This window comes from Embiotoca jacksoni, unplaced genomic scaffold (assembly GCF_022577435.1).
Source record: "Embiotoca jacksoni isolate LCO1_2020_lvr unplaced genomic scaffold, fEmbJac1.0.p SCAF_7, whole genome shotgun sequence".
NCBI lineage: Eukaryota > Metazoa > Chordata > Actinopteri > Embiotocidae > Embiotoca > Embiotoca jacksoni.
The window spans coordinates 1,910,054-2,031,949 of record NW_027185425.1 but is presented as its reverse complement, the minus strand read 5'-3'; the positions used below and the strand labels follow the sequence as shown (position 1 = coordinate 2,031,949).

General features: G+C 42.3%; 10 protein-coding genes across 24 annotated transcripts; 5 read left to right on the top strand and 5 right to left on the bottom strand.

The window, feature by feature from the left end:
* Positions 1–281: 281 nt before the first annotated feature.
* On the top strand, positions 282–17,187 carry ago3b (argonaute RISC catalytic component 3b). Of its 5 annotated transcripts, none has more exons than XM_069177038.1 (20): positions 282–523; positions 714–1,014; positions 4,364–4,532; positions 4,682–4,802; positions 4,981–5,189; positions 5,943–6,079; positions 6,793–6,927; positions 7,200–7,287; positions 7,389–7,536; positions 8,081–8,200; positions 8,310–8,453; positions 8,986–9,152; positions 9,810–9,994; positions 10,121–10,280; positions 10,489–10,579; positions 10,900–11,094; positions 11,486–11,620; positions 11,865–11,966; positions 12,429–12,628; positions 13,076–17,187. In XM_069177038.1, exons 2-20 carry the CDS (start codon positions 996–998, stop codon positions 13,182–13,184), a joined length of 2,634 nt encoding a protein of 877 aa, XP_069033139.1. In that variant the 5' UTR covers positions 282–523; positions 714–995; the 3' UTR covers positions 13,185–17,187. The 5 variants fall into 5 exon arrangements, with proteins under 5 accessions (XP_069033139.1, XP_069033140.1, XP_069033138.1 ...); XM_069177039.1 differs by having other exon boundaries at positions 4,361–4,532; positions 8,310–8,432; XM_069177037.1 differs by having other exon boundaries at positions 4,361–4,532.
* A 1,148-nt stretch (positions 17,188–18,335) lies between these two features.
* On the bottom strand, positions 18,336–22,027 carry LOC138214692 (free fatty acid receptor 3). Its single transcript, XM_069176465.1, has 3 exons — positions 21,050–22,027; positions 20,186–20,193; positions 18,336–18,612 (listed from the first exon to the last, which is right to left on the bottom strand). The coding sequence occupies exons 1-3, from the start codon at positions 22,025–22,027 to the stop codon at positions 18,336–18,338; spliced, it is 1,263 nt and encodes a 420-aa protein (XP_069032566.1).
* A 1,783-nt stretch (positions 22,028–23,810) lies between these two features.
* On the bottom strand, positions 23,811–28,370 carry tekt2 (tektin 2 (testicular)). Its single transcript, XM_069175716.1, has 9 exons — positions 27,688–28,370; positions 27,217–27,342; positions 26,827–27,032; positions 26,591–26,734; positions 26,318–26,432; positions 25,488–25,595; positions 24,793–24,936; positions 24,595–24,674; positions 23,811–24,402 (listed from the first exon to the last, which is right to left on the bottom strand). Exons 1-9 carry the CDS (start codon positions 27,841–27,843, stop codon positions 24,198–24,200), a joined length of 1,284 nt encoding a protein of 427 aa, XP_069031817.1. The 5' UTR covers positions 27,844–28,370; the 3' UTR covers positions 23,811–24,197.
* A 708-nt stretch (positions 28,371–29,078) lies between these two features.
* On the bottom strand, positions 29,079–36,639 carry usf2 (upstream transcription factor 2, c-fos interacting). Of its 4 annotated transcripts, none has more exons than XM_069175717.1 (11): positions 36,554–36,639; positions 35,654–35,697; positions 35,326–35,471; positions 34,969–35,088; positions 34,166–34,328; positions 33,949–34,036; positions 33,570–33,614; positions 32,736–32,794; positions 32,301–32,392; positions 31,510–31,638; positions 29,079–30,647 (listed from the first exon to the last, which is right to left on the bottom strand). In XM_069175717.1, the coding sequence occupies exons 1-11, from the start codon at positions 36,589–36,591 to the stop codon at positions 30,558–30,560; spliced, it is 1,014 nt and encodes a 337-aa protein (XP_069031818.1). In that variant the 5' UTR covers positions 36,592–36,639; the 3' UTR covers positions 29,079–30,557. The 4 variants fall into 4 exon arrangements, with proteins under 4 accessions (XP_069031818.1, XP_069031819.1, XP_069031820.1 ...); XM_069175718.1 differs by having other exon boundaries at positions 35,326–35,441; XM_069175719.1 differs by lacking the exon at positions 33,570–33,614.
* Positions 36,640–36,688: 49 nt separating this feature from the next.
* LOC138214267 (lamin-A-like) lies at positions 36,689–47,006 on the top strand. 3 transcript variants are annotated; one of them, XM_069175714.1, is made up of 14 exons: positions 36,689–36,775; positions 39,799–39,956; positions 40,350–40,696; positions 42,118–42,274; positions 42,665–42,790; positions 42,875–43,045; positions 43,447–43,572; positions 44,003–44,223; positions 44,306–44,579; positions 44,833–44,940; positions 45,022–45,141; positions 45,244–45,300; positions 46,032–46,229; positions 46,391–47,006. In XM_069175714.1, the coding sequence occupies exons 3-14, from the start codon at positions 40,359–40,361 to the stop codon at positions 46,424–46,426; spliced, it is 1,932 nt and encodes a 643-aa protein (XP_069031815.1). In that variant the 5' UTR covers positions 36,689–36,775; positions 39,799–39,956; positions 40,350–40,358; the 3' UTR covers positions 46,427–47,006. The 3 variants fall into 3 exon arrangements, with proteins under 3 accessions (XP_069031815.1, XP_069031816.1, XP_069031814.1); XM_069175715.1 differs by lacking the exon at positions 36,689–36,775 and having other exon boundaries at positions 37,418–39,956; positions 46,035–46,229; XM_069175713.1 differs by lacking the exon at positions 36,689–36,775 and having other exon boundaries at positions 37,418–39,956.
* Positions 47,007–48,005: 999 nt separating this feature from the next.
* Positions 48,006–52,865, top strand: naxe (NAD(P)HX epimerase). Of its 3 annotated transcripts, none has more exons than XM_069175864.1 (7): positions 48,006–48,071; positions 49,140–49,326; positions 49,406–49,514; positions 49,770–49,880; positions 50,269–50,379; positions 50,718–50,865; positions 51,792–52,865. In XM_069175864.1, the coding sequence occupies exons 2-7, from the start codon at positions 49,154–49,156 to the stop codon at positions 51,989–51,991; spliced, it is 852 nt and encodes a 283-aa protein (XP_069031965.1). In that variant the 5' UTR covers positions 48,006–48,071; positions 49,140–49,153; the 3' UTR covers positions 51,992–52,865. The 3 variants fall into 3 exon arrangements, with proteins under 3 accessions (XP_069031965.1, XP_069031966.1, XP_069031964.1); XM_069175863.1 differs by having other exon boundaries at positions 48,014–48,138; XM_069175865.1 differs by lacking the exon at positions 50,269–50,379 and having other exon boundaries at positions 48,012–48,138.
* Positions 52,866–52,948: 83 nt separating this feature from the next.
* Positions 52,949–60,416, bottom strand: LOC138214329 (sodium channel regulatory subunit beta-1-like). 2 transcript variants are annotated; one of them, XM_069175867.1, is made up of 6 exons: positions 59,304–60,416; positions 59,018–59,187; positions 57,945–58,182; positions 56,341–56,482; positions 54,747–54,822; positions 52,949–53,539 (listed from the first exon to the last, which is right to left on the bottom strand). In XM_069175867.1, exons 1-5 carry the CDS (start codon positions 59,353–59,355, stop codon positions 54,786–54,788), a joined length of 639 nt encoding a protein of 212 aa, XP_069031968.1. In that variant the 5' UTR covers positions 59,356–60,416; the 3' UTR covers positions 52,949–53,539; positions 54,747–54,785. The 2 variants fall into 2 exon arrangements, with proteins under 2 accessions (XP_069031968.1, XP_069031967.1); XM_069175866.1 differs by having other exon boundaries at positions 52,949–53,490; positions 59,304–60,415.
* Positions 60,417–60,490: 74 nt separating this feature from the next.
* Positions 60,491–67,604, top strand: zbtb22a (zinc finger and BTB domain containing 22a). Of its 2 annotated transcripts, none has more exons than XM_069175862.1 (4): positions 60,491–61,333; positions 61,831–62,050; positions 62,202–62,973; positions 63,174–67,604. In XM_069175862.1, exons 2-4 carry the CDS (start codon positions 61,844–61,846, stop codon positions 64,292–64,294), a joined length of 2,100 nt encoding a protein of 699 aa, XP_069031963.1. In that variant the 5' UTR covers positions 60,491–61,333; positions 61,831–61,843; the 3' UTR covers positions 64,295–67,604. The 2 variants fall into 2 exon arrangements, with proteins under 2 accessions (XP_069031963.1, XP_069031962.1); XM_069175861.1 differs by having other exon boundaries at positions 63,171–67,604.
* Positions 67,605–68,375: 771 nt separating this feature from the next.
* mbpa (myelin basic protein a) lies at positions 68,376–74,136 on the bottom strand. The gene is given in 7 exon segments (XM_069175869.1): positions 68,376–68,408; positions 68,410–68,427; positions 68,908–68,991; positions 70,391–70,411; positions 71,715–71,741; positions 72,191–72,286; positions 73,871–74,136. Coding segments are annotated over 7 exon segments (399 nt in total). The 5' UTR covers positions 73,991–74,136.
* Positions 74,137–85,481: 11,345 nt separating this feature from the next.
* On the top strand, positions 85,482–88,158 carry galr1a (galanin receptor 1a). Of its 2 annotated transcripts, XM_069176287.1 has the most exons (3): positions 85,482–86,221; positions 86,758–86,823; positions 87,178–88,158. In XM_069176287.1, exons 1-3 carry the CDS (start codon positions 85,568–85,570, stop codon positions 87,529–87,531), a joined length of 1,074 nt encoding a protein of 357 aa, XP_069032388.1. In that variant the 5' UTR covers positions 85,482–85,567; the 3' UTR covers positions 87,532–88,158. The 2 variants fall into 2 exon arrangements, with proteins under 2 accessions (XP_069032388.1, XP_069032389.1); XM_069176288.1 differs by lacking the exon at positions 86,758–86,823.
* Positions 88,159–121,896: the final 33,738 nt, after the last annotated feature.

Genomic DNA, 121,896 nt, shown 5'->3' with positions numbered 1-121,896 from the left:
TGTAAACAGCAGCAACTATATTTTACAAATCAATGTGGAGGACTGAAATGTAGACTACAATAGATACGTATATATATAAATATATATAAAGGTACGATGCACAGTTGATTAAAAGCATAAAGTAGGGCAGTATAAAACGGAAATACTGCTGTAAATTGTACTCAATTGTACTCAACTGTCCACTTGAGCTTATTGTGTAACAATAGTAATCTTAGTAAAACGTATTAAAGAGAATACACGTGTCTCCGAGACAAGAGATCTGCTTTACGGTTTGTCCGTTCGTTGCGCTTTTATTTTGAAGGACTGTTCCGGAAGTCGTCACGTCCTGTTCCCGGTAACTTTCCGCTCAGCGCGAGAGAGGGCGGTGTAAGGGAGCAGATTTAAGACCGGTTCTTCGTCGGTACCGTGCAGGACGCCGAGGAAGTGAACTCCTCGTATCTATTAGAGAAAGAAAAGAAAAGAAAAAAAAAGAAGCTGGATCGTCACATTAACCAACGGGACAACCGCTCCGGACCCTGACCCGGTAAGTGTTCATGTCCGTGTTGGCGTTTCGAGTCGGTCGCTAAATGTCGGCGGCTAACGCGGTTAGCTTCCCGAGCGCCGCTGAACAGTCGGAGAAATTTCAACCAACTTCGTGTCCAAATTGTCACGAAACATTTCCGATACTAAAAAATAATAATAATAATAATAAATAACTCCCGTTCTCATTTCAGCTGCAGCAGAAACGACGTCAGAGAACGGAAGCGGGGGGCGGAGGGGGCGGAGGGGGGAGACTTTCTGGTCAACTTTTGAAGCTGTGTGTTTCGGCGAGGCGGTTGGGAGAAGGACTTCCAACCAGGGGGGCGGGGACCCCCGAGCGGCCGGGCTCCACATCACCGAGGAGGGGGTGGAGGGAGGGAGAGAGAGGGGGGACGGATTCATTTGTCAAAAGTTTGAATCGACTCGCTGCTAGTCGGACACGAGGGTGCCGGGTCTCCCGGACAGAGACCTCATGAATGGAAATCGGAACAACAGGTGGGTTCTTCTCGTTTCACCGCTTGATGTTGCGTTCAGGTGCCGCCGAGTTATTTTTAGACCTCTGTGTGGCGTTTCACGCATGTTTGACCCCCTCCGACCCCCCGTAGATCGAGAATTAAAGGGTGTTAAATGAACCGAGTTGTTAACGCAGTGTGTGAATAAAGTCACCGGGGTATTTTTATTTTTTTTTAATTATTTTTTTTTATTCCATACGTCATTCTTTGTCGGTTGTCAAAGGCAGGTGGTGGTGACACCGTCAGGTGTGCTTGAAGCCTGAGAAGCTGTGTGTGCGCGTGTGCGTGACTTTCACACCAGCTGCTGCCATAGTTACTGCAACTATTGAATAAGGTTAACCTCTTCCTGTGTTAATTACAAATCAGTTGGGTCATACGTCAATTTACTCTGTTGCCAATGGGCACAATTTGTGAGTCACAGCTGGTATATTATTGATGGTGTTGGGGGGGGGGGGGGGTTGGTGGACTGGGAGGGAAAAAACCACACAAAAAAATGACCTCCGTGACACTGACCCACGCTTTCTCCACCCACTACCCGTTTCACTCCACGAGCATATGCAGACCAAGCTTTATCAGAGTAACCTCAATTTAGAAACTTCAAAAAAGTTATGTTATTTCTCAAGAGTTGTCGCCAATGCTTCCATACTCAACTCTCACTTCTCTAAACTTTTGACTTTGCTGTGATATCTGGTTTTTGGCCACCTGATTAGTCATTTTTTTCAGTTCCAGTATTATTATTTTTTTAATCAATATTCACAACCAGTAAAATTACCCAACACAACTTCCTAGACCTTAACAAGATTCTGGTCAACAGTTCAAAGTTTAAAGATATGTAATTTACGCCAATACTGAGCAGAAAATTCTCACTTTTGAGAGGCTGTAACCAATTAATGTTTGCCATATTTAGTTTATAATACTTTCAGATTTGTTGTCGACTAGTTAAAAATCTTGTCCTTCCTTTTCATAATACCTCATCCCCTTACTGATACTATTCAGATGTCGTACATGTGTGTTTAAATCCCAATGAGGACATTTCTTACGGGCTCATTGAAGGCGGTTTGATGTTTATTTATTGGGTTGACTGACTCGAGCTAATAATTTTAAACCAGGCTTTCAGTTTTAGCTCAATTACTGAAAGGAAAGAAAAGACGGAAGGAGCGATTGACTATTTAACAGCCTGGGGTTTATAAAAAGTTATTTTGCTTGTGGCTAAACTTACTGCGAGCCCCGCGGGAAAACATCTTGTGCTGCTTCAACAGACCAGTCTTCTGCTTATGAAAGCTTTGAAAACGATAGGACTCTGGACACGAAGGTATTAAAATGTTCCAGCAATCTGTATTTATTCGTTTAACTTGTGTAAAAAGCCACCTAACCTTCTGATATTCCTGTTTCAGCTCATCATCAACATCACACAACATCTGTATTGCTGTAGATTAATCAGAACATTAGTTTTAGTCTTTATAGTGTTAGGAAGTATGCTTAAAATGTCCATTTCATTTTCCTAAAGACCCTAGAAAAGTCCTGAAATATATATATATATATATATATATATATATATTTTTTTTTTTTTTTTTTTTTTTTTTTTCCCCCCCAACTAACAGTCCAAAACCCAAAGATATATTACATTTATTATGATCCCAAATGGAATAAAATCCAGTGACAAAACACAGTTTTAGATACAGTAACATGAGCCTATATTTCAGCATGTCATATTTTGATATTTTTCTAAAGTCTTACTCGTGAGAGACGCAGATTTTAAATTTCGCTGGTCTACAATGTATTCGTCTGCACGTCATGAGTTTTGAAAACTTGTGCTCTGAAAGGTTGAGATGGTAAAACCAATACTCACTTTTAATATTACAGTACAAGTTTTAGTCTTTTTTTTTTTTTAAGTCTCCAGCGTTAGTGAAGTGACGTCGGGACATATTACATCAGTAGAGTGCTCTATTAAAGTGTGTGGGTTGAATGTCAGCCCTGTGTGGGCGTCCACTGCTTGTGCGGTGCGTTTTGTATGATGAACCAGTCTGATAAGTGGTCATTAATCTCTCCATTGTTGCTCAGGCCACAGTGAACCTTTGTCTTTTTGGGTCATTACTGGTGCAGTAGCTGCCGTCTGTCACGTGCCCAGTTTTTCACTATTCCTCAAAAACATTAAAAAAAAAAAAAAAAAATTGTCTTTTTTTTTTTTTTTTTCTTCACCTTCTATTCGTTTCAAAGTTAAAACGTGCGTCTTTTCTTACCGAATCTCCACCGTAAGTGAGACGCCTCTGTGGGCACCTGTTTTTCCTCCTCGTGTCCGCATGCCTTTAGTTGCCATGGAGAAACCGTAGCAACACGGGTTCCATCGCCATGGGAACGGCACAGGGGAGGAAGCGACGTGGGGACGCATCAGCAGGAAGTGCAGTCTTTTTAGTGAATGTCGTCTCCATCGGGGTCAGTCCGTGACCCTGACGAGAGCTTCACAACTTGAAACACTTTAGTTTGTTTTCAGCCCACAGCTGCTCGTTCTCACTTTATTTCATGGCCACATTCATCATAGTTGCCAAGTACTCCCCCGCCCCCCCCTGGCCACTTTTTTTTTTTCTTTTCTTTTCCAACATTACTGCAAAGTGCACCTCTAACAACTCTCACAGCTGGAGCTCTGTGCGTTTGTGCAGACTTGATGTCATTTCGGTGCATGTGCGGATCCTCTGAGTCACATTCGTGGAAATTATGTGGTCGCGTGATGTCGCGTTTCTCTTCTCGCTCTGTGTACTTTCCACTTTGGCATTTATGAAAAAAAAAATTGATGTCAAATTAGTGCAGCGTGTCACTCACCTCGTTCTCCTCTTGTCTGGCAAAGGCCGTGGCAGTCGGGAGAAATGTGCGGCCATCAAGCTGGTCTTTTATTTTAAAATGTCACCCAACTCTGTAACCTTTTTATGCGGCTGTTATCAGATTGATGTGGGAAACGCAGCGCTGGCACATTTGTTTCCGTTTTGTCAGTTTGATATGAGGCAATCTTTAACACCCCTCACCGTCTTCGTTCCTAGGCAGCACACACGCCTTTCCTCCATATTAACCACTTCCTTCCTCCGCTTTGTCTTGTTTTTAAAGCTCCGAGCTTGATTGTGATGCTGTATCACATCCATTATTGCCGTTTTAGACTTTGCGTTAGTGGTTTTTGGATGTTTGGTGGGGACTGATGGTCCAGAGTGCTGCTGATGGACTGGTTAGTTTATAGATTGCATTTTGTCAGAGTGTGTTTTTAGAATTTGTTTTTATTTTGTTCGCATTTTTTTTTTTTTTTCCTTTCCTACTTCTTTTTTTTTTTCTTTTTTTTTTTTAAGAAGCGGTTGGAGCCCAAGCCCTGTTTACGTTGCCACGGCGACCAGGCTATGGCACCATTGGAAAGCCCATCAAGCTTCTGGCCAATTGCTTCCAGGTGGACATCCCCAAGATTGACGTCTACCTGTACGAGGTGGACATCATGCCGGATAAATGTCCTCGACGGGTCAACAGGTAACGGAAAAGAAAGATGGATATTATTACAGCAGAAGTTTAGTACAGTGTGAAAGTATTAGACGTGAATTTTCTTTACATTATATGCTTTAATTGTTGCGGCATTGAAAGGTCGTAACGTGATTTCTATGACGTGGTGGTCTTCCCAGGGAGGTGGTGGACTCCATGGTGCAGCATTTCAAGGTGACCATCTTCGGTGATCGGCTGCCAGTTTATGATGGGAAGAAGAGCCTCTACACTGCTCAACCACTTCCTGTCGCCACTGATGGGGTAAGACTCTCCACCCGCTATATGATGCTGGTGTTTTGTGTCGGCCGCACCCGTCTTCAGCTTTCCTGCCTCTGATTTTTACATTTTAAGTCCTGCACGTTGGAACACGTCATGAATACAGATTTGCAGGACTGAAATGAGCGTGCTCCGTTCACACCTCCACCCTCGTCATCGGCAGGTTGATCTGGACGTCACGCTGCCAGGCGAAGGTGGGAAGGACCGCCCGTTTAAAGTCAGCATCAGATTCGTGTCGTTGGTCAGCTGGCACATGCTGCACGAGGTGTTGACGGGACGTGGTGTGGCGGAGCCGCTGGACCTGGAGAAACCGCTGAGCACCAACCCGGTTCACGCTGTGGACGTCGTCCTCCGACACCTGCCCTCCATGAAGTGTGTTCCCTCCGTCGGACGTCTGCAGACATTTGTTGTGCGCACAAATACCTTTTTAAACTGGAAAACTTCAAGGCTCAGTGTCGCTGAACATTTGATATAATTTCAAGTTTCTAAGATTTCAAGTTTGGTTAAAAAAAATTTTTTTTTTACTTGAATCATGACTGTTGCCTCAAAATGATCACGACTGATTACTACTGTTTATTTTATAGTTTGCTATAAACATGTCACAGTTTTCGGCCTCAATAACCAAACAACAAAGATAAAACCTACAATCTAAATGGTTCCGAGTGAAGCACGAGTTCAGTATTTCTCATTGGTTAATTCTGCGGTCATGAAATCTGATCCAAGGATACCTGCATCCTGGAAATACTGTATAGCCCCCTTAATTTATAATGCAGCATTTCAGCCGCACTGTTGTCACTTATTATAACGGGTTGCAATTTGGCGGACACGTGTACGTCCTCGACAATACCCGAGGCGGATGTAGTTTTGGTATAATAGTTGGCCCCAGTGGGATTTGAATTGAACAAGGAGATGCGGATTAAAAGCGTGTTTACGTGTAATCTCCCTCGGGACGTGTCATTTGGTGAATCCATTAACCAAAATAGCTTTCGGTAACATGAACGTGAGCCTTATTAGCTTCCTCCAGTTTGAGACGTGTAACTCGGTGCTGCACCCGGTGAACCTCAGAGCCTTGGAAGAGTTTTCGTTTCCTCCGCTGCTAAACGTCGTGTCACCTGTCCTCGCCAGGTACACCCCCGTCGGACGGTCCTTCTTCTCCTCCCCAGAGGGCTACGACCATCCACTAGGGGGAGGAAGAGAGGTCTGGTTCGGCTTCCATCAGTCAGTACGGCCAGCCATGTGGAAGATGATGCTCAACATCGATGGTGAGTAAGGACTGTGAAACTGGGGATAGTTCAAGTAATCGTTTGATATTTTGGTGAACGCGCATTCACTTTCTTACTGCGACTCTTGTATCTGTTCAATAAACGTAAAGCTACGGCCAGCAGCTGGTTAGCTTAGCATAAAGACCAGAAACGAGGGCAAACTCTATCAAAGGAAATAAAACTTGCATAACGGCACCTTTTAAAGCTCGCTAGTGAACATACTACTTCTTGATTGGTTTATCCATGCAGTAATAATAATACTATATAGTATAAGTTGTGGATATGTGCCTGACGAGCTCTTGGAAATCTTGTCGTCATTGTGGCTCCACTGGGCCTGAGCAAGAAAAAGTCGGCTACCTGCTGTAAAACCACAACTATTTTTAAATTATTTGTTTTGTGAGCTTTAGAGGTGCTGTTGGATGGATTTTGTTCAATTCGTGTCAATAAAGTGTTTCCATTGATGTTAAATACCTGCAAATAAAATCAAAATGTTCTTTTGTCTTTATCGGACATTCAAAACCTACTCAAAATGTCCCAGGTGTCTGCATAATGCCTTAACATTCTTATGTTGTTGTTGTTGTTTGTTGCCCGTTGTCATTTAAAGTTTGTCTGAACAGTAATGCATTGTCCCCAAAAGGTTCCACGCTCTGAACAAACTTTCCTCCACTTCCACTGTTATCGGTGTAATATTTGACTGCTCTGCATCGTTTCAGTGTCGGCCACAGCTTTCTACAAAGCCCAGCCTGTCATTCAGTTCATGTGCGAAGTCCTGGACATTCACAACATCGACGAGCAGCCTCGCCCTCTCACCGACTCCCACAGGGTCAAGTTCACCAAAGAGATCAAAGGTTTGTCGCCGTGGAACAACGGCCTCGGTTCATCCTTCGATGTTTTGTGTGCTGCTGCTGCTGCGGGAAGCTCCCGTAGCTGTTGTGTTTACGTTCGAGTCCACTGGATATCGGGTCCTCCGCATGTTTTGACATTTTAATTCGTGTGTACAGGAGGCGGAAATGAAAAGTTCAGCCTTGGTGCCGTAGGAATTTTAAGACTATTCAGTTGTTCCACACTTTCGGAAAACGGGCCTCAAATCATTACAACTGCTGTTTCACCATCTCCGCAGGTCTCAAAGTGGAAGTGACACACTGTGGAAGCATGCGTAGGAAGTACAGAGTCTGCAATGTTACACGACGGCCCGCCAACCTCCAGACGTACGTTTCCACATCACATCCCCCGCAGCTGTTAAACCCGCGGTCGAAGCTGCCGCTTGCTCACAATAACACGAGATTCTCCTGCCTCCTAAAATCCACAGATTTCCGCTGCAGCTCGAGAACGGCCAGACGGTCGAACGCTCGGTGTCTCAGTACTTCAGAGAGAAGTACAACCTGCAGCTGAAGTACCCCCACCTGCCTTGCCTGCAGGTGGGCCAGGAACAGAAACACACCTACCTGCCCCTGGAGGTAAGGACCGCAGAAGACTGCGCGACTCCGCTGCCCAAACACCGGAAGAACTGGAAATCGTTAAAGATCACCTGCCGTTAAGGTCGAAGCAGTATTAACATAGATGGTTTTCATGCTGTACGCAAATGCTAATTACCGGCATTGGAAACAAAATGGTTTCAGCCCTCTTGAGATGACGCCCACATCCAATCGTGTCGGGCCTTGTGTTGGACCCGCTGTTGACTGTTTACACCGGTCAGCTAATTAGAGCTTAGCAAGCGGGATAAACAAACGTTTCTGAGCAGGGTATTAGATGCCTCCCCTACGTTCATGAGAAGTACCAACAAAAATAACAAGAGTCTGACACAACAGTTTTTGACAGTTCACATACAGCAATCAACAACCGCTGCATCGTCCACGTCTTTTGTTACTTGCGGGCAAAACAAAACAAAAAGACCCCTCCGGAGAGGAAACGTGCTTGAACGCTATGAATAAAGTAAAAGAAGTCTGTCTACGAGTCTGATCAACCAGAATTTCTGCTTCTTTTGTTCCTTTTAACGTTTAGGTGTGCCACGTTGTCGCAGGTCAGCGCTGTATTAAAAAACTAACGGATAACCAGACGTCAACTATGATCAAAGCAACAGCCCGCTCTGCGCCAGACAGACAGGAAGAGATCAGCAGGCTGGTGAGCGTCTAACTCGCAACAGGAACTAAAACGGCAGCGAAATCCGCTTTTGCTTGTGTTTTTTTTTTTTTTTTTTTTTTTTTTGGAAAGTAAATTCCTCTCGTCGCAGGTGCGGAGCGCGAACTACGAGGCCGACCCGTTCGTGCAGGAGTTCCAGTTCCGCGTGCGAGACGAGATGGCTCAGGTGACGGGCCGCGTCCTGCCGGCCCCCATGCTGCAGTATGGCGGCAGGGTGAGCTCTGAACCCTTTATGGTACCTTCCCCTTTAAATCACTTCGTGTGTGTGTGTGTGTGTGTGTGTGTGTGTTTTCCTCCAGTTAGACACAAGATAATTCTAAATATTGACACCAGGTAAAAAAAAATAAAAAAAATCTTATTTTTTAAGTATTTGCTACCAAATAATGAAGTGGTGATCGTTGGAATATAAAACAGTTTGGAGCTCTTTCATTAGTATGAAAATATTTCAATGAGTTGATCAGCTGTGTACCTTCAATACATTTTCTGTGGATAGATGATGTTTGATTTGCTTTCACTGTGAAAAAAAAAAAAAAAAACCACACCTTAAGTGTATCTCGCATTATTTCTGCTCTTTTCTCTCTGAACATTCCTTTCGGTTTTACACTCTTTTTTTTTTAACGTGAATGCTGTTTTGAATAATCACCCAGAGTAGTAGTTTGAAATGTCTGTTTTGCATGTCAATCTAAAAAAAAAAAAAAAAAAAGAATCTTTTGAATCCATACCTGGTCTGTTTCTCCGTGTACTGTTTGTGTCCGTGTGACTGCCAGCCCCAGCAGATCAACCCTGCGCTGTCGTTGCAGAACCGCACGGTGGCCACGCCCAGTCACGGGGTGTGGGACATGAGGGGGAAACAGTTTCACACCGGCGTGGAGATCAAGATGTGGGCCATCGCCTGCTTCGCCACCCAGAGGCAGTGCCGGGAAGAGATCCTCAAGTGAGCTCACGAACTTGTTTGTTTGTTTGTTTGTTTGTTGCTTAGTTTGGTTACTTGTGAACAGAGTCGCAAAACGACGAACACGCTTAACAGAATGGATAAAAACAAGTAAGGACAATACAGTTTTTGGAAAAAATAAAGACGATATCACACAAGATATACGACACCAGTGCGTACTTGAACTATCAAAAACTATTGCGTTGGACTCATCTGCTATATATATATATTTTTTTTTCTTTTTCTTTTTCTTCCCAACGTTAAATTTGATTTAAATAGGCATGTTTACTTCAAGACGTCGTCACCGGGAAAGAAAGAATTCCTATTCTCGCTGCTTCTCTGCCTTTTGCTGTCGATGCTACCAAATCGAAAACGTTGCTTTGCAGCATGAACGGTGCAACTCGCAGCACCGTCCGTCTCGGTTGGATTTCAGATTTACAAGGCTAAAACAAATTCGATCTCTCGTGTAAATTGTTGGTGATTCTTATTTCGTGTAATTATACGAAGGTATCGCCAATAATTTAGAGATCGAATTTGTTTTAGAGAACTTCGACACAAGTTATTTACGACTAACCTGACGTGTCGAACTGCGGGCTCCCTATTAATCTTGATTCTTGATTTATTTTTGAATTTTTTTTTCTTCCCCCCCACATCATTCAGGAGCTTCACTGACCAGCTGCGGAAAATCTCCAAGGATGCCGGGATGCCGATCCAGGGCCAGCCTTGTTTCTGTAAATACGCGCAGGGAGCCGACAGCGTGGAGCCGATGTTCAGACACCTGAAGAACACCTACACCGGGCTGCAGCTCATCATCGTCATCCTGCCCGGCAAAACGCCCGTCTACGGTACCACAAAAAAAAAACCCCGATCTTTTCTCAACCGTGTGAAATGTTTGAAACCAGAAAAGCAAACCACTTAGCGGCGTTTGTGACGGCGGGTCCGTAATTAACGAAAATCTCTCCGACCCGCAGCGGAGGTGAAGCGGGTGGGCGACACCCTCCTCGGCATGGCCACCCAGTGCGTGCAGGTGAAGAACGTGGTGAAGACGTCGCCTCAGACCCTCTCCAACCTCTGCCTCAAGATCAACGTGAAACTGGGAGGCATCAACAACATCCTGGTTCCACACCAACGGTAAAATCAAGACAGCTTTGCACTTCACCCGTGTTGTTTCCTGATGCTTTTTTTTTATTATTTATTTATTTATTTATTTATTTTCTCCTCCCGAGTCTCATCAGAATCCTTCAGTTTTTCTGTTGGCTGTCAGAAATCTTGTAAACCGTCTCGCCGTGACAGATTAGTTGGAAGATCTTTTTTTTTTTTGTCTCCTCTTCCATCTAAGACCGTCGGTGTTCCAGCAGCCCGTCATCTTCCTCGGGGCTGATGTCACTCATCCTCCAGCCGGAGATGGGAAAAAGCCATCTATTGCAGCGGTGAGACATTACTTCAGGAAAAAAAAAAAAAAAAAAAACTTCTATTCCCATTTAAAGTCCACGTGGAAATCTGTATTTACGAAACTCACGAAGCTTCTCTTACTCAAACACTTAAACCACAAGCAACCATTTTGTTTCTAATGTTCACCGTGATGGGTCCTTTTTTTTTTCTTTCTTTTTTTTTTTTTTTACTACAACTACAAATCAAGCCTAATTCAGTTTTTGCTGAAATTGTAGGACCTCCTTTTGCAAGTTTTCTAGCGCGATACCGTTCATGCCGTAACGCCTGACGAGTCTTTCCGCCGCTCGTTCCTCTCCAGGTGGTCGGCAGTATGGACGCCCACCCCAGCAGGTACTGCGCTACGGTGCGGGTCCAGAGGCCCAGACAGGAGATCATCCACGACCTGGCCTCTATGGTGCGAGAGCTCTTGATCCAGTTCTACAAATCAACCCGCTACAAACCGACCAGGATCATTTTCTACAGGGACGGCGTGTCAGAGGGCCAGTTCAGACAGGTAGAAACCGCTTTTATGTCTATTCTTTCTGTTTAGGTTCAGATCTTTAGTAGTCACACCTGGTGAAGGAAAAAAAAAAAAAAAGTCCCAAAGTTAAGCCTGAACGAGTCCTGAAAGTGCTGCTAATGTTTAATTCATCTGTTTAAGACAAATTAATGTATATATTTTTTATGCGTTTAACTAAACTAGACATGAATTTGTACCTTTTTATCACTTTCTATTTAATAGCTTCAGAAATGTCTTCCAGACTTGTCTGCCAAGTCTCAAAAGTTCCTAACTTCTGTGACTTTGACAATACCGCAGTCTCTCCAAACGTCTTCCCGCTCGGCTGGTAAAAGCGATTTCCCCCGAAGCTCCTCCCCAGAATTGAAGCTGTACTTCTTGCGTGCAGGTGCTGTACTACGAGCTGGTGGCCATCAGGGAGGCGTGCATCACTCTGGAGAAGGAATACCAGCCGGGGATCACCTACATCGTCGTGCAGAAACGCCATCACACGCGCCTCTTCTGCGCGGACCGCAACGAGCGGGTGAGCGATGCCGGATTTCATTCTGCCGACGTCGTTCATGGCAGAAATCACGCGGACTCACTTCTGTCTCTGTTTGAGGGAAACTTCCTTAATTCAGGTTACCAAAAAAAAAAGAAAAAAAAAAAAGAGCTGATGTCTCGCCAAAAGGGAAAAGAGACCGAGGAAGGATTTGATATCTTGGTCAGACTTGAGTTTTTTTTTTTTTTTTTATTATTTATATTTTACGTTATGTTTTAATTGCCAGGTCGGACGAAGTGGAAACATTCCTGCCGGCACCACGGTGGACACGGACATCACTCACCCCTACGAGTTTGACTTTTACCTCTGCAGCCACGCTGGAATCCAGGTACGCTTTTACGGATCCGACTCGGACTTTGACCTTTTTTTTTTTTGTCGTTCGTGCGCTGCCTGCATCAAAGTAAAACTCGAAGTATTGATAAAGAAAAACTCCCAAGTTTGTTTTCAGATGTTCAGCAACGCATCATTATAATAGTTACAGATTTAATGGACAGAACTCGTTTTCTTCTGTTGCTCCTTTTGAGTTTTGAAGACTTGACTCCAGTCCACAAATTGCTTTTCTGAAGTCTCTTTGAAGCCACACTAACGGCACACGTGCGTAATAATGATCCTTTACAGCGCGTTATGCTCTATTATGCGAGTGGCAGCTCAGCAGCTGTTGGAGAAGGGGAAGCTCCCCAGGCCTCCCTTCTTCACCTAAATTTAGCTGCTCGGCGTTTGCCCTCACTCCACGGAGCTGCTTTCTCCGGGGTGTCGATTAAGCCTCCCTCCCTCCCTCCCTCCCCTCCAGGGTACGAGTCGTCCCTCCCACTACCACGTGCTGTGGGACGACAACGGTTTCACCGCCGACGAGTTCCAGCTCCTCACCTACCAGCTGTGCCACACCTACGTCCGCTGCACGCGCTCCGTCTCCATCCCGGCGCCGGCCTACTACGCCCACCTGGTGGCCTTCCGCGCTCGCTACCACCTGGTCGACAAAGAGCACGACAGGTGAGGGTTCTTTTTTTAAAATTTATTATTATTATTTATTTATGTTGAAATATTTATGAGGAATGTGAGTTTATGTTCTTACTGTTGCATTTAAGTGATAGACAAGTCAACCCTGGTGTGTGCAGAAGCTTTCTGGATCCACACCAGAACGACAATTGAAGTTTTACAATCAAGCAGACGTGAGCGGTCATTTGAAATTACCACTTTCGATCACAAAGTCACTTTGTGCACAGTTAAGAGGAGAAAAAAAAACCACCACTGGTTATGGTTGAAAAGTTTGGTGAACATAGTTTTTTTTTTTTTTTTTTTTTTTTCCTTTGATCACTTTTCTCAGTTACATCATTTTTTGGTTTTTCTTTTGGAGCAGGTGTGACTTCACGTCGGTGCTGTCGATCTCTCCCTCGTTTTCTTTGTCTCACTGTTTCCCTTGTTGGTTTGCTGCCACAGTGCGGAGGGCAGCCACGTCTCCGGGCAGAGCAACGGCAGGGACCCCCAGGCGCTGGCTCGGGCTGTTCAGATCCACCACGACACACTGAGGACCATGTACTTCGCCTGAACGCCCCACCACCCCTCCCCTCCCCCTCGGCCAGTCTCGGTGCCCGGATCGCTTCGGCGACCTCATCTCACCATGCAGCTCTCGGTCTCTGGGACGGGACTGCAGCAGCTGCGTAAGGATGTCGGAGAGGAGCACGGCCACAGTATGCAATCTGAAACCGGCCAGTTGTTTCTGTGCTCCCGCCCTTCGTCTCCGTCTCCTCCTCATCGCGGAGACGACGATCGTCTCTCCCCTTTAACGTCATACTCATACTTTTACTTTGCTGTTTGTTTTTTTTGTTGTGTGTGTGTGTGTGTTTCAAAAGTGGTGGAGCAGCCAGTAATTTAAAAAAAAAAAAACTGATGAATTTTTTAATTTTATTTTTTGGTGCATGAGCCGAACCAGCGAGGACCCGACTCGTTTCGTAGCCTCACGTCGAGCCCGAGGTCGCTGGTTGATGTTGTAGCCGGATTTGCAAGTTTGTTTGCGTGTCTTCATCTCTCTGGGGGGGGGGGGGGGAGTAAAGCGCGCGTTTATTTCTCCGCTGAGCAAATGTGTGGTTGTCGTGGCAACGCGTCGGCCTCTCGGTGCTGCCTTTAGCGGTTCCTCTTCCGTCTCCCTTTAAGCCGGTCGGTTCCTGTCGGTCGGTCGGTCGGCCAGACAGTGAGAAGCGTAACTCTGTAATCTGCCAACACGGACACTGACATTATTTTTATTTTATTTTGTTTTTTAAACGATGTGTCGTGCAGCCGTTGTTTGAGGCTTTTTGTGCATCGCTTTGTTGCCTTACGAGCTGCATCGAGAGGACTGTTAGACTACGTTGCCACGGCCACGAGCCGGACAATTTTAAGCTCAAGTTCAGCTCGGTGCGTGTTTTATTCCTCTCGCTATTTAAAGAGTTGTGTTTTTTTTTTTGTTTTTTTTTTTTTAACTTGAATTAACATCCGTTTTCAGCAACGGAGCGGAGCGGCTAGTTTCAACGTTTCGTCGGCCGCGTACCTTCTGAATTTTATCCCAGTTTTTACATCAGAAACCGACCGACTTAGTTGTGACGAGCTCCTTCGGTGCAACGAGGCGTCGACGCAGAAGGAGCGGGTTCGGCGGTGAATGTTTTTTCGAGGAAGTGTTCGAGCGAGGGTTTTTTTTTTTTCGGCAAGTGACGGTGAAGTTGGATTCGGGAACGTCGGGGGGAGGGGGGGGGATTCGACATTCCCGTGAAGGAGTAGCGCTTGACGCCACAGACGTGAGGATCAGTCGTGAGGTCGGACGGTGTTTGTTTGTTTGTTTGTTTTTTTTGAAGAGATTGAAACGAAGTGCCTGATCTGTTTAGAAAGTGAAACGGCCGGTTGAACGGAAGGTTTTTTTTTTAATTGTGCGTCGGTTTGGTGCCTCTGTTCACGCATTTTAGTGAAATCGAACGCCGTAAAACGCACCGTACTCCCCGACACACGGGGGGGCCGGACAGCACGCGGGATTGTAGTTGATCTCACCGCCAGCCAACTGTGTGACTATTTATTTTTTTTTTTTATATATATATATATTTTGTTTTCTCGGGAACTGACCTTTTGAACATTTAACACTCGTTTCCTCCCGATCACCAAATATTCTGAGATCTGATTTAAGAAAATGAAAAATCTCTCTTTCCTGGTCACAAAATCATCGTTTCATGGTCTTAACAAAACAAGGTTATGCCACAAAATTATATTTAGAATAATTATATTCACTCGGGTCTCGTTCTTCTCGAGCTCGTCCTCATTTTATTGTAATTGTTATAGATTATTTATACTTACATCTTCAGTCTGATTTTTCCAGAAAAAACTAAAATAAAAACGCAAATTGAATTATATTCATCAGGCAACAACCTTATTTTCCTGAAACAATATTCATACTGAAAGTTTAGAAAAAAAAAAAACTGGAATCACGCTCTGCGGCGGCTTTTTTTTTGTCGTTTTGTTTTAAATAATGAAATAGATATAGAGTGAGATCAAAGTGCCTCCTGCCTTCCCGAGAAAACAAAAACTCCATCACACACAAACGTCCTCTGTGGGCCTCTGACGCGGCTGAAAAGGTGAATTTCCGAGCGGGCGTCGTCGAGGGCGGAGACTCCCGATTGGCCGCGTCGCCTCGCTCCGGGGCACCGACGTCACGTACGGTCCACGCCGAGCCTTCGTATTCAGAGTCTTCGTCGCTTCGCTGCTCGCGTCGTCGGAGGCGGTCTCGGCAAAATGTGCAAACAAACCAATATTCTCTCGATCAATCTTCTGTCTGCAAAACATCAGAAAAATGGTGATGTGAAGAAATTGCCTGTATTTATGGGTTGAGATTAGATTTTCTTAAAAGGTTCGGAGCCGCCTGCATTTGAAGGATTTTTTTTAATTTTTTTTTAAAGCATCAGAAGCTTTTGTCCCCCCTCCGTTTCTGTGTTTGCTCTCGTGTTGAGTCCGTTTCTTAATGTCAGACGTTACCAGCATTTGTTTTTACTTGAAGGATATTTATTGTAGTCGCGGGGCATATTTAGCACCGTTCGCTCCCCCCCGCCTTTGAAAGTTCATGTCGAGCGAGCTTTATCACAGGAATCCCTTTTTCCCGCTCGCGATGCCACGTGCGGCGGGTCGAGCCCGTTCGGCACGCCGCTGGAAAATCCGACGCCTTTTTACCCTTCAAAATAAAAGCTCGTTTTTAAGTCCGAATGGAGATATATTTATACGTAAAGATATTACCGCAACGCGCATGCCGCATATTTTTTCTAGCAAAGTCCTATTTGAAAAAGAAACTAATACTTGAGGTTTGTGATCGTTTTGTTTTTTTCCCAGATTTGATAATGCAATAGGTTTACTGGTGCTGGACCGACGAGCGGTCGAGCCCTCCTCGGTCAGTGAACGCGTTATTTCGTCGTCTCATCTCGGCGGTGAAAGACTTTGAATGAACTTCTTTTTTTTTTTTTCAGTTTATGTACTGCAAACTTTTTTTTTCCTTTTCTTCATTCTTTTTGCACATTGACGAGAGGAGGAGGGTCGAAAGGTCACCGCCGGACCGACCTGTCCGTCACAGACTGTGCCTTTTCCCTTGATGGTGCTGAAAAAAAACAACAACAACAACAACCCCCGAGTGAATCAAAGAACTGTTCAGAAATGAATGAGTATATATTAATACATGACGATACTGTAAGGTGTGTGTGTGTGTGTGTGTGTGTGTGTGTGGACGCCTCTAACATGCCAAGAACGCAAAAATATGCAGAACTGATCGGTTGCGGAGCTGACAGGACCAAAAGGCCTGTGGGGATCGGTTTATTGGACGGGCACTCTCGAGCTCAACCCGCCTATTTCTAAATAACGGATTAATACGGGGAGGGGGTGGGGGGGGGTGGAGGTGTAACGAGTATCTCGGCGTAGACATTATGTAGCATTATTTATTTGACTTTATTTCTCACTGCCTGTAAACACACTTCCTCCTCCGTTTTTCTTTTTTAGTGTTTAAATTCATGTTTTTATTCTGAGATTTGACGGCAATAATGAAGTGGTCGTAGAGTTTCTGTGCAATCGGCAAATTCAGACGTTTACAGACTTCGGGGAAAGTTGTTTTTTTTTGGTTGTTTCTCCGCGAGTGCCCGTCGCCCCCCTCCTCCCCCCCGTTGAAGGGATTCCCCTCCTGAATAAATCTCTATAAACACCTCCGCGGTTAGCTGCCTATCGAACTCGTAGACGAAAAATGACGTTTGGGTTTCAATGTATATTAATGTGCTTGTTTTCTTCTTCTTTTTTAGTTTTTTTTTTTTTTTATTTTTTTTTTGCCTGATTATGAAATTTTAGAAGTAAAGCTTGTATGTCAAAACCTTTCGTTTTGTCTTAACACTCACCTGGTCCTAAGATGAGCCTTTTTTTTTTTTTGGTCATATTTAATTTTTTTTTGGAATAAATACTCTGAATCCATTGAGCTTGTTTTTGATGTTTGGAAGCATGTTTAGAAAGCTGCACTTTTACATCAGGTGTTTGTGCCTCGAGATTTTATTTTTTTTTTTACAACGTAAAAAAAACTACAAGTGAAGCTCCTCTTTTTAATTTTCATTAAAAAAAAAAAAGCAAATATAAATCACTGAATAGGCCTTATTTTACTATCATTGATTTATCTTCCAAGTCAAGCAACTGATTTATCAATAAAGTAATCAGCATATTCTTCCGTATTAAAATAATCATAAATTGCCAAGTAAACAAAATAGTTGAGTCACAGCAGTATAACCGTTGTGGCCGTATAACACGCATCGCATTAAGTACTTTTAATAACATTTCCCCGATTATACTTACTTTTAATAACATTTTAAATGCAGTACTTTGACTTGTAGTTGAGTGTATATATTTATTTTTTTTGTACTTAAGTAAATAATCCCGGTTCTTCCACATCCAAACAAAGTCTGAGCGGACGTGTGACCCGCAGGTGAACACGAAGGCGTCGGACGGCTTTAAACGGCGCCGGCGCCGAGTTCGGTGCACAAACGGGGCACTATAAAGGGATGTCATCCGCCTGCAAAGGAGCGCTGGGTTCATTAGTGCTGGCAGGAAGTGGCCATACAAGTGGTGGCGGGGGATTGGACATCAGCCTCGGCACCTGAACGGTTAAAAGCGCAACGCCGCGTAATTGCAATGTTCACGGTTCGAGTCCAGCTGGCAGCTTTCCCGTCGGCCTCTTCGCTCTCAGCTGTTACATGAAGGTTAAAAAAAAAAAAAAAAAAAAAACGTTGGCGGAGTCGCCGCTTCTGGAAATATCTTTACCCGTTCTGCACCTCAAAAGACATCCTCGGCGTCCCCGCAGGAGCACCGAAGTCTCCCGGATAAATTTAGCGAACCTAAAGGCTCCCGTTAAGTTGTGACACTTCTAAACGGTTTTCAGAAAAACTTGGACCCCGACTTACATTGTTCTTCCTTCTCTGTACTTCAACGTCCATTTTCTTTGCAGATGAAACCAACCGATACGTCCGAGTGACAACTTATAGACTCTTGTTTTAAGGGGAAAATATGACAGTTCGATATCTATTCAAATGAAAGAAGCAACGTAGAGAATCGTACGACGATATCACTCAAATAAACTTGCTCAAGTGGAATAACAGCACTTTTGTCAGGTTTTTTTTTGTTGTCGTTGCATGAAATAAAAAAGAAATGCCCTCCGTCAAAAGCACATTTACTCGTACAATGTCTTCCAAACTTTCAAGGAGGAGCCGCTCCCTTGTGTTTTTCGGCCTCGGAGGGTTTTGGGTCGCGGGTGTCGAGGAGCCGCTCGGCGCCTCGGGGCGCGCGGCGTCGCGGCGACGCTCCCGCGGCGCACCTTGCGGCAGAAGGTGCAGAAGGCCGGGATGTTGGCGGGGACCCCCATCAGGAAGGTGACGACGTAGACAGAGAGCAGCAGCTGATCGTGCAGCGTGGCGGCTGCTCGGACCCGGGACGCACTCTCGCCGACACTGGACCAAAGAAAACATCGGTCGAGATTCATTAAACTGCTCAGGACCCCGTTTGGTCGGAGAGTTGTTTCGCGGACGCGTCTTTCTTCGGAATCCGAGGACGAGTGATTATGACCCGACTCATTTTAAGCCGAGCGAGCAGCAGGTTCACTGCCAGGAAAAAAAAATCTCAACAACCATCGGGCGGACTGAGAATTCACGGTCCCCGGAGGACGAATCCTACCGACTTCAGGAGGTTGATCGTTTTAGTTTACCGCCAAGACGTCTCAACAACTATCGGATAGGTTGGCAAAAAAAAAAATCGATTCATGATTTATGTTCCCATCAGGATGAATTGCAAGAAAAAAAACCTAAAAACAAATTCAGATCAGATTCAAGTTCTTTTCACTGTTCATTTTATTAAAACACGTAAGCACAGTTTGTTCCTGAAACGGTCCACCAGGTCAAAATACTTGCTTCAGTCATTTCCATGTCGCAAAGTAAACTCCACATACTCTTTTAAATAAAATGCATATTTACAAAGTTATAGAAAGTGCATCAATCAACAATCCTTCTCTCAGTACTTTCCAGCTTCCTCGACCATTTGTCCAATGAAGATCTGAACCTTTTAAAAACAAAAATCTAGAGTTAAAAAAGTAACAGGTGGACACTAGTTTTAATGTAACGCTGCTCAAACTAAACGTTTGTGGGGCGTTGGATCAACTCGTGATAGAAAATAAACTATACACGAAGGAACCACTGTGAAACCGTGATTGACTGATGTCGTTGTGCAGCAAGTGAGCCGTCTGACTCAGAAGATTAAGATACTTGATTCATTCTGTTAGTTTTGGTCTTTTCTGGCGTTTGTTGACAGGAATAGAAAAAAATAAAAATAAATCACCAAACTTTAAAATCTTTTAAATTACCCGCTTAAACATTGCTGTTTAAAAAGTAGCACTGAAACGTCCCGAGTAAAGAGTTGAATTCCAGCAGTCGTGTTCTTCAGTTTTACCTGCAACTCCTTCGTTGTCTAACGAACATAAAGTCCACCCGAGAAGTCAAATATGTCCCTTCGTGAGGTTTTTAGGAATCTGATGGATGTACCTGTGTTACGCGTGAAGATCCAGCCTCTCCGTCACTGAAGAGCCGCTACTTCCCCGTCAATTGTGGAAATTTAATAAGTGTCAGGACACAATCTTTGATGTTCTCCATCTTCTCCAAACATCATCTCCCGGCAACCACTCAGAAGCTGTGACGTCTTTATTTTGGCCGTGAGGAGGGAGATCTTTTTATATATCTTGTCTGCGGTGTCCACAAGGGGGCAGAAAAACGGCACATTTTATTTTGTAATGAGAACAACTCCTAAAATGGAAAGTCAGTTTTGGAGATGATAGTGATGGTAGTTTTATTTACTGATGAGTTTGCAATTATTCTTCATCGTGTGTGTGAGATAATCACATTCAGTGGCAAAAAAAAAAAAAAAAAAAAGGTTTTGTTGTTGGTGTAAAATTAAAATAAAAGAATTACCATTAAAGATGTGTCCATCGGTAACTTAGAAATAATAATTAAACTGCAGGTTATTCAACATGTTTACCACAATGCCTAAAAGACAATGCACACAAAACACTTGCAAGCATGGTACTTTATTTTGAAGGTCTAACAGACTTTAACACTACAGAAAACAATAAATGAAGGGTCATACAGTTTTTATTAACATGTAGAATTCATGTCAGACATCAAATTGTGGTTAAAATGTAATGGTTGAATCGTTTGCGTCGTCACGGCAGGAAAAAAAACAATGCAATTAATCAAATTCCCTCTTACAGCTCGAGAGACACCAGATGGAGCCATTCGTCACCAAACTAATCATCTGACAGGTTTGTTTTCTTTTCCTGTCTTGTTGAAAAGGAAAAAAACAAAAACAAAAACTCACTAATTTAGAATAATGACATTTATTACATTTCTTTGGTCAAAAACAAGAATTCCAATGACTGTTCCTCTTTCTTGCCGACTCGGCCGTTCCCGGCGTGTGAAACAGTCACGGGAAAAGCTGCAGCGTGAGTCACTCTTTATAATCAGCCAAACATCACGTGATCCATCAATACTTCTCGTCTGTCGTCGGACTTGCAAAACAGCCTTCGTTGTAATCCTTTTTTATTATGGAAAGATTTGGTCTAAAGAGTTGGAAGGAAGTGCCGCTGCAGCCCGACGACTGCCGAGCTTTGATCAGGTTATAGTCTGCTTCGAATCGACGAACACAGCAGAGACATCGTGTAGATGAACTGCTGCGTCGTCGGTGAAGAGGAGGAGCAGATCTGAACCAGAGAGATCGATTTTCTGGGTGTTTTTGGGAGCGACATGTGAAGGAAGGTCTGTCCCTCAATGTTTCCACAGTGATCCTCCTTCCTAATTGTCTTGGTTTTTATTTCCACCCGCCGTGACGTCACCCCTGACTCACTTTTGTCACCTCCGCCCCTCCCTGGCTCCTCTCGGACAGCGTGGGCGGCGCCCCGGCGTCGGCGGCGGCGGCGGGTTTACACCGACGCCGATCGCTCCGGCTGAACTGGCTCTGCCGTCCGCACGCTCTTCCCAGGAGTCCTCTCGACGCCGCCGGCGAAAGCATCAGCATCACCACGGGCTCCAGGAACACGCTGCAGGAGCTGGACAGCATGCCGTACGTCCGCCACTCCACGTTCGTCTTCAGCACGAACCCCACGACGTGCGAGGCGTTGTAGGGCGCGTAGCACACCACGAACACCGCCAGCGTGGACAGAGTGACGGTCAGGACCCGCCTCTTCCCCAGCGGGCGCAGGTTGGAGCGCCACACCAGGGCGACGCAGCGCAGGGTGCAGAAACACGTCACGATCAGAGGCACGAGGAACATGACGACGGCCATCTCCAGGCGCAGCGGCAGCAGCACGACCAGCTGCGACGCGTTGAAGCGGCCGTAGCAGGCCGAGACGTCGTCCTCGGTGGAGACGAAGTTGGCCCCGCCTTCGGCCACCAGGCTCACGCTCAGGTGGAGCAGCACGAGCAGCCACAGGGCGGCGCTGATGAAGCACGAGATGCGAGCCCGCCGGTACCTCTTGTAGACGATCGGGAAGGCGATGCTGAGGTAACGCCCGACCGTCACGGCGGTGATGAAGAGGCAGCTGCCGTACAGCGAGGAGAAGAAGAAGAAGCTGTAGACGGGGCACACGGGCGCCGGCAGCATCCAGTCCTTCAGCAACGTCTCCCAGACCTTGACGGGCATCCAGGCCACCAGCGCCAGGTTGGACCCGCACAGGTTGAGGGCGTAGACCACGTTGGGCGTGGCGCGGCGCCGGCGGGCCTTGCGCACGTACACGAAGAGGACCAGCAGGTTGGCGGGGAGGCCCAGCAGGAAGGTGAAGATGTAGACGGAGAGGGCGACGCAGTCCTCCAAATGCACGTCCATCTCTTCAGTGAAGTCCGCCGGAGAGGAAGCGGCTCCTCCGGTTCACCATGACAAATCAGACGGGTGCGCACCGCGCGACAGAGTCTCCATTAGGTCCCTCCATCGTGCACAGACTCCGCTCTCGGCCACGCGGGCGACATCTCCGAGACAGGTGACAGCAAAAGAAAAAAAAAAAAGAAAAGGAAAAAAAGAGGCGGTGCCCGCTGATGATACACGTGGGCACGAAGGGGGCGAGGTGCACACGACATCGTGACAGAGATGCAGATAAGGAGACGCAGCCGCTCATGCGGAAGCGGGAGGGGGCATTTAGCCGGCACCGAGCGGCCCTAAGTGTCCTCTCGGTGGAAGGGGCAACAGACAGGTAGCATCTGGGCCCTTAAGTGAAATGATTCAGAATAATTCAGTCTGTCAGGAAGCGCCGGGCCGTTCCAGCCGGAGCCGCGGCCGTCTAAACGAAGTGGAGGGCCGGGCAGTAAAGTCATAAATGTGCTGATGGTCGATGCGAGGGGAGGACGGGTTGGGCTTTGGGAAAAGGGTGACTTGTTTGTGGCGCGAAGGCCCTTCTAACAGTTTTATGGCGGAGAGTGAGTTCCCCAGTGTGTGTGTGTGTGTGTGTGTGTGTGTGTGTGTGTGTGTGAGAAGAGTTGGGTGTGTCACCCTGGAGGCTTTCGGTGAGGAAAATGAAGCAGAAAATCACTGAGACTTGTTGCAGAGGCATTTTATTGGTTGCAAAAAAAAAAAACAATACCAAGAAAACGGTTTTCCAAGAAAAGACCGTGAGTCGTTCAAAACAAAGCAAAGTGGACCAGCTGTCGGATTAGTCTACTGATCCGACCGTCAAAACAAACGTGTGCAGCTCCCGGTCTTATTATATTGTGACGTGAATGTTTGCAATGAAATGATGAGATATTTACTTTTATTTATCGCTCATATTCTTTTCTCGGTTCTGATTTTCATCTGAGCACTTCAGCCACTTCCTGTTTGCTCTCTGTCTTCAGCTGTTTGCTCAGGTTACACTTAATAGTCATGTTTTTCTTTTGTGATCCTCATGAGGTTTAATAACGACAATAACAATTGGGAGAACAGGCACTTTTTGTTCTCGTCTACACAAATAACTGATCCTAATTGGTTACCTGCGGCAACGTTGAGCATTTTGAGCACAACAGATGAGTTCACATGCTAAACTGTTAAAACCGTCCGCAGGAAAATACACAATTCAACATAAATGGAGAATATAGTTTCCAAAAGTGAAGTAATTATGAGCATATTTGAAAATCCCTTCTGCCCTTTAATCTGCACCAATTCTTTTATTTCCTAGAAACTGTCCATACCTGCTGATTTGTGGCACATTTCTCTTCTCTGGTGTCATTATCGAAAAATAGATTATTATACAGCTGCTGGACCTGTTTTTACTTATAAAATCTTACTACTTGTGGAAAACTTCAGAAAACACACACCGAACGTTTCTTGGAAGCGGATATATAAAAAATTTTTTTTTTAAAAAAGGCAGCGACTCACACAAACATCCATTTGAAGACTTTACTGCAGCGGCGAGGGAGATTTATGGAGTTTATCGTCTCAGGGAACTTGTTTACCAGATTTTTTTTTTTTTTTTTTTTTAAACCGGAGTCAAAGTTCACGTCATTATCGCCGCCGTCATCCTCCAAACACCGTCAGTTGATCAAACAATATGACAAAGCCAAACAAAGCCATTAGAGCGAGCGGTCGATGGACGTAAGCGCTTCGGCCTGTGAAGTTTGAATGAACGAGGGCAGACGCCGTGTACGGTGTATTAATAGCTGAATGTTTTATTGGTGTTCAAATTGACATTTTAGAGATGATTTAAATATCTTGTAAAAACGAAACACACACACACAGATAAGGATGATCATTTAACACAACACACATAAAGGTAAATTAATCACACGCAAACCATCTAACCGGGTCAGGAGAGCATGACAGTTATAAGATGCAATAAATAAATAAAATATAGTAAAGTTTTATCTTCTTCGGGACTAAGTGTTGAAGTTTGTTAAGGCGCTCAGGCTTTAAGTTTCTATACACGTTGGGTATTATTTCGGTGTCGGTGTCCATTGATAATCGCTGACAGCGGGATTAAACAGAGGAGTCGTTCACATCTCCTCCCTTCGACGGCTCGGCGAGCTCCTTCCTACTGAGCCAGCAGCCGCAGGTTGCTCCTCCCACTGGAGTTTGCGAGCGGGACCAGCAGCACCGGCGTTCGGTCGGTGACGGGGGCCGACGCCAGGCGGTCGCGGGTGTTCATGCTTCGTTGTTCCAGAGACAGAGCTTCCCGTTTCCTGGAGAGGTCCAGCAGCATGCGGGAGTGATGGAGCTTCATCTTCTGCAGGGAGTTCCTGTGTGGGCGAAACGAGCAGAGACGAAAGTGTCAAGACTCGTTTATTTACTCTCCGTCGGACCCGTTGGCGCGTGAACTCTTCTTATCTGTTCGAAACGTCCAGCACGCTTTAAGAGGCACGACTGACTGAAGGTTATCTTTATTATTTCTGTGTGTTTTGATGCTGAAAATGTGGATGAACGCCTCTTACTGCTCCTCAGAGAGCTTCTGCTCCAGAGCTTTCATTGTGGCCTCCAGCTGCTGGACTTCGGCAATGAGGCCGTACTGCACCTGCGAAACCAGCATCATCAGGAGAAGATCGATCGGAGAGAAACCTTTCATCATTTCTACTGAATCGCTCCTCTGCGCCGCCGCCGCCGCCAACGCCCTCGACGTGCTTCACACAAACCTCGTCCCTGCACAGGTCCACGCCAGGTCTGGTGGTCCTGGTCTCCAGTCTGGTGTGAGCCAGCTTCAGGGAGGCCGTCTTCGCCTGCAGATCTGCATCCAGCCCGCAGATGTCGCTCTCCATCTCCGCCATTTCATCTTCGGTCTACAGACAGATGTGCAGACGGTTCAGAAACTATAACTACAGACGAGACGAGGCTGGGTCAGAACCGAGGCTGGGTCAGAACCGAGGCTGGGTCAGAACCGAGGTTGGGTCAGAACCGAGGCTGGGTCAGAACCGAGGCTGGGTCAGAACCGAGGTTGGGTCAGAACCGAGGCTGGGTCAGAACTGAGGCTGGGTCAGAACCGAGCGTGCGGCGGCGGGCGGCGCGTATAAAATACGAGATGGCTCTTAATTTGAAATGGATACAGGAAGTTGTGGCACCGGCAGCCCATTCGTGTAGCCTCATCCCTCAGCCCGTCCGTCAATTATTCACCTGCCTCAGTTTAGTGTGGCAGACATTCATGTTCGCAGGGTCGACCTCACGCTTGCGGTCCAGTCAACAACAACAACAACAACAACAAAAACAACAACAACGTCTTGTCCTCCACAAAAAGCTGGATTAAGCCCTCGGTGAGCCTTTTTTCCGAGTTCGCAATCCCACCCTGTAAGTCGAAGACAAATACCTGACAATACAGGCTTTACAAATGTCGTACTTTTTTTTTTTGCCACTCCAGTTCATGTTGAGCTTGCTCCTCGTGGTGATTGCGCTTGCGGATAGCAAACTCGGTGGCCCTGTGCTGATTCTCCAACTCACTCCGCAGCTAAAACAAATATAAAACACAGAAGAGAAAGGATTTGATCGCATCTTATGCTGCTGGCGACGGAAGAAATGAAAGAAAGGACGGTGCACCATATTTTCAGGCAGGTAAGAAAACCAAAACAGGAAACATTGAATTAAACGGATCCTCTAAGGCCTTTCTGCAGCGCCCCCTGGTGGAAGGATGCCATAACAATACAATTTGTTTACATGAGGAATCGGATGATTATTAACCTGAACTAAGGACTGCACCTCATGAATACAGCTCTCAGTAACAACTTAAAAGTTATATGTTAAATTAGAATTTGTTGGTTTTTGTAATTAATTTTTAGTTATTTTTTTTTTTTTTTACAGAAGAGTGCAACATTTTAAAGTAAATTTAAAGGCACTTCAAAACATTTTTCTTTCACCGCCAAAAAAAAAAAAATCATTCACTGTCATAGCAAGCAGAAAAACATCTTTCACCCTGAATATATGCCAGTAAAACATTTAATTACACATTTTTTTCATAAAGCGACATTTTTATAGTCAATGTTGAATTATTTTTAATGCAGAAAAATAATCCAAGTGATAAATTATTGTAAATTTAACAGTACAGGTGTCCAACCCGCTATTAAACATGTTTTTTTTTTTTTTTTTAAACATTTAAATGTCTGTATGGCTAAAATTCATTGAAGAAAGAGTGAAAACAGGACAACACTAGAGTAAGTTGTACATCAGACTCACCTGGGGTCTGATGAGGCTCACGTCCGCCCTCGTTTGCTGTGACACCTGCATGGCCTCCTGGGCACAAGCCACGTTGTACTGGCTGAACTGGACCCACTCCTGAGGGGTGGAGGAACTACAAGAAGGACAAAAGTCATATCAGCAAATGAGGTTTAAAAATTCTACAAATTTACCACAAGAGTTTGAAAACTGAAGCTTTATTCTATAATCTGTTTTAAGCGTTTACAACAACACATACATCGTATTTCATGCACACCCTCGTGCCAGGATTACCCTGATGGTATGCGCGTGGGGTTGCTCTTCAGGGAGATGAGAGGTGACTTTATTGTAAGTGACAGGCAGGACATATCGATATCCAGAGCCTCCATCTTGTTCTGGAGGTCAGCGGTCAGCCGGTGCCGAGCCTCCTGCAGAACACTTTGGGACGAGAGCGAGATCAGGCGGTCGGAGGGCTTTCTTTGCGATGCGGAAAGTAAAAACGTGCGAGTTTTCGCCGCAGCGCTCCTCACCACAGCTGCTCGAAGGCCTTGTCGACGTGCCGCTGCAGAACCAGTTGCGCTCTTTCGATCAGCTCCACTTCTCTCCTCAGCTGCTCGTCCACGGGGTCGTTGACCAGCTCGTACCCTCGCCGTCCCTCCCTCAGCGTCAGGCACTCGGCGCTGACCTCCAGAGGAACGGCGGTGGCGGCCAGGGCCTGCTCGGTCCGCTCTTTAGACTGTCACGACACACAATCACTGGAAGTTCAGTCGGACTCACACAGGAGGAAAAGTACACATCTTTTTTTCTTTTTTTTTTAAGTCGAAAAAGGCTGACAGCTTTCTACTTTCATGAGCATAAAAAAAAAAAAAAGCTGTGAGTTGTATCAACGTTTTTTTTTATTTTTTTTTTTAACAAGTCACCAGGGTCAGAGCCTCCATCTCCACATCCACTTTCCGAGCGCAGCTTTCCAACACGTCCTTCCACCGGGCAACATCCCAAACCCGGTCACCCAGCCTGCGAGAGATGTCGCTCTCATCCCACGTTGTCTGCAGAGAAAAGGAAGCATTCACAAAAAAAACAACAACAACAACAAAAAAAAAGTCATGACATTCCTCCACAACAATCATCAGTTTCCGACCTTATGACTGCAGCTGCTGCTTCGGGGGGGAAGCTACAAACTTTTTACGGACAATTTTAAAGCCTGCAGGTGGTGAATATTTAACCACATCGCAGAATATACTGTCAGAAGCAGACTGGATCTGAAGAAGTGCACGCGTTGATGTGAAAACGACCAGATTTATTTCAAATCTCTGCACTTTTGTGACATTTAATCTCTTATTCATCAGTTTTCTGAGCATCGGCCGATCCGGGTCTCACCGACAGCAACCCACCTTGCAGTTGGTCTCGTTGAGCAGCGACCTCCCCTCCTGTCTGATCACGTTGGAAACGTGACGCTGGTGTTGAGCCGTGGCAGACAGCTGATGGTTGTGGCTGCACCACTCTGACACACTGTGGTGCAGGCAGGGCTTTACGGGAAGCGAGGACATCCTCCTGCTGAAAATAAGGCTGTAAATGATGATTATCTTTTATTATAATCTTCCGTTTACCTTGATGAATCCATTTCAAATTTTGAAAATATCTCAAAAGAAAAGCAAATCCTCACCTTTGTGCAGCTGGAACTATGAAATATATATATATATATTTTTTTGCATTAAAAACGACGGTATGTTAATTTATTAATTGTTTCAGCTGTATTTAGGTATTAGAATTAATTACAAAATAAAGTTTGGGCTAAATTTTCACCAAACTTTTTTTTTGTGGTTTTCGTGTTATTTATTTATTTTATTTTTTTTACAGCCGTTTGTGTGAAACCGAAACCTGAAACATCGCGACGACAACTTTAAATCTCATTTTAACGTCGCATCACTTTGAAGTTTACTCACCGGACTTCTGCGACGTTCAGACACGCGTGCGGGGTTTTTCAGCACCGCGTTACCTATAGCAACAGCAAAACCGAGCCGTCTCCAGGGGCAACGAGCCGACAATAATTAATTAATAATTAAAACACGGTGGAAACGGTGATGCGGAGCCTTCAGCGACATTAATAAAGCAACGGGGGATGCGAAGAAGCTAGAACAAGCTCTTTAATGCCCACAACAGGGGCAGAGGAATATTCTGTAAATAGTAAAAAAAAAAAAAAAAAAAAAAAAAAAGTACAACTGCATACAACTATCTATAAAAAGAAAAATGTATATAAAGTATTAAAAACTCAACGTGCAGAAAAAAATGGCCCCTGTGACTGATGCACTGTATATATCTTTTGTATAAAATCAGAATTTGAGGTGTATTAACAGTGTGAGGGTTATTTTCTGTTGCGACTGGGACTGCAGATAATGATTATTATCTGAGTAGTTTTCCAAAACTGATTGAATGCTTAAAATTCAGTAAATAGTGAGAAATGCCGTAACAGTTCACCGGAAACCCCCCCCTCACGTTGTTTTTGTTTTTAAACCTTTAAAACTATTGCACTGCAAAGTTATTAACAATAGTTTAAGCGTAATAAGGAAAGGCAGCAAATCCCCACATTTGAAAAATAAGTAAATGGTACCAGTTCAGTTGTTTTCAGGGATTATGTTAATTGGAGGTATATTTATGTTGAGCTTGAGCCAGCTCAATAGTTCAGTCCAAACTGAGCAAGAAGAACAATATTTTCCTGCTCCAAGACAACTTGGAAAAAAACCCAAAAAACCCAGATGTCGTCTCTAAATGAACAACACGGAAGTATAAACACTTCTCTGTTTTATTGTAGTATCAGAATAAGTCATGCCAGTGGTTATATTTCCATGCCGTGGTGACTTTCAGTGTAGACAAAAGTTGGTTAGTTTGAACTATCATCACTCGCATCCCCCCCCCCGTAGCACATTACCCGACCACGGCTGTTTTATGGTCATGAGCCAGCAGCAACGGTTCCCAAAGTTTGAAGGGAATATTGCAAAAAAAAAATAATAATAATAAAAATAAAAGCCACTCTCGGCGTGTCCAGTACAATGCAGCAGGACCAGTGGGCCAAAAACAGGCCGGTCTCAAAAACCGACACCTCACATTGGCTGAACCTCTATTTCAGTGCGTCGCACCAGTGACCTATGAAGCAGATATACAAACAAACAAACCATGGTTTAATGCCCGGCAGAGATGATGTCACACTGTAAATCATCTTCATTCATTCAGTTTTTTTTTTGTTGTTTTTTTTTTTAAATCTGTACATTGCACCTAATGGGGACACAAATGAGCTCTAACTTCTCTATAGAGGGACTTCATCCAGTCTGGGAACTGCTTTCTAGTGCACTGTCCCAATTACCTGAGCTATGTTAACACCTAGATCCTCCAATAGGCTTCTATTAAGGCCTTGCACTATATAGTAAAACCTCAATGCCCGCGGTGTCAAAGCTGCTTTGACCAGTTTTACAATTTACCGACGTTGGGACTACGTTTACGATAGTTTGTGAGCTCTGCTCGGTTGTTGGGAGCGTCAGCACTAACACAGTTCAACTACACTGACCGTTTAAAGTATCCTTAGTAACAGTAAGGACCAATCACAATTATCCAATTTGCTTATTATTATTATTTGTTCGTTGCTGGGTGGGGTGGGGTGGGGGAGGATGGAGGAAGGGGGTGTGTGTGAAATGCAGACTTCTCTTTTTCTCTCCGTGTGCACATCCCTTAAAGACTAATAAATTAAAAGAGAACGGGAACGATCATTCATTCAAAACACAAACAAAAGAAGGAAGGTCATGATAAAAAGGCGAAATCGTTAAAAGTACGTTTTCTTTTTGTGTGTGTGTGTGTGTGTGTGTGTGTGTGTGTGTGTGTGTGGCAGGTTCATAATTTAAAGTAAAAAGACAGTTTGGCGCGAGCGTGGCGGTGCCGTGCGGAGGTCGTGTCTCTCGAAGCAGACGTGAGAGGTTCAGTTAGCTACACAGTTAACGGAGTGTTCAGCCTTTTTTTTTTTTTTTTTTTTTTTTTAAACAGCTGGAGATGGACGAGACGTTTTCAGTTCACTGTCCTTCGGTGTTCTTCTCGAGCCCTGTGTGTGTGTGTTTGTGTGTGTGTGTGTGGTTTTCTCTGTGGTCCAGTTTTAAATGGAAATCGTCTCTTATCGTTATATTCCTGTCCCGTTTTTTTGTGTGTGTTTTTGTTCAGGTGGGTCGGCGGGAGGGTGCGGCACTCGTGTTTGTGACGCCGCCGTGCGTCCGGTCCACGATCACTGCGGCGTCGCATCTCCGTTGACTTCTACGCCGTGCTGCTGTAGCTGTGCTCGAAGAAGTGCGTTGTCATTCTTTAGTTCCTCGATCTGGGAAAACACAGAACCGATTATTAGACCGGGGAAAGAAGAGCCGAATTTCGCTCACTTTTCATCCTCGCGGGGGTTTGTAACACGTCACTATTCGACGAGTCAGCTTTTAACGATGTAACCCTTGCTGAACAGTGATGATTACAGATTAATGGCACGTAAACATCTTTATTCCCAAGACCCTCCTATGTTACGGCACATTATATTGGTACAAAAGTGCAGCTGAAACATCTCAGAAACGGGCGCCGTTATCCTGCGCTGGCATTTCCCTTCAGATGCACTTTATGGTTTCTTCTGTAGATCAGCTTTGGCTAAAAATCTAGAAATTAAGCTTTGTTAATGTCCGATTCAAACTGAAATGTGATTTCTTATTAATATAGAGAGTATTGGAGTCCGATTTACATTTTTAGTTGGATATCGATTGTAATTATTATCTATTATCTCCCAAGATTGTTCCTCTTTGGCCGTTGTTTGGTTCCTTTTGTTAAAAAGACAAAAAGAGAAAGAGGAAATCTTTAGTAAAAAAGGACGAAAAAACCCCAAAAACAACGCCTAATCCTGAGTTACATTTTGTCTCACCTTGTCATTTGCAAGCATCATTGCAAGTAATAATGGTAAAATTTAAAAAAAATAAAAATAAAAATTGGTATTAAGGCGCTATGGTGGGTTTATGATGTTCCAATCCTGACATTATGTGAACATGTTGGGTGTTTAAGGTGAATTTAACTTCTGAGGTTTTGGGGATTTTTTTTCCTAAATGTGAAATTTTCCAGCTAACACGTCAAATGTTTTTGTTTCTATTATACGATATCGAGCGTCGGACATGTTGGCTCAGTTGTGCCTGCATTGGTTAGTAGTTCACCTGTTGTCTCAGCAGCTCGTTGTCCATCTCGACTCGCTCCACCTCTTTGTAACTGTCCTGCAGCCGCTGGTTACTCTGACGCAGCTCGCGGATGTAGTCGCAGGCTTTGGACAGGATGCCTCCTTTACTCTGAGCGACGCAGCACATCCAGATGTCGAGAGAGAAAATGCGATTAACGAGACTCGTCACTTCCTTTATTCCTCACTTTTTCATTTTTTTTTAAGCGCTTCAGTTTTTCCTCCCTCTGTGTTACTCTGAGAAATCTTTACCAAGCTTTCCTGCAGTAATGAAACCACTTCATTAGACCTTTTTTTCTTCTTTTTTTTTTTTTAAAAGCTTGTCTATATTTGAGTCAGAATCAGATAAGCTGAAGAAGCACCGCCACATGTCCCCGCCACATGTCTAATTTTGACTGAGCCCTTTAGCTGTAGTTACACCTGCTGTTTCTATTTGACACAGCACCGGGTTATGAAAGCGTGCATGAGGTGAGCGGTCCGGATGCACAGACAGTGCACTGAATCAAGCATAGAAGAGGTCTGGATGAACCCAGCTGCACCATAAATCCCCAAAATAAATAAAGAGAAGTACGGCTGATAGAGGTTAATTTAACAGACGTCAAACAGCTGCTTTCAGACTGAATGAGTTCTGATTAGCAGAGTGACCTGAAAACACCTTGATCTTCTAAACTATATTCAATCTTATCAAAATAACAGTTGCCATCTGTCACCACTTGCACGGTTATGCAAAATATTCAGGCTTTTGGTGAACATAATTTTCCGTCCATCACTCACCGCTCCTGTTCTGCTGTCTATGCTGCAATCAGGGATGATTTTAGACAGCGTGACAATCCAGTTATTAATCTTGTCTCTTCTTCTTCGCTCCACTGCAAAAAAAAAAAGAAAAGAAATGAGGCTCAATTTTAACAGTCAGAGCTGCGAATCTTTATATAATTTTTTTTTTTTTTTTTTTTAAATCGTACCCTCTTTATATCAAACACAAGAAACAAACAAGTTCCACTAAATACAAGATCTTCCAGGCCCTGAATACATATTTATATGCAACTACTATTTGTGTCAGCAGAAATGAGCTGCAACAATCACCTGTAATAATAATTCAATCTGACCCAGTGGTTAATCCATGTGATAAGATATAGTGCCGCTATGATATCTTTAACTGTTCCTAATGGACTCAGACTCTCCTGAGGTGATAGAAAACTGGAGCATCACCTTCGTTGTGCTGTGCTCTTCGCCTCTCGTCCCTGGGTGCCCGAGGACCGTCCACCTTCCTGTAAAGACACAAACAACAACAATAGTTTGACACTGAAGTCATGAGTATTAACCGTATTATTATATTAACCCTAGCAAAGACAGAATACCTAAACTGGAAGTCGGTTAACAAAAAACATTGGTCTGATTTATCTTTTACGTTTTTTTTCTTACTTAAATGAGCTGACCAGGAGCCCTGAATGCACCACTTGCAAGACTCTCACATTTGTAGAGAAGTTGCGGGGCCTGTAAATTCACTGAAGAGAATATTTCAGCTACTTTTCCACTGACGGTACCGGCTCGGTTCAGCTCTGCCCACTTTTTTGGGGGGTTTTCCATTGTCCGGGGATCGCATCTGGTACCTGGTACTTCTTTTTTTTTTAGTAGCGCCTCAATCGAAGTTTCAAACTAGCTGAATCCAGAAAAGTACCCGATACCAAAGGAAAGTGGAGTTGAATCGGTACCGTCGGTGGAAATGCGGCTTTTGATAGTTTCATTTGAAGGATCCAGGCTCTAAGTAAAGGAGTCGTTTTCTGTTGGCCTTATCGGGCTCTGAGGGAGACTCAGTCACAGGATGGATACCAACGCTGCACGTGAACTAACCCCGCAGGCGGGTGGAGGGAGATCAACCTGCAGGTTATTCCACGCATCTAAATGCAGCCTCTGTTTTCATAAATCTAACAAGGATGCTACGGGTTGATAAGTGAACCACCAGACGTCGGCCTCTACAACACCTGACGGGGGCGAGGAGGGAGGGAGGGAAGGGGGGCGGGCGTATGTGAAAGGTCTTCTCACCAGTTTGAACTGCCATGCTGCAACATCTCGCTTTCACCGAGGTCTCTGGGGATGGCAGGTAAGTGGGACAGAGTGTGGTTTTCAGATGTTGGATGTTTTGAATTATGGATATTGACTATGGATATTTTTTTTTTATGTATATGATTTCATTAGCACACACAATGACAAGACGGATCATTCCAAGAAGGGAAGGGGAAAGGTTAAGAACATCCAGTCCGGTGAGGAGTGACAGGGAAAGGTGGGAGAAAATGTGGAGGTGTGAAGTCGGCCAAACACGTGGGGACAGAGTCATGGGGAGGGGGGAGGAGAGGGCGGGGGGGGGGGGGGGGTAACTTTAAGGGTGGGGTCAGTGTGTGAGGACGTGTCGTGTTAAACTCACGCAGTGTAGGTGTGTGTGCGTGGCGCGATAGTACGAGGGGTCGCCGTCTGCAGCACCTCAGGGGGACTCATCATCACGTAAAACTGACCTGGATTTGACGGAAAAAAAAAAAAAAAAAAAAAAAAAAAAACACCAAAGAATCACGTATTTAATCACATCAAGTATCTCGTTGTTATGACAGGATTTGTCTCGCGATGGCGACGGAGCGTGTCCTCACCTCCTGCCTGCGTGATGGTTGGGTCGGCGGTGGCTTGCACCGACACGGCCGTGGCTGTTCCATCGCTGACGGTGGCGGCGGGGAAATAAGCGAAGCGCGTCTCTCCTCCGACGGTCTCGCCGCCGGGACTGCCTCCGTTACTGAACGGGTTCTGGATAACAGCCTGCGGAGGTGGCGGTAAGGAAAAGTCAAAACCAGCAGGAATTATCTCCAAATAACGAGTGAAATGAAAAGGTTGAGGACGTATCTGTCGGCATGCTTTTGGTTCAGACAATCGTAATTTCAAATATTTAAAGTTGTAGGCATAAAAAAAGGGTGAAACTAAATGATACCATTAGCTACCAAAACTTCAACTTTATCTCCCAAAAGCTTCCCTTTAATGCTTTTTTCTGCAGTTAAGATGAGCTTAAACAGATGATGAGGTCCAGAAATCGAGCCTGATCGGCTGTTTAAATGTGGCAACAAACTGAGGGCTGCTTGACACGAGAATTCAAGCCATTATAAATTTTTATGTAAAATATTTGAGCAATATGAAGGTTAAACCACAGATATCCTGTTAATCAAATCATCAATGCAGCACTGTCATCAATTATCCTTTCATATGGAACAACGAGCTGAGAGATCAATCTGGTAATATTTAATTGGAATCGGCTCTAACAGGATGTGAGTGTGACTCACTTCCTGTAGAGACTGAAGGCTCCTGCACATTGTCCTGACACGACTGCAGACTTTAAAAAAAAAAAAAAAAAATTAAAAAAAAAATTGTATCTGTTCATCCTAACAAGCCTTTTATGTCCCCTCACCTGTGCAACCGCCTGAGGGGCTCCGGCAAACGCCGCGGTGGAGACGACGCTGACGGCTCCGGTCCCATCAGCTGTCGCTTCTAGTTGGTCGTCTGTTACCTGAACGACGCGATAGGTCACCTGGAGACGGAGCAGAGAGGAAAACAATCTTACTGACAAAAAAACCAACAAAAAAAACCAACTTACCCACATCCTCACAACAGACTTCATTTGTCTACCTTTTCAACACGAGGCCTGACTAGCAGACACCTTTAGAAACACAGCTTCCGTCTCCCTTCTAAAGAAAGATCTTGATCTAAATCTAAAACTCCTCTGCAAAAGATGCTGCTGCACAGATGAGAGGTCGCCCGCGCTCACCTGTCCTCCACTGTTCTCTGTACGAAACTGGTACTGCACATTGTGGTCAGTGAACGCAGCCTGCGGGACACCCGTGATGGTCACTGCAGTCTGCTCGTCCGTCCCCACCGTCTCTCCTGCAACACACACACGAACATGTCCCAACTCTGTGACACCCCACAAAGACAGGCATTAAAAACTGTCCAAGATAGTCGTCAGATCTTTTTTTATATTTATTTTTTTAAGTGTCTCCTCCAAAAGGAGAAAAACTCAGATTTGCACCACAGATTTTAATTTCAAGTACAGAAGCAGGTTATTTGTGTGGATTAGAACAAACGAAGTCTCCCACCTTCCTGTAACTGCACCACCTCTTCTGTTTCCTGTTTGTCGTGACTAAAACAAAAAAAAAGAGAGCACCGCTGAGTCAAATTTCAAGCTGGAGGCAAAACACACATTTCTCAGAAATAAGATTATTTATCATCAGTGTATGAAGCCTGAAGAACAAGCGCTCCTAATCAGCTGAGGAAACAGGGCGCCCCCACGCGGTTATAGGAGGAGATAACTGTTAAAACATAAATAAAGTGACACAACTGGCGTGCAAGTTTTCTGCAACTCTAACGGGGCAAATTCAAATTTTGGGGAATTTAAAAGTCAAGTTTAATCGGTTTAATTTGCTGCACACGGAAATACAAACTTCACAAATAATTATAATTCTCCAAATATCCTCCCTTGTGTTGTTTGATTTATGTATTTTAATCCAAAAAGAGCTGCATCAGTTCCAGGAACAGGACAGTACATTTAGATGCTGCCCTAAAAATTTTTTTTAAAAAAAGACAATTTGCTGCCGTGCATTTTATTATTATTATTATTATTATTATTATTATTATTATTATTATTTTCTAGTGAATTAAAACAGCCATCGTGATTTTAGAGATGTGTTAAAAAAAAAAAATTAAAAAAAAGAAAGAAAGAAAGAAAGAAAAAAAAAAAAAAAAAAGAAAAAAAGGGCGCACAGTTTCTGCTGAAAATGTCTTGACGGATGCCGAAAACGCATCATCGCTGCAAGCTGCACAGCCGCCGATCCGACCGGGAGGCACGACGCAAAACAATTCTCAGAAAATAAAAGTGTCCGGAGCAGGCGGACTATTATTAACTGCACCGCGTTAAGGGGTAGAAAAAAAAAGAAAAAGAAGCTTTTAGGCCGTGGTGGGAGCCATGGCTGAGCAGGAAGCGGGCAGCAGACTCTCACCTCGCCGAGCTGTCCAGACTCTGCTCCAGCATATCCATGAAGGTTTTTACGGGTGTAAAAACGCCGATATTCAACGACACTGATTTACGGAGATGGAAGCGCTGATCACGGGGACAAACACACGGGTCATGTGAGAAAGACAGTCCAGGACACGTGAGGCACCGACCGGGCAAGGAGCTAAAATGGAGGCCGCTGCCGTGCAGGACGGAACAGTCTGCGTCTGTGCGGAACACACACACACACACACACACACATATACACTAAAAAAAAAAAAAAAAAAAAACCAAAAAAAAATAAAACCCAGCCCGGGTGTTTACGCAGCTCCACAGAGGCCGCGGTGCTGCTCCGAGTCCGGGTTTTAGGTCGTCGTCGTCGGTCGGATTGAGGGGACGGACGGTAGATTATTCCCTCTTCGACGGATCGCCGGGTTTCTTTTTGTCCTCGGTGCCCTTAATTTGTCGCTCTGCGGCGCACAGCTGCTGTTTCTCCGCGCAAAGCTGCGGGCTGCGACATGCGCTCAATAAGATATGGAGTGGACTCGTTTGTACGTTGTTGGTTTTTTTTTTAGTGTGGAAGGAAACTCGGTGTGTTTTCTGCTGTGATTGTCGCTTTTTTTTTTATTATTCTTTGTAAGATTTCATCTATTGTAAAAGTGGTATTCACGTGACTCCTCGTCTGCGGAGAGTTCGGTGATTCGGGAAGGATTCGGTGTCTTTTCTCGGTGAATTTCTGCACGAAAACTTATTTACGCGCGGATTACGCGCCTTTTGCTTTTCGTACTGTGGGGTGTATTTTTTTTTTTTCCTCCAAATCGTACTCGACCATGTTGTATTTCTCTGCCAATCACACGCTGACAATCGGCTCCTCGACGGCACTTTTTTCAGGTTCTTTGCCCAGGTGACCACAGCGATCCAATACGGGTTTTCCCACAAACCACATGACAGAAACTCTCCACATCGTGCCGCGGAACCGACGCGGAGAGCTCGCACGCTTCTCGCAATTCACCGTTTCGTGACACGCGGGGCGATTATTAACCAATTTGATCTAAAACTCTTGACGACGTTACTCAATTTGTGATCGACAGAGTGAGTCACAACACAGTCAGACGAGGATATTGTCTTTCTGCAGTCAGTCAGTCTCCATCTGATTCAGCCAGTGGGAGGCGATGCTGCGTGTCAGCAGGCATCGTCCTCAGCAGCTGATCAATGCAAATGAGAGCAAAACTACTTTCCTTATGAGGCTTTATTAGATTTAAACATCAAGACAAACACAAAATATACAAACACACCTTCAAACTACTCGAAATCTAAACACTCTATATACAATAAAGCAGAAAATACTACTGGACAGACACCAGGGTAGATTTTACACATAGTAGTAATAGTGACTGTGAGTCTTGATTCTTTAGGAGGTCAGGTTTCTCTAATTCTGATTGAAAATCACTTCACTTTTTTTTCTTTTTTTTTTTTTTTACTCCACATCTTTATTACCTTTAAATGAAACACTACGCAGTATTCTATGATGGAAAAAAAAAATCACACTCGTGACCTGGAAATGTAGAAAGCACTTGCATCTGTGCCGTTCATTCAAACTCTTAATGTATTTATTACAAGTCACAATAAACAGCCAACAAATAGAAGCATAAGTTATTAATAACTTTTACATCATCTGATTGGAATGTGTTATATCATCATGAGATTTAAGTGGGCTTTTAACCCCTCACCACTAATGTTTCACAGTTTATTTCCCATTAACTTTAAGGTTATAAAAACTCACTTATTACCAACTGTACCACAATATCACGTAATCTGTACACCACTAGTGGAGGAACTATTCAGATCCTTTATTCAGGAGAAAGTACCGAAACAACAATGTTAAAATACTCCACAACAAGTGAAAGTCCTGCATAAAAAAAAAATCCTACTTGGGTAAAAGTAAAAATACGTTTTAGCAGCAAATTATAATTAAAGTGTTAACATAACATTTCTGGTTCGGTCCCTCTGACTGGTCTATTACTACCTAACATCATTAGACTATTAATAGTGCAGCATCATCAGTTTGTCAGCTGCGTGTTTGAGTCGTAGCTGCCGCAGGTGGAGCCAGTTTAAACTACTTCATATGCAGTTTTATATTCAGGGACAGCAGATAAATGTTAGGGGTCATCAGAGGATTACTTGGAGAGCAAAGAAGAAAAAACAAAGTTCTGATCCACAAATCGGTTTTCACTTCCTGGGCTTTTTCCTCAAATCTTTGATTTTTATTTGAATTGTTGGATTTTGTAAACATTTATCAAATTGAGACCATGTGAGGAATTTATTTGTTGGAACTATTAAAATCTCAACATGTGAAATGTGACCCGGACTACTCTGCGACTTTTTGTAAGATGTCAGGAGCCAAAAAGGTTGGAAACCACTGATTTAAATCTTTAACAATGTGCTGTATTTTAAACACTTGCTATATCATATTTTGTGCCAAATCTTCATCTTAAAAGTAACGAAAGCTTTAAAAAAATTTAGTGGAGGAGGAAGTACAATATTTAATGTATCAAATCATCACATGAAAGCAATAGAGTTTCAAAATACATTATTGAATCAATGCACTTAGTTACTTTCCGTCACTGCTGCGGTGTTTTTTTTAATGATTTCATCATCTTTAATCACATTTCCCCAAACCATTGTGCGTAATAGATTAAACTCCTCAGAAGCACAAGAAAACCGGTTATTACAGAAGCCATTATTTGTTTTCTTTTGGCTTATTTTAGCATCTGAGACGGTGAAGTGTTAACAAGTCTGATCTGAAGAAACAAATTCCTGAAACTTAATCAACCGACCAAGAAGGAAATTCAGTGTTTAGGTCTCGTATCTCTGCAGCATCAATCCTTGAAGAGTCTGAAGAGTCCTGTATTCTGGAATTTAAACAATTTAAAGCCCTGAGGAGAAGTAAGCAGTTTGAGTCGAATACAGTTAAAAACTCTCTGCCAGTAGCTCTGCTTAAAAGGATCCCTCAGTCGGCCTTGCCCGTCAGCCTTCCACTTTGAGGATGACTCATTTATTTAGACTGCACACACCCTTTACAGCAGGACAGACAGACAGAGAGAGAGGGAGGGAGCGAGAGAGACAGACAGACAGGGAGAGAGAGAGAAAAAAAAGAGAGAGAGAGGAGGAACAGCCACTTACAGTGCCAAACTGGAGGCCAACCTCTCTCCTCTCCTCCCATCTCATTCTTTCCTATATGGGCACTCTCAGAGTGTTTGCAGGCAGCACAGTAACAGACTGTTGGAGAACTGAGACGAACACCCTGATCACAAGATAATACAGAGAAAAAAAAACAAAAAACCAACAAGCAAAGTCTACCAAGATCCCTGGAGGCAGAATTTTCTCTTCATCTGACCAGTTTTAAAAAGGTGAGTCAACCGGTAGAAGTTAGGGAAGTTTGTTTGATCTTTGGGTGGAGTCGTAACCCCTCCCATGTCTTTTGATTAATTACGCTTTGTCTTTTGTGTGTTTTATTTCACTGCATTCAAAAGAGTTGGAAGGTTTTGGAAATCATTTTTTTAATTCAAAATTTCTGGAGCGTCTCAAATCCACGCTTTTCTTTGAAGCTAAAAATCCGCTTTTCAAATCTGCTAAATTTAGCTCCTTTTTCATCTTGATCGCATGGTTTTATGTTTTTACTGCGTACATTATCTGTGTTTTCAGAGCAGGATAAAGTTTGTACATTTATTGTGCGTGTAAAAAAAACATTTAGAATTAAAAAACTTTTTTTTCCATTATGTCTGTTTCTACAACAAAAACAGAAAGGTGAAATGGCGACGCCCAAAAACACTCCTCGAGGTGCCGGCACACCTCTGTCCCCCAACCGCATCACCCGGCTGCAGGAGAAGGAGGACCTCTGCAACCTCAATGATCGCCTGGCCGTCTACATCGACAAGGTCCGATCTCTGGAGGTCGAGAACGCCGGCCTGCGTCTGCGCATCACCGAGTCCGAGACGGAGGTGAGCCGGGAGCTGACGGGCCTGAAGGCGGCCTACGAGTCGGAGCTGGCCGACGCCCGGCAGACGCTGGACTCGGTGGCCAAAGAGCGAGCGCGTCTGCAGCTGGAGCTGGGCAAGCTGCGGGAGGACCACAAGGAGCTGAAAGCCAGGTGGGTGATAATACACTAGTCCGGTCCAAATCTGAATCTGACAGGGGCTCAATGTTTGCATGTGTGTGCACGTGTCTGCGGGGCGGTGCCAGTTGAGAAAAAAGGGGAAGAGTAGTAATTCACGTTTCTGAGGTGGGAGGTGGAAGGGGTGGGGTTAAAGGTGCCCCGTCACTTTAGAGGCCCTACATTTCTTAAAGACACCCCTGCTTGTTTGTGAAATGTAGTTTCTTCACAATTGAAGCGGAAATATGTAACTTTAAAGGACAAAAGACAAAAGAAAAGTTTAGTTCATAAGCACTAAATGCACCTTTACTGTACTGAACACACCCCAGAGCTGTTACAGCATGTCTTGGTTTAAATGCTTTCAGCTAATGTGAGCATACCTGGGATTTCTTTCAGTCATCCTGCAGACGTTATGACTCAGTTCAGCTTGTGCAATATTTACTCGACTTTGTAGCATTTACTAATGATCCCGTAATTATTACTTGACTGGCGTTCAGCTCACATTAAAGATTTAAAGTCAGAATTTTCCTTGGAAAGTACTTGCAACAAACTATTTGCTCAAAAGTACAACTAAAGAGTCGAATAACAAAATTTCCAGATACAGACATTTGGTGATCATGAGATTATTTGTTGCCTCAAGGCTTCTGAAATCCCTCTTTTCATCCAGATCTCTCTCAGTTAAAGACACCCATGTGTCCACAAGTGTAAAGGTTTGTTACTACGGTGTTAATATAACAAACATCGTGATCTCAGCTGCAGGACAGAAGTTACTCATTGGCTCTCAATAACTGATGCTAAATTAACACACGCTGACACAGAGCTGTGCCGCCCTGCTGCTGCTGGGGCCGCTCCCTGCAGCATACCCTTCTGATTGCTCACTGCTGCTTTGCGTTGGACTTCCACTCCGACTCCCTTCCTCCATGCTGCCACATCCAGAGCTCGATGACTAACTCTTTCCCCAGTTTCTCCTCCTTCACCAAAGTAATCATTATACGCACAATACGTGGCAGTGTTTCCAAGGTCTCCGCCGCTTGGTTCCATTATTTTTTTCCATAAATATTGAAACGGCGGCCACAGTATGTTTGGCAAAGCCGTTACCATGGCAGCGTCTCAGCTAAACACTACCGGCTGTGGCCTGTGGCTAAAACATGCACGGGACCGCACGCAAATCGTAGCGTCCTGTGAGTCATGCGAGGTCTTTCCCCTGTTTCTGTTTCATCCGGACTAGATCCTTATTCCAAAATAGCTCATATTTGTTTCATTAGACTGCGTCAAGGAAACTGCATGATTACAGTTTCCACTTGGGTCTAAAGTTACAAAAGAACGTCTAACCCTTTTCCATTCACTGGAATGTCATTTGTTAGTGCTTAAACACATCTAAACTGTTTCTTCTTCTTTTTTTTAAAAAATCTTTGCAGGAACACCAAAAAGGAGTCGGAGTTGTCAGCAGCCTTGCTGAGGCTCAAAGACCTGGAAGCTCTGCTGAACTCGAAAGACGCGTCCTTGACGACGGCTTTGGGAGAGAAACGTAACCTGGACGTGGAGAACAGGGACCTGAAGGCTCAGGTTGCCAAGGTAAACACGCTAAGTTTAGGATTTACAAGACAAACATCTGGGTTCAATCTTCCTGCAGTCAGCTCACCAACTCTGTTCCTCCTCTCTGTTTTCCACCAAACATCAGCCAGGCAGCCAATAACAGCCATATTTTATATTTACTACACGATGCTTGTGTGTTTATTCATTAAGGTTTGAGAGGGAGGAGGACTTGTGCAATTTTCTCAAGTTAAAAATGAAATCTTGAGACTTTCCCAGCTGACATCAGAAGAGCAGACTCTCCCTCTGTCATGCCCACTTGAGCTCAAACATGTTGATTAAAGGACTGTCTCCCTGCTTGACTGCCAACGGCGGCATGTTTACTTGACTGTTTGTGCGTTGCTACTCAGTTCCTCTTCACTTCTTTCTTAGCTGGATACCAGTTTGGGCGATGCCAGGAAGCAGCTGCAGGACGAGATGCTGAGGAGGGTGGACGGAGAGAATCGCATGCAGACTCTCAAAGAGGAGCTGGAGTTTCAGAGGAACATCCACTCTGAGGTCAGACAAAAGTTTGTACCACCGGTGAATCACTTTTTAAAAATAGGAACCGCTGACAATAGTTCTCGGTGATTTGCTTAACAGGAACTGCGGGAGACAAAGAGGCGTCATGAGTCTCGGGTGGTCGAGCTGGATAACGGAAACCAGCAGGACTTTGAGAGCAAACTGGCGGAGGCGATGATAGAGATGCGCAACCAGCACGATCAGCAGATCAAACTGTACAAGGATGAGATTGAGAAGACCTACAATGCCAAGGTAGACTTAATTTAAACCGGCAGTGTGGAGCTTTAGTCTCCCCCTTCTGCCAGTGAGAGGAATTACAAAAACACTGTCCGCATGTGCTTATGGGGTCTCCACATTGACTGTAAGATGGTGGATCAGTTGAGGATAAATAAAAAAAAATTAAAAAAAGGCATCATAATCAGAAGGGGGATTAAATCAGAAGTTCAAGTTAGCATATGGCTGCACAGAAATATGTCTGGCGGGCGTCTGTGGTGAAGATACTCTGGCCAGAGAGCGTGCTTACGGCTAGTGCGGGAATGTCTCACCAGACACCAGATTTAACTGTTTTTTTGGGTGAAATACAGAGATTCAGATGGTACTCAATCAGCGTTTTGTGAACTTCTGTGAACTTTTGTGAACCTTCTGTCGATCAGTTGGAAAACGCCCGTCAGTCGGCGGACAGGAGCAGCCATCTGGTTGGATCGGCACACGAGGAGCTGCAGCAGATACGAACCCGTCTGGAGTCCACGTCGGTTCAGCTCAGCCAGCTGCAGAAACAGGTGATCAGAAACGTAGTTCTTAGCAGAAGTCTGATCATCACTTAAAGACGTTTGCATAAACTATTGCGTCATGTATAGGCCTACATCTTTTACTTCAAAAGGGGAATGTGGGGACATTATGCAGTGTCGTGTAGTGCAGGTTTTCTAAATTAAATGTGTTTATACAGTCACAGATTTAAGACTTCAAAAATTGAACTACATATGAAGTTGAATTGCTTGTTTCAGCGTTCAGTCGTACTTCTATTGCTCACAATATAATATAGATTTTTTTTTTACCATTTTATTGGATATTTCTTTTTTTTTGGGGGGGGGGGGGGGTTCCCACAGTTTTCAGGTAGTGATGTTCCAACTGTTTGATTCCTCTTAAACTGTGTTTCCAGACTTTGATGCTTGTCAGACACTAACTGTGTGATCCTTCTGTCTCATCCAGCTGGCGGCTCGTGAGGCGAAGATAAGGGACCTGGAGGACGCTCTGTCTCGGGAGCGGGACACCACGCGTCGCATGCTGGGAGACAAAGACAGAGAAATGGCAGAGATGAGGCAGAAGATGCAGCTGCAGCTGGACGACTACCAGGAACTCCTAGACGTCAAGCTGGCCCTGGACATGGAGATATGTGCTTACAGGAAACTGCTGGAGGGGGAGGAGGAACGGTAGGCTGAGTTCTGGCTCACGGTGACATTTACCGCTCACGCTTCTGTCCACCTTCACCATCATCATCTTCCTCCCCTGCAGGCTGCGTCTCTCCCCCAGCCCACCTCCCACCAGAGTGACGGGAAGTCGTTCCTCTTCCTCGGCGGCTCACTCTCGCTCCGTCCACCTCCGCGATCGCAGCTCCCCCGCCAAGAGACGCCGCCCCAACGACACCGACAGCGAGGCCTCCAGCTTCGCCGGCGGTGCTGTGGCCCGCACCCGCATCACCCAGCAGGCCTCGGCCAGTGGGCGGGTCACCGTGGACGAGGTGGACCTGGATGGGAAATTTGTCCGACTCGGCAACAAGGCCGATGAGGTGAGAAGATTCTTACAGTTTATCTGAGGAGCCTCCCCCGATCATTTTTTTCTGCCACATTTGTACATGTTGCCTGCACTTTTATTTGGGGCCATATTTCTGAAAACACAGACCTCTCATTCTCATTTCAAGCCGTAGACAAACTGTAGCTTCATACAGGTTTTAATTGAATGACTGCTGATGGAGAGAATTACTTTGACATGATAAAAAAAAAGAGCTTTTACTCAACAACCACCACCATCTCCTCCTGCAGGATCAGAACTTGGGGAACTGGCAGGTGAAGCGGCAGGTGGGATCCGGTGCTGCCATCAGCTTCAAGTTTCCGGCCAAGTTCACCCTGAAGGCCGGTCAGAGGGTCACGGTTAGTATTCGGTAATCAGAGTAACATTTCAACGCAGTGATAAACAGTTATTTTACCCTGAACTGCACCCTTTGCGGTCAGATCTGGGCCTCCAATGGTGGCGGAACCAACAATCCTCCTTCTGACCTGGTGTGGAAGACTCAGCCCTCCTGGGGCACCGGAGACCTTTTGCAGACCACTCTGATCAGCGCCAGCGGAGAGGTACTTTAAATTTACACAATCAGCTCATCGATGGACTCTTTATTTAAGCCTGAGGTACTTGAAACATCAGCAGCACGATGCTAGTGACAATTTTTCTTGCAGGAAATGGCCATGAGGAAGGTCACCCGCACTCAGTTTGAAGAAGATGATGATGACATGGTGAGGAAAATTATATTCATAACATACATAGTTAGTGCATAACACAGCAATCTGCAGGACTAAAATGCATTTAGCAGCACTGATCAGTTCCTTATTTTTTTCCCTATTTTTTTTTAATGATAAATGGCCCTGATGTGTATCGAATTAAACCAAACCAACTTATCAGCAGTTAGCAGCACTTTTCAGCATCTCAGAAATGTTGAATTAGACGTTTCAACATTTCAAAATTAGCAATCTGACTGCTTAAGAAAACCTGTAAGTATTTTCTTATTCTGGTATATAATATAAATATATATTATACAAAATATAATAATTGTCAGCTCTAGCTTTGAAAAATGGACAAATCCTCTCTTGCTTTGTTGGCCTTAGTGACATTATAACCGCGACATTTAATGCTCATCTTCAAAGGAAAAGTTTTTTTTTATCAGTCAAACACTTCCTCTATGATCATTATTTTATTTTTTATTATTTTCTATATTAAATATAAGAAAACAGTGAAGAATGCACATTACAACTTTCTAGAGCCAAAAAAAGATATTTGTATTACATGCTTTGCTCGACAAACAGTCCAAACGGACCAACGATGTTCAGTTTCCCATCAGACATGATTAGAAAGGCAGCAAATCTTCACATCGGAGAGGCTGCCTTCTGTCTCAAACAGTCAAACACTGGACATATTTCAGAGAGTCCCGATTCAATGCTCTGATTCTGAGTCTCCGCCTTCCTCTCAGCAGGTGGCTCACAGCACTTGTGGAGACGGCGAGTACAACCTGCGCAGCCGGACGGTGACGTGCGGCTCCTGCGGACTTCCCTCAGACAAATCCAGCAACTGCTCCGTGTCCTCGGCCTCCCGCTCCTTCCGCAGCGGAGGCATCTCCGAGGGTTTACTGCCGCACTCCTACGTGTTCAGCGCCAGCACTCCTCGCAAGGTGGGTCATGCAACAGGTCACGCGGGTCCATTTACACTTTTATAAGACTTAATAAAGTGAAGCTTTCTTGTCTGTATGTCAGAATCAAGGTGTTTAAATGAAAGTTAATATTCATTCTGAATGGATTTGATGACTCTAACTTTGTCAAACTTTCTTCCCAGACTGGAGCCAGAATGGAGAGCTGTCCGATCATGTGAACCCCTGGAAACACGTTGAAATACTTTTTACTTTGAATACTCTTCAGCTATTGGTTGTTTACTTACTTAGTTGTAGGTTTTAGTTTAGTTCATGTCCTTTGAAAAGATTTTCAGGATATTATATGCAATAAAACTTTATACTTTTTTTTTTTATAATGTACATAGGCATGCTTACACATACTTTTCTCAAATTTACATGTTGATTAGAACCATCACTTTTTTTTCTACTGGTGACATTTAAGGTTGAACAAATGTCCACCAGCCGTTCACCAGGCAGTAAAATAAATCAGCTTACCAGCTGTTAAAGCTGTCACTCTAAAAACCTTTGTTTGCTGGTGAATAAAAGGATGATATGATAAAAAAAAAAAACTTTCAAAGTTAAATCTCATTTGTTTCATTATGCTTTATACACGTACTGACACAACAGGGTTGTGATCAATTCACAATGTTAGCTTGATTATTATGAAGATGTAGTTTTTGATTTAATCTGCCTCCTCAGTTCAAGTAAATTGACCCCAGCAGATCTACAGAATATTGTGTATTTTTGCTAAAATCAATAAAGGTTTTTTTTCAGAAAATGTTCCGATTTGTCTTATTTAACTGTAACGACATTTAAGGTCGTTTGAGTGTTTGCAGTATTTGCTTTGTTTTATTGTCGAAACAGAAATATATTCATGGACAAGCTGTTTTCATGGTGTTTTGAGATATTTTTGATTTTGTTTGTGTGACTGTGATTAACTTGTATTAATGCTCCTTTATGGAAAACAACACAAAAACATGAACTGTACATTTTAAATCAACATTTAAAACACAAGAAAAAAAATGTCCTTCAGATAATTACATCTACATTATACCCGCACTTTATTCAAAGAAGAGAAAAATCTGAATTGAATATTTTCCAGGTGCCCATCAGAATGAATAAAATAACAATTATAGTTATTAAATAATCATATTATTGGGTTTCTTATGTTAGAAATGTATTATTAAACTATTTAAACTTTATCCTCTTTTAATTTTAGCTCCACTACAGGTTTTATTTCATAGGACAATATAATATTATAAGTAATGTATATAAGAATGTCAAGCCTGGTCAAGTCCGATGTATTTTCACGTCAACTTAACAAATCACACATGTGACTATTTACTGTGGTATCCATAGAGAATATGACACCCATGAGATTTGTATAAAGAATATTTATGTAGTCCTACTCCATTACATTTTTCAGACGGTTATAGTTGCAAGCTGTGTTTCAGATTAAGTAAAAAAAAAAAAAAAAACATGATTTATGGTATACATTAAACATTGATTTACCAGTATGTGATGCGGTTTAATATTATCTTCCAGGGACTGAAAAATATAGCCTGAAAAACACTGAAAGGGTCCATTCTGCCTCACATGGTGTTTTGTTTATAAATTGTACTTCTTCTACATCTATGTACAAATTCATTGCGTGGTATTTTTTTGTTTGTTTTGGCTATAAGGCCGTAGATAACTCTTCTTTTGCCTGCTCGTGTTACGTGAGCGGACTTTTATTTTGAAATTAAATCAATGTTGTTGTTTTTTTGCTAAACCGGAAGTAGTCGACTTCCTCCGGGCTGCTCGCGTCGCCGCAGAGCTTCAAACATTTGGTCTCATTATCGACCTGTAAGTTGTGTTTAACAGGACAAACCTGCATGTTAGAGCCGCTTCAAGAAAAGCGTGTTCACATTTGGTGAGTTTGATTAATATTTTGTCACGAAGTGGAGAAAAATGAAGCTCATAGCAAACGTTGGACGTAGCAACTTCCAGCAACCAGATAACAGCCTGTAAAGTGTGTTTTAAATCGACTGCAGCTCAGTGACGTGAAAACAGACTAAATACCTTTAATACTGATGATATCAACATGGTGCGTATTGATATTAACTGAAGTTAATAGAAACAGAGCTGCATGTTATTCAGTAAAAAAAACAACAACAACAACAACAGCGGTTCACTACGTGACAGGTTTTTCTTTCCAAGTCGAAAATACACATGAATTATTAATAATTTGTCTTGAAATGAATTGCCAACGATTTTGATAACTAATATATAAATGCCAGATATTTGCTGCTTCCAGCTTTTTCAAACGTTGACTTTTTGTTGTTGTTGCCTTTCCCTCATTTATAACTGTGAAATTAACATTTTTCTGCTTTGCACCAGCTGACTTTTATTTTCATCATCGATTGATTGAATTGTTCTGTTAAATGTCAGAAAACAAAAACCGCCAGATGTTTTCAAAAGTTCTGTTATCTTTCTCTGTTTTATATTTTGGCAAACTGGATATTTACTGACTCTTGTGGCCTGTCTCCATCTAGCCTGTATTTTCATCATCAATTGATTTGATTTACTAGAAAATAGTTAAAAAAAAAAAAAAATGCCTTAAGTAGCAAATGAGAATCCGCACCACAGAGAATATTTCACATTTTTGTTTGATGAATGATTTAAAATAAACTTTATAGACTGACCAGTTAATGGAGTAAGGATACTTAGAAATAATTGTTAGTAGCTGCTCTACTTTGCGGTCGTATCTCCCACTCATAATTACAAATCCAACGTACATTGTAAAAAAAAACAAAACAAAGCAGTTCATTTTCCATGTAAATGTCTGGAGAGCACGGTCTGCAGGCGCGGCATCGGCGGACCGATCGCTCTCTTTGCTCACAGCTCTTCCCCGCTGTGGCCTCTTCTGTTCAGGAGCTGGTATCTGGATGCTGAGTGTTCGGGCTCTGGTTGGGATCGGCCTCCTGGTGACCTCGCGAGCCGCGCCAGCCCTCGCTCAGACGGGGACATGTCCGCCGTCCGCTGCAGCTGGCAACCGTAAGAAGGACTGTTTCGGTAGCAGGCGGGCGTCCGCCATGGCGCAGACCATCAAATATCTCGGGTGAGGTTTTATTGTATAAAAAAACAACAACAACAAAAAAACAGACTACATGCCGAACTGACCCGCAGAGTCTCCGCAGGCAGGAGGAGGCCCAGCACATCGACGAGGAGCTCTTCAGCGAGTACGGCTTCAGCGTGGACCAGCTGATGGAGCTGGCTGGACTCAGCTGTGCCACGGCCATCGCACGGGTGACACTCATTCAGGGGCTCTCACTTTGAAAATAATGATCATAGCTTTACTTGGTTTCCGTCGCTCCAACCTGTATAAATGCGCACGTAACGATTTCGAGTTGATTCGGTTTCTCCATCGAAATCCAGGATTTGTGCATTTATACGTCCCGGTCAATTTCTTCTGAAGCATTTCTGTAAAATACAACTTCCAATACAACTTCGTTCCAGTATAGATTTTTGCACGTGTTATGTTTTTTTTTTTCTTTCCTGCAGGCATATCCAGTCACGTCCCTGGTGAAGGCCAGACCTGCTCTGCTGGTGATTTGTGGACCAGGTAACAACGGGGGCGACGGCCTGGTCTGCGCTCGACATCTTAAACTCTTCGTGAGTGTTTTACAGTAAGATTCTCTGCAGCGTTGCTGGGAAACAAAACAGTTTTGTCACCCGAGAACTTCTATTTTATATTTTATAACTGTACTTTATACTATATTTGGAGAGTAGTTATTTAGCCTATTTTCATTCATTTTTCATCACGGGGCACGGGAAAGAGTTTGCCGTTTTTTAAAAGGTCAAAGAGAGGCAGCGGACGCCATCGTGTTGGTTGTTGTCTCGCTTGAAACGTCGAAACAAATCTTCTGAAGCGTTATGCTCGCCCTAATGCGTGAGATTCGTTCCTTGGTGCCTCGGTGGCCGTTTTGATTTGTTTTTGTTGTTGTTAAGTCTGAGGACAAATCGCCACTTTGATATCCTTCCTCCTTGTGTCCCGTTGCAGGGCTACGAGCCCACCGTCCTGTACCCGAAGAGGCCGAACAAGCCTCTGTTCCAGGGCCTGACCACGCAGTGCCAGAAAATGGAGATCCCCTTCCTCACCGAGATGCCTGAGGTTCGGCGTTCGTCAATTATTCAGCGGCTTTAGACGCGGTCGAGTCATAAACACGCCGCTTGTCGCTCGCGAGCGCGTGTCGGAGTTCGAGCCGCACCAACGCTGTATTCCACTTTATTAGATCTCAGTAAAACGAGGCTTCGGTTTAGACCAGATGAGACCGTAACGATCCCTGCGGGGGGGGGAATGAGCTCAGAGATGTTATTGCATCAAATATCACAGTCAACAATATAAATTCATGACAGATTTGCGCATGTTTGAAGGCAATTTACAGCGCCTTTCAGTCAATGTAGATGATCCCAAATGGTTGAACCGTGTGGATAAAATTGTCTTCTCAGGCCAAGGTGATTGACGAAGCTTACAACCTGGTGATAGACGCCATCTTCGGCTTCAGCTTCAAGGGTGCCGTGCGAGAGCCGTTTGGTTCCATCCTGAATGTGCTGAAAAACACCACGGTGCCCACAGCCAGCATCGACATCCCCTCAGGTCAGTCCAGAGCGAGAAGGATTTCTGCTCCAGGAACAACACGCTTCTTCTGTATTTCCTACATTTTAATCGCAGTAACTCGACGCTCCGCCGCTCATCTTCCTGTGAGCACCGGCTCTTTCTGGGCGCCTGCGGTTGAGCAGAGGATGAAATTCGACGCCTCGGCAGCGATCGGTCTGCCGGGAAAACGCCTTTTTCTGAATTTATAAAGCTTCTCTCGGTGTTTGAAGGCGCTCGGCTCTCCAACAGATTGTATTATATGGGAAAAAAAAAAAGTGAAAAAAACAACAACACGTGCTCGAAAAAAACGTGACGCGCTGATCTGACATTAATACCGGTGCAATTTTTGAGCAGATTAAGTGGACGTGTTATCACATTCAGTGCAGTTTGTTGTCGTCACTGTGATTATATAACGGAGTTTTTCCACCGTCACTTAAATTCTTTCACTCACGCGGCGCTGCTGATTGTTTTTAGCACCACGGTTCCCTTCATGCTGACGTTAACTCGCATAAAAATGATTCGGACAAAATGGAATCAGTTTTTGTTGTGTGATTCTCTGATAAAAAAAAAAAAAAAAATAGATGCCTTATATATTAAATGCGTGAAAAATATGGTAATTCAAAAAAAGAAAAAAAGTTTGGTTCGTCGGTCGGTGGAACTTTGTCCCATTTGGTGGGAATGTAATGGGAAGCGGGTTTGATTTCCTGCGACCTCCCCTGTGAGCAGGACGGGACATCTTGAAAATCAATCAGTGCACGTCGAGGTTGCCGGGAGGAGGTGTGGACGACCTTCTCCGGAGGTTAAAGTCAGACCAAACCTTCTGTGATCAGCATGTTGAAAGCTGACGAGCAGATTGTTACGACTGCGCGTTCAGATTTAACTTTCTGGTTTTTTTGTTGTTGTTTGTTTTGTTTTGTTTTTAAAAGGCTGGGACGTGGAGCGGGGCAGCACCGACGGACTCCGGCCCGACACGCTCATCTCGCTCACCGCCCCGAAGAAGTCCGCCTCCTTGTTCAGAGGGCGGTACCACTTCCTGGGGGGCCGCTTCGTGCCGCCCGGCCTGGAGAGGAAGTACGAGCTCAACCTGCCTCGCTACCCCGGCACGGACTGCGTGCTGCAGCTGTAGGAGACGCGCCGCGGCACCTTTCGCAAACAAGCCGGTCTGCTTCCTTTCTGAAAGTGGACGAGAGCGTCGAGGCCACTGTGAGGCAGAACTGTTCTTGTCATGGCGATGAGGTTCCCTGGTGTGACGCCATCGCGCCTCCGCAGACACCATTATTGAAAAGGCCGCTGTAACACTGCACGGAAGTACCGGGCACGCGGGTAAATACATAAAGCACGTAGCTTCACGTAAAACCCCTTTTACATGTCTACGTGTGCATTTAACAAAAACAAAAACAACAACAAAAAAAAAGATACGTGTTCATTTCTAAAGCTACACTTAAGCGTTTCCACCTGTTTTCAGTCTTTATGCTAAGCTACGATAGCGAAACGTCTCGCAAAATACACCGAGTTCGCGTCCCTGAAGCGTTCAGTGACAACATTGTGTGTGTGTGTGTGTGTGTGTGTGTGTGTGTGTGTACGCTACATATGAAGCTAAAGCCAGCAGCCAATTAGCTTAGCATGAACACTGGAAGCAGGGGAAGCGGTTAGCCTCGCTACGTGCTGGCGTGCAGATTTCCTTCCTCGGAGCCAGATTAGCCGTTTACTCCCGCTTCCTGTCTTTAAGATAATTAGCTGCCAGTTGTAGCTTCAAATTAAACGTAGACCCGAGGGTGTAACTAATCTCTAACCCTTTGGAGAGAAATCAAATGAGAGTTTTCGCCTTGATGTTGAACTCTTCCTTCAAGCAGCTGTTCTGTAAATCCAAAGAGGCGCTGTAAAGGTTGTTGTTAAGCTTTCTGGAAGAGTTTTTCTTCATGTCGAAGCACCGAGCTGCATCATGATGCACAGCTGATTAAAATATATACCAAAAAATAAAATACTAATATTGATCAAAAGCAGTGTAAGTTGTTATTTCTGCAAGAAGCTTCCATCTTCTAAACTCAACAGTCGAAACGGCAAAATATTTCAACTGAAGACGTCACGTTTTCTCCATTTTTTATTTTTTATTCGTACATCTTTAGATTTCACTGAATGTACAACTAGCAATTAAACTGGAAATACAGTCTATCATAGCCCATCACATTCTAGTTTATAAATAATGTCACCATACATGTTGTGTGTCTCATTTATACATGAAGTGATGATGATTTTTTTTTTTTAGTAAAAAGCTTTCTTGTAACAATCGACCTCACGGAGTCCCAACAGACCTCCAAAGTACCGCTGACATTTTATAGAAACGTGTGACTACGTAATACTCGGAGAAATACTGTGTATGCTATCGACAATGTGGCTCATTAATGCATAATGGTTTCTCATATAAGTGCAGAACATGCTTTTGCGCGCAGAAGACTATATACAGTGCTGGTACCATGCTCTTCTCTGTGTGTCGTGGTCCGGTTGTGGTCTTCGTCGGGGAGGAGGCGGAAACGGAGGTTTTGAGATGAAGAGGGGTTTCTTCCTCGGGGTGTCGTCATGCAGGTCAAGAGGGCGGAAGGAGGTTTTCGGTCCACGAGGGGAAGCCTTCGGGGACGGAGGCGGGAACGCGTTAGCGGATTCACATTCAGAACCGCTGCGTTTGTTAGAAAACCCAGTTCGTGAGTAAATAATGGAGCCTCGGAAATGATCAACTCGAGTTGATGGAAAGATTGTGGAAGTACTCGGATCTCTTAACTTAAATAACAGTGACGATACCGCAGCGTACAAATAATGCTGGTCAACTTTTATTTAATTAAAATGACACAGGCTTTAGCGTCAAAGTACACTTACCAAGAAGTAGCAGTAAAATGGACTGTGTTGGGTCGTTATTGATGTCTACGTTAGTTTTATGATGCAGCTAACAAAGGCAGTGCTAATTTCACTACTTTATATACTGGTAGGTAGCTCAATCTGAAATAATACACGAATTGATTTGCTCATTATGTTGTCGTATAATAATGCTGTCAAACTAATTTAGGTGAGGACAGTATTGGAAAGGAAATACAAGGTACATTAAATGGAAATACTTCAGTAAAGTACCTCAAAATTGCACTTAAGTACTTCAGTAAATCTACTTGGTTAATTCCCACTGCTAACAGAAAGACTGCTGCCTGTGCTGCCGGAACGAGGCTCCGCCCACTTCGTTTCTCCAATTGAGGAAATAAAACGTTCACAGTTCCCGTTAAAATGTATGTTTTAAGTGCCTGAAGTCATGTTGTCATTTAAAGTGCATTGACTGATTCACAGATTCAACCCGAAGCCTCGTTTTGATCCGCTGCCGTTTGCCCTGTTAAAGTTTCCGCATTACGCATTAATACAAACACTTCCTGTATCCTTTCAAATTAAAGGCCCTCCAGCATTTTAGTAGACAAAAACCCTCTTCAATTCTTAAGAAGGCTTTTATTGTGAAACATTTGCTTTGACTGAACTGGAGCCGTCTCGCGTTAGACGACCGATCCAAGACGGCCGTCGAAGACAGCGGGATTATTTTTGATGACGTTATTAAACTTTAAGCGATGAAAATTGATATTGTTAACCCGCATGCAACAGGAGCTTTCGATATCTGTTGCTGCGATATCGACTCGGTTTGGTTCAGACCGAACAAGTACCGACTTTTAATACCCAATCCGGGTGAGAATTGGCAAACAAAGTGCAAAGACTGCAATTAAAAAAAAAAAAAAAAAAAAAGGGACATCGCCTCTGATGATCACAAATTATGAGAGAATTTGCACTTGATTAAATAGTACGTCAAAATATGTCATCGTGGGATGATGCTGCAGGACGAGTGTGTCCCAACGTACCTGCGCTATTCTCCGACCTGCACGCCTGCACAGTTGTCTTTACTCTCCGATGCTATCGCTTAAATATTCAGCATTTCTGAAGGGAAAAACAAGGGAGAAAACAAACAAACCGGTCATGTCGAAAAATATTAAGCATTTTCATTAATCACAGTGACATGGGTGAAAAATGAAAAATAAAACAATACAGGTATGTTTTTTTTTCTTTTTTTTCTTTGTTTTTTTTTTAACTTACACGAGGAAGGTTTTTGGTTTTGGTTTTGGTTTTTACTGGGGACGAGGATGACGGGATGAAAACGGGAAAAGTTGACAAAGACAGAACGGGACAAAGAGACACAGTGAAACGCACCACAAACACGATGGACACAACCTTAGAAATAAAGGACTGATAAAGAGGGCGGGTGAACCGGAGGAGAGGACCAAAGAGAGGACGTGACAAACCTCAAGGTTGAAGGTGTGATTTCAACACGAGGGCATGAATACCATCTGCCAGGATTCATGAGGAAATGCACACTTCTGAATGCCTCGTTTTCACGCCGAATGTTTCCTTTTGAACGCATCCGTGTGAAAAGCGAGAGAGTTTTGTTTTTTTTTCCGGAGAAAAGACCCAGTCACGTCAAGAGTGCCGGCGAGAATTAGCTGCATGAAACGGTTTTCTTCTAGAAACTTGGTGGCTGCTCGCAGGGCCAGCTCGTGAGCTAACAAGGCCGGCCGGTCTCGAACTTACTTTTCTCTTTATTATGTCGTTTACTCCCCCCCCCCCCCCCTCTTCCTCCCGGGACTCTGTTATCGTCATTGTGAATTATTTCATGAAATCAACGATTATGTACGAGCAGGAAGGGGAAAAAGTCGCTCGGCGTTGGCTCGTAACCGGACGATACGTTCGCGCGGGTCTACTTGAACACGCAAGTCGTCTTAAACAGCAGTCCGCTGACTTTCTTCCTTTTGCGGAAGCAGTTCACGGCTCGGAGGATTGTGACAGAGGAGGCTTGAAGGGAAAACGGCGCTGCGACAGCTCCCTTCAGTTCGGACCGCCCGGCTCGTTACCCGGCCGACGGCGTCAAAACTGGAGACGGCGAGGTTGACTGACTCCGAGCGGATCCAGTGATCAGGGGGCGATTCCACTGTCATTGCTCGAAATGCGGGTGCGAGCGGGCCTTAACATCGACGTGTGTTGTTTCCAGCTTTACATGCATCCCAACCAGACCGGCGTGTCGGAATATATCTGCAAATGCAGCCGCCGGTGAGCAACACAAGAATTGCAGTTCTGTGTGTTTGTCCACCAGACGGTGCTGACAAGTTTACGGTATTTTTTCTTTCCCCCCCCCCCCCCCATTCACTACATATCTTGGTCCTTTATAACCAAAATCCTTTTACTGTCAAAAAAATATTATATAGCTGATATATCTGCCTCCGGAATCCCGGTACTGGTTGACAACACAGACTTTCATGGTGTTTAAATCTTGTATCTCTTTTTTTTTTTTTTTTTTTAAATGCAGTTGCGGTTTAACTTAAGACTTGATCTTTAAAGTGGAGATACAGGATTTCTCGCGTGCCTTTGGGCTCCGTGCATGCAGATGTCACAAGAAATACTTACGCGGCTTCTCGTAATGCTTCTTCCCCGGCCGCCGAGATCTTTCTGTAGCAGTAAATCATCTCAATGAGGAGCCAGACCTGCAGGCCGATGATGGACACGTACATCATGACCTCCGACACGATGGAAGCCGTACCTCTGGTGGCTGCGCACAGGAAGTGGTGGTGGTGGTGGTGGTGGGGGGGGGGGGGGGGGGGGGGGGGTAGAGAGAGGGGGGTGGGGAGGGGGATCAGGCAGTGAGACAAAAACCACAGAGGCGACCTGCCAAGGGCTCAGGCATCTGCTCTACGAAGGACGGGAGTGCAGCTGGCATCGTTTTTTTTTTTAACTGGCGAGGCCGAAGCAATCGGCTATAAACGTGAAATCCAGAATCCATGATGCGTTCTCTATCTGATATTAATCTTGTGTTATTAAAGCCTGCGGTAATTCTGTTTTTTTTTTTAACAAATATTTCAACATCTGATGCGATGAACATTATATCGCAAAGCCTACCTAAAGGCCAAGAAAACCCTGCATGTAGATGCAGCCGGTACTCCCACACTCTGTCACGTGGAGGATTCACCAGATTAAGGAAAAAGGGTGAAAACTACTTCCGACAGCGTGTCCGCACCGACGTCGACGCCGCAACACGATCAAATAACAGTATTGTGCATTTAATTCCTGTCTTTTCTCAACGTCATTCTGGTTTTGCACGTAGCCTAAAACCTTTGCACCACCGGCTTTATAACCACCTTGTACAAATGCATTTACTTTTTCTATCATGCGCATTTAAAGCAAGAGTCTACTCGTCTGTTGTGTCCACAACGTTTCACAGACAGTGTGTGTGTGTGTGTGTGTGTATGGGAACGGTGAGGACATAATTCAACCCAGCTGCTGAACAAGCACAATGTCCATCAGTGACCATGATGAGGGATGTTTCCTGCTCAAAGCAGAGAGAGAGAGAGAGAGAGATAAGTGGCTCCCCTTTTTTTTTTTTTTATTATTATTTATTTAACCCCTTAAAGCCCATTTAGGTTATTTCTTTTTTTTTTCTTTTTTTTTAAATGTCCACCTGAAAAACATCCTCACAATTTCAGTCACTAAATTCTCCACAGCTTCAGATCACCAAGCCAGAGTCAGGTTGGAAAAGCGGCAACAAAATTCGACATCTTCACTAAATTAGAGAGTAAATAACCGCCTCGTAACAACGGCTCGGTAAACGCTGATGTTAATGAACTCGTTCTAAAAATGTTTGACGGCAAATCTTCTAAATTTGAAGCAACATGGATCCGTTTTAATCGGAGCAGGACGAGGCAGCCTCTTCAATGAATGCACTTCGTTCTGCAGGCTTTGAAACACGCCAGCAGGTTGTGTTTCAATAACAGACAATAACGCTCGTTCTTTGGTTCTCAAGCCAGACAACAAAACTTTGCTTCCCTCATTAAGGCCAGTAAATGCTGAACGGCCTCCCACATCGGACAGAAATCACATCTTAAAAGAGACGAACGCATTCAGAAGTGCTCAAACCGGACCGCGAGGCGGTTTTAAATCCTTGCTTCAACCTACCGTCGTGTATTTTTAAACACTTGGCAATAATGCGAATGAGCTGCGGCGGATTTCGTCGTTACCTTTGGCCACCACGGTGAGGTGGACCACCTTGCTGATGATGGTGTTGTACTCGTAGTTGTCGTAGAAGAGGATGCGGTTGAAGAAGCAGCGGTAGGTGCCCGTGTCGTTGAAGGTGACGTTGAGCAGGAAGATGGACGCGTCCTGGATGTCGGTGTTCTTTTTACTCCCGTTCCAGTCGACGCGGTCCATGAAGTTGTCGCCTTCGATGGTGGGGCCGTCCTCGTTGTAGGTGTAGATCTGGTGTCACGGGGGAGATCCGGCTAAACCACAGTGCTGCCTCGTTGCTTCGACACGTTTATATGCACACAGCATGTACGTGGCCTAAATGTTACCTATTATATTATTATTATTATTTTTATGATGAGCGTTGGATTGTTGGCTTCCTCTGTACAACGTCATAACGTCGTAAAGCTCTGTTATAAAGACTTCACTGCGTTAAGTGCCATGAAATCACCTCTGTTGTGATTTGGCGCCATATGAATTCAAATGAATTGATATGTACGTTGTATTTAGACGGAAATGTGAAATCGCCATTCTTCGTGTTACAGGATTTCACCTGACTTTGTTCCTCCTTCGGTTTCTTTGTTGTGGAATTAAAAACCCAACTCTTCAGTTACATGTCGTTCGCTCTGGGTGAAGCTGAATCATTTGACGCGGCACTACTGACACAAGCCTGCGTGACAAATAGAGGCTCCGGCAGGAGGTCAACACGCTTATGCGTCATGTCCGAAGCTTTAATGATCTCCGTGCTGTCAAATACTGCCATTGATTCCTTCCGAGCCTTCCGGTGGCCTCGGCGCCACCGTGTGACGGAGGACAGCCAGTGTCTCCGTGAGGGACGTGTGTGTGTGTGTGCCGGTGGGAGGGAGGGACGGAGGGGAGTAGATTATAAATGCATTTATAAATAGCATGTGTCTGGAGAAAAGGTGGCCCAGGACATGTTTAATTTTAAGGATGCTTTCATGACTAAGACTTTCTGAGACTCCCCTCTCCTCCTCCTCCTCCTCCTCCTCCTCTCCTCCACAGTGTGCTGGCATCACTCTAAAAATACCAGCGTTAGATTTGTACTCACACGGTTGAAGTCGGACTCCTCTTTGGCCCTGAAGTACCACTCGATGGTGGCGGAACCCTCCACCTCACTCCTCCTCTTGCAGGAGATGCAGCCCAGTTTGAAGCCCTTGCCGGCCACCGCCTCGGTGTCGGAGTCCACTTCGGCACATGCCCCGTGACACTGGTACAGTGCTGAAATAAAGGACGGGCAGACAGACAAACTTCAGTCTGGGCTCAACTTGATGTTGGAAAAAAGGAAATACGAAGGCTGTAAAAAAAAAAATAATAAAAAAAAAGGTTCCACTCACCAAACTGGGTGCAGAGCACAGAAAGAGAGAGGAGCAGGTGTAAAGGTGTCATCTCTCCGGATGCCAGAGCTGTCTTAATGGACGAGGGGGGGGGGGGGGGCCTCCACACACTACAACGCCGAGAGTGTTGTTGAAGCTTGAAATCACGCTCCTAAACTGAGCACCTCCGAGTTTGTAAAAGCTGAATGAATGGATTTTTTTTAAAATATATTTTAAGAAGAACAAAGCTTACGTGTGAATTTTTACAAAGCTGCGCGTCAGTAAAGGTGCAGGCTGTCGGGCAGGCTGCAGCTAAACATGCATTGTCAAACAGGCTTCACTTACACACCCAAATAATATCAGCCCTTAACGGTCCTGTAGAACCACTCTGACTGCCTCGGATCTTTGGATCAAGCCTGTTGGGTTATTACTGCTAATTATAAAGACGGTTCCCCTTAATTTATCTCACCGGGGTCCAAGAGGGTGACCTCTTTTCTCTGCTATTAATGATCAAGTAGCTGATGAAACAATCCAGGTATCTGGTGACTCACAGTGTTCCCCAGATCCACACCCTGAGATTTGATTATGTTGGGTTTTTTTTTTCCCCCTTGAGGTCCTAGTGTGGAATCAGTAGACCAGCCAAAAAAAAAAAAAAAAAAATCAGTTCACAATGCTTATAATAAACGTGATGTGTGCAACATGCCAGCTACTGAATAGACGACTACAATTACATGCCAGTGCATATATAATTAATTTGCATGCTCTATGATAAAAAAAATAAATAAAATCAAATGGCTACCTCTTACCGGCTGCACGCTACCAGTATTTAATACAGACCGGTCTAATGGTCTAAATGGTGACTATCCTCAACCGGATCACTGAAATCCAAAGCCCGCCGTCCCGAACCGGAGGCCTCCTCTCCTCGAGCGGAGTCGTCCCCTCCGGAAAAAAAAAAAAAGAAAAGAAAAAGAGGATAAATACACCAGTCCTCTCCCGCGATGGCACAGCTGACGTGGAAACGGTTATTATCTTCACCTATCTGATGACCCCGTGCTGGTAGAAGAGACGTTTCGCTCGCGCTGGCATCGCAGATTGAACTGCGTGTGCGCAGACACAAAAAGCCAGACCTCCCTCCCTCCCCCCCCCCCCAAAAAAAACAACAACAACAATTTTTTTTTTTTTTTTTTTTTTTTTTTTATAAATACGTCCTGTGCTCAGTTCACGGGGGTGTCTTTTTCTTGGTTGTTTGTTTTGTTTTTGCCCTCCGTCGCTCCTTTCAGAGGATGCTGCAGCAGCTGCTGCAGATGCACTGCGGTAAAAACGGCGGTGCGCGTGAGGCTGAGCAGCGGCGCGATGTTGTGACGACAGTTTTTTTTTGTTGTTGTTGTTTTTTGCTTTTAAATATAATACCGGCTTAACCGCGTCGGGGGAAACGGCTTATGGGATTTCACCTCGCATTTAAATGTAATTTGTATTTATTTATTTATTTAAAAAAAAAAAAAAAAAAAGGGAGGAGTGACAGCATCAGAGGGCGACTGGCCCTTTAAGTTAACTCCTAGCGACCTCGCTAGGGAACCTTTCTGTCAACAAAAGTGAGACATATAAACCGAGTAACTTCCACACTTGAGCGTTTATAACCCCGCCGCGGATTAAAGCGCAGAGTTTGACGGGGCGTTTCGGAACAATTCAAACAAAACCTCCCACGGCAACGATGTCGTGTCGCCAGCTCGCGCTAACGTCACCGGGTTAGCCGCTAGTTAGCTCTCAGCGCCGGAAGTGAGGACGAATGGAGGCTAAACTGTGAATCTAAAAACAGTTTTTACTTCTTTATAGACTTCACGTTTAACACCGTCTTCGTCAATAACTCTTTAAATGACGCAGCGTTGTTGTTGTTGTTGTTGTTTAAAACGGTTGTTTCGGACATCCTCGAAGCTAGCTCGCATCAGGTGGATCACTGATCGATAACGACGATCGGATGTCAGCTGTTTGATCAGCAGACGTATTGATCGACAGTCCGCCAGCGTTTGTTTCCGCTGCAGGGGGTCAAAGCGGTAAGTTAATGAATTGATCCGCAGAGGGACGGGCAATTATTATTTTTTTGTGTGCAAATAAATCGATTACGTAAAGGGAATCGATTAATTGGCAAAGTCGGTTTTAAATACCAAACGTGTTCCGGTTTTTTTTTTTTTATCACCTTGTGTCTCGGCATTTATTGTCCGGTGTATAAAATGTCTGATGTTTTTTTTTTTTAATCTAAATTACAGTTTAAACATCTAAGATATGATTTAGTGTCATAAAAGACAGAAAACGCAGGAAGTCATCACGTTTTATTGGGTAAAAAAATCAATAAATAAACGTGTTTTGTTTCACTTTTATTCATAAACGGAACAAATAGAGTAATTTCCACTGAGCTCAACGTCGGTGTTGTTGTTTTTGCTTTTTTTGTTTATCTCGAACCTTCATTCACAAACTGCCCCTTTGTGTTGTTGTTGTTGTTGTTGTGTTGTTGCGTTGTCCTCATCCTGTGGTGTTTTGATCTCTCCTGCAGTTTTAATGCGACCATGGATCCGACCTGCGGCGCTTCTGCGGCTCCGCCCGGTTTGACTGTCCAGGTGTGTTTCCCGGGTGCTCGAGCTGCTGTTTTGGACAATCTGAACCGGCAGCGGGAGGAAGGCCGGCTGTGCGATCTGTCCATCCAGGTGCAGGGTCGAGTGTTCAGGGCCCACCGCTGCGTGCTCGCTGCATCCTCGCCTTACTTTCATGATCAGGTATGCCAGAGTACTTTTTAAAAAAAAATTTTTATTTACCCCCTTGTAGTTCTCATACAGATTCATTTGATTATAAAGATATCGTTTTTTTTTTTTTTTATAGGCACTGAATTCTTTCCGTGTTTCTGTCTTTGTTCTCATCTCTTGCCAGGTGCTGTTGAAGAACGTTACGACCGTTTCCCTGCCCTCAGTCATGGACCCGGTGGCCTTCGAGAGTGTCCTGAGTTCGGCCTACACGGGCCAGCTGAGCATCGTGCATGACGACATTGTGAACTACGTCACCGTGGCCAGTTTCCTCCAGATGTGGCACATCGTGGACAAATGCACCGAGATCCTGAAGAGGCCCCGGTCCTCGGCAGAAGTCGGCTCCGGAGAGGCTGCCGCAGCTCACCAGGGCACGGCGTCCCGCCAGCAGTCCCCAAGCAGCACGGAGTGCTTGTATGTGGAAAGGGAGGGAAGAAGGAGGGAGAAGAAGCCCGACGCTTTGCCTCCATTAGCTACATGGAGACGCCCACAGCAGTTTCCCAGATGGGCGCGCCCGCGGCCCTCGTCAGCTCAGCACTTAGCCGACTCCCAACTGGACACCCTCCCCGGCTATGTGGAGAGTGATTACACCAGCGGTGATGAGGCCTGGGTATCGAGCCACGTCAAAACCAGCCACTTTGCTCACGATGGACCTGGACACAATAGCCGGCACTACGGGGGGCTCGCTGGTGGCGAGGCGTTAAAGCAGAGAGTGAGGTTTCAGCAGCGTGGTGCGCTGCAGAGTGCTGAACGTCTTCTTGATAAAACGAGAGAGATCGGGGACGGTGATGAGACACTGGAGAAGAGGAAGAATGAGAAAAGAGGCATCGAGGCAGATGAAGGAGTCGGAGAAGAAGCGGTGGAGAAGAAGGAAGGCTTTGCACAAATGGGTCACTGTGGTAAGACGCCAAGAGCCTCGCTGGACTTAAAACACCAGTGCAATGTTTTAGTCTTAACTAACCGGCATCAAAGAATCCTTATTTACACACTCGTAGTAATTCATGCCCCCCCCCCTCCCCCGCCCCCTTGTTTTCTGCATCATCTAAATGTTTATACTATATTTATCTACATGTTATTTTGTTTTTTATTTCTCCAGCAGACTTCCACCCGGCTTCAAATGAAAATGAGGGAGGCGGACACGCCACAGGGAAGCAGAGTGTGGAGGTGACAAAGGAAAAAGTGCAGAGAGATTTGGTAGGAAGTGGTCCCTCCTCAAACCTGCCCAGCGTCCACGGGTGCCAGACGGGTGAAGGAGCTCCAGGCCCGTCCTGTCCAGTCTCAGCCAGGCTGCAGTGGCAGACGGGTCCCTGGTCTCAGCAAGAGCAGAGCCTGCAGGAAGGAGAAGCGGGCAGCTGCAGTAAAGACGACGATGACGAGGAGGAGGAAGAGGAGGATGTGGACTTTGAATGTTTCACAGAAGGGACCTATAGCAGGGAAACATATGATGAGATCGAAGACGGCACGGGACAGGTTTCCCAGAGGCCTTTAGTGCCCGTGTCTCCCGACTTCACCATGGCGGGCTCGGAGGGGAACTGGCCATCCACCAGTGGGGGACAGGGCAGCTCGTTGACCCCCACCTCCAGCCGTCACTTGTCCCCATCTTCTGCTGCGTTTCCACCACCCCCTTCGCCTCCGACCCCATCTTCGTCATCCTCGGTATCCATCGCTGGTGCCCCCTACACGGGCAAAGTCCACTTCTGCCACTGCGGTAAAGCCTACACCCTGAAAAGCATGCGCGACCGCCACGTGAAGATGCAGCACCTCAACCTGCGGCCCTTTGGGTGTCCCGTTTGCACAAAGTCCTTCAAAATGAAGCACCATCTAACCAAGCACCTTAAAACCCACGGAGGGCTGCGGCCTTACGAATGCAACCTGTGCGGGAAGAAAGTCATTTGGCGAGACAGCTTCCTGAGGCATCAGGCCCGATGTGAGAGACTCGCCTCCAGCTCCTCAGCTAACGGCAACAATGCCAGCACACCAGCGGCAGACATGGATGACGGCTACGGTTACGGATTTGATGAAGGCGAGGCTTTTCTCCCGACGGGAGGACACGTGAAAGTTGAAGAGGTGGATTTTCACAGGGAGATGGAGGATGGAATGGGCAGGTTGTTGGGAAGCGTGTCTGGGATTGTGGATGAGCTACGAACACAATCACAAAATTTGGACACTGTTAGTCACGTTTTTAAAGAGGAAGCCAGTGAGAGCTTTAGTGGCCATTAAATATTAATGTGAGACAGCGGTTTACAGCACTTTGCAGTGCTTGTACGTAAATACTTTCCAGAAGGACGGTGAACAAGGGAACAACTTTAAAAGTCAACGGGCAGAAATCATCGACTGCTTCAATTCTACCCTGTTTTATGTGCATTCATTGGTATTTTGAAAAGAATAAACAATCATTTATTGAAATGGTTCTTGTTAATTTGGAAGTTGTGTCGGCTCAATTTTAGTTTAGTGACGCTATAAACTACAGCGGTGTGAAAAAGTGTTTCCCCCGTCCTGATTTCCAATTTTTTTGCATGTCTGTCACACTTAAATGTTTCAGATCATCAAACAAATTTAAATATTAGTCGAAGATAACACAAGTAAACACAAAATGCAGTTTTTAAATGAAGGTTTTTATTATTAAGGGAGAAAAAAAAATCCAAACTCACATGGCCCTGTGTGAAAGTGTGACAGACATGCAAAAAAAAAAAATTGGAAATCAGGAAGGGGGCAAACACTTTTTCACACCACTGTATACCAAGCAGTCTTGTGAAAGCACTTCTCTAGAGCGAATATAGTTCATTTGCATTTTGCACATAAATTATTTGCCTTTCACCTGCATTAGAAAATATGTGCATCAAGTGATTTCGTGCCATATTGATGTGTCACTACATAATGTAATGGAAAGAAGTCTTGGTAATAATTTTTTTTTTTTTTTTTTTTTTTTGGGGGGGGATATCTTGTAGAATGTTTTGATTATTCTAAAACACTTGAGGTTCATTTTGAAACGTTGTGTCTCTTTCTAGAACTCTTGAGGCTAATTGGAAACATTGTAGGTCATTTTAGAACTCCGAGGCTCATTTTGAAACGTTGTGTCTCTTTCTAGAACTCTTGAGGCTAATTGGAAACATTGTAGGTCATTTTAGAACTCCGAGGCTCATTTTGAAACGTTGTGTCTCTTTCTAGAACTCATTTTGAAACATTGTGTCTCTTTCTAGAACTCATTTTGAAACATTGTGTCTCTTTCTAGAACTCATTTTGAAACATTGTGTCTCTTTCTAGAACTCATTTTGAAACATTGTGTCTCTTTCTAGAACTCTTGAGGCTAATTGGAAACATTGTAGGTCATTTTAGAACTCCGAGGCTCATTTTGAAACATTGTGTCTCTTTCTAGAACTCATTTTGAAACATTGTGTCTCTTTCTAGAACTCATTTTGAAACATTCTGTCTCTTTCTAGAACTCTTGAGGCTAATTGGAAACATTGTCGGTCCTTCTAGAATACTGAGGCTGATTTTAAACATTGCAGGTAATTCTAGAGTCTCAACACTGACAACGGTTTCTGTACATAATATGGGCTCTACTTTTTACTTCCATCGTGCACTTTTTGAGGGCACTGGGGACTCGACACATTTATCTTCACGCGGTTCAGAAACGCAAATAAATCAGTAAATGTAGTGCAGTGAGTAGTAAAGAGCAAATGAGCGCCGTGCGACTGATTTATGACACCTGAAACTCGTACCAGAGCACCGTGACTCATTTCCGAGCAGTTCCTCTGCAGCACGAGGGCGGAGAGGTCTCCGGCTCAACAAGGCAGCGCGTCTCTTCATCTAATTGCTTCTCCATCAGTTGTGAAACGATCCAGAGACTCCAAAAGGTGGCCAGCTAATGAATAGGACCGCCATCCAACGTATTCAGGTGCAGTCAAAGGATGCAGCCTATAGAAAGTTACATTTCAACGGCAAAAATGAGGACGTGACAATGAAAGCGCAATTCTACAAAGAGGTGCGATGGGAAAAAAAAATACGTTACATGACGGTGTACATGCGACACGCCAGATATGACGGTATTGGGAATTATGCAACGCTTTGTTAATAGTAGCGGTTTTATCTATCAAAGTAGGTGAGGGTAGAAGAGTGATTAAATCACACCCAAACGATGTATTCTTGAAAGAGCATTATAGATTTGGAAAATTTTCTCACACCGGACATCTGCATGGCCAAAAGATGATCTTTCGGGAGAGCCTCAGAGTATATTTTTCCCTTTATGTGAACGTTAAAATGTGACATTGTGCGAGATGAATTATGGGCCGCTGAGCCAATTATTGCAGCATGCAGAAGAGATGGGATCTTTGTGCCTGTTGTGGTTTCAGGGGCAGCTGTCCTTGAAAACGTCTCTCAGCGTTATTTCTAATGATGAGAAACATTGTTTTTCCCACTGCTGAGTATTGACAGGGGAGTTCAAATGAGAATGACTCATGAATACATGTAGGACAAAATGTGCTGCTTGATGTGGAAGAGATCTTGTTTTTCCCCCGTCTATAGAACACTTTGATGTGCGGATTATTGTCTGAGGTTAGATGATTGGCCTTGAGAGGATATTTCAGAAGTTTGCGGGGAGTGTTTTCACAGATGGACCACGGTTGAGACGCATTAGGGGCTAATTCAGTTTTTCCTTCTTCAGTAATTCAGCCGCTCGGTTGTCCTCGACAAGACATGATGTTGCTGTAGACATTAGTATCACGGTTACAAAGTTCAGATCAAATCTCTCGTTGTAAAACCTGGACAACAAGATGAAAAACTTCTCACATACTACTGGTGTGTCCCTGAAAAAAAAAAAATAGTATTTTAAAAAAATTAAATTGAATAAGATCACGTTGTGTTAGTATTTTTTTCAGGCTTTTTATGCCGCTAAATGGTTCTGCAAAGAATTTCTGGATGTGTATGTCCCTGCTGATTGTTATTATTTCATGTTCATGTTAAATATTCCGGAGCAAAGATGACCGACAGCCGCACAATCATGTCATTACTCCATTTGTTTTTCTAATGTTAAAAAAAAGACTTTATAATTTTGGGAAACACATTTACATACTCGTAGCTAACTGTCGGTTAGCTTAGCATCGAGACTGAAAACTGTCTGCAAAACATAAACAAATTCAAAGTAGGCTAATAAAGACAAGAGAACTCTTAACTGAGAGGACTAAAGATGTTTATTACCAGTTAGGCTGAGCATTTAAAATGAGAATCTTGCATTAAGAGGAAACACAACAGTTTCTGAAGAATGAGTCCCGCCGCAGCGCCTTTGACAATTCAATTAAAGCGAACATACAAGCAGATCGTGTACAAACTGGGGTGGCAGCGTAATTTATTATGAACAAAATAAAAACGACATTAAATACGTCACAACGTTTGAATCCACCGTGCTGTCCGACAATACCGAGCTCCTCGCGCCGTATCTCCGCTTCCGTCTTCAACCTTTGAACCACTTACGATTTAACCATCAGCTAAAACAAACTACGTTTGTCAGCGTTTAAATAAAGCACACAAACAACATTAAAACTTGATTTAAAATGCAAACAGGTCAACTACACCAAATGAGTTACAGTGGAAGCAAAAGCGATAAAAAAAAAAAAAAAGACAACAGAACAGCTTTTAGGGACATTTTTCAGTTAGGAAACAGTGCATTTGAAAAGGGCATTTTATGTTTCCATAGACTTTGGTAGCATCGTACTGTACAAGTTCATTAATTACAAGGAGGCATAATGAAACTCAAACATATTCGTTTCCCAGTTGTGTTTTTCAGTTGCATTTCGTTGCGACATACTCAAGCAGAGACGGTCTGGATTTCACATATGAAACAAAAAACAGTGGTTTGTTTGGCGTGCGTGTTGGGTCAGTTGTGTTTTTCTCGAAAAGCAGCGAGATCCGCGAAGCTTCACTCGTGTACAGAATGCAGACGACAGCGGACGAATAGAGAAACGAAACATCTGCCGCGCAGGAACAAAACGTCAGACAGCAGACACTAGCACCATCAGACGAAAGAGGCTTTTTACAGTAGGACGTTTGAAAAGAAGCACGACTTGAACCTCTTTATGAACAGCTTCACTAGTTCCTCAGAAGTCGGATTAAAGAACAGGAAAACTGGCGTGGGATGGATTTTTATTCCACGCCAGTGTTGTGTCTCTGACTAAACATACAGGAGGCTTGTGTTAGTGGGTTAAACATTTCTTGAGGTTGTGAGTCCGCCGCATGCAGATCTGTTTCTCCTCCGTCTTCTTGCCCCACCAGCGTTGGATCTGTGGTTCGGTCCTCGGCGGAGAGCTCAGAAGATGGTGCTCCAGCGTTTGGGGGGGGGGACGGGACTTGGTGTCTCCCTGGAGAAAAGAGGAAGAAGGGAGGACGATGAGGAGGCTGAGGAAAAAAAAAAAACGCAGATTTTTCTATCCCCCGCCTGGCAGATGAGAGTCAGGGGGTGAAAGGTTATGAAAGAGTTGATTGTCAAACACTTCACATTTATTGGGATTCATGGAGATGATCCACACTGAAAATAAAACTCTTTGATGTAAATGAAAAAAAAAAAAAAATAATAATTTGGCTTTACGTGGACTATAAAAATGCAAAATGTTGCTCTTATGCTTGTTAGTATATTATGATGCAGTGATGAAATGAAAATGTTCTCAAGCTGAAATGGTGAATCACATTTTATTTGTTTTATTACTCACTGATCTCTGAGGAGAGCATCACTGTTGCATTTGAGCAAACACAGACAGGAAACAACGTTTATTAATCCCAGTTTTACACGAACCGGATGGAAACTTGAGTAAAACAAAGAGGCGAACATGCAGGCAGCTCACCAGGTTGAAGAGTCTGGACAGTGTGCTTTGGTCTCTGCGTCTTCTGACCGGCGACTTCGCGCTCTCGGCACGCGGTGACGAGGCCTAGAAAAAGATGCTGCGTAAGCACAGATGGAGACCTGGAGGCGGGGCCTGAAAGCACGTTCGCTGCTTTGTCACTGTTTAACCTTCAAGCAGTTGTTCAATTCGTTTTACGTCGATGGACTGTCTCACTTTTACGAGATGAGACCCAGTTTGCCTCAGAGACGTCCAAGTGACTTTGACAAAACACGAAACCACTTGCGGAAAATGTTTTGTTACAAAGGGCACGATTATTGCTGTTGCTGGACCAAAAACACATAACCACCAATAATATGACGGCGTACCTTCTCATTAATGCCTGAACTTCTGCACCGTTTGGGTATTTTCCACATAAATCCATCCTCTTTAAATGCAATAGGATTAACATTGTGGTATTTGCAGTTTGCACCGGTCTCTGATGTGCTTTGATAAGAGCTGAATTGCCTTCTTGGACAATAAAAGTCCAGCGTACGTATGTGGTTTCTTGGCAACAGCAGCAAGAAGAAAGTTGTCTTTGATTTGTTATTGTGAGAGAATAACATGAGTGAGACATTAAGAGGAGGAAAGTATGAACTTCTGACCAGATTCACTGAACAGCAGCCTTTAGGGGAAGGAAAAGAGGGATGACGAGGACGAGACAAAGTCCACGGGGGAAGCGAGTGACACTGAGGAGGATCACCGTCAATCGACACACAAAGGGCCGTCCACAGTTGTCGGACAGATGAAAAGACACAAAGGAGGTGGCAAGACAACACAGATGGATCTGTGAGTCATCTCTGGCACAAAGGGGATGGAGGTGTTACAGAGAACTAGAGGTGTGAAAGAGATGAGGAAGAGGAGGAGTAGGAGGAGGAGGAGGAGTAGGAGGAGGAGGAGGGTGATGTAGGTCAAGAGGTCCTAAGAGAAAATGTTTACCGGTTGCGGCTCATAAATAGTTGAGCAGTTTCAAAGTCATCCAGAAGCAGTGAGTCGCTCTGGATTGGAGCAAAGAAGGGAATTGAAATGTGATGATAAATGTATCAAAAAGCCAATAATTGCGTCAAAAATTTATCAATGAATCTTTTCAAATGATCAGTCAGTAAATGACAGTGATTTTCTGCGTCGCGCCTCAAGCCCGAGCAGCTGGAAGATTTTGCCTCTCAGTCCCTGCGCGACGAATGAACCGGCGCGGCTTTTAGATTACGGCTTGATGCTGGAGTGTAAAAGGTAATTCTCTTCAAGGAGGAAAGCGGAGAAACACAAAGCAAGGAAGAGGCAGAAACGAGCGTGAAGGTTAGACGTGACAGATGCACTGCAGACAAAGGGCGCGCTGAGAGAAGGAGCTCTCTACAGACAGATTGAAATGAGATCATCGCACGTGCTCAGAGCGACGCGGTCAGCGGTGAAGCTTTTGTACGACTCGATCAAGGATTGCGTGACGTACCAAACCCAAGACGTCTCTCCACTGGACATGAAAAAGAAACAGATAGTGACACGGTGAGATTAGATACAGCGACTCCACCTTCATCTCAGATTAGAGGCTTTGTGGCGGCAGATAAAATGATGGGTGACCTATGATTTCATCGAGCCGCAGTTCTGATGGCGCCCGACCTTTTTGGTGGTTTGAGTAATGTCTTCAAAGTATTCAAGGAACGGTAGTAAAAAGTCATTTAAAAAAAAAAAAAATAAACACAAAAAAAAAACCACAAGTGTATGCAGAAGAATAATGATTTTCTTTGTTTTTTAAAAAAATATAAAAATTCAATCCAAACATCTGAAGACCCCTCAGATTCATCTGTTGACCAATTGGAGGCGCCACAACCCTCAGTTTTGGCAACCACTCATGCATCATCTATTATAAAAGTTTATGTCATCTTTACGTAAAAATTTATTTATATATAAAAACATAAAACATACATAAATGTGATGCTAAAATCATGACATTACACTCTGATTATTCTGTATTTGCATATAAACCCCCATTTACAACTTAAAACCATCATGTTTGAAGGTTTTAGCCACTGATGTTCCCCAGAGGATGAATGTTAATCCAGTAAAATATCTCAATATAGCAATAAAATGGCTCGTCATGACATGAAGAATAGACATCACTGCTCCCTATAGCAAAGAATTTGATGGTCCCTTACATTATAATGCAGCGTAGTTATCATCGGGGTCACAATTTCAGTTTGACCAAATAACTATTTTTCTCTGGTCTGGCTCCGCCCACCTAATTCTCACACTCAGTCTTCGCTGACATGGTAGTCTGGAAACCCTCTTTGCTTTAATGTTCACACAGCCACTCTGAAGGGTGGACCAATCAGCAACCAGTGGGTGTGGCGAAGAGCTACCACGCTGAAGTCAAGTATTTTTTTTTCTACTTGTAGCTACGACAGTTAGAGGCTGCTCCAATAGTTTCCAAATGGACTACATCTACGCCCAGCAGGATGCAACAACTAGAAACAATGCTCTACGCAGAGATGGAGAGTAACTCGACCATATATTCACAAAATTAATTTGGGCCTGTCAACACCAGACTGGAAGTCTGAAACTGTCAAATCTCTTACACAGTGGCTTAGAGGTATGCAGTGAGCAGACGCCATGGAAACCAAACCGTGTCATGAAATGAAAGCAGTGACATCTAAAGAATAATTAGAAATCAGCTTGATGAACGTTCGAGATAATCAGTGGATCTCTTAATCTCCACCCTGCAGCTACACCTCTGCAGCGACCAAAAAAAACAGATATGGTGAAAAAATGAGACTCACCCTGGATTTAGGTTGAGGAGAGGAAACCTGAGAAACACCAAGCAACAACAACAACAACAGAGTGACTGATTGTACAGGGCAAGAAAATAGAGCAACAATATAATGAAACCCAGTTTCTTTTTTTTTATCAGTATGTAAATGAGGGAATCATGCAGCTTTGCAATCAGAGAGAGGAGAAACGGTTTAGCTTGCTGGTTCTGAAACACGGCCACGCTGCTGATGCCAGAAGTCAGATCCAAAGAAGCTACTGACAATGCATCACTCATACAACGTGAACTGGAAGAATTGTGTTTGTTCTGAATTATGCAACTCATGGCACATTTAAACACATTTAAAATTTGAACAAAACTCAGGATGTTGGCATGATGCAACAAAAGAAAGAAAGAAAGACTTTACGTGCATGGTTAGAAATGTGCATGATATGATGTAAGCAACATCATGTATTTATTTGTACTATTTACATCCATGAAACTCACAATGCTCCTGAAGAAGTGCACCACAGCGTTTTCATTGGTCCGACGGCGAGAGGAGGATTGCTGGGGTGAGGTGGCCAGGTGACCCCGGAACGACCCCTGAAAGGGTCAGCAGAGGTCACATGATATGTTTACATCTATGTTAAAGCACCGGGTAAACTTGAATGCATTTATTGGGATCTTTATGATAGAATAGCTTGATATGAACTCAGTCTTTTCATGAAAGTCAGTCCCAGCTGCACCATGTCAAATATAATAATACCAATAATTATAACTTAATTTTTCAAGGCGCTACTGGTTTTCAAGTCTCACAGTGTTGGAGACAAAATAAAGCAGACAGCGGGTAGAAAAGAGGGCTAACACCATGTTGCGATATATGCAAATAGAACCGATTAAAGGAAATTGAAATAGAAAAAGAAACCACATACAGAACTACGCCCTTCTTTTTGTGAGTGCAGCTCACACAATGTTCAGAACAAACAGCTGTTCATACCGTTCATTCTGCCGTGTGATAGAAAACAAGCATAAAAAAAAAAATACTCTGCTGTCGGTTTATCCCCGGAAATGTCTGTTCCTTTTATGTTTCATCAATGCAAATAAGCCAAAATACACTTGGACAGAAACCTTTCATATACGCAGGCACGTGTCTTTGTGATTTGCCGCTGTGTGGTATCACCAAAGTATTGACAGAGAGAGAGAGAGAGAGAGGGAAAACATCAGAGCACAAACATCCTTGAGCTGCACCTACTCAGAGCAGCAGGCTTGGATGCTGGATGAAAGCGGACTGACTCCTGAGATGTCAGACAGGATTTTAAAATGATTGAATACGATATCACTAAATATTTTTGAAAGACGCTCAAGAACTGGAGCGCCGAAAATTCACGGTGCTCAGTAGAAACGACAGGTTTAACAGTGCAGCTTTATGTAGTGCAGTGCCCATTGAAGAATTTCCTTAAGATGTAGTTTCTGAAGAACATGAAACGGCTCAAATATTTTAACCAGACTGAAGTTGAAAAAATGTTCTTCTAATTTTAAGATATTATCTATAGATTCATGTTAAATAGCAAAGCTAAAGAGGGGTAAATACAGGTTATTTCAAATACTATATCCTGTGTTTTCCTCCACATGCTGGTTCTCTATTTTGAAAAAAAGATCTTTCAGAAAATTTGCCTAAATATTAAAACACAACCTGCAATGACAGGATCACCAATTCAAACTGAATTTATGAGTTTTGTGAGGGGAAGTGAACGATCATCCTCCTTTGGCAAAATTACTTTTAGTAGACAAAAAAATTATTTTCCTAGATCCATCAACTAAAACTGCTATAACTGAGAATATGATTTAAAATAGTGAGAATATGTTTTAAATTTTTAAAGATAGTTGATTTTTTTGTGTTTTATTTCTGCAAACAGCACTCATAAGGATGTGAAAATCTAAAATACATTCATTATCAAGTAAATTGATATTAAGAATGATTGTCATTCATATATACGTATATAGAAATTAAAAAAAAAACTATGGTTTTGCCCTAATACCAGCATTGCTGACGCGTACCATCCCAAACTGGAAACAACCACAATGTGGCACAAGACAATTATCAAACTAAATCAAAGTTAAACTCTCGGAAAGGTGACGTCCGCAAAAAGAAAAGCGAACTATCCCTTTGAATGCACCGATGCTCACCTTGCTCCTCTTCTTCTTGTCTCCTCCAAAGAATTTGGTAATCTGATCCATCAGGCCGGGGTTCTTCTTTTTCCTCCCGAGCCCGAAGGCGCTCTGTCCTGAGGTGCCTGCTGTAGCCATGCTAGCTGCTGCTGAGGTTGGGGTGCTGTTGACCTTTCTGTCTGCTCACTAGTCCTCTTCCAAGTGCAGTCCAAAGCCTACAGTGCCAACTGTGTTTCACTCGGCTGCTCCTTGAGGATGGTTTGCTGCCCGTCTGACGCTCGGGGGGCCGTCTTTGAAGGTGTCGTCCCCTCTGCCCCGGGGCACCATGGGACATGGGTGGAGGGGGGGGGTTTAGATCTGCGGTGATGAGGTCCGTGGCTCTGGCTCGGCTCCAGACATTCTTCTGAGCTTCAGTGGCTGTGTCAGTCACTGCCGCCCTCCGCATGGGCCCGGCCATTGTTCCTCTCCCCATCTGCCTCACCCCGGCCGCAGGGACAACAAGGGTTATCTCTGAGTCTGAACTCACACCCTGATGCAAAGCAGCCCGCAGCACTGTGAGGCCATTGTTGGGTCGGCCTCATATATCATCTTAATGCATTGCGTTTAAATTGGACGCGCAGTCGTCCACATTAACATATGGAGGAAGCGTAAGATCATTGTGTGAGACACGCGAAAACCTGTGAACACGGGCCAAGTTTGTGTGTCTTGCACTGTGGTGAAATAAACTCACGTCGGGATGTTCTCAGTTTTAGTGTCTTTCAATCAAAACCAATCAAATCCATCACACAGCTCCAGTTATCACTGCAAATGTATGAGCTTCAAAATTTTATTTTGGGCTTGAAAATTGGGACCAACCTTCATGTTTTAATGTCACTAATAATGTGCCATTCAATTTACGAACTTTAATTGTGTCAAATAATAAAAGATTGTTCTTTTTTCAACAGGTTTTGCTCTTTTAAACATGACTAAAAACTACTCAGAGTATTGGAAAGGACGACTGAGCAAACCATGTTTGATCATGAAGACCCGGGAGTCACAATTGAAAGCTCCACAAGAAGCAGGTAAGAGGGCCTAAAATTAAAACTTTTGTCAGCTGTTATTGTCTTAGATCTTTCATTCTAAATATCCACAAATGTTTGTCTGTGTAACATATTTATTTGCCATCGTACCACATTTAAACACTACAAGGAGTCCTGGATGTGTTGTTTCACTCGGCTGCAGCAGCCGGCGAACAAAGGCGGATCTGTTGCTCGGTAAGTTGTGACAGAAAACACCCATGCGGCATCAGAATATTAATATTTTGGAACAGATGTCTTTTTGTTGGAGCTGCTTCTTATTTCAAGTCAGAAAGTAACTAGAAAAACTCCAGTTGAACCACCTTGTGGTTGTTTGCCTCCGCCGACCATCCATGTTCGTCCAGACTTATATAATATATGTGGTGAAGATTTTGAAGGAATTTGGCCAATTAAGCTGATTTTGATTGAACACATGGTTGCAGCAGCCATGACAGTAGACAATGCTTCAAACATAGATGTTGCTGCAAAGAAGCTATAAAACGTGGATGCTTCATGCACATCGTCAACCCAATGAAGATTAGCGTCACCAATTCAACATCTTACCAAGTATTAAATATGTTCACAATGTCCCCTTCTGTTCCTCAGAAATAGAACTGAATAATGGCCGGAAAGCTTTTTTTTTGCAGAACATGATGACGTGGCATTGAAGCTGACCTTTGACCTTTTGGATATAAAATGTCATCACTTCATTATTTTACCCTATCAGACATTGGTGTAAAATTTTAGTGTATGAATGCTTGAGTTATGGCCACAAACATGTTTTTTGACACTCTGACCTTTGGCCACCAAATTCTGGTCCAAGTCAATGTTTTTGCCAAATTGGAAGATATCCCGTTCGCGAGAATGTGACGGATGACCTGAAAAACATACGCTGGTTGATCGAAAAGTTTCCAGATCATTCTTGTTGTTTTATCTCTTGTTATTGCGCAATAGTGACCAATTAGGTCTGCAGATTAATAAAATGATCCGTCTGCAGTTTGTGTGCTGAATGTGGAGATGAGATAAGAAATACAAAATATGCTCCGGACGAGCGAAATATCATTTCAAGAGGCAAAACAGGCTCTGAGACGTTTTGCTGAAGTCTGAGGGTGAAGTGTGAGTCAGTGTGTGAGATGTCAGTGCTTGTTTTCCTGCTTTCACAGGAATACAAAAAAAAAAAATCCCAATAGTTGAAAATTGGCTGCATGAGAAAATACATCAGTGTAGGCCAGAAACTTTCATTTGTATTTATTAATCTTTCATGACCTCCGTGTTTATAGTTTATAGCAGAGCTGACTTTTTTCATATTATTAGATAGATAGATAGATAGATAGATAGATAGATAGATAGATAGATAGATAGATAGATAGATAGATAGATAGATAGATAGATAGATAGATAGATAGATAGATAGATAGATAGATAGATAGATAGATAGATAGATAGATAGATAGATATTTTATTAATCCCCAAGGGGAAAGTTTTTCGCTACAGCAGCATTTATAGATACAGGAAAGCAATAAAATAACAGTAAAAAATATGAAATATAAAAATGCACAGTATATACAATAAATAGAATAAAATAAAATAGAATAATTAAATTAAAACTAACTAAACAATAGTGCAAAGTTTTTTATATATATATATATATTTAAACAAACAAGAAAAACAGACAACGGTGTTATTGTTGTGTGATGGATTTTATTATATATTATTACTCTCAAAGGAAATATGAGTTGGTTGTTGTCTCCAATAACAAAACATGACCCATAAACAACATTCACGCCTTAATATTAAGACATTTTTTTTATTCATCAGGAAATGTAATACGTTTTGTTGAATTAAAACAAGGTGCGACAGAAAAGTAAAAAAGATTTTCAAACTTTGAAACTTTTGAAATGCTTCAGAAAATCAACAGCAATGAAACAATGAGCCGGGCGAGTTTTTATTTTTTTTTTTAATTATTTTTTTGCTGTCCTTCATTTACAGCTCTGATTTTAGAGATTTTTAGTGGGGCAAATCAAGGAGACCTGCTGAACAAGGCTGGTCAGCAGTTGGTCCTCATGATACAAACTTTATATTATTTTAGCACCTCAAATAAAGCTCATTCACTTTAAATTTGAATCTGATTCGGAGGAAATCAAAAATCTCGTATCAAGTGGAGAAACTCGAGGCCTTTATTTGAACTCATCCACGGAGGAATCCTGAATATGTGGGTGAGCGTGCCTTGATGTCCGTAGAGCCAACATGGCTGCCCGGTTTCCCTGTACAAACACACTAAAATGAGGGTAGACTCAGAGGGAGACATGTTTGTCCACCCGGCCTCGCGCACAGTGCTGCGACTGTTTGTCCTGCAGGGCTGGACCTCAGTGCAGCACCCACGGGCCTGACAAGAGATAGGGTGCAAGAATGCAGAGAGTGGGCTGACCACGCTGCTTGTGCCCTCATGTCCAGAAGAGTCTTGGATTTGTTCCTGGGGCTGGAAGGCCGGGGCACAGCGATGGGAAAACAATAGCGGCCATGGAAGAGGGCTGTGGGACACAAACACGGGAGATATCCTCGAACCCCGGCAGGAATGTCGATCCACACCGAGACACCCACTCAGAGCAAGCGACTGAATATCTATCTGCTGCTGGAGAGAGGGAGAAAGAAAGCCTTCCTCTGTCTCATCACATGCGCAGAAAAGGACCACATGAGACAGTCTGGTTTGTTTTAAGCTATTTGGTTAAAACAGTTTTTTTGACTTCTGCAACCTGTGAATGCAGCTGCAGCCATGGGAGGCTCCCAGAGTTAGTTTGACGCTCTTCTCTCTGACACAAGTAATGGAGGTCACTTCCTCGTCTAAATTAAGCCTCCCTTTATATAAATTGTTCGCAGGCACAGTCTTATGTTAACAAAAAGGTCACAAAAACCTAAACACAAGACTAGAGCCATTCCTCAGGGCCGGTCTCTGTTAGACCAGAAATACTACAGTTTCCTCACAATAAAGACGGACTTCTTTTGAGGCCAAGATAGCCAGCTGACCCCCAGGCTAACCATGAAGCCAAGACCTACGTTTGGCTCATAATTTGTAATTTGCTCAAACTAATGAATTTTTAGATACCACAGTAACCTCAAGGGAAATTGACTGCTTTCCTTTTTTTCAAATGAGCTGTTTCGTCTCGTGCTAATTCCTCGTGAAATGTCCTCACTAATTGTTACAAATCTTCGGGACATGACAGGAGCTGAGGAGTCTTTAGTACGTCCTTCGGATAGTTATCGAGAGCTCGTGGTTACAACAGGGGAAGTCGTGTGTGTGTGTGTGTTTGTGTGTGTGTGCGTATCAGCGTTCAAGTGTTCATGAAAACACCGTTGCTAAGCAACAACAATGACCATGAAAGACTTCATGCAACTAAAATTACAACAATATTAACTTATAATCTGACAAAAAGTAAACTTCCGTGGCCTCTGCTATTTCTGAAAATGTCAGGAAACGTCAAAGCTCACGTATTCTTTTTTTTTTTTTTTTTTTTTTAAAGCTATTTGGCCCATTTTGTGGCTGATTAGTTATTCGTGGTGTCACATTTGGATCCACTTACCTCAGAGAAGATGAGCGATCAGTGGCTGTGAAACCGTTTATCAAAGTGTTGAATTGCATCAAACTCAGAATGAATCAGCCCGACCCTGAAAGCTGCAGTTACACAAAAAAAACAGAGGCTTGTGTTGTTCTTCAACGACAGACTTTCTGTCCCTGAAGGAGCCTTTTTTTTTTCTTTGAAGGTTTGAATTTGTGTGAAATTGCTTTGTTCAAAAGCATTTTTCTTTAATCCAGAGTTGACAATGACTTGAGGTTAAATGAGGGGACTTTATTGTGTCTCGTAGAAATCGTGACAAACTAATTAGCACTGACAGTGAAAAGCCTTTGTGCTGGTGTGTGTGTCTTTGTCACCCTGGATGACCTCTTTGTATCGAATGCAGCTCTCGTAGATGCCTATGGATGACAGCATAGCTATGAGGCCGAGCCCCCGATGTCACCGTGCAGCCGACATTTCCTCCTTTTGAAGAAACAACATCTAATTGTATCTCATTTGATCTTTTCTTCAGGTTTGATAAACGAAGAACCGCCCAATTAAAGCTGACACGTCACTCAAAAGCACAACGAATCCCTGATTTTTCCGAGGCAGCTTGTGCCTCTGTTGTCTCAGAAAATTCCCATTGTTTGAACTAATAGATCGGCCGTAAGATGTGATGTATTCTTCTTTTTCCCCGCAGCGATCCTTTCGGCTGGTAAACAACTCAATGCAAATGTCTCGGTGGTTGAAAGCCAATGATTCCATCAACATTTGGCAGGAGCAGCAGCGGCACAGGGCTCGAGCATAATGCAATCATTTGTTTAGCATCTCAACAATATCATGCTCTCTTGTTTCAAAACTGAAAGTCAGAGGATATTTTCGAGCCGCTGTGGCTGTAAATAAAAAATAGAATACGTTTTCTCCGAGTTACAGTTTCATAATTATTTTTTAGTGACTTTTCTGACATCATTTGTGGCAGAATGGTTCATGTACAGTAATCCATCTCTCTTTCTTCTGCCTTTCTCTTGAAAAATGTAATAAAAAGTCACAGCACTTCTCCTTGATCGTACATGGAGTACCGGCAGAGATTAAAGTCATCCATTCACAATCGTTAGAGCCACTCGGGTGTTTTCAGAAATCTCTTGTCCTCGGTAGAAGTGGCCTGTTGTGCACCTGGTGCTGCAGGTGAGTACATCTCACGGTCTTTGCAGGTGATGATTAAGTCCCTGTCATCACATGAAAAACAGGCCTGTTTGTATACGTGTGAACCACACAGATGTTCCCCTGTCTGGTCCAGTCCGGAGGAGCGTGACTGAAACATGTTGCTTGCCACTGAATACAAACAAAAAGCCTCACAGCAGGAGACTTTAACTGCCTTGAACTCATCTGTGTAAAATGCTGCTGCATTTCCCAGCCGTATCTTCCTGGCAGGATCTCGGCAGCCGATCGAAGCATCTATCGCCGCCCCGCTTTAGCTCTCTTCACTTGAACTCATTCAGAGAGTTTTGGCAAAGTCTGAAACAGAGCACAGCCTTATTGTCTTGGTTGGCAATATTTTCAACTTTCATGCCAAAAAAGATTTCACCGATTTCGCTCACTGTGCTGGCGAAGATTTCCAAAGCATCGGGCCAGCTGCCCTGCTGTTTTCAAACTCCACAACCAACATCTGCAGCATTGTGCTATTTGGAGCAGCAAAACAACCGAGGAGACAGCAGACGAGAAACCAAAATCCATTCACCTTTGAGATACCTTTGCATTCATAACTTAGCTCAACAATGCTAACATTTTTAATTTGTAAAGTAACTTAATCAGATACATGAAAAAATATTTCCCTCTGAAATGCAACAGAGTTGAAATGTAAAGTGGCGTGAAAAGGAAATATACAGGTAAAATCGAAATACCTTAAGTTTGTACTTGAGTAAAAGTACTTCGAGAATTTTGCTGCTGTTCAACTCGCATTACATTTGATAGATAGATAGATAGATAGATAGATAGATAGATAGATAGATAGATAGATAGATAGATAGATAGATAGATAGATAGATAGTTAAAAAAAATTCGCTACAGCAGCATTATAGTCACAGGTAAAGAAATAAAAATAACAGTAAAAAATATTAAATATGAAAATGCACAATATATACAATAAAATAGAATAATATTTTTAGTTTGGAGCAAAGTCGTGGACTGACACACCAACGCTGCCATTTTTAGAGCCAAGCTGTCAGCATGGATAAAGACAGACGACAGATCTTCACAAAAGTCAAAACAGACAAAAGAACAATCAATTGCGTCACAAATGTCCTGTCTTTATGGAATAGAGATTATTAGTTGCATTGTAAACTGTTTTAGGATGATTCTTTCATATAATCAGACCATTACCTAATTGTCCAATCATTTTGGAGATGAAGCTTGTCGTTGTTTGTCTGCACATCATGTGTTGTTAAAACGGACCCACCACTGAGTCGTACAGCACTCACATTACATGTTTTACCAATGGATAGAAAATCACCCAAGAAGTTGAGTTATTTTGATTCAGTAACCCACTAACATAAAAAAAAAAATTTAAAAAAGTAACACTGCCCATTGGTTCTTAACAATGTATGTAATCTAGTGGCAAATTTCAGTGTTTGGACAAAATCCTAAAAAGTTATTTTTGCCAGTGGAACCGAATTGAAGTAGTAGAAGAAACCAGGAATGGCAACCAGTGCACTTCCACGAGGACTCATGATGAGAAACAACAGGCCTGTCTGTCATTTTGTCCTCCTTTAAAAAGCACTGTACATTAAACATTGATTCGCTCATATTCAACACTCATATTCAAGAACATATTGTCGCCCTAACATGTTGGAATTCTCGTACATTTTTCAGCCGAAAGTGTGTTTGACATTTAAAACAAGTAACAGTTTAAAAAGTTGAATGTTTCCAGCACAGATTAATGTTCCCCACTGATGCTTCATGTTACTCCCTACATGGTGCCGCATGTGCAGTAAACAGTATGGAAATGAATAAACAACCTGGATCTTCTCTGGCTCCCGGAGGGTCGTGCTGAGGCGCTCTCACGGATCTCCGCGTGCTCGTGTCACTGCTGACACTTGATCGCAAAAATAATCTGAGCAAATCAAGATTTACGAAGATATTGTCTGTGTCTCTGGAGAAAAATGCTCAACAGTCCCGCTCGTCTTTGCGCTTAACTGTGCAGCAACCTGAGTGGAAGAGGCAAACCTCGACAGCTCCCTCTGCTGCTGGTGGGAGGAACTGAACTCTGCATGAATGTGCAGCAGGTGGATTGTAATGAACTTTCAGAACATGAAACCAAATGAAACACTTCCCTTAGTACACTAACAAATAGTGCTCCTACATGTCCGGACTCTTACTTGTGCAGTGCAGTGATTTTGACAGAGCAGTGTTGTTTCAAATCGCACACTGTTGTTCTGCAATGACCGGAAATAACCTCAGCATGTGTTTTTCGTGCCCACCGTTTGACACACTCGATAAACACACTGATAGCTTCTGTCCAGCAGCAGCAGTGAAAAAGAAACACCTCTGTCAGGTGTTCAGGAACAGCTTCTTTACGCCTGTAGCCCCGCCCCTTCCTGTACGCAGCCAAGATGGCGACCGTTTAGAGTGGTAAGTGTCCACTGCTTTTTTTTTGGACCGTTGGGAGTGCATCATCCTGGTACTTGTAGTGCACTGCGTGTTTCTGTACTTGACAGTGTGAACAACGCACTCACGCACTCAAAATAGTGAGTTTTAGTACACAAGTAGGACATCTGGAAAGCAGCATTCGTTCCACTGAGACTGTTAGAGACTTAATGAACTTAATGGTAATCAACACATCTCTTGTCTCAACATTACAAAAATGTTTACAGACAAGAATTAAATGGCTGTCGGGCTTTTTCGAAACAACTTTTTCACTTGTCAAAGTCATGCCTGTTTGATAGATAGATGGATAGATGGATAGATAGATAGATAGATAGATAGATAGATAGATAGATAGATAGATAGATAGATAGATAGATAGATAGATAGATAGATCGATAGATCGATAGATAGATACTATATTAATCCCGCAAGGGGAATTTTTTTAAATTTTTTTTGTCACAGTGCATTATGTTTTATCACTACTCACATTTGGTACACCCTCACTGTTCCCTGTGTGATAGAGCTGGGAATATTTACCCTCTGAAAAGATAGAAAAAAAAAAATCCTCTCATGACATGCATATCTGAAGGTCTGCTGTTAAAGACTTCCAAATACCTCATATCTCCTCTTTTAATTAGATCTTGTAGCTACAGTCCAGTAACTGCTCGACCTCAGACACCCTGTCTGTACTCCATATCTGAGGTATGAACTAAATGCTGCCCTCCAGCCCCGATTCCCCCTCGGTTATTTTTTTTATGACTTGTGTAATGGTTTTTTTGGTTAGTGCTTTTTATTTGCACACGCATGCAACAACATAAAACTAGATAATAGAAATAAAACGGAAGTCCCAGGAGATAACATGTGCTTGTATCTGTGCACTGCACGATATCTGAGGGAAAGACTGGCCGTGTTTTGCGTTCTCTGAAGTTACAAAGTCCAAAGTGAGGAAAAACAACCAAAGAAAAAGTTACCTTTTTTTTCAGTCTGAAGATTTACGAGTATTTAAGAGTAACAGATTTGAAGTGACATTATAATCATCTGATTCTCATAAACAACGGTCATTATCTTTGAAAGGAAATGAAGGTAAAGCACCAATCAGAACAAACATGGCGGTCTGTCAAAGCTAAATCACCCAAATGGTAATCTGAGGCTGCCGCAGGCGAGGAGAGTACATTTCAAATTATTGGGGAAAATGGATGTGCTGTTGCCGTGGTATCCTCTCATGGCTCAGTGTCATGGTAACAACAGGTCTGACTCTGACTCTGAGGTTAAGGGATAACCACTTGAGAGGAGGAGCAGCAGGGTCCAAAGCAAATCATCTCCTGATGTCTGTGATGAGGTTGGCGCAATAGATCACGGAGGAGGGAAGACGGTGCAGTGACACTGTGGCAGGAGATCTTTGTAGCACTGAGATGAAGCTGAGACACAAATTGAGAGTCATGATTATGCCCTCACAGAGACTGGAAGGAAACAAAGACTCAAGAGGCTTCTTTTTCACTTCTTTACTCCACAAATGCAGATGTTTGTCAAGTTAATATTGATTTTTATCATACAAAATTAAACAAGATGGATTCACAATTCCTTTAAAGTCTTCACTTCATTTATCACACTGATTTTCAGATAAGAATATAAAGTTCAACTTCAACTTCAACTATTATGTGTTCTTGTCATATTAGAAAAGTTAACAACAAACTTCTAATATTCAGTAACTATTACGTGTGGTAAGTTAAAGTCAATAACTTCTTCAATAATTTCTCAGAAAATTGGCTGCGGTCTCAGGCTTCAGCAGGACTTTCTTTTTCCCCGGGAGAAAGAGGGATAACATGTCGGTCGATGGAGTGAAGAGTCACCATGGAAACTTCAGGCTGCTTCAGGACACGAGATGAGAAACCATTTACAAAACAACCGCTAAGCTCCCACATGTATAATTATCCCGCGATAAAAAGGTGATTTGATAACTGTTATTTTCCGACAAGGCTGACTGTTTTCACCTTCGTCATCAACACCATCAGCACGTCACCGTCTCCACCTTCATTCCCTTGATTTTTTTTTTAGCTGTGAAAGAGTTGAAGCTACATGATTAACGCCTGATCAACAATAACAGCCTCAAATATGCACAATCAACTGAGGACAAGTGGATCTGAAGATACCATCAGCCTCGGCTCTCAGGTTACATAGCGTGTGCATCATCCCTGTCGTCATTTGCAGATGGTTAAATCCCCCCGAGCAGATCTGTCTGAGGCTCACATGCTCGCAAAATGATAAGCTGCTCCCAGACCTGGTCAGAGCAGATCGATAACAGAAGACAGAGGGCGATCAATGGAAATTATAAAAATGACAAACCTTTTCCTACCTCAGTCTGTGCATTCTCACTCACATGTTCATTGTTAGACTCATCAGAAAAGTCTATTTTTAGGAAGGATAAAAGGGCAAATCTGATGTTTTGTTTTAGCCTTGCTGGCATCATGGATGGTGAAGTCAGTCGGACGGTCCACGTGTGGGTCCATAAAGTTTTAATGTCTGATGCTTCTGCTTGCAATACAGAAAGGTTGACATTTTAAGTAATTTTGTGAAACATCTTGATGAATTTTGAACGGATTGTTATGAAATTGAATTGAATTCATCTTTTTGAGATCCTCTGACCTTTCTTCGAACAACCAGCAAGTGCCAAATATTTCCTTTTTCCAGTTACAAATTTTAACATTTACTGATTCCCGAATGTACTGGCAAAAATTTGGTTTGGATCTTCGAGTTGCCCGGACAATCTTCATGACAGACTTTTTCCTTGAGTGACAACACAAAGTTAGCACATGTGGTTTTAAGCTTTATGTGATTAACAAGCTTAACATCAGCCTTTAAACTTTGTTAATATCATGATGTTGACTTCCTCTTTAAATTTTATTTAACTACATTTTTCTTACTTCAGTCTGTCTCTGTGCTGCTGTGACATTAACTATTGTATGAACGAATACATTAACCATTGATACTTTAAAATGAATTGTTAGATATTAATAATATTCAATTCTAGCCTATGAATTGTATAATTATGTTTTTAAGACACTCACGAGGAAAAATAATATTTGCATGTATTGGAAAATATGTGGATAAATTCCCTTCAGAAGTCTTTATGTCAAAATATATTCAGTGCGCAAATGTGCTTTTATTTGACAATTTATTTAATGATACCGACTGCTTGAAGAACTGATATGATGATACGGATCTTTAAAGCACTTCAGGATTGTTTTTTTTTTTCTCCCCGTTTCAGTGGCTGCATGTCAGAGGAAACAGTGGAAAGGTATTGGTGGCTGCGCACTGACGTTTCCTCGGAAGGCAGGGGGCAGCCTGCAAATGCAAAGAGCTCCATCCAACATTGACTGAAAAGGAGACTCATCCTCAGCCTGCGCCTGAAGGAGAGGATTTTCATCTTTTCATATCAACATGTTACTTGTCTTCATTCCCTGAAAAACATGGAGCTACTGGTGGAAAACCAAAGTCAGCCTTTCAACACCAACACCGTGAGGCTGCCAGCTAAACTCATCCTGGGGATGGGTGTAGATAACTTTATTTCTCTGCTCATATTTGGACTCATTTTCATTCTCGGTGTGCTCGGCAACACCTTGGTGATCACCGTGCTGGCGCGCAGTAAACCGGGACAGCAGAGGAGCACGACCAACATCTTCATCCTCAACCTGAGCGTGGCGGACCTGTCCTACCTGCTCTTCTGCGTCCCTTTCCAATCTACCATTTACATGCTGCCCACATGGGTGCTCGGAGCTTTCATCTGCAAGTTCATCCACTACTTCTTCACCGTGTCAATGCTGGTCAGTATTTTCACTCTGTCGGCGATGTCCGTGGACCGATACGTGGCCATCGTCCACGCCAGGAAGTCCTCCTTGATCCGGGTGGGGAGGCACGCCATGCTCGGAGTGGTGCTGATCTGGACCCTGTCTCTGATCATGGCAGCTCCCGTGGCGCACTACCAGAGCATCGTGGAGAGGGAGGACAACAACACATACTGCTGGGAGGTCTGGCCGGACCACCAGAGGAAAGTCTACGTGATGTGGACCTTTGTGTTTGGATACCTCCTGCCGCTCACTCTGATATCTGTCTGCTATGCAAAGGTGGGTGCGCATGAATCAGAGTCAATGTATGCGCATAAATCCATTGTGTTTTCAGATTTTGGAACAAATTAACGACACACATCAGACATAGATGTCAGCATAGAGACACATATAATGCACAATCGTGGATTTACTGAGAAAAGTCACTTTTCTTTCTTTTTATAATGAAAAATGTTGACTTGTCAGGTTCAGTTAAATAATAATCGTACATTTTATTTGTATAGCACCTTTCATACAAGCAATGCAGCTCAAATTGCTTTACAGCAAGAAAATTACATGCAATGTTTCACATATAAAGGAACATTTTAAAACATAGAAAATAAATAAAATGCATAAAATTAAACACAAATAGAGTTAAAATATAAAATAAGGCAATATGTATTTTAAAGGTGCGGTTTAAATAATCTGACATCTCTCCGAAATCAGATGCTGCATTGATTTACTTGATCATAGGGAAATGTATGGTCTTTTTAAAATTAAGAAATAAAAAAAATGTTGGTGTAAACAGCCCTCTTATTGTGTTTTGTGGGTGGCAGGTCTTAAAGCATCTGCACAAAAAGCTGAAGAATTTCTCCAAAAAATCTGAGCTGTCCAAAAAGAAGGTCAGTGGAAGCAATGTTTTTTGTGTCTTTACTTGCAAGTCCAATGTGGAAATTCACTATAATGTCAAGTAAACAGGAAATATTTAATGGAAAATACTGAAAAAGTAGATTTTATGTGTTGTAAATGTTGCCTCGGATTTCCCAGAGATGTAGGATGCAGCAGATACATTCCTGAGAGAAAAAAAAATTCTCGTTGGTATCTGAGAAAAAAAATAGTTTACATTTTACAGTGTAATAAAATCTATCATTTTTGTCACTGTTGTTACCTCTAATACGATGCTTCTCTTCTAATTATATGTGATCAAATGACACATTAAAGCCCACCTCATTATGTCCTCTGTTCCCCCTCCACAGACTGCTCAGACCGTCTTCGTGGTAGTCGTGGTCTTCTGTCTGTCCTGGCTCCCTCACCACATCGTCCACCTGTGGGTGGAGTTCGGCTCCTTCCCACTCAACCAGGCCTCCTTCGTGTTCAGGATGGTGGCTCACTGCTTGGCCTACAGCAACTCCTCCGTCAATCCCATCATCTACGCCTTCCTGTCCGAGAACTTCAGGAACTCCTACAAGCAGCTGTTCTGGTGCCGGGCGCCCGGCGAGTGTCCACTGAACGACACCAGAGACCTCCGCAACAGGGTGGAGAAGGCGCCCTCCACTAACGTCAGTGTGACCTACAAAGGTCATGACTCTCAGATCAGTAAAATGCTTTGATGCCATCGCCAGTGCATCCTGTTTTCTGAGTAGAGCCCGTCACTCATACTGGATTTTTGAGGATGATGCAAATATTAATCCTTAAGAGTTTAAAAAAAAATTCAATGCTGATGTATCAACTGATGTTTGGATTTTAAAATAATGTAAAGAGTATGTTTGGATTGACACAGTTTTACCCAGAACATTAAAGTTGGTTATTTCTCAGCGCCACTATTTGATAAAAAAAAAAAAAAAGTGTATTGGTTGGGCTCTGAGTTTGGTAATATCTGCCTACTGCCATAAAGTGATTTGAAATGTCATTTTAATGGCACAGTTTGACGGGGACTACAATCTACTTAAATTGAGCTTCTTGCTGAGACACATTTGAGAAAAGACTCCATCTGTAAAGTGCTTTTTGGTTGAATTTCCAACCACTGAAAGCAAAACTGAGCCAAAACTCTCCCAAACTGGACTGAACGAAGAAGATAGAAGAATAACCTTCATTATGGCACTGGTAAATACAAATGGTGTAAGTATAAGGATATCAGACTGCTTTAATTGGTATATGATTACTATGTACGAACCATCTGGTCTTGGGAAGTGGGAGGATGTTGCAGCACCTCCTGGCGGATGGTCGAGGACCTGCATGTCCACAACTATAAATAAAATAATATGAATAAACAATAAGCTTTTATTTACTGTTGTTGTTCATACTCTAATCATATGTTGATTTCAGGAAGTTGTTAACATTAGAACTCGGAAATGACGTTTAAGGTCAAACCACACGTGCCCAAAGATTGGAGGTGACGTCACCACAAACTGGCACAAAATGGCGACGCTAAAAGTTTCTTCGCGAAGCCGACGAAAACAGTTAAACTAAAAAAAGGGGTGGAGGTCGGAACCAACAGCTGACAGCGGAACCAGCAGCGGACGCAGCGACAGACGAGGACCTCGGCGAACCGTTTTTGCCGGTGAGAGAGCAGGCAGGGTAATTTATCAAGCCGTTATTGGGAGCAAAGGAGCGGCTAACGGCGCCCAACTGCAACCGGGAGAGGAAGGAGACAAGGAGCCAGGAGGCAAAAGTAAGTTTATTTAAACACCACGTTTCATACTCGGCGACGATTAAAAGTGCGTATATTAGCCATAAAACGGCATTTTACCGTCAGTACAGTAAAGTACGGAAAGCTCAGTTGCTTCTTCAGTCTCTCTGGTTCAGGAGCACCTTGTCACTGAATTTCACCTCCATTTTTTTTTTTAATTTATTTTTTAATAATAATAATAATAATAATAATAATAATAATAATGTAGTGTATTTATTCACGATCTATTTGGAGTATCACAGAAAGAAAGCAAAATCTTGTAGTTCGGTTCCTTATTGACGTAATACGTGCGTCATCACGTCGATGACGTGGTTGTTATTTTTTAATAGCGATGACGTAAGCATGTTGACTTCAGTCGTCGTTCATCTTCATGTCAAGTCTGACGGGCCTGAGAGAGACTCTACAAGTCACTGACAGACACGCTGATAGACTCATAAAAAGGCACGTTGATTTAAGTAACATTTTTAACAAAATAATTGTTTTAAGCAAGTTCTTTTTGTTTTTGTTTTTGTTTTGGACTTGCAGGCTTGAAGTCTGGTCATTTTGGATTCAGACCTCGGTGTCATTCCCACGTGTGGAACATGTTCCCACGGCCAATGCTTACTACCGTGCTCTAAATCAGAGAACATTAGCTGCATGACAGTAAATTAATAATGCAGCATTTAAGTGACATCGCTGATAACCGTGCCGCTCTCAAAGACCAAAGGTGAAAGATAAACAAAAGGTTCACACCACGTCTACCTGCTCAGTGTTCACACAACAAAAAAAAGGGAGTCGGGGAAGTAAAGATCTCACCTTTCATTTGTGGTTTTCTGTTTGTTTTCAATATATCATCCAGGGGAAGTGTTGCACTTGCAGGTTTTGATCATGGTGATATGGAAATATTGCCCTAATTTATATAATATATAACTTCACAGAAGTAGGAACGTACTCCAAATTTGCTGCACACTCTTTGATTTTCCCCGTTTTTGTAATGGGAACTTCTGTTTGTAGTCTTACTAAGTGTCTTATGAATATATGAATACGTGTACACTATGTTTGTGTATGAATGAACTATATAGTGAGATTAATAAGTAATATATCAGATTAATAATTACTTTACTCCTTTTTTTTTATTTTATCTTTTTTTTTATATAGCTCATACATGCATGAACTACCATCTGATGTAATCAGCTTGTTCTGATGTAATCATTACAGCCTTGAGCTGGGCTACTTTATCTGATCAGATTAAATACCGTTTCCTGTTTATCCCCGAGGCTGAATTAGATTCGGATAACTTTTGCATGAAGGTAATTCTGCCGGCTCCTTTCTGCAACGTCGTCGGTCCCCGCGGTCATTATGGCGCCGAAAACTAGAGCAGCCTTTCATACCTTCTCGGGAAAAGAGAGAAAGAAAGCATTTGCATATGAATGTGAACAATTTATGGCCGAAATGAGGAGATTTTCGAAATGAAAAATTGCGTTTAGTATACATGGCTAATAGCTGATGTCTGGTGACGTGCGTCCTTTAATGCAGGAACACGTCAGGCTGCTTCAAACATGCTTTTCATTTAAATGTTCTGTGCATGTACGACATCCTGCCCTTACTTAAATCAGGCAAACACTTTCAATATCCTTGTAATTAACTATTCTAATTACTGAAGAGGAAATTGTATTGTGAGAATGTCAAGTGTAACTTTAAGGTCATTAACCTTTTTTAAATGACAGTTTTCCCCCTTTTGTTTTCCCTCAAGTAGCTTTCAGGTTGTTAGTGACAGCGACGGAAAATAACTCGAGTAGAGTTTTGAAATACTTGTTCCGTCCTTGAGGGAACTATTGTTATTTATTTATCGCTTTACGGAAGTTATTTTTCTTGCAAAAAACAAATCAAATGTCACGATCTTCTCAGATGTGAGGATTTGTTGCCTTTCCTTTTGAAATATATATATTTTTAATGGCTTTAATTAAAAAAAAACTTCTCTTGTAGTCTCAGTCCGATCAGCACTGCTGCACATCCTTAGACAAACTGTACTTAATGGTTCGTGATTAGCTTGTAATCAGGGAGAAATTAGTGAATGGGGCCACTGCAGAGACATTATCAATCAGAGTTCACTCTCATTTGCTGTAATTTAACATGATTGCAAAGGCAAGATGGGGAATCATTTCTGAACCAGGGCTTTAGGGCAGCATGTTAAATATAACTAAGTGGATTGTGAGTTTGGTTTGCTCATTTATTATAAATACAGGGCGATCCCACATTGAAATGGCTTCATATTTGTCATAATTTTGAGTAGGCTTAAAGTTTTGAAAAACATTACTGACCTCATTAAGATTATGTGATAATTCATAAATTTATTCCACAGTAACAAAAAAAAAACCCTCCTGCTTTTGTGACTTTAGTCTATAACTGTTGAATTAGCATGACATGTATTACAAACTTCCTCCTTTTTTATCTCCCTATTCTTTCATTGTAATAGTCAGTGACACAAAACTAAATCAATAACGAACAAAAAGTGAAATGATCTGATGTGTGAAATTGTTTCCAGAAATGTATTAACAATATATAATTTCAAAATTGACTAATTATGCAGATCAATGGAAAGTAAAAGTTCTGATGAGGAAAAAACACAAACAACACAACGTCTTTTATAATATAAGGCTATTTATGGCAGATATATTTGACTTGATATTCTTTTTTGTGCTTTTAAAAACACTTTCCGATCTATTTCTTAGTTATGAATGTGTAATTGAAGGTATCCTTAATGTGTCTGGATCAAAAGAATGTCTTTTTTTTTCATGAATGACTCTGTTATATAATGTGCTGAAGTGGTGCTAATGTTATTCTCCATTAGACCAGACCAGCAGTGACATGATGAAGAGGTAGTTTGGCTGCTCGTCACTGAGGGGCTTATAAAAAGACCATATTCATTATGGCACTGCTTTTATTAATATTTTTTATTATTATATGAAAATCATTTGTCTTTTATCCCCCAATACCCGGCCAACTAAGTCCCTGAGATCATTACTGACTGCTTCTCCTAAAATTAAAATGATGAATGGAGGATGTGAGGAAATACAGATACTCATTCTCTCCCCTTTGATCAAAAGCTGTTTTAACATCAGTTGACCAGCAGATGGCAGGATTATACAAGTGTTGATAGTAGAGATGCTTTCTTTCTTTCTTTCTTTCTTTCTTTCTTTCTTTCTTTCTTTCTTTCTTTCTTTCTTTCTTTCTTTCTTTCTTTCTTTCTTTCTTTCTTTCTTTCTTTCTCTGTCTATCTTTCTTTCTTTTCTTCTTTCTCTCTTTCTCTGTCTCTTTCTTTCTTTCTTTTTATTTTTTGCTATGACGTGTAGTTTGAACAAAATCTTTTCTGTTAGTTTCTGGAGCAGTAAAGGATAGATTTAAAAAAACCCAAAATATCAATCAATTAATCAAATAATTTTGGGGTATCTGTGTGTTGTTTCTCTTCTGATCTGTATCAATGTTGAGTCCTCCCTTCACTGCCGGTGGGAAATTAATTTCTAGATCTCGTATGCTAATCAATAGTGCTTCCTGATAACCGCTCCCATTTCTCATTTCCCTCGGTGGCAGCTGAGGTCTCTATCCCTCCCCTGAGACTCCCACCCAGCCTATTGAAAGTGTCATAAATAATATGGGCTAATTAGATATGAATTGATTGTGTGGAGGTTGCGGGCCTTTTCATCCATCACTCCAAAAGCTGTTTAACAATAGATTACCACCCAATAATTCCCTGTGGAGCCGCAGTGAAAGGAGCAGTGGGCTACTTCAGCCTTGTTTAGTACGAAGGAGTGAGGGGGGGGGTGTCATAAATCTGCTGAATGATAAATATTACTCCAGCCTTTTCTCTCACTGCTGTAGGTGCTGTTATTAATACAGAGGAGGTTATGAATCATCACAGATTTCACTGCAGGGTTGCAGCTGTGAGGCTTGAGATCATTTATCTGCTGCAGATGTTTGTTTTTTGTTTTTCGTTTTTTTTTTACACTTTTTTTAAAGGGCTGGATTTAGATCCATGTAATAAAGATGTAGGTATGAATTTAGTTTTGATTATATTTTAATACGATGCACATTTCTAACAGCGTGAACTGGAGTGCCCCAGAACTCCAGGGGCTTCAAAAAACCCCAGACTGACTGGGTGCTATGTTGTTAGTGGTCATATGACATCATTATGCTTTTTAAAAAATGTTTTATCTTTTCATCTCAGAGCAGATTGCTGGTGTTTTCAATAATCCTTTGTGTTTTGAATTATCTTTTAGTTTGTCTAATCAAAAGTTGTGATCTATTTTATTCTTTACTTTTCTTTATTTTTTTTCTCTTCAGCTTGAATCAGATAGAAAATTAGATTTGATAGGTTTTTTGACCTGAAATGATAAAAAAAAAAAATCAAGTTAAGAAGTGACTACATAACTAATTTAACTAATTCTATAAGTGAACATGCGCACGACTTTGTTGTGAGCTTCAGGGATGTAGGCAAAGAATGACGATGGTTCCTCATCAGCTCTACTTCAGTGCTTATAAGAGGCCAAACTATAAGATGGTAAATTGCTCAAGAAAAGCATGTTGGTGTTGTGATTGTAAGTATGTTATAGCTGGTTGCTGTTAACAGCTTCACAGAGATGCTGGCAAGGTGGTATAAAGATGTAGCGTTAAAGGCCGTAGAAATATTTGAGCCTAGTTTTTGGGAGTTTTAATTTCAGCGTTATCACCCATCATATTTCTTTTTGTCCTTTTTGAAGCTCGGCTTCAATATTAAATACCTGAATTGGATTTAAGGTGTGCAGAGCCTGTCCTTTCTCCGTATCTGATGATCTGTTGTTCAAATATTTCTTCGAGTTGAAACTTCTGGTGAAAACACAGTTTTCCGGATATAAATATCCCGGCTCGCGCCGTGACAGAGATAACAGCAGCACACCTGAGGTTTCACGTCTCTCCACCTGCCCCGGACTTCTCAGTTTTCTGAGTTTGGCCGATGAAAAGAGGCGGCTCTCCGGGCCGAAGACGACCACGGCAGGTCTGGCTGTCACCCTCTCTGATTAATGGCCCTGCTGAAACATGTCCAGCCACATTAGAGCCCCATGTATCTCCCAGAGTCCACACAGGCCTGGCTCTTTGTTCTGATGGGAAATGGTGTCAGCCGCTCACTGCTGCTCGCCCAGAAACAGATAAAGATTTACTGTCATCAGAGGCCAGATTAAAGCGCACAAACGCAGACATTGATTTCTGAGCGGGAGAGAAGGGGGAAAAAAAAAAACGACACATTTTGGGGAGGAAACTCATTCCAGGGCCAGCGGAGATATGATCAGCTTATTTGGGAGGTGGATAATATGGAGCCCTTTCCCAGAATGAACTTTGAAAGAAGTAAATTGTAAATATTGATTTCTGAAATGAACTGTCAATCTCACTTGGCAAGATTATTCCTATCATCTTGTTGAGAGGGGGCCAATGAATTCAAAACGGAGGACAAAGAGAGGGGCCGGCTGGATTTCGGTTAGGGAGAACTCAAAAGAGCTTTATTCGCCTGGTAATGGTTGTTCAATTTCATCAGATAACAGCTGAGATCTGATCGGTGCTGAAAAATGAAATGAACTGTGACTTCACGTCCAGATCGCTGCTCTTTTTCACTGCAGAGAGGAGCTGTAATATACTCTTTCCTTTGTGAGTCTGCAGCAGATTGGGACAAATCTACATCATCAGCGTTACTCGGAATCTCTGAGATTAAATGGATCGCAGACTAGTAACAAAGAGAAACAACTTCTCATGCTTTATTGACAAAGCAAAAATAATTATAACTCCACGTCCTTCTCACATTTTCTATGAAAAGTTCACGGTCAGGAATGCCTCTATAAGTGGCAATGATGTATATTTAGTGATTATAAGCCCTTTAAATCAGTGATTCTCAGCAGGTTACTCCTCAAGACCCACACCCAAACAAATAGTGCAATAAATACACAATGCCTTAATGCACTGTAAAAAAAACAAAACATGAAATAAAGAAAAGCACAAACGGGGCTAAAATCCCAATAAAATAAAAAGGCAGACTTGCGTTTAATTACAGGTTTGCTGTTTAAACGAGTTTAAAGTGGTGATGCTTTTAAGAATCTAAGTTGAACTGTAGGAAATAAAAACTTGTCTTTCGACTTTTCTTGAATTAAATAAATAAGGCCAACTTATCTGATCTGTTTACAAATGCTCAAATATAAAATAAGTCCTTTAACATGAAAGTGCAGCATCGGAAATTGTGTAGATTTCAAAATAAAAGTTAGACCCTTCCCCGCCCCCCACTTCAACATTTCTGTCACTCAGAAAAGACCCACATTTGAACGATTCAGTTGAGAACCACTGCTTTAAGCAGTATACTGAGAAGTTTATATTTTACATTCATCATGTTTTGCATGTAAAATTTGTATGTGCAAAGCCGCTGTGCACAAATATACAAGTGAAGAGTCGCAGTGCTGAACGTGTGGGCAGATCCTAATAAAACCTTTAGGAAACGTTCAGGGGCAGGAATATGGCTTGTAAACGGACAACAGGTAGTTACGTTATCTTTTAAGGTGTCATAAGATTCGTTGTCTTTCTTACAGCGTGTAAATTCGTGAAAAATTCTCCGGCCCAAACCGGTCCCACAAACTCTGGCGTATTAAATCAGTCTTGCTCCCTCGGAGACTTCCTTTTAAATCCACGGCGCAGAAAAAAAAAACAACTTTTTAAAAGCTGCATGAAGTGATCTTTATGATCTATCTTATTTGCCCGCAGAAATAATAGCTATTACAATTATCATTGTTATTATTATTATTATTATTTATAGTGCTGTCACTGCGCTATAAAGAAAGAAAGAAGAAAAAAAAAAAAAAGTTAACTTCCAGTGTTTCCTGTTGTTATTTCTGTGGTTTTGCATACGGACTCTCACTAGGTGGCAGTGTGCTTCTATGCAAATCCCTCCCGACGCCCCGTCTGCTGTGTTTGCTCTGCCTGTTTGAAGAGATGAGTCAATGAGCGTTCAGACAACCTCTGAGCATCCGCCGCTGTTTGTTGTAGTCTGTTCCCCTTTTGTGCTCGTTCTCTCTTCCTCATCTCTGATTCGTCAACGGGGAAGCGGCTTCACGCGGACGCCCGCCCCACCCCACCCCACCCTTCCCCTCCGCCCCTCCACCCACCCCACCCTGCAATTACACCAGGAGCTCTTTGACTTAAAGTAAAACTAATGACGCTCATTTTCAGCAGCAGACCGCAGCACTCTGTTGACCATTTCTGTCATTTATCACCGTTTTATTTTGAACGGGCTCAAAAGTTTCAGTTTTTTTTTGGTTGAATCCCAGTGACTCTCGTTTTGATTATTTGTTTTGTATGATTTCTATTTACATCACACCTACACATTTAAAACCATTGTACACTTAATTTTTTTTTTTTTTTTTAGGTATAGAAGGGGTGCACTAATCATTCTAATCACTTTTTCCATAATACTTAATTGATTTAAAGCAAAGTGCCAGATCCCCCTTCCACCCTCCCATCAGCCTCATTTTGACAAATGAGTGTCAGAGGCCAGCGGCTCTCAGCAGCTGGGTGTGTTCCTACCAAAATCCAACCGCGTAATGCAAGGACAACGCCTGCAGCACTTAGTGTCCTTTAATTGCCATTTACATAGTAGGCTAATCATTATTATTTTTTTTTTTTTTTTTTTTTTTTTATTTTTTTTTTTTATAGTCCCCTATTATCCCCACTATCACCGCTCCCTGCTTTTCTCTCTGGGCTAAAACAATAAGCTGTTTGTCAGAAGTGATGCTCTGATGGTCAGGTCACTGATGGAGGAAATGATACCGGGGAAAGACAACAGCAGCAGCTAATATTTAGATAAAAAAAAAAAAAAAATCCGGCTTTCATTGTTTAAAAGAGGTGAACAATGAATTTTGAGTGCAGTTCAGACTTGTATTAAAATTATATTACAGCAGCACTCATTTTTCCCTGTGATTTCGTTTCCTGCATTAGTGATATTTACAATATTTTCCTATGTTGTTTAATTGAAAAATGCTGTCCCACTCTTTCCCTTTGATTTGTTTAACCCCATTTTAACACAGCTGATGCCTTAAGTAACAATTATATTTTAGACTTTTAATCTTAGTTTGAAATTTGCTTGTTTTGTCCAAACGAAAGTCCAAAACCCAAATATGCTCCATTTATAATGATTTAAAACAGACAAAAGCAGCAAATTTCCACATTTGAGAAGCTAAAACCTGTGATATTTGGAGTATTTGTTTAATCTATGTCTTAGGTTGGTATATATCAATGTACTTTTTATTTATTTTTGTCACTCCTTTCCCTCATCCTCTCAGTATTTGCAGCTCTTTGTCTGAGGCTGTGGAAATGTGGAGTGTTGGAGCCGAGATGACTTTTCTTTTTTTCAGGTTGTGTCATTGATAGGAGATCAGATGAGGCCTGAAGGCTGAAAACCATTCAGTGTTTCATAAAAGAGGAGTAAAGTGCTCTCAAAAGGGACATTTAGGACAATGAATTTGAAAAATAGATGAACAGAGGTTTTAATATCCCCCAAAATCCCCCGTGATCCCTTTTATTCTGGTATTTTGTCAACTCTAATGGTGACACCAAACCGGGATTCAGAAGTTGTCATCCACTCCAGACTATAAACAATCTTGACAAGCGAAATAATAATTTCCCCTTACAAACAAAACTGCACTTGAAGCTTTGAAACCATTGGTGGAAGAAGTATTCAGATCCTTTCCCCAAGTAAAGGCAGCAATGCTATAGTGTAAAAATACTCTTATACAAGTAAAACTTCTGTTTAAAAAGTAAAAGTAATCATTACGCTGGCTGAGTCCATTTTCTGGCGTGTCATTTGGACAATTTCTCACGAGTCAATTTAAGCGAGAATATTAAATATAAAAATATATGTAATATAAAAATGATGACCTTTTTTTTTTTTTTTTTTTTGGTGTATTTTGCTTTTGTTAGAGAATGACGATAGAGATAGACAGGAAGAAAACAGAGGGATGTCTAGTGAGCATCTAAACCCCTCAACTATCGCCCTCACAATGAGGGCTTGTAGCTCGACGTAACAAAGCAAACTCAAGTTTCTACACATCAAAGCGTGTTCGCAGTTCTTTGGAAGCGCTGCTGCACATTAGTGAGAAAGTCGTTTTAAAACTTGTGTGTCCTCAGAGCACGAAGTCTGATAAACTGCCTCAGGTGATGTCATTCGAGCCGGAGTCGATCTCGACACCGCAAGTTTCTAAATTTAGGAAACTTGAGAAGAAGTGAGTTAACCTGACATCACGGTTTCATCTTTGGTCTAAAGGCACCCCCGGCCGCATTAGCCATTATTCGTAGAACGCACCTCAGCTGAAGTGCCAGTGGGCAAGTTGGATTGTGGGTAATGTAGGCGGCAGGTTGTGACGAGGAGGAAGATGGATTAAAAGAGACAATATGGTTCATCAGTTTTGAGTTTTTTTTTTTAAATTATTATTTAAATGTCCAGTACTGGTGAGATGTCATTTTTATGCTTTTGTTGCATCAGCAGTTTCTTTATGTTCATCAATAACGGCTCATTTACAGAAGAATAATAATGTACATGTACAGGCAAGATTTACACTTTACATTTTCTCGCTAATAATTTCCTGGACAGCATACCATGCTATGTTGTATTTTTTTTCATGCGGTATTGATACTGAATCATTTGAATGTTTCAAGTGGAGCGAACGTTAACTACCTGATTTAGCTTTTTTTTTTTTTTTTGGGGGGTAGTTTAATCTTTGATCATTTTTACACCGTGATCTTATATTAATCTTACTCTGCAAAGCAAGTAGTAGCCTCAGCTGTCAGATAAATAATGGAGTTAAAAATTCACAGCATCTCAAATATAGTGGACGAGAGGTATAAAACTGCATAAAACAGAAAGTTCAAATACCAGTACTGCAAAATTGTACTCGGGCACTACTTTATTATTCAGTGTGAAAAACTGAACTAAACCAAATATCCTCTCTGTCGGAGCCGAGTTTGTATTTGGACTTTCAGAGCTGTTTGATTCCCACTTTACACTTTGACGAGCTTTGCTCAGTGCCAGACCTGAACCCGGTTTATCTGCCTTTCCACGCATCACAGAGTAATAATGACAAATCGGAGCAATGTTTGCTAATGATTAGTAGAGATTGTTTCAGCTCACTTGTAAAAGCCATGTTTAAGAGCTATATTTATTGTTCCATTTGCACATTTTGCGAGTGTGTTTGAGAGAGGACTAATCGTTATTAATTAGGGTCATTGTTCTTGTGTGTGTGTGTGTGTGTGTTTCGTTTGTATGCAGATGTGTTTGTGAGTGTGCATGTTCATACGTGTGTGCGTGTGCGCGTGTGTGTGTGTGTGTGTGCGCGTGTGTGTGTGTGTGTGTTGCCTGAAGCCATACTCAGCAAGCTGTGACAAAGGTCCATTACCTTGTCTGATCACAACGGCCTGTGATCTATTAGCATCATCTAAAAGCTACATTAGGATGAAGTGGAGACGCTCATAAACGGAGCGCTCTGATCAGGCCTTTTAATGGGTTCACTGGTTTTACATGGACCCTCTCTGGCTTATTCCCCCTGGTTTGTAGGTTAATGCATTTTCAAGTACCCACCAGACAACACTCAATTGACAATGAGGCGTACACATCAGCTATTCAATCTTAAACGCGTGAGGTTCCACCAGTGAATTCAGATGGAAAGTGAATAGCGTTGTATTGAGTTATTAATTTGCAATATGAGGATGTGAAAACCCAATTAGAGAGCAGAGAAGTGTATACATGAATACCTTTTTGAAACATAGACGACACACTTAGTTGTATGTTTCTAAATCAGTGGTTCACAACCTTTTGGTTTGTCACTCAAAACCTCCACATGCTGTGTTCCATTATATTTTTGATGGCATGGTTATTTGCAGTTTACAGTATGTGTTGCAGTAGTCATTAATTCGAAGTGTCCTTGGGTATTCGTAGGGGGATGGAAGATGGTTAGCAACACAAGCTGCCGTTTGCTTTAGTTCTTCATTGAAATTTCCACGAGGACTCAGCGAAGTCAGAGATGTTCAAATCATTCAGGTCGACTTTGAAAGAAAGCAGGGTCGACTTCAATTTCCTTTTCAAAGGTTGCTTTTGACGTGTGAAACGTTCAGCTAAAATATTGTGTTGTGGTTTAGTTGCACCTTTTCATTGTGTGGTTGCGTTATTAAAAAAAAAAAAACTTTTTTTAAAGGGAAGAGTTACCTTTTAACCACCAGATTTAAATCACTTCATCCTTGAGTCCAAGTTAACATATGTGACAGATTTGAAGAAATCCCCTCGAGGAATTCCAGTGATATCAGCCAGGTATCACAAAAAAAAGCATTTAATAAACCAGTCGGTTAGATTAGAGCATATTGTGTCAGTGTCGCGTTTCGTTAGCCTGGCTTCACCAGACTGTTGCTCACAGCTTCAGTTTTCTTCACTGTAATTTTAGTCTAGAAACGCGGCTCGCATTAACGTTCGCTCCGCCGCTCGGCGACCAATCAGCCGCCAGTGTTTGAGTCTCCACGCGTACTGATTGGTTGAAGCTGCTCCAGCGTTTCAAAATGGACCCGGGGTCTGCGCCCACTGGGATGCAACGACTGCAAACCATTCCCCAACTCCATCAGCATCATTTGCACCAGGTGCAATTGCACCATTGTTTTAGGTGTATATATTTCTTTCTTTCTTAGCTGTATATACGCGTCGATTTATGTTTCACATGTCTTTTTATGTCTCTGTGTTGTTTGCACACTGAGATCTCAAGTTACAACCGGAGTCGATAAAGCCGATTCTGATTCTGATGAAGCGCTCCCAGACCCATATATTCAGATCTGACCTGCTCACATAACATTATTTATTTTTAGCCAAACCACGATCTCCTACGAAATATAACCACATGGTTTTTGGTGAATAAACCGAAGGAACATGACACTGACATTCATGCGTTGGCGTGATACTCGGTTCACGATGTCATAACAATCAGTCTCCGACCAATCTGCTGGCACTCTTAATATGTAATTGGCATTTCTTTAAACGGTAACACACGCAACTTTTTCTTTTGGTTTATATTTCATAGATTTCTGCCACCCGCCTGTTTCCCTGGTACTTGTTGCTGAGTATGTGTTGTGCCTCCTGTCACAGCCACGTTTTAAAAAATAGATGCTTTTGAATTCAGTAGCACTACCAGGTTAGGAAAAAAAACCAGTTAACTAAAATGAATAAATCATATTCACCTACTTCAAAGGTTTTGTCGTGTCATTTGTGGAGCTTTAGACCTGAATGTAAATGAGACCCACGGACTAATGCATGAGGTCTGACAGACATAAAAGAAATGTTATTAAAAGAAAGCAACGCTGAAATCAATAGGATGAACTTGAAACAGGAGAGAATACATTTACAGCAGTACGATAATTAGTACATAGAGCTCATATCTGCAGCCTGAAATCCCTTAATTATTTGTTGCATCATTTCTGCGATCTTTTTCAAAAACTATAATGGTCGGATGAGTCTTCAGATGAGAGATGAGATGAGTTCAGTTGTGCGCCGCATAAACGGTTTTGTTTTTGATATGCAGAGAGGGAGCATTGAGGCCTGCTCATGTTATAAGGCTCAGAGCGGCAGCCTTATTGTGTGTGAAATTATCATAACCTCGTGCTACCCTTAGAGTCCTGAAAGATCAGGCTTTTGAGCAGTCGCTAAGAGCTTCACTTTATAGGAAATGCAAATGGCTGTGTCGGCAAATTGGATTCCCGTAAAAAATTAAATAGAAGTGTCACAAAAAAAAAAACTGGCAAACACCTCGACAACATAAACAAATAAAAGATGACAGCCTGGAGTGACAAAACGAACAGCTCTGGCTGCAGGACAATATCAACGGACATTTTAAAAGTGTAAAACCTGAGGAGTTTATGTGTTACTACGTGTTCCCCATTAAGGCCCGTCTCAGCGGAGGAGAGGCCGGCGAGCGGCGGGCGTATTCTGCTGATTGATATACTACAGTGAACCATATGGACACGGTGTTAATCGAATGAAGGAGACATCTGTGAGATGATTTATGATTTTGTTCTGATTTGTAAGCTGCGGGTTTCATCAATGACATCATCAGCATTACTCAACGCTTTGCCTGCGATGCCAACACATTTCCTAATTGATGAAGAAAGACGACCTGCGGAATCGATGGCGAAAAGAAAAAGTCTACAGTAAGCAGTAATATTACATTGTTTGTTTGGTGTTTTTCTTTTCCCCCTTTATTTCTGTATTTTCCTTGTTTTTGAATTATTCAGACATTTCGCGAATCTCATGCACTTTGAGACACTGCAGCTACTGTAATATTCATTAGCAGTTTCAAAAGACGGTCAGTGAGTCACACATTTGCCAAAAGTTTAGGTTGTAAGTGCATGTGATCAGTTTAAAAATTAACAAAAGAAAAAGAAAGGAGGGAAGAAATTAGCAATAAAAAAAAAAACAAGGACACAGTTGGACACGGGAACTGTAATACACAGTTTAGGGACAAAAAAAACCATAAGAAAAGAATAAGGAAGCAATGAAAAGGCATGGAAGAAAAAGGAAAATATAAAAAGAAAAAGATAAAAGAATAAATCTAAGGAGATCAAAATGGAAAGGGAATGAAAGAACTGATTAAAAAAAGAAAAGGACACATTAATGTAATACAGTGTAGAAGCAAAAAAAAAAAAAAAAAAAGGATAAAAGAGCCGGAAAACAACTGAAGGAAAGGTAAAAGTAAGGAACTGAGAGGAAGGGGAAAAAAAAAGGAAAGCAAAGGAACAGGAGCAAAGATAAACGAGGATCATAAATAAAAGACGGGAACGGAACAATCTTCAACATAATCTGCTGACCCTGAAAAATGAGGAGCTGTTGGTCGTGCTGCGACTCAGCTGTCAGGAGAACAGCTCTCCTGGTTTGTCCTGAACACCTCCTCACCATCCATCCCCAGCTGGGACACTGTCACCTCAACTTTACCCAGCAGTGATCTGACACAGCTGCAAGTGGACAACCCCCCCCCCCCTCCTCCCCCCCCCCCCCCCATCTCAACCCCACTTTTGACCTCTTATTTGGTCAGCTGAAATGATGGATGAGGCCTGAGCTTCAACCTTCTATCTGGTTGTCTAATTGAGGGATTGAATGCTTTTCTGTTCTGTGGTTAATTTGGTTGTTTTCATGGCGACAACTGAAGGCTGTCAGTGACAAAACAGCAAGAGCTTATTTAAAGTGATGTCCAACTTATATGATTCCCCTTCGTGGACACCTGAATCTCACATTTGCACATGAATAGAAATGTGCCTCATTTATCAACATGAATCCACCTATTGCCAGTTATTTTTCACATTCGGTTCTTTTTCCAGGGGATTGTGCTCCGGTGCCCGGGGAGCGATGCGTTTGCAGCGAATGGTACAGAAACATTTGTCTGAACAGACTTAGAAACTCGTAACTACTTAAATTATTGCAACGAAGGTCTGACTCGTACATTGGCCGGCCGATTTGATCGGCTAATATTGAGCGACCGCTGTTATGTCGGGAATGGTGTGCATGCTGGCCAATAAGAAAGCTGTTTTTAACAGAACGTTATTTAGAAAAGGATGCTTGGTAAAATATGAAATTGTTCTATTTGAGGCTTTTTGGGGCTTTTTTCTTCACAGTTATTCATAATAATTAAATTTCCAATCAAGTTTTTGGTTTTAGTGGACTCGTCAGAGTGGACAATAAACAGTCAGATATCCTGCCTCCATTACATATCTTTTTTTCTCAAGTGTCAAAAAGGGTTTAATAACCACATTAGCGGGATCATTGCAAAATATGTTTATTTATACTGTATACAGTCAGTAAAGACTATCGGCCATGATAATTCTACGGGCAATTTACATATAAAAACTTTTAAAATAATTTATGCCGAATAAATGTGTTATTCTGCCTCAGAACATTAGAATGTTTTTGTATATAGTCCATATACTGTGAAAGCCTTTTTTTTTTACGCTATAAATTTTAGAGAATATATCAAAGTGACTTGCTTAACTTTGATGTTCTCAGATCAACTTTGACTCAATTCAACTTTGCTCGCCGTAGTTGTGGGAACATAATAATAATAAATTATAATAATCGTTGTTTCTACCCTTTAAAGAAACAAAGTCATTTAATGACACGGAGAAAAAAAAATAGGAATATTCCTTCAAGTTGCGCAACTTACTTAGAATACATGATACAAGTGCTCCACGACAATCAAACATATTACAGGTGTGAAATCTTTCCAGTAACCCTTATTTAATAATTTTCTTCTTTGTTCAAAGTAACACGTTAACTTCCACTGTTTTAAAGGGGCCACATTTTCTCAGTCAGACAAATGCCAAAACAGATAAATCCAACATCGCCTACGGTTAAACAAAAAAAAACAACCCACCAGTGAAGTAGCAGTCTCGGTGCTTAAAGAACACATTTCACGACTCATTTTACAACTGACTGCCTGCCAGCGAACACAGCTACTATCTGTCTGCAGGGACCCACCGAGACATCACATAATAAGAAAAGAATTTACTGTACATGTGAGATGATTCTGTAAACCGAGATGAGGAGCAAGTTATGCAATTACCGCATACCGTCATTCAGACGGTGTTTCGCCAGCAGAGGCAGCGGACGCGGCTCCGCTGCTAAGTTTAGAAGAAAGATGCGTCCTGGTTGGCGTTTGCCACACGCGAGGGATAAACACCCGTCTCTGATTAGCTCAGGCCGAGCCGTGCTGACGGTTTTACGCCGTTTCCGAATGTACTGTGCCGGGTGCCGGTCCGCGTGTTAAATGAAAGGATGCAGAAGCAACCATAAGAGCCTCTCCACGGGGAGCAGAACAGATTTGCCGTCAAACTTCCCACAGAAAACAACAACGACAACAAATCTCTTTGTTGATCCTTTTTTTTTTTTTTTTTTTTTTTTTTTTTTCAGGCCGGGGTCTTTCATAAGTAACAGATCAGACACATGACAACAGCATCAGCAGCAGCATCTCCCACCGACGGCTCAGAGTTTCCCTGGAGGGAAATCCTCTTTGTCTGGGCGGTCCAAGCCGGTCGTGTCTTTCAACAGGATATCCCAACAGAAGGTGAGGTCAACTATGAGCAAACTCGGCACAAAAGGATCTGGAGCTGGATTTAATGTTTCACAAAGCGCTGGTCATATTCTTTGAAGATTTTGCCTCCTCCTCGCGTCAAGTCTGAGAGAGTTAATTAAACATTGGACAGCTTGGGGTCACGCATGGGCTCAAAGTGAAAAAAAATATACTAAAAAAAAAATAAGTAACCCATAATCTTGACTGGATACCGCATGAATTATTTATCCTCTGCCATAACGGCGCCAGGTTGAGGCTCAGTGCGGTCAGCAAATAATCGCCTTGTGCTGAAGTGTTTAAAATACTTTTGTTTTCACGTAAACATCGAAATGAATATTGATAATCGTTTGAGAGCTGAGACGCACATTAACTAACAATTCAACCGCTTCATGTCGCGCTTGTGATGCTGTTTTTGTTCATTCCCCACCGGGAGCCCGTCACAAAGCAAAGACTTTAAACTTCACCATTTTGTCCAGTTCCCGATTTGGTGATTGTTCCTAAACTTTTTATGCTTTTAGCAGGTAAAGCGTTTCTTCTTTTGCCCGTTTTGTGCTTATTGTTATTTCTTCCGTCGTGCTGCTGCCTACAGTTAAAGTTAATACGGTTTTCTAGTTAGACGCCGTCCATCCTCAGAATCACTTTGAAACTCTTCCACACAGAAGGAGAGACGGAGGAGGAGAAATATTTGAGGTTTTCTGCTGACACGTGCTGCAGTGTGTTTGGCAGAGTAACAAGAAACAGCCTTCAATGTGTTTTACAAGCTGGTTCAGATACACTTGAACTGTTTTCGGGCGCTTCCACTTCAACTGACGTTTGAACTGATGTCGTGTTTTAGTTTCTGCCACTTCGTTTGTTAATTCTCAACTTCCGCTTCGGGGTTGACGCGTCCAGCTCAAATTCATCGCCAACACTTTATGTAACATTTCAACTCCTTTCGGGGTTTAAACTCGGATCTGAATCTTCCACTTTCTGCACTTTCCTGTCAGCGTTAAGGTGTTTCCATGTATTTATTAGAACCACCACGTTCACTACAGCTTTAACTATTTTTTTAAATATCAACTGATTCTAATGAACTCACAATTTAGCCGCTTTCAGCACATTTTTTTCTCAACTGAAATTTTGGCTGCAATAATTCATTTCTGTTTTACTGACATTTCATCTCCTTTTAGTTTTTACATTTCAATTGACGCTTCAGATCTTTTCAATTAGTAGATCTTCATATTTGAACAACAATGGAAAAAAAAGCCTCCGAATTTTCAGTGCTTCCACTTAAGATGACAATTTAATTGACTTTATCTTTTAATTCACTCACTTCTACAGACACTTGCTAATTTCAGGATTCCCTCTTCAGTTGGCACTTCCAGCTCAATTCATCACCGACACTTCATGCGGCACTTCAACTCCTTTCAGGGTTTGAACTTCATCTCAATCGTTCACTACTTTCTGCACTTTGGTGTACATTTAAATTGACACTTCAACTACTTTCAGAATAAACTACTACTACTTTAAAGCATTTCAACTGGTATTTCCACCTTTTTCAATATTTGCAAGTTAAATGTCACTTTAATCACTACTTGAACTTTATTGCAACAAACGAAAATACTATTTCAAACAACAAATTTTCAGCAGCATTTAATTTTTTAAAAATTTTTTCAATTTCATATGAAAGCCTAAATGAATATTGGTAAATGTTTTGAGTGTCTGAGCCCAAGTTATTTTTCATTTCCCTCTTGACCGAGTTTGGCAGGGCATCCGTCGAAGCGGAGCTGTTGGCTGCCCTTCCATGTCTTCTGTTGTTGTTTTCTGGAGGCCTCAATGGGATGGGTAGTTTGTGAAATGACAGGACATGCCAACAAATTGCATCACTTCTGGCTCAGTGGCCAAGGACAATGCCATGCCATATGCCAATCGGGGGGGTTATGGGTGGAGGGATGAATGGGTCTCATTTCCATGTGGTCCCTTCGAAGACTGCCCCCTCCCTCCCTCCATCCTTCCTTCCCTTCCTCCCTTCCTCCCTCCCCTCCCCTCCCAAAACTGCCCTACTCCAAACTCTGTCACCACACACACACACACACACACACACACACACACACACACACACACACACACACACACACACACACACCCCCCAGAACCCAGTCGGGAGGCTGCCTTGGCCAGTGGTGTGACACAGACATACGAGCTGACACATCAGCCATTAGCCAAAACAAAACATCCAGAGATTCATTTCAATCCACGGGCCGGCCTAGAGGAGCGCCGTTGCCCCCGCCGATCGCTCTCTGCCTGCAGTCGGCCGAGTCAGCGGTGCAACACATACTGTACACTCTTCACTCTGAGGATCTTTTTCTCAGCGTCTCGTCAAGAGATTTGAGTTGGGTCTCCTTCAACAACTCAGCTCAGCCCTGAATTATCAAATGCATTCACGATATCTCTCTTAGAGATGCTTTTCTGTTCTTCCCTTTCATGCTTTGTGTCTATTTTGTATCAACTGTTTGTATCTGTTTCTATTTTTGGATTCAATTTGTATGTACTTTGTGTAATCCTTTTCTTTCTTACTGTAGGTGTTAACTTTTTTTTTTTTTTATCTACTTTCTACTTTGTATCTTTTTTGTATACTTTTTTGTTCACTTTCAACTTTCATCTCTTTGTATCAGTTTTCTACTTTGCGTATAGTTGATCTATTTTCTGTCTAATTTCTACTCTGGCTATCTTGTGTCTACTTTATATGTAATTTTTTGATGTACTTCTGTATTCACATTTAAATTAGAGGTACTTTGTATCAGTTTTCTACTTTGTATAAAGTTGATCTATTTTGCCTCTACTTTAAATCTATTCTGTGTTCACTCAGTTTGTATTTTGTATTTACTTTCTACATTTTGATCTATTTTGCATCCGCCTCATACAAACTATACTTTCTATGTTTCTACTTTTTATATCATTTTTATGGCAACTTTTATGATTCAAACGGTACCTAATATTGGTTGTACCCCCGGTATCTGTATTCTGACAGAGTTCGGAGGAAAGAAAATAACCAAATTTAATTGGAAGTATAGTAGTTTATCAGTGTGGACTAAAGTGAGAAAATGTCAGACATAAAGTATATATGATCAAAATTAGATGACTACCATTTGAAAAGCCATTATTTCTCTAGAACATGAAAACATAGTCATGTACGAGAAAGCTTAATTTATGTATATATTATAGATGTAATTTAGGATCAAATGCAACTTATGTTCTCTTCTTTGTTATGACTGCTCCAGATTATCTGTCAGTTGTTCTGCATCAAGACAAAAACAAGACTTTTTTTTTTTTTGCAAAGTTCCCTCCTAAATGCGTCTCTTTTCCGTGTCTTTGGGATCACAGATTTAAATAGTGTGAGGTAATTTGACCAGGGAGTGAGGAGCAGTGATTTAGGAGCTGTTCTCGCCTTGACACGATACAAATGAGGATGATGCTAGAAGGTCAAGCCGCCTGCGACATCGCCATAATCGTGCTAATTGGGACAATATGTGCCTGATAAATCACTTCAGCCTGGCACCGGATCCTCTAATCACGTTTTTTTTTTTCTAAGCATCTTTATAGTCACCACTTTTGTTTCAAAGTGAGCATTTTCAGTGTTTTTATTGTTGAAGGAGTTGAAGTTTTGTTGCTGACCATATGGTTTTAAAGAGCATATGTTCGGAGCTGCTGCTGCAGCTGAGGGAGGGAGGGAACTGTGAAAGGGTTTTAACCTTCTACTTGGGGGAAGTTGTGCAGTTAATACTCTTGCCACCTCTTCACTGGGCTGGTGCCAAGTGTTCCTCCAGCCTCGGCTCTATGAGGGGGGGAGGACGAGACCCCACAGATGCTTTCTCTTGGTCCCCTCTACCTCGCAGCCAGATGCCGAGAGGATAAACTCCGGTAGCTTTAGGACCGCAACATCAAGGTTGTGTCCAAAACCGGAGCCTGTGATATTAGTCACAGGGAGGGCAATGATGTATGATGCCAGTTTGTGTTCTGGCTCAACAACATCTGAATCACAACACAAAACAATAGAGATGCGCTAACAATTCATTTGAGGTAATTCAGAGAGGGAGAGCGCGCCAAAGCGTTTGACTGTCTCCCGTTAAACTAAAAAAAAAAACAAATACAAAAGCTCAACACGTATTCTAGAAAATACCGCAGTGTCAGCGTTCAGTTACGCATTAGGCTACGTTATGTTTCCAATCAAACGCCCCAAAACAATTCCGTAGTGTCTTAATTAATCAACCTTGATTTAAACTAATTCAGTGTTGGATGATAGTAGGGTGAGTGTGTTTGACTTCTCTGACTAGCATTAAGAGTTGCGGCGTTCACAGAGCTTTTGGATGCGTTAAAAGAACAAGTCAATTTCTTTGCTTCAGTTAGCCAACAAGTAGCTGACATAAAGCCAAAAGGAACATATGCTAAGCTACTACCAAGCTAAATGGTTCAACTCATAATTAGACTAAGGCTACTAGCTTGGCAGGAGAATATGTGGTTGTTTTTTTTAATGCAACTGTTTGATGTGTTTTCGTAGGAAAAAAAACCTGCACTTCTGAACCCAAATTTATTTACAGTATCTCTGTTGCAGATGGATCCTTTCACATTCAAATGTTTAGACACCTGTGGGAACAGGTGAACACCGTCACCACCGCACCTTAACCACACCTGTCACGACAGAGCAGCAGCCATAGACGAAGACTGACCCGAGACCAAAATGTCTGCTGCAATAAGTGTGCAGGTGTTGATTTTCTCCGCGGTGCTGCCGTACAATAGGCTTGCACCTGCGCGTGACGTGGGCTTATAATTATGCTCCTTCACCGCGTACAAACACGACTCAGACAGAAGAGAGTAATTGGAAGCTTCCAGCTTCGCTAATTAGCCGATTACTGGAGTCTGCCCAGAAAAAGTAGCTGCTGCGTCGTCTTTGGGGAGAAATCGTGGAGTAAAAATGTCAAACGGCAAATATAGGATACTGAATATCTAAGAAGTGTTATCATTAAAATAATTTCATGCACAAAAACCTGGTTGTTTAAACTTTATTTTTTTTGGTTTTTTTTTGTTCTCTTGGCAATTTCATCTGAGCTGCTTTTCTTTGGCTCTGAATCTGCCTCGGTGTAAAACGGACAGAAAAGCTGTCTCATGAATGGAGGCACGGCGCACAAATGTGGGAACCCGTCATAATTATACATGCAGATTTATTCTATCAATCTTACATAATCTTTCTCTCTCTCTTGTTTTTTCGTTTTTTTTTTTTACAGATGACTATAGGGAGTGGGAGGGAGTGGGGGGGAGGGGGGGGGCGGTGGTGGAGGAGCAGGGGTTGGGGGGCGGGGGGCTGGGGGGGGGGGGGGACCTGTGGATGATTAGCTTCTTTTTGTCCTCTGTTTTTTTCTCTGCTTTATTTTCCCTGAGAAGATTAAATATTTCTGCTTGAGAAAATCTTTTTAAACCTCCACTGACTGCTGTCCTGGCCCCCTCTGTCACTGCCTGAGCACACAGGGTCCCCCTCCAAAAAAAAAACACAGCTCTCCCCCATTTTGTCATTCCAAAATGTGGTGAAAAAATGTAATCTTCTTACAAAGAATAGAAAAGGGAGGCTATAGAGGAATTTTTTTTTTTCTGCAAGTGGCCTCTTTATTGGGTGGGGGATGGGCGACGGAGGGCTCCTTCACAGTATCCACACACAACAGGGCTCCAATCTGTCAAATAATTAGCCAGTGTGGGAGGACAAAGGTTTTTATTTGCCCGAATTTCATACATCACTGCTTGAATACATCATCACTGTATTGTGACGGGTCATGGGAACTTCAGCTTCGAGACAGAGGGATGGAGACGGGAGACACAGAGAGGTCTAGAAAACTGATAATGAGAAGCCCCGAACTGAATGAGGAATTTATAAGGGTTTATGTAGATGCCATAAAGATGATGTCGACGTATGACGAGCATTTTTATGTTAATGTGAAACCGACGTAATTCAAGATACACGCGCAAATCTGAGGACGAGGTACGGAAGAGCGGGAGAAACCTGAGCTGAACCGGTTGATTGCCTGACCGATTTAATAACCTTTACTATTACAGGACAAATTTTTACTTCTCTTTCATTTAGTAGTTCGCTTTTTTACATTACGTTTAAGTTGGCAGTCATTTTTAAATCAAAGAGACACATGTACACCTGACTGTTAAAATGGAGGCAGCACCTGCAACGACTCGCACTGTGACGGAGTTCATTTGGGAACTAGTGTTGAGAAAAAAAAGCACTACCATGTCAAAAAAATGGGCATAAAAAGTCAGGAGTAACCCCCTGAGACTGTCAAAATAAGAGCGCTATTAACACTCAATGTGTGGATCCATACACTATGTACACTTTTTACATTTATGCTGAATTAGTTCTTTATGTTGTGAAAGTTATTTTAGACAACAAAACACAAGATTTCAGCTTACAAATATGTTTAATATTAAGGCTGCAACTCGTGATGATTACAATTAACTTCTGTTAATAATTTCATTGTTTTCCGATGAAATCAATAAACTGTTTAATCTATGATGCATTATAAAATGATAAAAGTTTCCCCCCATATGAGGCTAGAGTGATGTTTTCAAATTGCTTAAATTAAAATAACTGTCCAAAACAGAGAGCAACGCACGTTTGGCAACAGTTAATTGATTATATGCACATTTGTGGTCAGTCTGATTAATCGACTGGTCTTTTCAGCACATTATCAGATTAGATACCACATTAAAAGAGAAAGAAAATGTCAGTCAAGGATGAGAAAAAAAAATCACTTTCAGGTTATCTTTCCCTGAGTGAAGCGAACTGAGACAATAATAAGAATCCCAGGGGGAAAAAACTGCACTGATAAATAAGTTTATGAGAATAAATAACTATGATAGTGTCCTCGCATGTAAAGAAATACTTTATAATACTGTACATCTAGTTTGTACGGGATTTTTTTTGCCAGCGTTACAAGCTGACAGAACTTCACGCACCTGATACTGCTTTTTAAGTGAGGATTGAAAGGTGCGACCCTTTTCACATGGCTTAGATTAAAGTCTCGAAGTACTCTGATGGATATAAGTCGATTCTCAAAACATAGAAGTAACTAAAAAGAGATTTTAATGAAAAGAGTTCAAGTTAAAACCAGAGGATTAGCTCGTTCATAATGACTTTAAGTCCAGCCTGTGACTGCAGCTCCTGCTGAAATGACTCGAAGGTCCGCAGACAAAAACAAGACGGACTGAAACTACAGTTCATCTCATGAACAGCAAACATGATCGTGTTGTAGGCATGAACGAAATGACATGAAGTATTTTATGCAGTGGAGTGAGGACTTAATCCTCCTGTGTGTGTGTGTGTGTGTGTGTGTGTGTGTGTGTGTGTGTGTGTGTGTGTGTGTGTGTACGACTATCTGTCAAAATGAGCTGTGTTCATTGGATAGTTACACACGCGAGTTGGAGATTGAACTGTAATTGTCCCTCAGTGAAAACTCTTCTTCTGTGGTGCCTGAAATCAGAAGAGAAAAGTTATCAGGAGCTCGATATTGTCTGCTTTTATAAAGTAGCTGCTCTTTTCACCTTTTGAGTTCCTGGGTGGAGGGAATAGACCTCTGCGGGGCCATTGTTGGGCGTGATTGCACTGCTCCATCACACGCTTCCCGGAGGATTAGATTGATCCACTGACTGAAGATGAACTCCGCGTGTCTGTACTGTAGTCAGGGAAAAAAAAAAACACACAAAAACAGGAGGTGGTCGTAAAGCTGCTTTTTGTCTCTTTCTGTTACTGCGACCAGGAATAATCTTCCGGTTTTTTTTTTTAAGCTTAAAAATCATTTTTTGTGTGTTATTAAGTTGCTTTCTTCACCTCTTCAACCCTGAAAGCTGATCGTTTAACATGTGGAGGGGTGAAGGTGCAAAGCCGAGCAAAGGGCTCAAGTGTCCAGAGAAGTTAAAGGCTTTTATGTGAAAGGAAATATTAAACAAAAAGAGACATTTCGTCTGTATAGTGATGCCAGAAAAGATTAAAGCTGGTATAAAACAATGTATTTTCCCAGTTTGGATCTGATAATATGAAAAATTATGTATAAAAATCATCCAATAACCACAACATTGACATTATGACCCCCGGATTATATTTTGGTTCGAGTGAACTTGTTTGGGCCTCTTCAACGCACATTTTGTGTTTCTGCTTGGTCTATGTTGCGGATCAGAGGACAGGTGAATATTTTTTTTAAACCCCTGCAGTGTTGATGTTTTGATGGTGCGACGCTTTTCTCCTGCGGCATATATATCTAAAGTAAAAATGCCTGTCGCTAATCTTTGAGTGCTCGTCAATTTGAATGAACAGGAAGTGCTTAGTGGTTGAAAAAAAAAAAACATGTTCAGGACAAGAAAGGATGTGGACATCCATCGAATTATTACATTTCATTTCTAACAGCACCGCTCTAAAAAAAAAAAAAAATGTTTGTAAGTAGCTTTTAATTCCTTTTTAAGCCTCTTTTTTTTTTTTTTTTCCCCTTAAAAGCATGTTGAGATTTGGGGCTGTGAGGTTTTCTTCCTGGAGGCATTAACTCTTGTAAAAATGCGAGGTCAAAGGTAATCTGGGAGTGCAGATCATATTTACAACACGGGAAGTCACAGGATTGCACTTAGTAGTTAAAAAAAAAAAAAAATCACATTTAAGAGAAAGAAGGACAGACAGTTAACTTTTCTTTAACACTTGATATAATTAGACATAATCAGTGTCAGTAATACAGTTTGTTTCCAATATTCTGCTCTGGTGAAATTTAACAACTAAACAATTAAAGCAGAAATCCTCTATTCACTCTTATTTTTTCTTTCCTAAAGGAAAATAAAATGAGGAATAAAATCAGGCACTGAAGAGAGGACAAATGGCACCATAAAATCAGAAAGTTAAACACACTCCTAATTGTCATGTGTGACTAGGTGACATTCTCAAATCTCGTCTCGGATTGAATGTTTTACTTTCCCCCCTCGTCCTTTTTTTTTTTTTTTTTTTTTTTTTTTTCCTCCTCCTCTCTGAGACTGTGATTTATACACACAACATGTTGCACAATGGGAGCCTTGTTTGCTAAATGGGATAGCCTTAATGGAGACTTATATTTCCAGGATTATATCTGTATTCAGTTGCAAATGATTTGGAGGGGGGGGTCGTTTCAATACTCTTCCTCTGTCTATGAATAATAGTATCATTTGAATTAAGTGGACACCTGGTGCAGTGGGTAAGGCTCTGAGGCGCGCTGTTGACCCGCTACCACTGCCAACTTCCCTTTTTCCCAGCCTGTCCTTATCCGTCCCTCCGAGCCTCCAATTTCATTCTCCCTCCACCAAATGCCACACACTTGTAACTTTAGTCTCCCTTCGGCAAAAAAACTTGCTCTCTCCTGAAAGGCAAAGGGGTGGAAAAAAAAAAAAAAAAAAAAACGACAAAAAAAAAAAAAAAAAAAAAAAAACCTTAAGAGAGGAGGGAGAGTGGGGCTGAGGGAGGGAGACAAATTCTTATCAATCTCCTCTTAGATTTGGGCAAAGTCATTTGAAAGCACGGTGTAATGTTTCAGGGAAAACTTCCAATTAAATACTGTAAAAAGATAAAATAACAGTAACCTGGACCTGCCCGTTGCTGGTATTAAAGCCCCCTTTTGTTGATTTATTGTACATTAGCCACTGAGCCATGCAAGGAAGAGGACATTTCAGAAGGGATTCTATTTGTATGCATCCTGCGTCTACTCCACACACAATCAGGCCTGTATTGCGTTTTGCAAATTTATACCAGGATGTAGGTTTAGAGTGTTCTCCCCCCCCCCATCCCCCTCCTCCCCTGAAAGAAAAAGAAAGTTTTTCAAGTAAGTGTCTGCTTTCATGAGCACAAGTGATTGAGGCTCACAAACAAAGCTTTGTTTCTAAACTCACAGATGTACAGCCCCGCCGTAGCTTTGTCCTTCTGCCCCTGAGAAGCATTCATAGATTTCTATTAGAGCACAACATTGGATTGTTAGAAAATACTTTTAGAGTGGACATCCAATAATAAACCACAGCTTTCCCAGGGCTGTATTTACACCCAAGAGGAGGAACGAAAGAAGTCTTTTCTGCCCAGATATCAAGATAAAAAGGAAGTGGGCTGCTTTTTTTTTTTTTTTTTTTTTTTTTTTTCCTAATGTTCTTTTCTTTCTTTCTGATTTTGCTTTGCGAGACATCCTGAGAAACTAATGAGATGTTGAGCATTTGAAATTAAATGAGAGGAATGATATTTGGTACTTTAAACTTCGAATGAGACTCTGGGAAGCAGAACAGTGTCAACATTTGACATTTAAAATGGTGGACAGGACATTTAAAGCACTGTACTTAAGCATCATTTGAAGTATTTGTAGTTCACTTGAGTACTTCTATTTTCCTCTACTTTCTACTTGTACTGTGCAGCTTTCCAGAGGCAAATATTGTAGTTTTTACTCCACTGCATTTATCTGACATCCTAAAAGGGATTTAAAAGAAGGTACCGAGTTAACTAGGCCGAGTTCTTCAGGTACTGAGTGACAAAGGGACATTTCCCCTCAAAATGTCTTAAGTTGTTTTATTGAAATTAACCCAAAGGGTTCAAATTATTAAATATTTCACACGAAACTTGGGACTTTTGTCCAACTTTTGTATAAAAACATGTGTGCAGAACTTTCTCTTTTCTTCTTTTGTACTCCATGACCTGAAAATGGATCTTGTGGCCCTTTGGTTGTGAAACGTGTGCTAAGATCTATAACTCTGAAAAAAGTTATTATAATTGTAAAATCCTGCTTGGACAATTTAATGGTCTGATAATAAATGAGTCAAAGGGGAATTTTCTGCCACACAAGTACTTATTTTTTCTGTATATTTTGCTGCTTTTTCATCCAGGGTTTGTAACAGAATATCTTTTCAATAGTCTTGTGGTACTTTAACTTAAACAAAAGAGCCGAGCACTTCTTCCACTGCTGCACGTCTGGCTCTAAAAATAACACACCTCCATTCATACATAAATAAACTATAATTACACACGTATGAATTTGCTGGTCTGACAGAGTTCAGTTTAAGAGAGGCTCTCTGACAATAGAGGACCCTTTGACTCCAAGTCTTACCATCAGTCTTTGAACGTCCCACACAGAAAGAGAAGGAGTCTGATGACAGAGGAACAATTACCCCTCTAATTCTCTTGTCGATACAGTTATGTCTTATGTGGTCGATGGACATGTAGTTGTTATCCCTGATCAATATCGAGACACTTCATAACACATCTGAGCGTGATAGAAGCTGATATCTCGCGCGACACCTCCTGATCCCCATTTAGCTATGATTGCAGGCGTTGGCGTGAATCTGTTTGGCTGGTTATGGATTAGCTACTTTGCGCCCTGAAGTGGCTGCATTCGATGATGTGATTAAATCAATGATCATCTCTCCGAAGGCTCTTTGATTCCTTCTCGTGTGGCTGAACAGCAGAACAGACCCGAGTGTCTCAGCAGCTGAGGGACAAATTACACCGGCTGCACTTCAAAGGCACGACACGTTCACTGTCCAAACACGAGGCTGGAAAAATGCATTGTCCTTTTTTGTTGTTGTTGTTGTTGTTGTTTTTTTGTTTTTTTGAAGGAGTATGAATTGATTATGTAAAAAGTAACATTAGTTTAAAAGGACAAAATCCGCTGAGTGTGCAAAACTGTGTGTGTGTGTGTGTGTGTGTGTGTGTGTGTGTGTGTGTGTGTGTGTGTGTGTGTGTGTGTGTGTGTGTGTGTGTGTGACTTTTATATGAAGATTTTTTTTTTAAGGTTTTAGATATTTTTAATTCTTATTATTTTTAAAAGGTAAAAAAAAAAAAATGTATGTTTTTTTTAGGTTTGGGGGATGGTTTTGGGCATTTTTTTTTTTAGGCCAGCCGTTGAGATTTTTAAGCATTTTTTTCAGTTTTTCTTTTTCGCTTAGATTTTTTTGGAGAATATTAGGATTTCACAAATTAAAAAAAAAAAAAAAAAATCTTATTTATATGCAGGATTTTAGTGGATTTTAAGACGAGGAATTTTCTAAGGAATTTCATTCAATCCCTTTTAATGGATTCTTGAGATTCTGGGGATGTAAATTGTGTTTTGTAAGAATTTTAAGAATTTGTAGTTTTATATTTCAGGAACTTTAATGGACTTTTCGAATTCTCTTAAAAAAAAAAAACAAACAAAAAAAACAACCTCATCGATTCCAAATGGAAAATCTCTTCACCAACTCAGATTGATCTTTATCCTTTTCAGGTGTTTTATTACCAAAACTTTTCTTTTCTCGAACGGATGACCCGACGAGCTGCAGCTTGTGCCCCAGTTGTGTCTAGACTACAGGAAATGCAAAACTGCATTGTTTACAGCCGCTCGGAGCTCAAAGCCGGGGTGGCGGTTTAAAAGTGCAGCAGGCCGGTGGAAGAGTTGAAGAGGCTGCAGCGAGCAGGCCCGGATATGAGAGAGGGTTTGTCTGGTGAAGCTCAGCCCAGGATGTGCTGTAAAACTGTTGTAAAGCAGATTGGACTCTTTTTTTTTTTTTTTTTTTAGCTGTTTGCGCTGCCTGACATTTGTTTTTCCCCTTTCTCCCCGTCCCGCCTCCTCTCCTCCTCCCCCCTCTCTTTGAACGGCCTTGTTTGACGCACACTCTGCCTGCCATTTTGTGGCAAGGTCCGGCTGTGTCGTGTCCGCCGACGAGGACGAGGGTGTGAGGCAGGTAGAAACAATAGCACTCGCAGAGCTTGAATGAGGTCATAGTCAGAAAATGTTGTCCTTGTTTTTCTTTCTTTCTCTCCCGTCGTTTTCTTTTTCTCTCCTTTTTTCATTTCTCTGTAAACACCCGGCCCCATCAAAATGTGTTGACGAGCCTTGGCAGTGTCACGATATCGCCAGTTGTTTTGCCTCTGGACCAGACATAACACAAACACCACTTTGATGACACATTTTGTCAGCTGCCTGCCAAGCTGTCTATCCAGCTATTGATTATCTTTCAGTAAGAGGTCATAAATGACCCACGATCATCTGGCTGAAAAAACATATTCTCAACATCTGACCTGTCACGAGAGGTTAATCAAATAAACCACACCGGCCTCACGGAGCATGACTTTGCAATTATCCGTAACTTGCTCCTCCTGTCGTGCCTTTTATTGCATCATTAAGACGTGGGAAGCCGACTTGACAACTGAGGGCGATGGCAACTGTGAAAAACACTGTACGGTGTGTTTACTTTCATTTACTGACGAGGAGGGGAAAAATGTTGAAATGCAGCAAAAACAACAGATTTTACCACAAAAAAAACAAAAATAATGCGAACAAGTGACAAAGTTTCTGTCTGACTTAACTCCAAGCTCCACAGAGATTTTGATGCCAAGACATCTCTTTTTTTAGATAACGATGAACAGACAGCTGTGAGAAAAGATGTTCCGAGTGCTGTTTTAGAAAATTTTGTGCATGAGGTTGAAAAGAAAACACATTTTCAAGATAAAGAAGAAAAGTATTCATTATCTGTCCAGCTCACTTTTGTCCAAGTTTAATATCATCGGTCAACAAAACATGTCTTGTGTGTAACCGGTTAAACATAATTTAAAAGTTTACCATAAATCACTAAAAAGCAAACTTTCATGAAGTTAATTTAAAGTGTTCTTCCTTTTAAATAGCATGTTGCTAAAAGCTTAAGCACATTCTCGACTCCAGAAGTGATCCATGAATTGATATTTGTAGATCTTAAACCATCAAAATTTTGAGGATTGTTTCAAATTTCAACTTAAGCCGGCAAAAAAAAGTAAAAAAAAAAAAAAAAAAAAAGACGACAGTTTTAGTGTGATTGGGACTAACAGAGGCTAAAAATGGCTGTTTGACCACTGAGTGGACCCACGTCTGGAGCCAAGTTGAGTTACCTTCCTGTTGATCCGCTTCCACACGATAGACTAGAACATCTTTGCAGTGTCCGTCATGTCTGCAGTAAGCCTGGAAGTTCGCTTACGGCTTTTGGCAAATAAAATCGTACCTACAACTTTGTAAATCAGCTCCTCGTACAGTTAGGAAGACGCTTCTCTCGGCAGGCCCGAGCCCGAACGGCAGACCAGCGGCACTCAAACTGTAACTCTGGGAATGTGTGCCATCTTGCATGATAAATATCAGTGATTTGCTCCAGGCTTCAGACTGTGACTCACAGGAAGTGACTGTTTGAGTGGGTTTACACAGATGGAGACCATTCTTAGTCAACATTCACATAAAAATCTGTCTAGGCCCTTTTTTTTTTTTTGAGTTTCCCTTTTCTCTGTTCTTCTCGTCTCCTTTTCATTGTATGTGGACAGTGGCGGAGATTTACTGTTTGACCAGGGTGGAAGACAGACGCCTTTTTATTTGTTTGCAGGATCTTTGTGTGGTTTTAACTTTAAAATCTCCCGAGGATATGCAACTTCACAGGGACGTGAGTAAGCCTGAACTCATCATTCATGAAGTCAGAAAATTTGAATCCCATCTGGGAGTTAAAACTCTGCAGTGACGCAGTCCTCTGAGGCTGTTATCATATTTTTTTTTTCTCCCCTTGCGTGCGCCGAACTGTAATGATGATGTGGCATAACAAAATTGAGGCTGTGGCTACCAGCATTTATTGGGCTTTTTGGTCTGAGTTATGAGGACACTGTGAGTTTCTCCTGGTGTGCTTTAGGATGACTTTCCTAATCATTATTCTGCCCTCTGTTTGTCTCCTACTGGGAGCCACGCCGAAGGAGGAGGCTGAAAACAATCTGCGCATATGTTGCTTTAACGTGTCAAAGAAGCCCACAGGGCTCCTCTTACTGCTTCAGTATGTGTTCGTGCCAGTATAGTGGAAGAAGTAATCACGACTTTAACGTCAGGAACGGAAGCCATGCGGAAATATAAAAGAACGCCGTTCCAACAACAGCCTCGCATTAAAAGTTTCACTTATAAGAAGTCGGGGGAAAATGCAATGAAGTCAAAAGTAAAAGTTCAGTAAATACACTTTGTTTGTATTGTTTATTAATACTGACACGTTAACATGTGAGGAGCGTCGCAGCTTGTAAAGGTGGAGTGGATTTCACACGTTTTTAATGCTGTTGGGCTGCTTTCTTTACAACAGTGAAAGAACAAATTTATCACGTTCAACAAATAAGTTCTTCCTTTCCCTCTTTAAAATAGTCGTCAGGTAGAAGTAACAGAAAATGGAAATATCATATAAAAATCGTGTTTTCATGGATTCTTGGGTGGAATTTTCAAGTCTTTTAAAAAAGATTTAGGCCTTTAAGGGGATTTTCCTGAATTTTTGTTTTAACTTCGTTTTTTGTATAAAATTTGACTAAATCTTGTTTTTTTTCTTCAGGGATCTTAAAAGTAATTTTAAATAGACTTCTGTCTCAAATGTACAATTTTTAACTTGTTGGGCTCTTTTGAGCCTAGTTTGACTTTAGGGACATGTCATTTGATGTGATGTATTCTTATTAGTGGACATTTTGTACAGTTTAAACCTGTTAGCATTTACACTGCATCTATATAATTTCAAGTCTTGCAGTGGCAAAAAAAAAAAAGTGTAGCCTTTTTTTTTTTTATTTTTTTTTTTTAAGTTCCTTTCCACCACTGATTGTTGTATAAATTCAAATTTAGGTTAAAAAAAAAAACCATACAGCACATTCACTCTGGAGACTGTTGGTTGAGTCTGTGAAAAACAGAAGTGGACGTAGATTTAATGAGGAAGTAACGAACACAACGTAACGTATTTCACTTCCATAAAACTATTTATTTTCACCTGCACCGTGAGCTTTTCCGACACCTAACCACACAGTTTGACTCTTTAACTAACCATTGACATTTAACTAACCAAATTACAACCATGTCACATTTAAGACGAAACATTATCTTTTTTTATTTTTACCCTAACCATGTCGTTTTTGGTTTTTAAACCTACGTAACCAAACTCTAGTTTTCACGGGTAGACTAGGCAAAACGTGACACTGCCACGGCATCGTAGTGGACTGACGGGTGTATTACACGCTGTAGCTTAATACCTAAATTGCATTAATAATATAAACCAATTTCTCCGTGTTTGTCAGATTAAGAGACGGCCAACTGGATTATTTGTTAAAGCTGATATGAGAATGTGTCTCTTCCGATGCCAATTGAAACAAAGGACGACCTGCAGGTAATCTGCTTTGTTAGTCAGCTTCTTGCTTTTTCTTTGTTCTGGAACAATCTATTCTTATTCAAAACAACTGTGTTTTCCGATTGTTTCTGGGACAAGAAAGAGGCATGCTGCTGGTACATTCAAGAACATCTCTTTGTTTTGAGGACTACCTAAAACGCGTTCTCTTCATTTGAAATTTGCTCAAATATTCCCAGTAAATAATTTATTCCACGCAAGGTTTTTCCTGTTCTGAACTGGTCTGATGTGTTGAAAGGAAACTCTATCCTATTGTACTCTGACTCTTTCTCGAGCTGCCTTAGATGTTATGTGCTCAAAGGTTGTAATTAACAACTGTTTTATTGCACCTATTGTTGTACTTGGCATGCAAGTTTGTGAGAAGGAATAATTTCCCCTTTTTTTTTCTGAAATTTGCAGCTTTTTTCGCCGTTAGGTGGTTGTAAAGTAGGTTTGCATGTCAACAAAGTTCCAAACATGTAATTATGAAGCTTTTCATAAGAAAACAGCAGCTGAGGTGGTGTTTTCATCTGAGCTGCTGTTTCTCCCATGCGGCTCTAAATGGAGAGATTGTCTCAACACCTTTTGAGCTTCCTCACACAGCAAAATAAATATCCATTTTTGTTGTTGTTGCCTTCGTGTCCTCCGGAAAATATCTACACCAATTCCCACACTTGTACTGATTCATTTAATTTTGTCAATTTTTTTTTTTTTTTTTTTTCTACCACAGCCAATTTCCTCCTTTTTGATCCCAGTCCACTGGTATCATCACCTTCCTCATTTCCAGCTTGAAGGCGATCCTGACACCCGGGACGTCATGTGAAGCCATGAAGGACAGGAGGCAATAAGCCGGAGAATAGCAGCAATCTTCAGTAAAGTTCTCCATTCACTCTCGCTCCCGTAGTCCTCTTATCCAGCCCTGAAGATAAAGAAAAAAAATCAATACAGAAACACAGTGTTAGATAAAAGCGGAGAAGGGGGAG

Bases quoted from the DNA above. Each gene is read 5' to 3' on its own strand.
- ago3b (XM_069177037.1), top strand. The intron at 6,080-6,792 runs GTGAGTAAGGAC...GCATCGTTTCAG, and splicing joins GATGATGCTCAACATCGATG to TGTCGGCCACAGCTTTCTAC. The intron at 7,288-7,388 runs GTACGTTTCCAC...TAAAATCCACAG, and splicing joins CGGCCCGCCAACCTCCAGAC to ATTTCCGCTGCAGCTCGAGA.
- LOC138214692 (XM_069176465.1), bottom strand. From the start codon at position 22,027: ATGGACGTGCATTTGGAGGACTGCGTCGCCCTCTCCGTCTACATCTTC.
- tekt2 (XM_069175716.1), bottom strand. From the start codon at position 27,843: ATGTCCTCGCTTCCCGTAAAGCCCTGCCTGCACCACAGTGTGTCAGAG. The intron at 27,033-27,216 runs GTGACTTGTTAA...GTGTCGTGACAG, and splicing joins AGATGGAGGCTCTGACCCTG to TCTAAAGAGCGGACCGAGCA. The intron at 26,735-26,826 runs GTGAGGAGCGCT...CTCGTCCCAAAG, and splicing joins AAGGCCTTCGAGCAGCTGTG to TGTTCTGCAGGAGGCTCGGC.
- usf2 (XM_069175717.1), bottom strand. From the start codon at position 36,591: ATGGATATGCTGGAGCAGAGTCTGGACAGCTCGGCGAG. The intron at 35,472-35,653 runs GTGGGAGACTTC...GGGGTGTCACAG, and splicing joins GGTGGTGCAGTTACAGGAAG to AGTTGGGACATGTTCGTGTG. The intron at 34,329-34,968 runs GTGAGGGGACAT...CCACCTCCGCAG, and splicing joins CCCCTCAGGCGGTTGCACAG to GCTGTTATCCAGAACCCGTT.
- LOC138214267 (XM_069175714.1), top strand. From the start codon at position 40,359: ATGGCGACGCCCAAAAACACTCCTCGAGGTGCCGGCACACCTCTGTCC. The intron at 43,046-43,446 runs GTAGACTTAATT...TCTGTCGATCAG, and splicing joins AGAAGACCTACAATGCCAAG to TTGGAAAACGCCCGTCAGTC. The intron at 44,941-45,021 runs GTTAGTATTCGG...CTTTGCGGTCAG, and splicing joins AGGCCGGTCAGAGGGTCACG to ATCTGGGCCTCCAATGGTGG.
- naxe (XM_069175864.1), top strand. From the start codon at position 49,154: ATGCTGAGTGTTCGGGCTCTGGTTGGGATCGGCCTCCTGGTGACCTCG. The intron at 49,881-50,268 runs GTGAGTGTTTTA...GTCCCGTTGCAG, and splicing joins CTCGACATCTTAAACTCTTC to GGCTACGAGCCCACCGTCCT. The intron at 50,380-50,717 runs GTTCGGCGTTCG...TTGTCTTCTCAG, and splicing joins TCCTCACCGAGATGCCTGAG to GCCAAGGTGATTGACGAAGC.
- LOC138214329 (XM_069175867.1), bottom strand. From the start codon at position 59,355: ATGACACCTTTACACCTGCTCCTCTCTCTTTCTGTGCTCTGCACCCAG. The intron at 59,188-59,303 runs GTGAGTGGAACC...CCTTTATTTCAG, and splicing joins TGTGCTCTGCACCCAGTTTG to CACTGTACCAGTGTCACGGG. The intron at 56,483-57,944 runs GTAACGACGAAA...TCCTGTGCGCAG, and splicing joins CCTCACCGTGGTGGCCAAAG to CCACCAGAGGTACGGCTTCC.
- zbtb22a (XM_069175861.1), top strand. From the start codon at position 61,844: ATGGATCCGACCTGCGGCGCTTCTGCGGCTCCGCCCGGTTTGACTGTC. The intron at 62,051-62,201 runs GTATGCCAGAGT...ATCTCTTGCCAG, and splicing joins CGCCTTACTTTCATGATCAG to GTGCTGTTGAAGAACGTTAC. The intron at 62,974-63,170 runs GTAAGACGCCAA...TTATTTCTCCAG, and splicing joins TGCACAAATGGGTCACTGTG to CAGACTTCCACCCGGCTTCA.
- galr1a (XM_069176287.1), top strand. From the start codon at position 85,568: ATGGAGCTACTGGTGGAAAACCAAAGTCAGCCTTTCAACACCAACACC. The intron at 86,222-86,757 runs GTGGGTGCGCAT...TGTGGGTGGCAG, and splicing joins TATCTGTCTGCTATGCAAAG to GTCTTAAAGCATCTGCACAA. The intron at 86,824-87,177 runs GTCAGTGGAAGC...CCCCCTCCACAG, and splicing joins CTGAGCTGTCCAAAAAGAAG to ACTGCTCAGACCGTCTTCGT.